This window comes from Diceros bicornis, chromosome X, assembly GCF_020826845.1.
Source record: "Diceros bicornis minor isolate mBicDic1 chromosome X, mDicBic1.mat.cur, whole genome shotgun sequence".
Classification (NCBI taxonomy): Eukaryota; Metazoa; Chordata; class Mammalia; order Perissodactyla; family Rhinocerotidae; genus Diceros; species Diceros bicornis.
In genome coordinates, this window is record NC_080781.1 from 125,073,861 (window position 1) to 125,218,039 (window position 144,179).

At 38.9% G+C, this 144,179-nt stretch overlaps 1 long non-coding RNA gene across 2 annotated transcripts; it reads left to right on the forward strand.

Annotated features, from left to right (window-relative positions):
• Window positions 1-20,004: 20,004 nt before the first annotated feature.
• On the forward strand, window positions 20,005-104,013 carry LOC131401486 (uncharacterized). 2 transcript variants are annotated; one of them, XR_009217692.1, is made up of 8 exons: window positions 20,005-20,123; window positions 24,027-24,160; window positions 33,085-33,149; window positions 76,569-76,702; window positions 87,923-88,043; window positions 89,677-89,791; window positions 100,347-100,433; window positions 103,521-104,013. It is a non-coding gene; the product is annotated as an uncharacterized LOC131401486 (long non-coding RNA). The 2 variants fall into 2 exon arrangements; XR_009217691.1 differs by lacking the exon at window positions 103,521-104,013 and having other exon boundaries at window positions 100,347-100,825.
• The last annotated feature ends 40,166 nt before the right edge of the window (window positions 104,014-144,179 follow it).

Genomic DNA, 144,179 nt, shown 5'->3' on the forward strand with positions numbered 1-144,179 from the left:
TGTATGTCCGCACGTGCCCGCGCGTGCATGCGTGTGTGTGCTTGCACATGTGTATTGCAGGATAGGGGAAGAACAGTGTTTGATAAATATCCCCATGCAAGAAACTTATTTTTTCCCTTTCTTGTTTCTCCTTCTCCTCCCTTGTCCTTACATCTGGTCTTTCCATTGCTCTTTTTTGTCCCTTCTCTTAAACAATGTTATTGGTAGGGTCACATGAAGAACCTAAACAAATGTCACTGATGCTGATACTGTTTTCTTTGTCCACGTGAATTCTGTCCTACTCACCTTGATGGTCAGTATTAGCTCCTCTTGCTGTAGTATACAATCCATGATTCTTTATTAGAGAGCATGGGCCAATAAAATATTTTAAAATAAGAATTTTGGTATTTTGCCACTAATACAAAGGGAATTCCATGTGAAACTACTCAACAAGCCAGAGAGATTAATTTGTTGTAGAGTGATTACTAAATTCAATAGAAATGCTACTTCATTCAAAGCCATTCCCTTTATTCTGCTGAAACGTATGGAATAGTTTGGATCGAGTTTATTCACATCTGAAAGAAGTTGATTTTAATATGTGGGAAGAAGCCCTATCTACTTCTAATCCATATAATACAGTAGTCCCTCAATAATATTTTTGTTATTCACGAATATGGTAGTAGAAAGAAGAACCTAACATTTATTGAGTACAACTATGTGCCATGCACTGGGCTCAGTGTTTTCATTTAATTCTCACAACAACTCTATGAAGTAAGTGTTTACTTTCTCATTTTAGAGGTGAATAAACTGAGTCTCGGAGATTAAGAGACTTGCCCAGGTAGTAATTGGTGGAAACATGATTTGAACCTGGGCAATCTGCCTCTGGAATCTTACTTCTTTATTACTACATTCTCCTTCCTCCTGTTTCTACTGTTCATTTCTTTTGAAGGCTCAAGCTATTCATTTATATTATTTCATTTATTTCCATCTTTTTCCATTGAGACATTTCTTCATTCTCATTTGATGCTTAGGGGAAGTTTGCCAAAAGTTTGTTAAATAAATGGCCTCCGTGGTTAATTGGTAACATGCCTGACACACCCTTCTGCTGCTGCCTTCTAAAAGCCCAATTTTGCATTCCCTTAAGAATTGACTAGATGGGTTATGACTGTAAAGTCTCAAGATGCATCTATACAGGTGGCTTAAGGGAGGTAGTCTTGTTACCTTCTAGTTACATCATATTTGTTGTCATTTTCCATATTGTACAGAGCACCACAATCTCTTACATGATGTTATTTTGTGAATGAAAGCATTCTTATCTACACATTGTTATTAGAAATCTTGTTTCTGTTTAGTGTCAGTTTCAGGAAAATATGTTATTCCCTAGTTGTCCTCGAAGAAAAATGTTTCATCACTTATTCTTTTGAGAATTCTCACAGCTGCATGTACATTTTCAATTACTTTTCTCTTTCTTATAGAATGGTCTTGTAGACTTCTGGAGGTGCCAGGCCTTTCTTTCCTTGGTAATTGATATTTTTCAGTAAAATTACTTCAGAGTATTATCTTCTTGTGCACCTGCCCTGCTGAAATTTCCTTAATCATTTTTCCTATCCATTCCCTTGCCCTGACAATGTGCAGAGGCATAACATAAATGTTTTATCTGAAATGTCTTTACTCAGTGTGTGTGTGTCTGCGTATTTTCTATCAATGAGCTATTCACTGATGATTAGTTAGTCAACCGGGATGTTGCTATCATGCTGCTGTTTTTTTACTCAACACAATAAGTGAGAAATGATCTCTCTTTTCAGACTACTTAAAGCCAGTTGGAAAAAGCCTTTATCCATTCAAAAATAGTTTTCTGAAGTATATGCTTTTCAATTACTATGTCTTTTTTTGGAAGAGGAAGGAAATAGGCTGATTGGACTTCAGATTGGCTCCCATCTACATTCTACAGTCTTGTATCTGCCCTGAATCTTGGTGTATTTTTCATGGATCAAAATGATGGCAAAATAGTATTACGTGTCATCAGGAGCATAATGTTCATGCTAGGATAGCATGAGAATTATGTTATTTGTTTTCCACAATTTGTTAATTTATTCACTCACTCATTTATTCATTCGTCAGATATTTATTCAGTGTTTATCCTGTGCAAGGTCCTGTGCAGGCCCCGAGGAAGATGCAAAAATACACAAGACAAAAAACAATTCACATTTTTTTAAAAATAGACTGGGAGGTACTGCAGCATATCAATAGAATCTATTATGAATCAATTTATATTCTTGCACTTATCAAATCATAATTGTCAAACTTTCAGCAGGAGTCTTTTCCTTATTCTATCTGTTGCTTATGTCTTCCACACCTGAGAAATAAAATAATTGTCCAGAACAAATAAGTTTCTGGCATAGGCGCTTTTTAATAGCACAGCACAATTAAACCATACAGGGCACATAACTGACTCTTTATATTTCCTATATTATAAATACCAATATGTGTTTATATATTCTATGTTGTCTACATATAGTGCTAGAAATTATACTGAATAGTATCTTTCTGATTATATTTGCTCATTTTCTCTCCATGCTTTAGATCCCAGAGTTTTATCCATTAGTCCTCTCACTGTTGACGTCTTCAACACCAACATCATATCATCATCATTAGCTGGTGCTCCTGCTGTAGGTATAGCCATTCCTGACAAGCGCAGCCCCTTTCTTCTTGTTGGTGAATCCCCTGTCTTGGTTTGGTGTGTTCTTTCCCATGTGGTCAGGGAAAGTGACCCTTTTCTCAGCTCCAAGGCGGTGACTCATGAGCAGTCCTAATCCATCATGCTCATTCCATCCTCCCCCCTACCCCACCTATCGATTGGTCTAGGTGTGCGCATGAGGCTGATACGTTATCACAAACATTGAGTGAATCTCATTTGAAAGGCACCATATTGTGAATCTTTGGACAAGAAACATCACTGCTCTCTCAAGAAGTTTATTACTTAATTGGTATATGAAACATGTATACATGAAAAAATAAGAAAATAGAAATCGGTAATAATGCTAAAATCCAAACAAGCTTTACGGACAATAAATTCCATAGAAATGCAAAGGAAGAAGAGACTGCTAATCTCTACCTCAGAGGCCCTCTGTGAAAATGTGTTGTTGATAATGGAAATGATTATTTTTATCTCTATTGATAGAATGAATTTATAGGTTCCAAATTGCTGTGAGGGAGGAATTATAGTTATAGAATAAATAAGCTCTGAATCTTTGAAGAGACTTGAAACCATAAATCATTACTACCTATCAACAAAGCCAAAGGGTGTCCATGGAGGCACTTGTAACAATTGTTTGTCAAAAAAGTAACCTGGCCATAAATAAATATATAGCTATTTTCTCTATGATGTAAAGAAACAATCTTTTTAGAATTGAACTTTTCATTTAAAGAAAATGTGTACTCATTAAAGAAAATTAGAAAAGGAAAGTTGAAAGAGAGAAAAAAATCATCTTTCATATTCCCAATCTTAACATTTTGATATCTATTCTAGTATATTGTGTGTGTGTTAATTTTTCTTCTGAAATGCTTTGTGTGATCAATGTATAGCTTCTTACACCACATTTTTTTTAGTAAGCTAACTGTCCAGTACTGTGTTGTGAGAAACAAATCTCATTACCTCATCCCTTGGATCTTCTCTGAGCATCTGGCCTTCTCCTAAATATCCTAAGAAGACAGTGCAGTAGAGATGAGAACAAGGCCACCTAATGAGATTTTAAAAGAATGGAATATGACATCTGGTTACCAGAGAGAGTTTTGGCATATGAAAATATCCTGAAGGAAATGAACATTTGAGTTAGGTCCTTTAAAATACGAAGTGATGAAAACACCAATAATAGTAATTCAGTATCTGACCAACCTAAACGGATTTCTTGTTGTGTACATTAGGTTGGTTGTCTATACCAAGGAAGTGGTTTTCCCTTGACTTAAGTACACACACAAACACACACACTCACAGAAATGTAGTCATCCCTCTCTCAAGGGGAGCTTGCTCTCTAAGCAGTATGATAGGTATGGGAAACATTTGTCAGGTAATTAAAGCTGCCTGTGGGAGGGACTTCACAGCTAACTGGCTTTTAAAATTTTCTTTTCAAATTGAAAAAACAAAGCACCTGTGAGGGCAAACGAAATAAAAATGGGTTCAAAACAGTGTTAAATGAGCATTCAAAACACTTAAAAGTCAGGAAGTTTCAAAACATAGTGTGAACTTGGCTGTTTTCTTATCTCAGAGTTTTAGCTGTTAAAGAAACAATTTGCAAACTGCCACTTAGACTGGGTAGGCCAAAGGGATTGTGTAGCTGAAAATTCAGTTGCTTTGAAATAGGCCTACATGCTGAACATAATTATGAAGCTGAAATGCTGTTCCTACAGATCCAAATGTGAAAAACCAGAGTATACATAACCACACACGATGCTTATGTTTTATTTCCAAGAAATTCATTCTGGATTTTTCATTCATTTTTTTCTTAGCATTTTATCTAGAGAAGAATAATTAATTCTGATCTGTCTTACATAAACATTTGTTTAGTAACTTTGGGTTTTGTATTCCAAAAGAAGAATATTAAGGCCAGCATGTGCTAGGCTTTGTGTTAGTAGGCTCTTGTGGTATGTCCTTCTGACACATTTCAAACAGGCATTTGTCAGATAAAATATATAATTTACTTTGGAAAGGTAGTCACTCCTTTAATTACAAAGTTTGAGAATTTGACTTGATTTTAAAATGCTAGGGATTTTAGTAATATCCTGAAATAAAATACCTTAAGATTCTAGGAATACACAGACGAGATAAAAATCCTTCACCATGGAAGGATTTTATGATTTAAGACTACAGGATAATTTAAAAAGTTAGCTGAGTCACGCTTCTGTGCACAAGTAAAGATTTCTTAGTACAGGAAAAAGGCAGTCATATTCTCTTTAATCTTTTAATCATCTGAGGAAAAAAAGGGAAACAATTTGAGATCGTGTTGTCTTTTTCATACCGTAATTTGTGTTTTTTATGCGGCCACTTTCTATAAAAATACGCATGCTTGGGACTTTGTGAGAATTCTGTCTTCTCCCCACTTATCTTTCTTACTTCTCTGCCTGAAGTGTGACACTAGGTATAACACTGAGTGCTATAAGGATGTCTTTAAATCAGTGTCCTGGCTTTTTCCTTTATAAACATGTCGTTAAATAACATTCAAATGCCTGACTGTGTCTGCAGTCTTGGAAGATTAAAGATCTTTTCTAAGACCCTGTGAAATGTAGGAAATCAATTTGAGGTGGAAAAACAAAATGGATGAAGTTAGGACAGTCAAACCCAAGAAAAATCTTTAAATAAGATGTCTTGAGCTAATTAAAAGTGCTTTGGCTATATCTTGAATCAAATACTGGTGTTCCAACTTTGTAGTGTAAACTTTTAATAATCTTAGGCCTATTTCGTCACTCAGTGGACCCTCCAAAAGCTCAATCACCTTAAAGTGGCAGCCCTTCAGCTTTTGAGCCACTAGAATTGGATTGGAATCCAGATTGTGCCATAAAGTGGCTGGATGATTTGGGACAAATCAATCTCTCTCAACCTTTCTTTCTTTATAAAACAAAGATAATCACATGTACCTCACAAAGTTGTTTTTTAAATTAAGTGTGATAACAGAGAGCTAGCACAATGCCTGACACATAGTAGGTATACTATAAGTGTCCCTTTTATATTAACTCTCTGGATTAGTGTAGTTTGTTTTAAAGTTCTCAATATAATGATCAGAATATTAATAAAAAATAGAAGAAAATACTGGTTTACCAGAAGTATAATAGGATAAAATGGTAAAAAGTTTCCAAATGTCACCTTTTTGATGGCTCAGTATACCATAAAGAGGAAAACTTAATTAATCTAGATTTGGAGATATATACACAAACATCATATTATAAAAGAAGCGCTACCTCTTTATAGCTCATTTGGAGATAACCTTGGGTCATTTTTACCTGGAACGTATAAGTGAAACTTTTAGTATTATAATATTTCCACTGGGACTTGAAAACATTTTTGGTGAAAAAATATTATTATAAAGATTATTATAATGAAATTTTGCTTCAGAGCCCCTTGTATTGGAATAGTTCCAATCTGTGGCTTGGTTTTATATAATGGTATTATGTGTGATTTTTTTATGACTATACTGAGAACTTATATATTAAGCCTAGATTAGCACAAGTGTAGGTATTTTTAGAGGGCAGGAGTAAAAAGTAAGCTTTTTTTAAAGGTCAGGTTTATTGAAGTATAATTTATGTACAGTAAAATTTACTCTTTTTAGAGTATAGTTCTGTGAGTTTTGAAAAATTCCTAATTACCATCCAAACCAAGATATAAAGCACTTCCATCACCTCCCAGAATTCTCCCATATTCATATTATTATTCTTATTATTATCCCAACCACTCCCTATCCACAAACCTCTGGCAACCACTGATCTGTTTTCTACCCTATAGTTTTACCTTTTCTAAAATGACATATAAATGTAATCTTAAAATATGTAGCCATTTGAGTCTAGCTTCTTTCACTTAGCATAATGCTTCAAGTGTGATTCATCTATATTGTTTTCCATTTTAGTGCAAGTAGTATTCTCTCTTATGGATATACCACAGTTTATTTATCCATTCATGAGTTGAAGGACCATCAGTGGGTTTTTAATTAAGTGGGTAACTTTGTGATGACTAAAGAGAAGGATTACGACATTTTATCTTTTCTCTAAGAGCAGGTATTGAGGAATTAAAGACTAATATTTGAAAGTTTTACAATGATTAACTTGATAGTCTCTCTTCCAAGGATTAAATTCAAGAGACTCTTGGTTTAAGGAAAATGAAAGTCTTGAAAAACATTTCAGAATGAAGTATGTATTTTCAATTAGGCTTTCGCTAGGTGTGTCTTGATATTTAAGAATCTATTTTTCCTTTAGTATATTTCTCAACAAGCATGTCACGTGATTTGGAACCTTCATAAAGTATAGACATTATTGCTTCAGTTAGTGTAAATGAAGAAGTATGAAGGCAGAGACAGAAGAGAAGCCTACCGGACATACAAAGCCATTCTGTTTCATTGACGGCTTCCAGGGTTCTATATCTGGCCACAATCTACTGAACTTCTGAAGCTAATGCCTAAATCTGAAACTACTTTGCCTCATTCCCTTTATTTCATTATCTGGAAACACATTTTGATGTAATCAATTCTTTGTATGAAGTCATTAAGAAGTTCTGCAAACAGAGTAGCTGCGGGTTGATTAGGAATTAGTTAAAAACTTTAGGGCCAGTCCCGTGGCTTAGCAGTTAGGTGCACGCGCTCCGCTGCTGGCGGCCCGGGTTCGGATCCCGGGTGTGCAGCGACGCACCACTTCTCCGGCCATGCTGAGGCCACGTCCCACATACAGCAACTAGAAGGATGTGCAGCTATGACATACAACTATCTGCTGGGGCTTTGGGGGAAAAAATAAATAAATAAAATTATAAAAAAAAACTTTATATTTTGATAACTTTTCATATATCTATATATTATATATTTCCAATCCAGAGTGTATTGAATTGCTAAAGTAGCTGCAGCCTTCTCTTTCAGGGGGTTTAGAGCAGTTCCTGAAGATGGATCAATTGCATTTTTTTTATGGATTTGGCCTGGAGCACAGAAAATCTATTCTTTCAAATAGGTCTTTCGACATGCTTATTGAAGTAGAGTCCAACGTTAGCTTAAAAGCCTCAAAAGTGGAAGCACAATTTTATTTTCTGTGGGGGGTACTGTTCTCCTTTCGCCATACACTCCTAAATAAGTAGCTAATTGTTAAAAGGAACAGACTAAAGTGGTTAAAAAAAAAAAAAAAAAGGTCTCAGTCTGCAAGACACTTCAAAACCAATTTTGAATTCCCTTCCTTCAAGGTGTGAAAAGTAGGTCTGACAGCAACAGAATGTAAACTTTGAAATTTTCCTTTAAAATGAACTGAGGAAAAGTGCAATGATTGGAAAACTGAATTATCATACAGGACATTCACTATTCAAGATGGTTGATCAGTCTGTTTGGAGAGAGATTATACTTTTGTGTTTCCATTTCTTTCTAGGAGAAGTATTTTTGGTCTTTTCCCAGTTTAATTACTCTCCAGGGCTCAACTTCTGGTTTGGCTTTTTCTGGGATTGGCCACCTTTCATTAGCCCGTGTACTTGCAGGCTGGCTTACCCAATTTAAGACTCTTGGTCCCAGAGCTCAGACAACAAATTATCAGATAGTTTATTTTCTTTTGTGTGTACCTTTCTGCATTCAAATTTAAAAAAGGAAAAGCAAACCAAATCCAAAGAATTTTTTATTTCTTTGTCTTTATTTTCTTCTTTCTGTAAAAGAATCCAGGCTCCAGCTGACTCCAGAAATGGAGTGAAATTTGTGTACGGGACCAGGGAACTGGGGAACAAGGGCTTCTCATTCTTTTAGAGGAAACCCAGTAACCAAGAGAATTAGAAACCACATGTTTACTGCACAATTTAAACAAGATGTGTCCAGACAGTCCCTCCCCCACGTTATTTAATTGGTTTTCATTTCGTCACTTTTTGCTGTAACTGAACCAAGTCCTTCAACTGCTGATTATAAAACATTGTGTTAAGACATAATTTTGCTCACATAAAGACATGCTGAAGCTATATTCTAGAATTCTTTTTCTAATATTTTCACAGTTTGCTGATAGTGTACTGTAATTACCAATGTTACTCTCCAAATATTTTAGAATTTTAAATCGCAGAGGCTACACACCAAAGTACTCCTTCTATTTTTCATGGTTTAATAATCACTCTGCATATTTGACAAATGGGGAAAATCACTTTATAACATGTAAACTACCTGTAAACATGAAAAGACTGCTGAGAATTTAGCTGCTTTCTAATAAGAAGTGTGACATTTAAGTAAGAAAGAGGGATATATTTGAGATCAATTTAATGCACCAAAACTTTCCTACTCCTATAAGGCAAGTTCTGATTTATCATCTAGAAAATGAGGATGACATTCACCTCATAGGAATGTGGTGAAGATGAATTACTGATGTCTGCCAAGTCCTTTTTCCATTTCGTGGATAAAATTGTCTGTTGATTTTTACTATTGTGAAGTGTACTTTTCTCACAGTTTGAAGGGTTATGGAAACTCAGTGCCATATATATGTGTAGACTGGAGTGGGGAGGAGAAAAAGGGGCTGAGGCCAGCCTTTCCTAGATCTTGGTTTGCTGTTCATGCACACCTGAGAGACTGGAGAAACCCAAGTGTGTCAGTATCCAGTCACAATAACAATGGCCACCATAACATACTGCATCTCAACCGAAATATAACACAACTCTGACACAGGAGTGTATATTTACTTCCTTTTGGGGTTTTATGGTTCCTACGCTTTTGAGGCCACTTTGGCACCAGGGTCTGATTTTCATCCTTGTGGGCACAGAAACACATTTTGTCTTTTTCACCAAGGGGTGTTGTGGTTCCAGTGAATAAACTCACTCTTAAAAGAAAAACTCACAAGAGACTAAATGTAAATCAGAACATTGGTTAATTAGTTTACAATAAGAGTGGCCCTCAGGCTGATAAATGGGACCAGTTGTCTGACAGGCACCCTACTTCGTAATGTAATGCACCTCTCAGAAGCTCCTTGAGCAGGGAATCACAGCAAAGGGAAAGAAAAATTGGGTTTCTAGGATGTTTTCATCAAGCTCTGGGGTCCTGAAGACTCCATGTTCTTCCCTCTTGATACGTTTCTGTCTAAACAACTAAAATTACTGCCAAGAACAGATCACTCTCTCCTGATTATGCTGTAGAAACACTGAAAAATTCTCTTTCTCTTATACTATAAATTTCTTTTTTCTAGATTACATGTTGATTCTACAACTTTTAATTTCCATGTTTCTAACTCTTTTGTGCCTTGAAAATATATAATTTTAAGAAATCATTTTATGTTGAGTGTATTTCCTCTCCTCATTGTCTTAGGAAAAGTTTCTTCTTTTTTTTTTTTTTTGTGAGGAAGATCAGCCCTGAGCTAACATCCATGCCAATCCTCTTTTTGCTGAGGAAGACTGGCCCTGAGCTAACATCTATTGCCAATCCTCCTCTTTTTTTTCCCTTTTTCTCCCCAAAGCCCCAGTAGAAAGTTGTATGTCACAGTTGCACATCCTTCTAGTTGCTGTATGTGGGACGCCGCCTCAGCATGGCCTGACAAGCAGTGCGTCGGTGCGCACCTGGGATCCGAACCCGGGCTGCCAGCAGCAGAGCGCATGCTCTTAACTGCTAAGCCACAGGGCCAGCCAGGAAAAAGCTTCTTTTAGTAACTAACTCTAGCCCTAGCCTTGAGACTCCAAATTAGACTTTTTCTGACCTACACTTACAGAGTATTGGAGTCAAACAAAATCTTAGAGATTATTTAATCCAACCTCTTCATTTTGTAAATGGGGAAACTATGGCCCAGAAAACAAGGACTTTTGCCTAAGGTCAAAAAGTGAATTTGTGGCAGAAATAGGACTGTAATTGACTCTTAGTTTAGTGCTTTAAACATAACATACCTTGTCTATTTTGTATGCCATGTTATTTCACCTTTTTCACAATTCCTGACGTTCAACCGCACATCCAACTTAGTTTTGCATTTACTGAAATATTTGTTTAATTTATGTATATTTTTAAAAGATTTTTTTCTCATCAGGAACTGTTACTTGATCCAGAATATTGCGTCTAACTGGAGAATGACTTATTCTTTCAAGTTGTGTACTGCCAATAGAAATGCTAGTTAGTAAAGTAACCATTAGAAAAGCTCCGTTTTACTTTTTCAAGGTTATATTTTGCCACCACATTGATCATGGGCATTACTGGCCACACAGTAGAACTTTCATCAATATTTCTTGATGAATTCACTGGTTAAACATTGGCTAAGAAAGGTGAGCTAAGCTAATTGGACTGAAATTAATCCTAGATGCTTTAGCACAGAGATGAGATTTGATAGCCTCTTAGTCTAAAAACATCTTTTAAGTGAAGGTGCTATTTTGAGTGTCCCGGGCTCCCTGTCTCCATGTCATGACCATTCAGCTAGCTACTAAAGCCCATACCCTGGAAGAAATGCCTCATACTTATTTTTCAAACTTTACTCCTTGCATCCTGTTCATCAATAAGTCCTGACATTTTTATCTCCAAAATGTAGTAAATCTGTCTACTTTTCACCACCTCTACCGCCACAACACTGTCTAAGCTACCACCATCTCTCACCTGGACACCTCAATAAGCTAACTAACCGGTCTTGTTTCCATTCTTATATCCCTCTTATCTGTACTCTAAACTACAGCAGGAATGATCTTTTGAGAAAGCAAATAAGATAATATTGCTCACCTCATTCCACTGCCATCTATAACTCCAGTGTAATTTTTTTCAATTGCTTTCTAATACTCCTAGAACAAAGAATGTCGCCATTGCTATGCGAGTCCCATTTGCTCCCACTCTCCACTTGCTCCCCATTTTCCAGCAATAGTGACCTCCTTTCAGTTCCTAGAATAAGCCAAACGCTTCCATCGTTGGGCATTTTGTCTGCTCTGTTCTTGCTTCGTGGACGGTCCTGTTGGGAGATTCGGGAAGGCTTCATAAAGTCAGCATTTGAGCTGAGATTTGACAGATGGGTAGGATTTCCACGGAGAAATAGGATTCATTTTAAGATTACTACATGTAAATAATTTCCTAATTAATTGGGGGTGTGTTCAAACTGTTAATTTGAGTCTGAAAGGAGTTCATATTGTTATCCACTCTGATTAATCACTTCAAGCTATCTCATCCTTTTAAAAAATGTTCTTTCTTGAACATTGAACCTCATCTGCTGCACCAATACTTTACTCTCACTGTTAAATTTGAACCATGTAGTCAGGCCCAAGTTATTAATATAAATCATTGAAATTGATACTTAACAATAATGACAAACATTTCTTTTCAACAGCTTCACAATAGCATCCAGCCGATTAAAAAATGGACCTAGTATAGTATAAAATATTCCCTACCTGTAGAAGTGCTTGCATGCTAATTGTTGTCAACCTGGAAAGTTATTCCTCTGAGTAAACTGGCATTCTCAGAAAAACACTTCTTCATTAAGGCTACCAGGGCTCTGTTTAGTCTACTGCAATAGTCATTTGTAGAGCAGTACCTTATTGGCTTCAGAAATTTAAAAGAACTCTCAAAGTGCCTGACACACTCATTTTGTTTTCATCACCTCATACGCAAGCAAAACAGTCCAGAGCCAAATGTTTGATTGGATTATACAAGTTTTGGGCAACAGGTTTGACGTCCAGTTATTTTTTCTTAGGTTAATGATAAAATTGATTTGTGTTACTTGAGGTCATACCAATTAAGAGAAAACAGATAAGATGTGTGTGTGTGTGTTGAGGTGGAGGTGGGTAGAAGGTTGGGGGAGCAGGCAGAAAGCCAGCTTAGAGTTTCAAACTTTCTGTGGATAATTCATTGTTTGAATAATCCACATTTAGAATTGACTACATTAAGTAGAATCTTAATTTAATACAACAGGTTAGGACTGAGGTTACCCATAAGAGAGAAATTTTCCATAAGAAGGGAAGGACCACTTTAATGTACATAAATATTGTAAGAGCTGGATAGAAACTTTAGCATGATTAAATTTTCATCAGGAGATCAATTGTGACCACTCAGAACTCCTCACTTCCATGTCACCCATCTACCACCATCACTACCACCACTATGACCATCACTTCCTGTTCTGATACAGAGTAGGGGAAGACAAGAGGATGAGAGAGAGACCAAGAAGGTGATGTAATTAGGTTTCAATCATCAAAGTAATGAGTAAATGAATGTGAGTCATTTGTAGAGCCAACACAAGTAGGGCAGGAAGACATATTGTCACCATCTTAATGGGGGCAAGAACACATTTCTTGTATTCTTCCAGCCACAGAGCACTGTAGCGTGTGTAATAGAATTGCAGTTGCTCAGTAAATAGAATAATAGCTTACGTACCCATAACCCCACTTGCTCACTGCTTGACAACCCCCCTCACCAAGATCATCACAGAGAACCAGGAATTTAACAAAAAGACTATGAGAAGCCCTGGAACAGTTTACGAACCCCTGCAAAGAACACTCAGCCACTTCTCTCATAGGCTTTGGATGGCTGAAATTTCATTCTACTTTTTGAATAAATGAATTCATTGACTAATTGATTGGTTCATTCACTCATTCTTTCATTCCACAAATACATATATTGAGCATCTGCCATGTTACAGGTAATCTGATGTCCTGGGGATACAGAGAGGAATAAGATGTGGTGTCTGTTCTTAAAAGGCTCCTAGTCCAGTGGGAAGCAGATAGGTACATAGATGATGACAATACAGGGGACAAAGGTGAACTCTGGTTCTCTGGTGGGAGCGGTGAGGGAGAGAACTTCTGTGAGAATGCCTATGAGGGAGCCATTAAGGTTTCTGAAGACATGGCTGATGAGAATGTGAACTCTTTGCCTCGCCTGAACACTATAGGGAAATTGAGGGAAAATGCTGATGGACAAGAACAGATGAGCTCAGATTAAGTGACAGGAAAAGTGAGGAATGGTGGCAGATTTTTGTATGATTTATTCATAGAGAAAAGTAGGAAAGAAACAGGAAATCTTAGGGGTTCTAGGAAACCTGTTGCTGACAGAAAAGGAAATTGAGGATCGGGAAGCCTGGGTTACAAATGACGATGGAACTTCTAAAAAGAGATGGAGGCCCGTTACCAGCATAAGTGATCATGCTGCCTGCCCAGCCTGCGGGAGTCGCTCCCGGGGTGTCAGCAGAGGGGCTGCTCTGGGACCTTTCTGAAATGTGTTTCTCTTTAGTCCCAAATTACTTGGAAGCTTTTTGGCTTGTTTGGACTCTTACAAAAAATAAAAAAAGTGATCTCCATGACAAAATGGTGCATGTGTTTTTGAAAACGCTGCAGCAAGCCGTCAAGATGATTTAGCAGATTCAGAAGAGCCTGATAAATTCCTCATAGCAAGTATCAAGGGAGAGGTACCTTTGAGTTTCCAGCCTTATGTTACAGATGCTCTGAATGGTGAGCTTCCAAAGAAACTTTTGGAGTATCTAATATTTCTGAGAAAAGCATTCTGGTTCCCATTTTACAGCAACACAGAGGCAGCCTTAGCAACTAATGGATTTTACATCTGGAAAGGGAGAAAAGAACAAAATATTTGGCCAATGACTAAAATATTTCCACATCATCTAGCCTTCGAAAGATCACCTATGAGATGCTTCAGTTTTAGAACCATAGAAGTTAAATAAAGTAATTAATTCAAATTCTAACTACTTTGGGAATACTTTTCAATATTCTGCCTCATATAGATTACACCGGGGGAAATGTGGAGTTTAATCAGGTGGCTCAGCCACATTGGCTTGCCACTGAATCTACTTTTGGAAAGAAAGGGAATTAATTTAATTTTAGGAAGGTGTCCCAGGGCTCCACAAGGAGTAGAGCAGCAGGGACCAGTGTTTTTGTTCTTTTCTGAAGGATTTTCATTTTTTTCCCCTCTTCTGAGCATCCAAAGGGGCTCTGGAATGCCTTCTGAAGCCCTTTTTCTAATTGCCCTTTTAATCTTACCTTTTGGTGCTTTCTTCTTCTGGGCATCCAGAGAATGAAGATGGCAACAAAATAAGCATGAAGCCCAGTGATTTATATTGATGACTCTGCATGATATGTATGGGTACGGGAGTCAAGGAAGAAAACTGTATTGAAACAATTTATATGCAATTTGCTAACCACTTGGATTTAGGTGCTCGACCAACCCTCAGTTAATGTGGAAGGTGGCTCAGCGAGACCGTCCTTTTTCAGGATACTATTCACCTGGCCCCTCAACAAGTTTTGGCTACCAAGTAGAAGGATCCCAAATGTATTACTATCGGGATACCAACCCAAACACCAGAAGGATGGTCAGTGAGGATATTTTTGATATTAACAATGCCCATTTGGGGGCTCTTAAGCTATGACTTGTGCCTCAAAGATATTCTCTCAACAAGCGACACCTTGTAGATGACTTTAAAACAGATTTACCAAGCAGTTAATGTCAATTTACAATTTGTTAGAACCACGTTGTACCTGAGCTAGTTTTGTGTGACTACTGTTTTATCCAGGCATTATCTAGCCACAGGTAGTTAGATCAGTGACTCAATCCTGTTGCATTTTGTCTTGTCCTTATCTTCAGTTTTCCTTTCCTTTGGCTTTTTTCCTTATTTTTGTGCTTGCTGCAGGAATCTTATGGCCCTTTAATAATAACTATGAATGTTTGTTATGTGCCAGGTTGCATTCTAAATGCTTTAGATGTACTATATGATTTAATCCTCTAAAAACCCAATGAACATAGTACTATTTTCCTTCGCATTTAGCAGATGAGGAAACTGAGGCTTGGTGAACTCAAGTACTTTACTATATTAGTCATCTTCTGCTGAGGTTACAAACAAATAACCCCAGTATCTTGGGGCTTAAACCAGAGTTTGGCAAATTTTTCTGTAAAGGGCCAGATAGCAAATATTTAAAGCTTTCTGGGCCATGTGGTCTCTGTCACAACTACTCAGCTCTGCCGTTGTAGCACAAAAGTAGCCATATATGCTGTGTAAACAGATAAACATGGCTGTGTTCCAATAAAACTACGTTGACAGACATAGAAATTGGAATTTCATATAACTTTCATGTTGTGAAATATTATTCTTTTGGTGTCTTTGTAACCATTTAAAAATGTAAAAAACATTCTTAGCTAATGGGCTATACAAAAACAGGTAGTGGGCCGTATTTGGCCCATGGGCTGTAGTTTGTGGACCTTTGATTTAAACACCTATTTATTTCTTGTTCATGTTATATGAAGGCTGCAAGTCAGCTGTAGCACTGCTGGGCTCTATCCAGCTTGGCTGTGCTTGGCTCCACAGTTCTTCTCATTCTGGAATCCCGGCTGAAAGAGTAACCATTATGTGGGACACGCAGGAGCAAGAGGGGCAGAGCCAGGTTACACAAGCCCATTTAATGCTTGCTTGTGCTCATATGTAGCATATGTCATGTCCACTTACATTTCATTTGCCAAAGCAGGTTACATGGCCGAGTCCAAAGTCAATGGCGCAGAGAAGTCCACTCTGCCTTTAGGGAAGCCATGTTCAGGGAGGGAATGAATCATTGTAAACTAGTAAACTAGTAAAACGATTTACCATTTTATCTAAGATAGTATGATGGGATTTGGGGTCCAGGGCGTCTTGCTCCAAAGCCTCTACTCTTAACCATTCTGCTCTGCTGCCTCCACCTCTGGAAGGACTTTGCTCCCCTCTCAATCTCTTGACAGTGCTCTTTATTACCTGCTCAGCTGCGGTCTGTTGCAGCTCTCTCATCCCAGTACTCCTTTTCTTCTGAGTTGCTTTTACCATGGTTTCAGTCTTCATCATGCTGTATAAATTTCCTTGTATTTTCTGTTCTCCTCCAGATCGCAACAGCAGGCCTTACTGCACCCCTCAGACCACTAAGGCACCCATCCAGGATGCCTGGCCAGACAGGTCACTGTGTCCCCTCTTACTCTGCGTGAACGACGGACAGGGCTGTGCATCTCCCTCAGGAAGCCTGCTTGTTTCATCGGGAAAGGACTGGCTTCCTGGCAAAGCACGCCAGGAATAAACCCCAATTGCTCCCCCGACCTCCTGCCATCACTCCACTTCCAGGAAACAATAGCTGACATTTGTATCAGGCTTTATAGTTTACAAAATCTCTTCCCTTTATCACTGCATTTGATCCTCCTAACCATACTGAGAGGCAGACTTGATTATTACCATTCCACAGATAAAGAAACTGAGTCTGAAAGAAAATTAAAAGTTTCCTTGAAGATCAAAGAATTATTTAATTAGTTAGTTAGTTGGTGAGTGGTGGAGGCCGGACTCAAACCCAGGGCTCTTTTCACTCACCCAGAAACACACCCTGTCTTTGAAGTTTCCTAGTTTCCTCCCTTTAAAGCATTCCTACTACCGCCATGAGGCAGGATTAGAGTTCTTCCTCCCCTGGGATTTCAAGAACCTTTAAAGGACTGGCAGAAGTGAGGTTTAACTCTTTACTGCTCACTGTGTGTGGATTTCATCAGTCTTTACTCAAAGGTCATAGACGGTTGAAGGTAGAAAATTGTGACCGCTAGTGTCCTTGAGTCCTAGACCACCTAATTCCTCGGTCCTTTCATCCTTCAGGACCTGGTTTAATGGCACTTCCTATGTGAAGCCCCTTCCCATCTTCCCCAGGCAGAGGAATGAGTCTCTCTTCTGTTGTCCCACAGTCTTTGACTTCCCTCCTCCCAGAGACTATCACTCTGTGTTGTAATTGGTTATTTGCTATTGTGTCTCTCCCACTAGGCCGTGAGCGTCCCTATGAACATAGACATTATTTGCTTCACTTTTGGACTCCCTACCACAGCAGTTATCCCTCTGCCTTGCACTTATCTGGTTGCTTGCCTATCCCATCTACTGAACTCCATGCGGACAGACACCCCACCTATCCTCTTTCCTGTTATACCTCCATGCTCATACTGAGCATGGTATCTGGCACATGGAAGATGCTTAATAAATATCCAGTGAATGTTAGAATTTGGTTGTTTTCCACTTAGATGTACCCCCCCTAAGATATGGGTCAATGAAAGTTGTCTTGTGTAGTTGTATTCAGACATAGTAAAAACCATCTCCTCCTATACCATTATTTTTAGAAAGTGAGCAACTCAACAAATTCAGCGTACATTGGGAAGGTGGCACCATCGTTACCTGGTTGGTCTCATCCTCAAGGATCTGGATAGAGATTGGAGTGGCAAAGGGTCTTGACTTCAGTTCTAGGTGTCCCAACTAAGTGTGTCTCTTCTCCCGCACTGTATAGTCCTTTGAGGCCAGCAAGAGAACCAGTTAGTAAAAGTTAAGAGGAGAATGGAGAGGAAGAAGAGAACCATTCCAATTCCTTTTGTTTTCTTACTCAAGTTCCAATCATCTGAGCAATACACTATTTAAAACCTCAAAAATCCAAAACATAGCATTGAAAAGGTAAAAGAGGAAAGCCCCTTTTATCAGCCTGTTTCTCCATGTTCTCACTCCACAGGCACTTGTGTTCTGAAGCAAAACTCAGCATGATATGAAAAAGTTCCAATCACTCTGATTTGTAACTTTCCTGGACAATGGAAAACCACTTGCTTGTCCATGAAAGTCCATTTTTTCCCATCTGTACATGAACTCCAGTTAAAATTATTAGGAACCTCTTTTAGCCTGCTGAGTGTAATCTATTCAAGCTCATGTTTGTCAGAAGTTACCAGAAGCTTTGTGTCTTCTTGTAGACCCTCAATGTAATTCAATATGTGACGAACAAAGTCATGTTGCTCAAGCATGGTTAAAATTAGGAGAGAACAGCTTTTCTCCAATATGGCCAGAAATGCATCTTACAGATGGAAGCTATGACGAAATGCCACTTTAAATAACCAGCCCCTATATTGTGCAAAAACACCCACATCCACTCCCTCAAACCTCAATGCACTCCACTCTCTCTGTATTTTGTCATCATGGGCAGACAGAGAAATTCTAGCCAAGATGCATGATTTAGCAGATGTTTTGCAAAAGGTTCCATTCTTCTAGCCATCAGCACATGTGGAGCTGTCAGGAGCCCTGTAAAGATTTTACAAGCCTTATAAGTCATAGTTTATTGAGCCTGGGATGGAATTTAATATACCATCATGGTTCTGGAAGTTCCCTCCTTTTTGTCTGATGTAGTCTATAGCTTTGTTTACCTTTAAGACCAAAATGTTGGATATAAGAATGTTCAGGCAAAACTCCCCATTGGTGCCTCTGTGTCATCGCCTTCTAGGCCTGACTCCTTGTTTATTTCATGAAGGCAACACTCTCACTTTCTTCTTTAGGACTGCTGCTACCAGCACACCGAATCAGCATTTTAGCCAGCTTTTAGTTCATTTTATTTTCCTTTGGAAGAAATGTTTCCCAAAGTTTCTTAATGATCCTAAAGTCTTATAAAATTATCTAGCAATTCCATTTTACCAAAACTGTCATAAGCTGTATGAAGTTCTGATCATGCCAAAAAGAGATGGGATGGCCCAGACCTTATAGCACTTATTGAAACTGTGGCTAGGGCCGGCCTCGTGGCTTGGTGGTTAAGTGTACGCGCTCAGCTGCTGGCGGCCGGGGTTCGGATCCCGGGAGTGCACCGATGCACTGCTTCTCTGGCCATGCTGAGGCCGCGTCCCACATACAGCAACTAGAAGGCTGTGCAGCTATGACATACAGCTATCTACTGGGGCTTTGGGGAAAAATAAATAAATAAATAAAATCTTTAAAAAAAAAAAAAAACGAAACTGTGGCTAAAAAGTCACACACAAAGCTTTATGCAAAATCTAGGATTGCAGGCAACTGGGATGCCTGGCCAGCTCAGTACACCTATATGTTGGGCTTGTTTTGCCAAATTTGAAGAGTATGTGGCAGATTAATTCACAACAATGGGAGGAAATTGCAGCTGCCATTTGTTGAGCACATGCCTCTGAACAGCTCTGTGAGATAGATATCTTTTTTTAAGTCTCCATTTTATAGGTGAGGAACCTGAAGCTTAGAGAAATGAAGTGCCAGGCCTAAGATGACGCAACGATTCTTTGGCTGACTTTGACTTGGATTTCTTGGCTTTTTACTACACCATAACTTTCCACTTACGCTATGGGAGGGACCATAATGTCGCTTATGGTCTGGTATAAGCTTGGAAAGTGTGAGGCGTTGAAGCCAGATAGATATGGGTCCAGACCTCCTTAGGCAAGAATGTGTTCCCATGTCATTTCTTCTTACCAATATCTATCTCTTCCTTAAAGCTTTTCCTTACTCTTCTTTTTCTCTCCTGCCCTCAACAAATGTGTTACTGTCCTTCTTTGAATCCCTAATATACTTTGTAATTTTTTGATCACAGATCACTGTACTTGAACTATATTAATTTGTTCATTCCTTGATTCTCTATACAGCTATTTTTGAGAGTATCTTATGTGCAAGGCCATGTGCTCAATATTCTGAGGACACAGAGACAAAATACATTTGGACAATGCCTGCAAGGAGCTCACCCTCTAGCACAGGAGGTAAGGCATGTTCATAAGAATAATAAGTGATGCTCTTTACTGAATACCTACCATGTGCCAGGTCCTGTGCTAGGCATTTTAACCATATCTTTTCAATTGACCCCTTCCAACAATTCTGTGAGATAGATATTTTCAAGGTGAGGAAACTGAGGTCAAAGGAGGTTAAATGACTTGTTCAAGGTGACTCAGCTGCTTAAATGGAGGAGCAGGGATTTAAGAAAGTCTGATTGTTACTACACTACACTGCCTCTCTACACAACACCATATAGAGAATAAGTGAAAGCACCGTAGGAGAGGCACAACACAAGTGCTAAGGGAGGTCAGAGGGGGGACAAGGTTTCTGTACTGGTCTTTTTTCACTGCTCCTCTTCCCTCCTTCTCCCCCTGCCCCGCCCCACCAAACACAGAGACTGGAGACTGGAGCATGGGAACTGTCATTTTTTCATCTCTGTATCTTCAGTGTTGGCCCAGTGTTGTGAGCACATGGCAGGTATTCAGAGGCCGCGGATGGAACTGAATAGAGAGACTGTTTATAAGAATGGGGCACGGTTGGGATTTGCTTCGCATCACGCAACACTCGCTCCCCAACTACAACCTTGCTGGACGGCTCTACTGGGCTGTCTCCCATTTGTGGCCCTGGGTGGGGATATGGTCACACAGGCAGAGAGGGGATTGAATACAACATTTCACTGTGGGCTGTGTTATTTTTTATTTACATTTCTATGGTTTGGGAGAGAGGTGTTGGTATTTAACTTCTTTGTTCATGGAAATTTTACTGTATCAACGAAGGGGTGCTTGGGTGGGATTTTCAGGAACTCATTTCCTTTCCTGTTCCTTATATAGGGTGAATATTAGATATCCTGTAATGATTTTGACTGTTGAATGCACTTATGAGGCAGTGCAGTGTAGAGGGGGTAGGAGAGCATTCTGGTTAAACACTTTGGCTTTGGAATTAGGCCTGTCTGAGTTTGAACTCCGACTTTGCCACCTAGCAACTATGGCCTTGGATAAGTCTCGTGACCTGCTCGGATCTCAGTTCCCTCATCTTTAAAATGGGAATAATGACAGTTCTTGTGAAGATTGAATGAAGTGAAGCATGTAAAGTGTCTGACACATATGACACTCTCAGTGAGTATCAGCGATTATAATGGTAACCAGACCATTTAATTGAGACAAAATTTGGACTTATTTTCACCATCTTCTAATAGTATTCAACCAATGCTTATTGCCCATACACTATGTATTAGACAGATGCATTCCTTCCCATATCCTCATTGTCAAATATGGTTTTCAAGGCATGTTAATGTAACATATGGAAAACACAGGTGATTCCCTTAATGAAAATGTCATACCAAAGGATACACTCATAATTTCTTCTTTTTCTTTTCTTTTTTCATTTTTCTTAATTTCCTGAGAGGGAGAGAAATGGCACTCTCAGTTCTGGGAAGGCACTACGTGTTGTAAGTGTAAAATACCCAGTCTCCTTAAAAATTACGATAATTTGCAAGTGTAAAAGTATTTATTAATAATTAGGCTTGGAGGGCCGGCCCCGTGGCTTAGCAGTTAAGTGCGCGCGCTCCACTGCTGGCGGCCCAGGTTCGGATCCCGGGCGCGCACCGACGCACCGCTTCTCCGGCCATGCTGAGGCCGCGTCCCACAAACAGCAACTAGAAGGATGTGCAGCTATGACATACAACTATCTACTGGGGCTTTGGGGAAAAAAAAAATGAAAAAAAAATAATTATGCTTGGAAAACAGAAGTAAATCAGAATCATCCCAGACAAACCTTAGACATATGGCACCCTACATAGAGGTTATGAGCATAAGCTTTGGAGTGAGAAAGACTTGAGTTAATTGAGAGTCTATTATGTTCTCCTTCTCTACTCCTTTTTTATCTCTTCCATGCTGCCTATTCTGTTATGTTGTTGGTATCATGTAGTGTTTCAGAACACAGGCTCTGGAGTCCGGATAGACATGGGGGTCCAATCTTGCTCCAGCACTTGCTGGCTATGTGACCTTGGACAAGTTATTTAACCTCTCTGAACCTCAGTTTCCTCATCAGTAAAATGGGTATAATGATTGTACCCATATCATAGTGTTTTAAAGATTGTGATAAGTAAGTATGGAAGACTTTCCAAGTGGGAATGTGTGAGAAAGTTCTGATTAGAGTGCAGAGTGTGTCCTGGGGGGTGAGTGAGCAAGAGGATTGGCCACGTTAGGTGGGTCCAGGTTGTGAAAGGCTTTGAAAGTCAGACAGAGTGTTTGACCTCAATGGATTAGTAACAGTAGTGCTAGCATCTTCTTTAGGTCTTTGCTCAAATTCCACCTTCTCGGTGAGGCCTCTCCTGACAATCCTAGTGGTGAACAAAGCAGACAAAAATCCCCGCCCTCGTGGAGCTTTTCGTCTGGAGTGAGGGGAGAAAGAAAATGAACAAAAAATAGATACATATAATATTGAAGATTGCAGTAAGTGGCCTCAAGGAAATGAACAGGATGCTAATGGGGGCTAATGGTCGTGGGGGGTGTGGGCTACTTTGTATAGAGTGATCAGGGAAGTCCTTTCTGAGGAGGTGAGATTTCAGCTGAGATCTGAAGGTTGAAAAAGAGACACATGAAAAGAAGGGGAGGAGCATTCCAGGGAAAGTAAATAGCATATGCAAAGACCCAGAGGCGGGAAGGAAAACTTGAGAAGAGGTCATTTTGGCTGGAGAGTAGTGAGCTATGAAGACAATAAAAGTGGGTGATGTGATGGAAAGTGACAGAGATGGGGGAAGGGGCAAGTCCTTTAAATAAGGGGTCAAGGAAGGCCTCTCTGAGCACTTGGATTAAGACCTGAGTGGAGACAAGGAATTAGCCATTCAAAGGTCAGGGGAAAGAAATTTCTAGACAGAAAGCACGGCCACTGCACGGGCTTCTAGGTACATCCCACCTGGCCTGTTGGAGAGAAAGCAAGGAGGCTATAGTGGCAGGAGTAGAGCCAGGGGACAGGGAGTAGGAGGAGATGAGGTTGAAGAGCTGAAAGGAGCCAGATCATAGAAAGCCATGCAAGCCATGATAAAGACATTGGATTTTACTCTAAGTGAGATGGGAAGTGTTGCAGTCTTTGAGCCAGGGAGTATTTCGATCTCTGTCTCTTCTGGAGCCCTGCAGACATCTCCTTCTGTACTCTTGATTGGTTTCAAGGGTACACTAAGTTACTCTGAGCTATTGTTTGCTGAGCATATCTCGTCTTGCAAACTGGACAGGAATCCCCTTGGTTCAGGGACCAGGGCTCAGGCATTCTGGTATGAAGTACTCAGCACAGTGACAGAACCTCAGTGTGTGTGTGTCTGTGTGTGTGTGTGTGCAGAAGGAGGGTGTGTCTTGATAATGTTGATGAAGTGATGAAACCCCACACTAGAAATGTAGATGGAGAAGATAAAATGTATTGATAGCATAATCCATATTTTGGACGTTTTACGGGTAATGCTAGGGCAAATTGGTGAGAGTCTTTATTAAGTTCTTGTGTGTTTGGGTTGCGATGGCTGGAGTGAATTGTACTGGGACGGAATCTTGGGAGCACTTCTATTAAAGGGGTTAAAAAAGCAGTGCCTTCTCCTTTGGGCTTTCTGGTCCTAACCTTAATTTTCAGGTAGAGCTACTTCTAGACTCTGACTGGGTAAGACTCTCCTGGTTTCCTACTGATAATGATGTCTCAGAAACTAGTCTCCCCTTTTGCTGAAGTAAGCTTTTAAGCAGTACATCGTCTTCTCCAGAAAGGCCTCAAGCGTTGATAATAATAATAATATTAATAGTTAATACTTTTAAGCACTAATTATTATGCTTTATCTGAATTACCTCATTTAAGCCTCACAACAATCTTGTGGAACAGCTAATCATATTATTAATATTACTATTTTACAGAATAAAAACAGGATCAGAGAGATTGAGCCATTTGCTTAAGGCTACACAGCTAGTAAGTGGTATAGCTGGGATTTGAACTCAGTTCTGCCTGATCCCAGAGCCCCACTTCTTAGTGCTGAATGTTGCCTCTAAAGGTAAGTTTCCTCATTGACAGTCCCAGCTTATACTGCAATATGATTGGATTCGTTAAGGCACGTCTGCCGCCTTTCCATGTTTCCCCTGATGTGGAGGATATTAGGGCTCAAACAGATGTCAGGTAATCGAGGCAAAAACAGTGCATTCTTGCTCAGGACAAAAGTCTGTTTGTCATATTTCTCGAAGGTAGAGATCATATCGTACATAGCTTTATACTCCCCTCAGTTTAAAGCATGGAATAGCTTTATAGAGTAGATGCTCAATAAATGCTGAAATGACTTGAACTCAATTTCTAAAGCCCAAGATATTATGTGATTACTCTCAGTCCAGCCAGACAAGGCTATTCCAAATTTCTACATAATTTTTTAGAGGACATAGATTGGTTCAGTGGGGCTTGTGTGTATGTTTACAGTGGGTGGAGGGGAACTGTCATAAGCTTTCTAAGTCTTATGAATGATGTAGGCAGGGAAATATGAGTTCTGTCCACCACCCGCCCCCTCTACTTCACTCAGTAATACATTTAGTTTGTGAAAATATGTAGTACATTCTTAAAAGCAAGGGAGGTAAGGGAGAGAGTGATAATTTATACTTTGCCCGTCTCATCAGTGCCTTAACATAGCTCCCTATTCAGGCAGTGAGGGAGAACTGTATATTCTCGCTGGGAATTGCGATGCATGCCAATGGTTGCAAAGAGCTCAGTGGCTTTGCCTGGATACTTGGGTGTGGACTGGCCAGTCTAGCATGTGAATCAGATCAGAGATGGGTAAATGTCATTTTGACACTGAATTGAAATGAGGGGAAAGAAGGTGCCTGTTTCATGAGATTAAAAGCATAAGAATGCATTGGAAAAGTTCGAGCTTGATGTACCATTAACAGAAGAATATGTGATCCATGCAGGCTGGGTTTAAAAACATGTAGGATTGTTTAAAACTAGGATGGTCTCAAACCATCCTAGAACTGAGATTGTCCCAAATCTGGCAATGGTTTAATTATGTAGTGATAGAAAGGGAGAGAAAATGTGCAGGAGCCTAATACTAAGAGCAGTTCAGTTTCACATATATATAGAGGTGTTTTACATGTAGGTACAATCCACACTGTAGAATAGATTTGTTTACCAAAAAGTCTATTTTTGTCTGCAATAATAATGCGGTTACCTATTACTGAGCCTGATTTATTTGCCAGACTTTGTGCTAAGCACTTTGCATGCATTGTCTCATTTAATTCTCACAACAACCCTATGAAGTAGGTGCTCTTATCTAGTTTTTACTGATGTGAAAACTGAGGCCCAGAGTGGTTAAGTAACTTACCCAAGGTCACACAGCTAGTAAGTGGCAGGGCCAGAATTCTGAAGTGAATCCCTGGCCTGAGGAGGGCTTTTAATAAGGCTAGAGCCACCAACTCTGAAGATGAAGACCTGAACAGTTTCTAAAATGAGATACTGTAGAGGAATACATCTCAAGGACTCTGTTGTATGTGTGTATGTATGTGCGTATATTTTAAATTCTTTAACAGAGAAAGTGGGTAATTTTCATTGTGCTTCTTAATTACCTAATTGCCTTTAACACTCACAGCCACTCAGTAGTTAAGTGATGTTTGTTAGAAAGTTCTCCTGGCAGTCGCTTTTTGAGAAAGATGATCAAAAGCACATCAAGAATGCCAGTTAATGCCATCATTATTTACTTAGTATAAATTTACAATAACAGGAAAATATGTTCATGGAAATAAAATATCATCTAAAGAATTTAAAGAATTGAAAATGATTCCCATCTTTGTTGTTTGGCCTTACCTTCCTTTAAAAAACAAACAAACCTGTTTATCACTTTGTCATAGGAAACAATGACTGTGTTGATAAAAAAAAAAAAAAAAGGTAAGCTTAGGTAGGAATAATAAATAACTATCATCTTGGATGAAAAGCCTTTGTAAAAAGTTTTTTTTTAATCATTGAAATATTCTTTTGAAGAAAGGCATGTGGCTTAAGGGTTAATTGATAAGTCAGACATCAAGGAACAGTACCTGTGTCTAACCTCTGCCAAAATAATGTCAAAATTGACAGTTAAGCTGCTCCAAAATTAGGTCAACTTAGTTGCTTTCACTTTCTCCTTTATGGACCCTTTGCACCCGCTAAATCAGTTGCTCCTCAGATATACCCTATTGCTTTCCTAACTTGCTGTCTTTGCTCATGCTGGTCCCTCTTGCTAGAATTCCTTCTGCCTCTATTGTCATATATCCAAATCTTCACCCATTCTTCCAGGTTAGCTCAAGTGTCACATCCTCTCTGAAGCTTTCTCTGATCTCCTCGCAGAAACCACATCTGTCTTCTGTTCCTCTATCCCCACCTCCATTACTTTAGCCATCCCATAGCATTTTGCTTTTATATTTCTTGAGGATCCTCTCACTTTCCACCTTGAAATTTAGTTTTTAATGTATTTGTCTTAAGTCTTTACTAATCTCTAGATATCTTGGAAGTGGAACATATTTTCACTCAGCTTTGGGTGGTCCTCAAATACCAAGCACAGTGCTTTGAATATAAAAGTCACTCAGAAACATTCAGATTTGAGTGTCTATCATGTTCCAGACACTATGTTTGCAGAGTGAGTGAAACAGTTTCTGCCTTCAAAGTATTCATGGGAGACAGATATGTTAACAAAGAGCTTCAGTAGGATCTGGCAAGTAATAAGGTAGAGTCACGAACAGGGAAGTGTGGAAGGGCAGAGTTGGAGCTTGACCAGGGAGAAGGCCTAGTCTAGAAGATGAGTGGTCTTGGTCAGAAAACGGGATATACAAATTTATGATTTCATGGTGAAGTCATTCTAGAAGATGGCAATATTCAGGATGTGACCATGAGAGCTGAGTAAGCCAATGAATGTGAGTCTAGGTTGTGGGATGGCTTTTCCAACTGGCCAGTGGTGTCAGAAATTGGGGTAGAGAGGATGCCAGTGAGCCAGATGCCAGAATCCTCAGTAAACGAGGGGGACTGTCCAGGAGGGGGATACATAGTCATACCAGGGAGGAGTAGAAGATGGTATCTCCAGATGATGTGAATATTATAGGCAGAGGGGCTTTTCATGATCTGGAGCAATGATCTGATAAGGCAACAGGGAGGCAGGAGGGTACTGGTTCTCTACTCTACTCTGTCCATTCCAGAATTTGGACGTTTAGAGATCAAGCAGCTTTAGTTGGTGAGAGTTACATAGTGAGGTGCATTGTCTTTGTAGAGAGCCAGGTCTTTGTTAGGGCAGGAAGTAGAAGGTGTTCTATGAAAACACTGGGGTTATAGAGGTGCTTATTTGTGAGTTGAATAAATATAGGTAAAGCTGATAAAATGAGAGCGCTGGAAGGGGCCTCAATGATAACCTAGTCCACCTTTATCATTTTACAGTTGAAGACTCTGAGAGCTGAAAAAAAGAAATAATTTTTCTCCTTGGGCTTCAATAACTAAATTTCTTTTGTTTTTCAAGAAGTTATTTTGATACATAGATTAATGTTTCTCAGAGTATTCTTGAAGCATATGAGTGGTCTATAAACGCCTCCCAAGGTAGTCTATGGGCTGTTTCATTGTACAGTGTTTCTAACCAATGAAAGCATACTAATATGATGCTTTGATACTAAGACCCTGCATATGAAATTCTACAATCATCTGTCAATAACTCATTGACATTTTCCACAATGACATGTTCTTCCTGGATGTTTATGGCTGATTCCTTCCCCCAGCCACCAGCCCTAACCCAATAGTGTGTCTTTTGACTCTATGATCCTTGAAGCTTACACCCACACCACTCTGCTAAAACAGCTCTCACTAAGGTCACCTATGACCATCAGGTCATTAAACCTAATAGATACTTTTCAGTCCTCATTGTATTCAACCTCTCAGCAACATTTGATACTGACAATCATTCCTTCCTTCTTGAAGTACGTTATATCATTGCCTTCTATAAAACTACAGTCTCCTGGTTTTATTTGGCCACTTTTTCTTTTGTCTCCTTTGCAGGTTTATCCTCCTCTGCTTGGCTATTCAGCATTGAAGTTCATCAGGGCACTGTTCTAGATACTCTTACAATCTCACACCATATTCTTTGATTTAATCTATTTCCATGACTTAAATTACCAGCTTTATGCTGCGGATTGCGAGATTTATATCCCAAACTCAGGTTTCTTCTCTGAGCTCTAGACCCCTATGTGCAACTCAACATCTCCACTTGGTTATCTCAAGAGCATCTCAAGTTCAGCTTGCCTGAGAGTGAACTCATGATTGCTCCACCCATACTTCTCCTCCTCCAGTGTTCGGTATCACAGTGAGTGCCAAAACCATCTAATCCACAGTGCTAGCAAAAGACCTGAGGCATCCTTAACATTTCCCTTTCTCTCAACCTCCACATCAAATCCATCAGTGTGTCCTGTTGATTTTATCTGTGAAATATCTCTCAAATTCATCCCCTTATCTCCATCACCATTAATACCACATTTAGTCAAGCTATTGCAGGAGACTTTTTTTGGTAACAGCTTCATTGAAATGTAATCCACGTACCATAAAATCTACCCATTTAAAGTACACAGTTTTTAGTATGTTTATAGAATTGTGCTATCCTCACCACTATCTAATTTTAGAACATTTTCATCAACTCCAAAAGAACCCCATAACCCTTAGCAATCACTCCTCCTTCCTCTCTACCCATCCCATGGCCAGCCCTAGACAACCATTAATCTACTTTCTATCTCTATAGATTTGCCTATTCTGGGCATTTCATTTAAATGGGTTCATACAATATGTAGTCTTTCTTGGCTGGCTTCTTTCACCTAGCATAATGTTTCAAGGTTCATTCATATTGTAGCATGTATCAGTACTTCATTCCTTCTATGGCTGAATAATATTCCATTGTATGGATAGACCATATTTTTTGTTTATCTGTTCATCAGTTGGTGGACATTTGGATTGTTTCCATTTTTCGGCTATTATGAATAATGCTGCTATGAACATTAGTGTACTAGTTTCTTGTGAGGGCATATGTTTTCATTTCTCTTGGGTATATACCTAGGAATAGGATTGCTGGGTCATATGGTGACTTTATGTTTAACTTTTTGAGGAACTGCCAGACTTTTCTAAACTGGCTGCATGATTTTATATTCCCACCAGTGGTGTATGGCTCCAATTTCTCCCCATCTTCACCAACAATTTTTGTTATCAGACTTTTTTGTTTGTTCGTTTGTTTCTTTATGAAGACTTTATTTTTTAGAGCAGTTTTAGATTCACAGCAAAATTGAGGAGAAGGTACACAGATTTCCCTCATATGCCCTGACCCACACACGCATAGCTTCCCTCGTTATCAACATCCTCCATAGAGTGGTACATTTGTTACAACCGATGAGCCTACTACTCTGTATGTTATCTGACTTTTTGATTCAAGCCATCCTGAAGGATGTGAAGTGATAGCTCCTTGGTTTTGATTTGCATTTCCTTAATGACTAATTTTGTTGAACATATATTCATGTGCTTATTGGTCATTTGTGCATATTTTTTGGAGAAATGTCTATTTAGTTCATTTTCCCATTTTAAAAATCAGGTTGTCTTTTTATTATTGAGTTGTAAGAGTTCTTTATATATTCTGGATGCAAGTCTCTTATCAGATGTATGATTTGCAAATATTTTTCTCCCACTCTGGAGCCATCTTTTTACTTTTTTAATAGTGTCTTTCAAAGCACAAATGCTTATAATTTTGATGATGTCCTATTTGTCTATTTTTTCTTTGGCTTTAGTAACTGCTGCTATTTATATATGCAAGAATAAAAATCATAGAGACCAGCCACATTTTGCCTAGTATGTGATACAGACGTATTTTCGCTGTTTAGGTTAAGAGATAATGTGTGGGAGGTTACCTTTGCTTTGTTTTCTTGGAACTTATTGGCTTTAATCAATACCCGGTTAGGTCTTCCAGCTATATTACCAGACACTGGACAGAGAACTAAAGGCGAACAGCCATCTTGAACACACAGAACACAAGAGGACAGATTTAACAGAATGGAGTTTGACTATAAAGTAAAATGTTTAAGAATCATAATACTTTGCCTCATAGTTTAAACTTTTTTTTACACATACAATTTCTAATGAAAAAGTATTGGAAAATATTCTGATGAGGAAAAAAATTTTGTATGATGATAATTTCTGAGCAGAAATCATGGATTTCAATGATACTCATTTTAATTTTACCATTTTAGACAGAACGAAGTAAAAAGAGTAGAAAAAATTCTCCTTGAATTCAGAATTAGTTGATCATGAAGCTGAATTGTGATACATTTGAAATAACTGAATATAAAACTTAATTTTTTTATTCCTAAATAATAAACAAACACACAATATCAAATATATTCAAATTTCAGGTTAGAGTGCATCTGGAAACTCAGCATCTAGGGCACAAATTCCCTGTTTTTTGTCCAGAAGTTATTTACCTTTTTTTTTTAAAGCTGGAGAAGTCCTTAGAGACCTTTTTATTAGCAGATCAGGAAATTTGGGTTTGGAGAGCCTAATAAACAAGTCAAAGGTCACAACGCTAGTTATTGGCAGACTCTGGATTTGAACTCATGTCTCTTCACTATCATTTTGGCCTCTTTCAGACAGCATTCTATAATATCAAAGAGTAATGTGTACACATAGATATATATTCTCCGAATATACATTCTCTAACTTTTGCTGATTATAAAAGTGATCATTGTAAAAATTTTCAAACAGCCAAATGTAGAAAGCAGAGTGAATTCTGACCTTCCATTGTGGTCAAAGGCTGGGTATTTCACATAAATCAAAAGGAAGACGAGTCACCTTAGTATAGCTTAGAGCTTAAAGCTGGGAAAAGTCTAATTTGTTGAACTTCTGCTTTTTCCCATAGCGTAGGAAAACATTCATTCAAAGTCTGTCATTACTGCAGACCCAAATTTAGAAAGTTATGACTGTGATATTGCTACTCTTGAAGGAAGACATCACACAGAGCAGTTTTGCAAAATGTTGTGAAATTGATTGCTGTGGAAACGGGACACCACCTGATTCCCCTTTGGAACACATGAGGTCATCGTTTGAATTATACCTTTGCAAAGGCATGTTAGAATGCATTTTTAGATCGCTGTTTGAAACAGTGATTAACATGACCCTTTTTGGGGAGGTTTCTTCTGCTTGCCAGCTGCCTGAAACACAACAGGCTCTAAAAGAAGGTTTATTATACAAGTAATACAACCCAAAAGGCAAGGTGCATGCAGAAAGAAGAAGAGAGATTTTGTTTTGTCCTGGCGTGTCTCAGATATTTATTAATCGAGATGGCATTTGCAGTGGCAAATCCCATTTCCCTTTTCACACACTCTCTGGCTGGCATATGATGATAGCATTAGAGCTGATGCCACTTGGCTGATCATGCATTGCTGATCACCATTCAAGGCAACAGAAGAGACAAAAGAGAAGCCCTAGCAGTCCCCAGAGTACTAATGTGAGTGCGATATTGCTCATTGGAAATATTTTAAAATTTCCTCCCATTTCTGAACAATAACCAAATGTCTTACTTTTCTTTTATTCTTATATGTTGCTGGATGGGATGCAGTCTATTATTTATGAACCAGTTGCAAAGCTGCTCCTCCCGTCTCTCCACCGCCCTCCCACCGCTATCTTTCAGTCCCCATCCTAAGTACTGCACCGCCTTTTTCAGTAATCTTCCCTTTATTCTATCCTATGCTTCTAGTTCAAATATGATGGGGGTATATGAGATTGGTCACATTACTAATATCAGGTGCCAGAAAAAAGAAAAAGAACTAAAACCCTTATTTATAAATAATATTTGCATTCTGTGGATGTCTCATGGTTTTACTAGACATTCTATTGCTTCATGTTTAGAATTCATTTGACTTCATTTAGAATTCATTGCTTGATATAATAAGGTGCTATATAAGACGATTAGACATTTTTTTCTAATTACTAGTTTCACTGTTTAAGGAGACAGATAAAATGTTTATAGAGAAAGGTGTGAGTTTATGGACAGTTAGCTTCTAGACCTACTTCCTCATTGATTGGAGTTTCTGTTAAAGGGTCATAAAAGTACTAAGTCTTAAGAAAGTTCCAAAAAAAATCTCCATAACTGCAAAGAGGAGTCAAGAAGTTCATGAGAAAATGAGAAAATCTCTAGTACATAGTGCCATCTTGGATACTTCACTAACTTTTATGCAAAAATTACATTATAGGGGCCGGCCCAGTGGCACAAGCGGTTAAATGTGTGCACTCCGCTGCGGCGGCCCGGGGTTCGCCGGTTCAGATCCCGGGCGCACACCGACACACTGCTTGTTGAGCCATGCTGTGGCGGCATCCCACATAAGGTAGAGGAAGATGGGCACAGATGTTAGTTCAGGGCCAGTCTTCTTCAGCAAAAAAAAAAAAAAAAAAGAGGAGGATTGGCGTCGGATGTTAGCTCAGGGCTGATCTTCCTCACAAAAAAAAAATTACATTATAGCCTCATTTTTAAAATTATTGAGTTAAGTCATGATAAGAAGAAGATACAAATATAAAAACTGAGACTCAGAAAATCCCACTTGCTCTTCTTTTCATAAAGTCCAGGCATTGTTCCAGGCAGTGCAGCAGTAAACAAAATGGACGAAAACTTGCTCTCATGGAGTGAAAAAATGCTAATTGGGTGGACTTGATAATATAAATGTATGTAGGTGACTGATATTATTACTCATTTAATGATGGGAAAACTGGAGGCTGCCTCCATGCTAGGAGTTTATGCACAATCCTCTAAGACACTTGATTCATCACTATCACATGGATTTGACAGCTAATATAAATGATTTGGGATAAGTTTCTTACAAGACCTGCACACCATGTTACATAATTCAGATGAGAGAGATGTGGGAGGGGTCATTTAGTTGCCTTGATACCAGTTTTATTTCCTTCTTATAGGTTTCGTCCAATGACTGACTGCTCGTGAACATATGAGATCTGGCTAAAGAATCGGGATTTTCTGGGTATGTTCAAGATCAAGTTACACATTTAAAAATTCTTTCTAAGTCTCTTCACTTATGTCATATACACTCCTGAAGAAAGAATGATGTCTTTTGCACTGAGAGATAATGCAATAGAAAGAAGACAGTCTTAACAATCAGGAGATGAACGTTCTAGTCCTGGTGCTTTTCACGAGCTAAGTAACCTTGCGCTATTTCTCCTTTCTGGGCCAAAATTTCCCCATCTGTAAAATGAGGAGTTTGGCAGATGATCCCTAATAGCCCTTCCAACTAATACATTCCACACTTATATGCCTTGAGAAGTTAGGATCATATAGAAGATCCTTCCCAGACTATAAATACAGAGTTTAATTTCTCACTTTAAATCATATTCTTTCTTGGAATCAATTTAAACACTTTCTTCAAAGCTAAAAAGACATATAAACAATCTAGAAGAGCTATTTTGATTCTCAGAGTTCCAAGTAAAATGATCTTTAAAAATAATAATTAAGGGTTTTATGTGTAAAGATGGAGTTCATTTTTGATCACTATTCCAATCCTATAAATGCTTGCAAACTTTAACATGGAAGACTTTCTTTTGAATTCAGTGAATGAGTCAATGATGCAGTGTGCCCACAATAGTTAGTCATTTGCTTCCATATCAAATAATTTTGTGAATATTAATAATGAATATTAATAATGAATAATAATCACATGTTCATGGCACTCTGATCATATTCATAACACCCATCACTTACTGAGTGACAGCAATATCTCTGGCATTGTGCTAAGCTCCTGAAGTCATATCTATATAGATGTACCCATATAGACATACCTCAAGTCTATATACCTCAAGTCACTATACCTCATGCCTCAAGTTGCTGTAACATTGAGATTTAGATATTATTGTGCCTATATTTGCAAATGAGTAAATTGAGATACAAATAAGTTAAGTAATTTGATAAAGGTCACATACCTAGTAATTGGCAGAGCCTGGATTCAAACCTAGGTCTCTCTGATTGCAAAAGTCTAATGCTTTTATGTACGTGCTATATTACCACATTTGATCTCCGTAACGACCATGTGAGATAGGTAAGGCATTATAAGTCTGATTTTACAGATGAGAAAACCAAATCTAAGAGTTTACCTGACTTGCCCCAAATCGCAAAGCTAGTAAGTAGTGGAGAAAGGACCAGAACCTGATGACAAGTGTCCAATCATGTGTAAGCTTCTATTTAGTTCTTTTATATTAAGCAAACATTTGTGAGAACAATTAAAATATTGTGCCTATTCATGATATCAACCACGAGAGTATTTTAGATTTTGGAGCAGTGGTTACAAACAGAGCGATTTAGGCCATAAACCTAATTTACAGAAGACAATGTGTGTTATAATCATTCTATCAACTAAGAAGTTTTGGGGGAACATTTACTTTATGCCCAGCATTTTTCTAGGATTTATGTGAGTATAGAAAAAGGTATAACATATTGTATCTATCTTCAAGGAGTTCATAATTTAGCTGGTGTCTTACTCTGCTCTGGCTGCTATAATAAAATGCCATTGACTGGGTGGCTTAAACAACATAAATTTATTTCTCACAGTTCTGGAGGCTGAGAAGTCCAAGATCACATGCTGGCAGACTCAGTGTCTGGTGAGGGCTCTCTTCCTGGTTTGCAGACAGCTGCCTTCTCACTGTGTGCTTTTATTTGGTGTGTGCTCCTGGAGAGCTCTCTCTCTCTCTCTCTCTCTCTCTCTCTCTCTCTCTCTCTCTCTCTCTCTCTCTCCGTCTTTTCTTATAAGGGCACTAATCCCATCATGAAGGTCCCACTTTCATGACCTAATCTAAATCTAATTACCTCTCAAAGGCCCCACCTCCAAATGCCATCACATTGGAGGGTTAGGGCTTCAGCATATGAATTTCATGGAGACACAAACATTTAGCCCCTAACATTCCACTCCTGGCCCCTGCAAATTTATTTCTTCTCACATGTAAAACACATTCATTCTATCCCAACAGTCCCCAAAATCTTAACTCATTCCAGCATCAACTTTAAAGTCTAAAGTCCAAATTCTCATCCAAATATCATCTAAATCAGATATGAAGGAGACTCAAGGTAAGATTCATCCTGAGACAAAATTCTTCTCCAGCTATGAACCTGTGAAACCAATAAGTTATGTGCTTCCAAAATACAGTGGCAGGACAGGCATGGGCTAGACATTTCCATTCCAAAAGGGAGAAATTGGAAGGAAGAAAGGGGTGACAGGTTCCAAGCAAGTCCAAAACCTCACAAGTCAAATTCTAGGAGATCTTAAGGCTCAAGAATTATCCTCTTTGGTCCAATGCTCTGCCCTCCAAGACCACTGGAGCAGCAACGTCACCCCCATGACTCAGAGGGGGACTGCCCACACTGAGGCTCTCTGCAAGGCGTTGCCCCTGAGGCACTGGGCAAGGTCATTCAGGCCTGCCAATCTGGAGAGGCAGCCCCACCCTTTAAAACCTAGGAGAAACTAGCCCTCTTCCCTGACCTGTGGTGAGAGTGGCAGCCCTGATGATCTCTGGATCACCTTTGAGGTCATTCTTCCCTTTTCTTAAAGGGAACGGGGGTCTAGGAGGAGCTGGGGGTCTCTTGAATTATATCCTTCTCATCCCCACAGCTATGACCTTAGTCCAGAACTGCATCACCTCTCTCCTGGACTCCCACAATGTGCTGCCAGTTAGTATGGCTTTTCCTCCAGGCCGTCCTCCAGGCCATAGCCAGACTATTCTCCCAAAACACCAATCTCAGATTCCTGCTCAAGGACCCCCAATGGCTGCCCAGGGTGACATACAAATACCTTAGCTTGAATTTCCAGACGAGCTCTGTCCAATAGGAATATAAGGCAAGCCACAAATGTAACTTTAAATATTCTAGCAGCCATATTTTCAACAGTAACAAGGAACAGGTGAAGTTAATGTTAATAATATACTTTACATTTTTTATGCTATATCTTCAAAATCCAGTGTGTATTTTGTACTTAGAGCATATCTCAATTTGCATTATGCACATTTCAAATGCTTAGTAGCCACATATGGCTAGTCGTGACTGTATTGCACAGTGCAGATATAGACATTGAAATTTTTTTAGTTGTCTCACCAATGTCCTTTTTCTGGTCCAGAATCCAATTTCAGAACCCACATTGCATTTGGTTGTTGAAGGAGATCAGGATACGCCACTCCATAATATGCTACTTTGGTATAAGGATTATTTTGAACTGAAGGCAACTGAGAATAAACAAATGCAGGAAGAGTTCTCTGCCCTCCCTTTATCTGCCTAAAAGCAGAGCATAAATTGCCCTTTGTGAAGGTGTCCCCCTCTCCTGCATCAGTAAGAGGAGAGTGACTCATCATCAGAGACGGAAAGTCGGCGCTGAGATGAGGCTGCATAAACAAACCTTACTAAAGTTACCCTTCTCTTCCATTAGTTCCTCTATATATTTCCTAGGCACTTCCCCACAATTTATTGTTCCTTGAAGCCCAAACCCCCTTTCTTTTGTTAAAATGGTGTATAATCTCTAGAGTCTAGCCGCTTCTTCGAGTTTCTCTTCTTTTTTGTGAACTCCTATGCATGTAAAATATTAACAAAAATTGTATGCTTTTTCTCTTGTTAATCTGTCTTTTGTTAGTTTAATTCATAGGCCTCCAAGGAGTCATCTTAAGAGGATATAGAAGAACTTTTCCTCCTTGACGTTTTCATGTCTCCTTAGTCTCTAATCTGGGACAGATAAATTAACTTCTGAATTAACTAAGGTAGCGCAACTTGGGGCTTAGATGTAGTTACAGATAAAACCCTGGAGTGCAGGTAAGAGGGAAGAATCCACATTAATAGCTTGTACAATTTGGTACAGTCTATGTGAGTAAAAATTAGTTAACTTTATTACTAACATCAACTTTTTGGATATCTGTAGTACATTTTAAAATGACATGTGTATATAGATTAGAGATTGAATTCAACACTAATAAAATCACATTTTTTTTTAACTTGAAATCATCTTTTGAAACAGTTGAGATAAGTTGCCAAATTTGTGGTTACAAATATCATGTTCTCCTTTTCTCTACCTCTTTTCCACTTTTGCCTTTCCTTCGTATCTCTTGTCTGCTGAATCCCCTCTCTTCCTTTCTTCATGTTGACCATTTGGCCATTTATTCCAATTTTATTGAGTACCTACTATTGAACACTTACTTTGTTCTTTAGAAATAATTATAACAGTGAGTGAAATATCTTAATTCTCTCATCATATTTTTAGGTAAATATTTACTAGAAAATTAAATCCCAGTATATGGGTATTTTGGCTTGTGCACACTCATGAAAGATGTTGCTCTCATTTGAATTATGTTTGCGTTACAAACATTTACAGAAAAAAGTGTTGAGATTCTTAAATACCCCTATCTATCTTCCTGAATTATATATATCTGTAGGTGTGTTAAAATACCTCAAACACTAGAATCAATTTAAATAGCAGGTCCTAATTGGCAGGAATGATTTAGTGCAATTTCTTTAAACTGCCTTTTTTTCAGGGGGAGAAGCTTGACTTTACTCTGAACTTTATCCTTGTCTCTGAAAAAAGTTTAGTGAGAAAGATTTAATGTCAGTTAAGAAAAAATGACTTAAGATTTGCATTCTTTTACCGAAGGAATAAATGAACAAAGTTTGCAATTGAAAAGGCAGTTTACACCTTTTGTTGTTTTGGCCCCTAGAAATCCTATTATGCTTCAAGCATAGCTCTAAGGAATGTGCAAACAAGTATTGATTAGATCAATGACACGTCTTTGTAGTTTCTTTTATCAGGATATTTAAAACTAAATATTCAAACTTTCACTTCTATTTCACACACCTGTCTCACCAGTGCATTTATACCCTGATATATTTAATTGCTAAAGGTTATTTTCCAGGTGAAGATCCTAAATGCTTTTAAACCTAAGCTAGACAGTCAGCAGTATCCTGCCAAGGTGTTTGCGATTTCAGCAGCCACTCGCTTTAAGCCCCTTAGTATTTGAAATTATTGTCTGTTATCTACCACAAATGATGACTGCATTCAAAGGAATTCATGGAAAGATATTCCACAAAAGCAGTTTATTTTAGTTAGAGGAGTGAAGATGCATGAAAGAGCTTCATAAAATGTGATCAGACTGTGTGAAAATAAAACAGTTGAGTTTCCACAAACATTCACATTCTAGAAGGGAGGCTTTTCTCAGGCCTCTGCAATGCAGTATATACCTACTTTCTGCCTAACTTCTCCTCTTTTAGTCCTTTTGACAGAGGAAATGTCCGGCATATGTATTGACAGTTCAGCCTTGATCATTTTAACCTGCATTTTCACAGGCAGATCCGAGACAATCAATCTGGTTAGAAGCTTGATCCCAAATTTGCACAGATAAGGCATTTTAGGGAAAACTACAGAATATTTTAGTAAGCACTATGTGACAAATCACACAGTTTAAGGAAATATATCTATATCTATATCGCTATATCTAATTTCTTTCCTACTTCATATGCCTCTTGTTTTGACAACAAATACAAGTTTTCTCTCTTTGAGTATAAAGCCACTTGCATTATGCATTAAATTAGACCAAATTGGGTAAATCTCATGTATTATCTATTAAATAGACCAAAGTTGGGTATTTCTTATGTTTTATTATATTTCTTTTGGATTTCAAATTAACGTTTTCCTCTCTGAAGTAGAAAGGAAACTTCTGAGAAGTTTTCTAATGATCATTTCTATTATTCTCAACTGTCAACATCCAGAGTTATAAACCCTGCTAGTAATTGTAGCATATTTTCTTGTGCAAAATGGAATGGAAAAATGTGATGTAAAAAAGTAAAGCAATAGAAAGCATAAGGCATCTTTAAAAGATTTTAAAGGTAGATTTCATTGGTTAATATCATGTGCTCGAAAGTCACATTGGAGAGCTTTCTCAGGAGTAAATACCAAAATAAAACATGGTGCTATTTGATGGATAAGCTGAGTTGAAAAAAGTTAAGATAAAGCATATAAGTATATAAGTTTAAGTATTGCCTATAGGGTTATTTTAGCTAGAATGAATATACACATTTGGTCTGAAATAATAAAATTACATTGCAACATAATTAAATTGAATCGTTTTGAGGTTTTTTACTCTGGGAAAGAAATTGCATTTGCAGCTGTTTCTCAACTCCTGTAATTTAAAGAAGTAAACCTTTTGTTCTTAAAACTTACTTAGTTCCTTCTAATTCTGTTGATGGACATCCATTTCTACTGCCTTATTTTATGTTAATATCTAACAAAGGAATGCTGTTAGCCTCCTGCCAGTAAAGGCCCCACCTCCTTTGTTGGGGGAGTGGAGAGGAGGGGGATTCTTTTTTAGCCTTTTACTTTACAGAACATTTTAAACTTCCTCTCTCCACATCTAGTCAAGAAGAGAATTTCTGCATGAGCTAAAAATTCCTAGGAAAAGGCTATAGCCCCCAAGTGTGGAAGGTGGTTCTTAGCTGTCAATTCCCTTTTGTTATTCGCTCAAATGGAATTATGAAATGTTCGTGGTTTTGTAGGGCAGAGAGCATTTCTACCGAGCAAATGCAAATGCATTAGGTGTGCCCAGGTAATTTGAAATGCTCATGCTGGCAGCTTTTCTGCATGAGTAAAGCTGTTTAATTAATGCATTTTTCCCTTCCTTCTGATTAGTTGATTCTGATTTTCTTTGAATAAATTAAACTCTCTGTAATATGCTTCCTATAGCTTCTTGGGCTACCCAAGGCCTGATACCTCCCACCAGGAGGGCAGATGCAAAGAAATGAAATGATTCCTCTGCATATTTCTCACAGAGATTTTTCTCCTATACAAAAGACTCTGATTTTCCTTATAATATGGCTTGGACAAGTGATGTGTTCAAAGAGGATCTTAAGGTTTCTGTTGATGTTGCTCATTGGTAATAGTCCTTCCAACTCGAATCCCGGAAACAGGTGGTGGTTCTCTTTAGTTTTGTTTTATTGAGATTTGGGGAGTAAACATTCAGTGAGGTAGGAAAGAACTGGCATAAACACTTTCCCTAATAACAGTGCTCATGTTAACTGTCACTGCTTAGTATATGTGCCAGCTTCTACACATGGTATGGGAAATTAAAATTTTTCTGTAGGTGCCATAGGTTTCTATAGGAAACCTTTGATTTGTGAAAGGAATTTATTTGCATCAGAAAGGTAGAGTGGTGTAATAGAAAGAAGGCTAGACTTGGATTCGGGAAGGATTGTGTTTGAAGCCTTAACTCTGCTGCTAACCAGTTTCTGTAGAATCAAGGTTTTGTAGCAGACATAATCTCTTAGGTGAGACCCTCTCAGCCCTTATATCCTCAATATCTTTACAAATCAGGCCTCTTACCAAGGGTTGATGTAAGGTCCCAAACTGCTCTCCCATCTTAGGTTCTTGCTTCCATAACCAAAAGAGAAATCCCTAAAGAGAATTTTCTTGTCCTCCTTGCCTCGTTTCACTTAGACACACTGCAGAGGTAGTGCAATCGTGTTCTTGAGAAAATTATTAATGAGCACAATGACAATAGTCACAAGATCACTAGTTGGTATTTTGTAGCCCTTTTCTCCTAGATACTTGAGACTTGTTGGCAGCCTTTTAGATCAATTTTTATATATTTATGTATTTAACAGACTCCTTGACTTCATTTTTAAGACTCTTGTCAATAAACATTGGAAGCGAATGCCAATGCTACTGTTACAATCACATTCTCTATTTTTTATTAATATCTTTAACCTGCCTCCATTATTCATGTAATAAACCCAGTACCTCTAGCTCAGGGCTAATTGACATGGCTGATTTTTAGAAATAGGTATAGCTCACTTTACACTCTAGAAGTGTTCTTGGAGAAGTTCTGTTATGATTAAGAATTGGTCAAGAGGGGAACAATATTTTTATACTGACCCTTATGATTATGTTAAGATCGTTTATGTTATGAATGGTTTTCCTTGAGGTCTCTCACCACTCCAAGTAGTTAATGAGCTAAGTCTAGTAGTGTCTAAAGCAGACTAGTTTGATTAAGTACACACCCACTCCTTAACGTAATATTTTAAATATGCATCCAGCTGTTTTCTTGTTAAATTTTATTTGAAAATAATTTCAAACTTACAGGAAAGTTGCAAGAATAGTACAAAAAGCTCTCATATATTTTTCACTCAGATTCCCAAATTATTCACATTTACTTTACCATTCTCTCTTTAAATAAATATCTATCTTATTTTTTCCTAACCAATGGAGAGTAAGTTACAAACATGATGCACAAAGATCCTAAATATTTCAGTGTGTATTTCCTAAAAGTCAAGGGTACTCTTCTGTATAATCACAGTGGTACCATCAAAATCAGGAAATTAACATTTATACGATACTATCATCTAATCAACAGACTCCATTTGAATTTCATCAACAGTCCAATAATGTCCTTTATAGCAATCAATTTGTCAATGAATAAAATATATTTTTTCTTCTGGTCCTGGATCCAATTCAGGATCACATGTTACAGTTAGCTATCACATCTCTTTAGTTTCCTTCAATCCAGAACAGTTTTTCAGTTTGTCCTTGTCTTTCATGACCTAGACATTTTTATGGTATAGTACAGTTGTTTTGTCCCTCAGTTTGGGTCTGTCTGATGCCTCGTTATGAGTAGATTCTGTTACGCATTTTTTGGCAAAAATACCACAGAAGTAATGTAGTGTTTTTGTCAGGGTATCATATTAAGGGACACATTGAATTTTCCGAATAGTAGTGACGTTAACTCTAAACACTGGTTAAGGTGGCATCTACCAGATTTCTACACTGAAAAGTTACTGTCTTCCCTTTGTTATAAATAAGTATTTTGTGGGGAGATACTTTGAGACTATGTCAATATCCTTTTCCAATGGTGATTTTCTAATTCTACTATTTTTTCTACATTTATGAGTTGGCATTCTACCGTAAGGAACAGCTTTCCTTTCTTCCTTATTTATTTATAAAAATATAGTCTCATGAATTTCTATTTTATAAAATGGGTTATAATATGTTACTGTCATTATTTATTTTGATGTTCAAATTATCTCAGATTTGGTCAATGGGAACCACTTCAAGTTAGCTTCTGTGTCCTTTTGACATGCCCCCATCATTTTTGGGACACTTTCTTACTTTCTGGCACAACAAGATGTTCCAGACTCATTTTGTGCTTTTCCCTTTTAGAGACGTACAATCAGTCATTTCTCTCCATTTATTGGAGAATGCTAGGAATCCCAGAATTCCCAAGATCTGGGAACTAAGTGTGCTCATTGCTGCTGGGATGTTAATCTTTCTAGTCCCTCTTGACAGAGATGGGAAATTTTATATATACAATAAGCAGTAGCAGATTTACCACAAAGCAAATTAGGAATAAGCTTCAGGGCCCATCATTTACATGGTCCCTCCCAAGGCAATGTGTTCATGTGGTTTTATGTTTTTGCAAAATTTTAAAATGGTTAATACCACTGTCTCTCTCCATTTTGACTTCCTCTTCATCACCCTTCTCTTCTTGTAGAGTGGCATCTGAGTGGCTGCAGGCATTTTTGGGATTGGGCTAAGGGGAAGTCGAAGTGGGGATACATTTTTTAAAATATTTTATTGAGGTGTGATTGACAAAAAAAAGCTGTACGTATTTAACGTGTACAACTTGAGTTTGGAGATAAGTATACACCTATGAAACCATTACCACAAGGTATGCCATAAACATACTCATCACCTCCAAAAACTTCCTCCCTCCCTCTTTATTATTATTATTATTTTTGTGTGTGTGCGATAAAAACACTTAACATAAGATCTACCTTAGCAAATTTTTCAGTATACAATACAGTATTGTTAACTATAGACACTATGCTATACAGTAGATCTCTAGGACTTATTCGTCTTGTATTACTGAAACTTCGTAGAAGTGGAGATGCATTTAGTTGAGGCCTAATGGAGTATATTTATGTTGTTTGCAATCACCTGGAGGTATGATTATGTTATCTCTACCTGTCAGGGGTAGGAATGGCTTACACTACCACTCACTGTGCCATCTCACCAGGCACCAGGACATATCCTGATATGAATGTGTCTCATGGTGTCCGTCTTTGAAAGTATGTGGTTGATGCAGGAGAAACAAAGTTGAAATCTACAGAACTAGAAGTTCTAGTCTATAGCAAATTCTTCCAAATCTTACAGGTCATATACGAGAGAAGCTCAAAAGAGTTTGCCCCCTATTTTCATTAAAAAACTATAAGTTTATGTGATATTAATTATATAAGGAATCATGGTGATGAAAGAAACTTTTCTAAACTATCAATAATAAAAACAAATTTTGATCAATCATGCTAGAGGAAATATTGAATTATCTTTCTTTTTCTCTATGAAAATTTATATTATGAAATCATTGTCATATAAAGAGATAATCAAAGAGTATGTAGCATAAAAAGTAGGAAAAATTTTGTAGATATATATCAAGCAGTTAATATAAATATTATGTTATTTTTACAGATTTTGTAATGTTTGTGCTATTTCAGCTTTTAAAATTTGTGATATGTTGTGATTTCTAAATTGTAAGGAAATGTTCATTTTATTACCTAATTTTATATTTACATATTTTTCGCATTCTTTTTCTTAAAGATAGCCCTACAAAATGTATAAACTTGAAGACCCAGAAAACCTAGATCTACATCTGGCAACGTGGCACGTGGTAGGCGCTCAGTAGATATTTGTTGAGTGAGTGAATGAGTGAAGAAAGCATCTTTTTACACAGTCTTTCTGGGCCCAGGGGGCACTGGGGGGAAATGCCAATCAGTTTGCAGCTGGGTCAGGGTGGAGGCAACTAGGGGAAAAGGGAGTTTTAGCTTGAGGTCTCTGGGGGCTAAAGTGGAAGTCATTGTCTCCTCCCACCTTGGCAAGAAGCTGAGGAGATACGGCCTGAGTTAGGTGAGAAGTCAGGAATGGTTTGCAGGGGCACCCAGGGAGGGAATCTATACTCTGAATTCATTGTCTCATCCTGGGTATTATCTCTACTATTGGTAATGAGGTTTCTGGCAGCAAAATGTGGGTCTGGCACATAGCTTCCTTGTTAATAGAGATATTACCATATGACTCTTTCCAAGTGGTGAATTACACTAAAAGGACATCCATTTCTAGTTATTTGCAGTCCCAGTAGAGAAAAATAAGGGCCAAAAAAATCGGACTATTCTAAGATCACAGAGACAGGAGAAAAGCTAGTGAGAATTTGGGAAATGGGACTCATGACTTCTTGTCTGTTTTCAGTTGCAATTAAACCACACATCTGATAATATTGAGAACAAATAATAATTTGGTTTGAGTTTTGATCTTTTCAAGGTCCGTCATATTTGCCTCTTTTTTTCAGGTGGATTGTTTAGAGTATTTCAAGTCCTCAAGGGGAAAACAGCAATAAAAAATTAGGCAAATCCTTGCATCTTCATTTTCAATTGCTTAATTTATTTTTCAAATATTCATAAAGGTGAAGTACTTGACAAACAATGAGCCCCTATCCAGATATACTGAAAATAAAAAAAATTCACCTTCCATAGAAAAGGAAATGGAAGGTTGCACAGGATAAGACATTATGTTTCACTAATTATGATTTCTGCATAAAATGAATCCATGAAATCATCACATATGTATTATTTAATTTAATACTGGGTTATCAAACACTGTGCATTTTTTTAAATTACAAAAATACTTCATTGAGATAATTGGAATAAATATACTAAACACAGTTATCGGGCCGGCCCCGTGGCTTAGTGGTTGGGTGTGCACGCTCTGCTGCTGGCGGCCCGGGGTTCGGATCCCGGGTGTGCACCAACGCGCCGCTTCTCCGGCCATGCTGGGGTCGTGTCCCACATGCAGTGGCCGGAAGGATGTGCAGCTGTGACAAGCAGCTATCTACTGGGGCTTTGGGGGAAAAAATAAAATTAAAAAAATAAATAAATAAAATAAACACAGTTATCTTTCTTTTACATTTGAAATACTTATAAAAGAAAAGATGATATAAAAAATATTTAGGACAATCTTGATAAAAGAAAAACCACCCATAGTTCCTGCAACCTATGGCTAATATTTTAATTTTTGCCTATTATCTTCAAAGACTTTTGATCCATATGCATAAGTTTCTACGTCGTTGCAACCATTAGGTGACTATTATTTTATATTCTGAATTTTTCACTTAGTATTTTGTGTTAAACATACATGTTTCCATGTTTCTGCAGCCTTCAAAAAGATCATATTAATGGCTACGTAACCTCCAGATGAGTAAATGTATCCTACTTTATTAAGTCATTCTCCTATTGTGGTGAGTGGTAGGTAATGTGCGCTCTCAGGATGGTGTGTCCCCTTCTTCTGGGGGATGGAGGAGAGGAGGGTGGGAAAAGAAAAACTGAACATAGTGAGAAAATTATTATATTACGTCTTTAATTGATTTCCCCTTTTATAAAAGTAATACATAGTAATTACGGAAAAACTAGGAAATTTCAGGGTATATTAATAGGGAAATTAAAAAAACCCTATAATGTGGCTACTTGGTGGTCATCCTAATTCAAACAGCAAGGATGGCCAAGTCTCGATTATTCAGGAGCTGATATATTTTGGACTATCATATAATATCACTTTTTCATCTTTTTCCACTTCTCAGCTTACAAGCCACAGGAGGGGGAAAAAAAACAGTCGTCAATTTTTAGATATATTTCACTTGGACCCCAAACAGTGTCATCCAGTCTTATCTCCTGGTGTTTGGAATGGGGCTTGAATATTTCCAAAAATTAAAACCACTCCCAAAATATGAATATTTGCTAACCATTGAGAGGAAAGAAAAAATAAAATAGAAAGTCATAAAAATTCTTGGGGGAGGGGGCATTAATTCCAAAAGAAACATTTTTTAAAAGGTTAAAACTACTGGATTTATGGTCGGAATAAGACTGCAACTTCCTGAAGGGACTCCGTTGAAGAGACAACTCTCTTTTGGATGGTTGAGTTGTGGTATATACCTTCTGAGCAAAACTTACCCTTCAGCCTTTCGATGTAAGTCTCCTCGTAAGGGTGGACAGATAATTTTTATGAACTGTTGGCATTTTGGGTGGAACAGTTCTTCATTGTGTGAGACTATCCTGCTCACTGCAGGGCATTTGGCGCTGGCCTCTGTCCACTAAAGCTACTAGTGTACCTAGTTTTGACAAACAAAACCCCTGTCTCCCCATTTGTACAAGCCCTCTGGTGATAGGTGGAATCAACTTCTTTGGGTGAGGACCACAGCTTTGGTTTCTAAAATTCTAGACAAGATACATCTACCTTAATGGGCACCTGTAAATTTAGCAACATCTTACCTTTCCAGCAAATAATCTTATCTACAATAAAGGGATTGTGGCAAACCACTATCTGATCATGAGCTAAAAATCTAGCATGGTTCAGAAAATGTGCAGAGCAAAATCAGACAAGTCCATCACTGTGTGAACAAGCAGTGGAGATCTGATGATTATTTTATTTAGCACTGGAAAGACCTTTACCTTAGAGTAATATCTTACTCTTGATAATGCTCTGTAGTTCAGAAAGCCCCTCCAATTCTGTTATCTGTTTTCATCTGGGCTGCATCCCTGAAAATTAAGGACATTTATTATCTGAATTTTACAGATGAGGAAACTGAGGCTTAGAAATCTTAAATAACTTGCCCAAGGTCATACAGGTAGGAAGAGACAAAGCTGGAACTAGAACCCAGGTCTTCAAATTCCTAGGCTGTGCCTGACTTATCACATACCTCCTCACCATTCTGCTTCTGGACTCAACATGGAAAATATGGAGAGAGGGCAGTGGATTAGGCACCAAGATGAAAATAAAGGCAACAAAATATAGGTAGGAGCATGACTATTAAGCCAAGAGAAGAAAAACATAGGGAGCAAATTCTTTAGGAGATTTAGCAATGAGAAGTGAATGTTAAGTGAGTCTTTTTTATTTTGAGTAATGATGAACTCAGAAGCAATGAAACGGAACTGAAAAACAAAACAAAAATAGAACATATAACCACATTTGATATTCATAAAGTAGTTGTGGACAAGGAAGAGCGTTCAACACTGGATAAGGTACCAAAAGGAATTGTGGCAACCTCTTTAAAGCCCAGCCGGATGTGTATAGCTCATGACCACGGGCATCCCGTAGGTGGGAGAGGCGCTTATTGCAGTTTTCAGCGTCTCTCAGAGAACCGCACCTCTGGGAGGTATGTCTCTGGCCCACTGGAATTTTACTTTTCTTTCCAACTCTGTGATTCTAGTAAAGAGGCTAAGAGTGGTGATGTGCTGCGGCAGCTCCCAGCTCAACAGTAGAGTCCAGGGTGAAAGGGGAACTGTGGGGCTGCCAAGACACCCTGGGTGAAGGTGAAGAAGGAGCTCCAGGCAGCCTCACAGTGTTTGGCCTGGGAAAGGGGAAAATTGACCCTCTCTCCTATATTCTCCCCTTACGCTTCACTAGAGGAGGAAATTGACTTGGAATTGCTGGAATCCCAGTTTTTTTGTTGTATACCTGCCAAGAGAGGAATCACCTCAAAGTGAAGGGAAGCAGCTCGTAGCCTATAAATTGCTGTGACCCTTGGAGCCAAGTGGAACATTCTTTCCTCTTGCCTCATTACGTAAATCTTAACCTGCAAAGTGGTGCATGCATTCTTCTTCTGTGAGACATCAGAAGCTTTGATCAGTTTCTCAAAGGGGTCTGAGACTTAAAAAACTGTATTTTCAAAAGCACTTAAAAGTTTGTATAGCTAATCACTAAAGAAAAGTAAATAAGGTGTGAGGAAAGTAGCAAACACAGGGAAACTGCAAAATGGCAGAGCTCTCTGGAAGTCTCCACACCTGCCCCTGCCTTTCTTTCAGGGTACCCAGAAGGCCTGATGCCCCTCTCAGTGCCCACCTCCCTTCCCTACCTCCCCACACTTCTCTACAAAGTTTAGCCTGTGACTTTTAAATTTCATATGTTCTTATTCCAGTTTTTGCTGGGTGGCTTCAATATTTTTACATGAACTCATTAGATTCTTAAAATGTTACTTGTAATGATGAAGCATTTCAAACATTCAAACTAAATATACCAGACACCTTTGCACTCCCCAGGATAAAACAGATGTTAACATTTTGCCGTATTCGCTTCTGATTCCTTTCTGTAAAGACACCGAGTGGCACAGATCTGTTTCCCTCTCCTTTCCCTCCGGAGATGGGTGTGCATCATTCCCATTTATGTTTCCTATATATGCACGTGTCTCCACGAAGCAGAAAAGGTCAGCCAACTCTTTCTGTAAAAGGCCAGACAGTAAATATCTCAGACTTTGTGAGTCTCTGTTGAATATTCTGCCTTCTTTTTTTAAACAACACTTCAAAACGGTAAAAACCATTCTTGGATCCTGGACATACAAAGACAGGCTGAGGGCCCAATGTGGCCTTTGGTGGGTAGTTTTCCCACCCCTGGATACTTTTCCACCCCTGTGTGTTTTAACAATTTGTATATAATAGAATCTTGCTGTTTGTATTATTTCACAACTTAGGTTTTTCATTTAGTATTATGTTTTTGAGATATATATAAGTTGATACAGGTTGCTCTATTATATTTTAATGGGCTATATTGTATATCGTGTGAATAAACCACAGTTTCTTTTTCCATTCCTCTGCCAAGGAACAATTAGATTGCTTCACACTTTTCCTCATTATAAACAGTGTTGTAATTTTATTTTATTGATATAAAGTCCTGCATAGTATCCTGTGGTTAGGAATTAAGGCTTTGGAGTCAGAGTGCTTGTGTTCAAATTCTGGTGTTATTCTCTAGCTATTATTAGCTAACACAAGTTACTTGACTTCTCTATGGCTCAGTTTCCCTTTCATAAAACAAAAATATCAATGGTACTTATCTCTCAGAGTCATTCAGGGCATTAAAGAATTAGAAAAATTCCTGGCACAAGGTGTTTAGATGTTTTTATTTAAGGTATTATTATTTTAAAAATCTCAATTGTCCCCATAGTTATAACTTCTTCATTATATTTTTTAAAAATGTGTGCCTTCTCACCATTTCTCTTAAACAATTTACCATGCTTAAACGACTATCTATGCCTTGTTTATTTCAATGACATCTGTTGTTTCTTTATTTTCGATGTCATTAATTTCTGCTCTTATTTTTGTGACTCCGGCCAATGCCCTCCACCGCCTGAAGAACCTAATTTCTAGTCTTTGCTTATGTTGCTCCTGTCTTGATCTGTTTGATGCAGGAGACTAGCAAGGAAGGAAACCAGAGGGCAGGTAAGACCAGTGCCAGTTATGATATGAGAAGCTCAGCCCATTAGTGAGTATCACGACAAGTCACAAGAGTTCAAAGGGAGACACCAAGAGCCTCTCAAGAAAGTTGTTGTGGGACAGCTAGATGAACTCTACAGAATGACTTTCCCTAAGCCTTTGACAGTTGCCTCAGCCCCCAAATTCCCTCTTCTCTGAATTCAGTTCAACCAACTAAATCCATTCCATTCCTCCTGGCCTAGTTCAAGTACCACATCCTCCTTGGAACCTTTCTGACTCCTCCAGATCGAATTTGTCTCTTCAGTCTGAATCTCTTAGCAGTTAGAATATGGATCACCCAGAGCTTTTGTATCAGTTAGAGGTCAGCAAAGGAGACCGAAACCACTGTAGATATGTTAAGCATAAGTGAATCTATACAGGGAATTAGGTGCTTGGTAAAACTTCAGAAGAGTTGGAGGCACATGTTCAAGTCTGGGCTTCTCAGAATGACTCCAAAAACAGTGTGGAATTGACCTACCTGGGGAGACACTACCTCTGCCATAGTCAAGAAGGTGGAAAGAAGGGAGGCTGCCACTGGAAGTATTGAGTTCATAAAGTCACTGCTCTAGTTGTGATATACAAAACAGAAAGTCTTGATCGTGAAGTTTTTACTACTGTTTCTGCTGTCTCTTAACACCCATGGAGTTGAGGACTGGGCAGGAGAATGCTGAATCTTGTCACTGCCACTCCAGCAGCTGCCTGTAGATACCAGTGATATTAGAGACTAGATACTGGAATGCAGTTTGCAGGAAAAACTCACATTTTCACAACAGTGCTTGCAATAACAGGAAGATGGTCTCCACATTTACTACTCTGCCTTCCAAATCTCATGTGAGTACATCAAATTGGCAGAACCTAATTTGTATACAGAATGCTAGTGATAAAGGAGTCTGAGAATAGGCATCTTTTAACTTTGTTAAGGTGTGTTTTATGGCCCAGAATGTGGTCTGTCTTGGTGAATGTTCCATGTGAGCATAAGAAGGATGTGTATTCTGCTATTGTAGGATGAAATAGTCTATAGACGTTCATTATATCCAGTTGATTGATGGTGTTGTTGAGATCAACTATGTTCTTACTGATTTTCTGCCTCCTGGATATGTCCATTTCTGATAGAGGGGTGTTGAAGTCTCCAACTATGATAGTGGATTCACTCATTTCTCCTTGCAGTTCTATTAGATTTTGCCTCCTATAGTTTGTCACTCTGTTTTTAAGTGCATACACATTAAGCATTGTTGTCTTCTTAGAGAATTAACCCTTTGTGTTTATATAATGGTCTTCTTTATCCTTGATAACTTTCCTTGCTTTGGAGTCTGCTCTGTCTGAAATTAATATAGTCACTTCTGCTTTCTTTTGATTAGTGTTAGCATGGTATATTTTTTATCCATCCATTTAGTTTTAATCTATATATGTCTATATATTTAAAGTGGGTTCCTTGTAGACAACTTATAGTTGGGTAGTGTTTTTTGACCCACTCTGACAATCTCTGTCTTTTAATTGATGCCTTTAGACCACTGATGTTCAAAGTGATTATTAATAAAGTCAGATTAATATCTACCGTATTTGTTGCTGTTTTCTATTTGATGACCTTGTTCTTTGTTCCTATTTTCATCTCCTACTCTTTTTCTGCCTTTTGTGGTTTTAACTGAGCATTTTATATGATTCTACTTTCTCTCCTTTCTTAGCATATCAGTTATACTTCTTTTTTTTTTTTAACTTTTTTTATTGGTTGCCCTAGAGGTTGCAATATACATTTACAACTAATCCAAGTCCACTTTCAAATAACACTATATCACTTCACAGATAGTGCAAGGACCTTATAATATCAAAATACTCCTAATTCCTTCATCCTTTATCTTGTAAACACATAAAATATATATATAAGCATATAATTGAATATATTATTGTTATTATTATTTTGAACAAACTATTACCTATTAGATCAATTGAGAATAAGAAAAATAAAACTTTTTATTATATCTTCACTTATTCCTTCTTCCATGCTCTTCTTTTCTTTATGTAGCTCTGAGTTTCTGACCTATATTATTTTCCTTATCACTAAAGAACTTCTTTTAACATTTCTTGCAAGGCAGGTCTACGGGCAACAAATTCCTTCAATTTTTGTTGTCTAAGAAAGTATTTCTTTTTCGTTTTTGAAGGATAATTTCACAGGGCACAGAATTCTAGGTTGGTGATATTTTTCTCTCAACATTTAAAATATTTCACTCTATTCTCTTCTTGCTTGCGTGGTTTCTGAAAAGATGGATGTAATTCTTATCTTTGTTCCTCTATAGGTGAGGTGTTTTTATCCTCTGGCTTCTTTCAGGAATTTTTCTTTATCTTTGATTTTCTGTCATTTGAAAATGATATGCTTAAGTGTAGTTTTTTGGCATTTATCCTGCTTGGTGTTCTCTGAGCTTCCCAGACTTGTAATTTTGTGTCTGACAGTAATTTGAGGAATTTCTCAGTCGTTATTGTTTCAAATATTTCTTATGTTCCTTTCTCTCTTTCTTCTCCTTCTGGTATTCCCATCACATGTATATTACATCTTTTGTAGTTGTCCCACAGTCCTTGGATATTCTGCTCTGGTTTTTTCGATCTTTGTTCTCTTTACTTTTCAGTTTTAGAGGTTTCTACTGAGATATCCTCATGTAGAGATTCTTTTCTCAGCTGTGTCCAGTCTACTAATAATCCTATCAAAAGCATTCTTCATTTCTGTAAGTGTTTTTGATCTCTTGAATTTTTTTGTTTTTTTCTTAGTATTTCCGTCTCTCTGCTTGCATTCTCTATCTGTTTTTGCATGCTGTCTCCTTTATCCATTAGAGCCCTTAGCATATTAATCATAGTTGTTTTAAATTCTTGGTCTGATAATTCCAACATCCCTGCCATGTCTGGTTCTTGTGCTTACTTTGTCTCTTCAAATTTCTGTCTTTTGTTATGCCTTGTAATTTTTTCTTGATAGCCAGACATGATGTACTGGCTAAAAGGAATTGCTGTAAATAGGTCTTGAGTAATGTGGTGGTAAAGTGTGGGGGGAGGAGAACCATTCTACTGTCCTATGATTAGGTCTCAGTCTTTTAGTGAGCCTATGCCTCTGGACTGTGAACTTCACAAGAAATTCTTAGTTTTTTCTCCCCTGTTAGGTGGAACAGAGTGGCTAGAGTGCTAGAGGTGGATATTTCCTTTCTCCCACCTGGAAGGCTAGAGCTGAGTGGAGTTCAATATTTCCCTTCCCCCAGGTCAGTTAGACTCTGATAATACCCCAGCAGATTAGGCTCTGGTTAACTAGTTTCTCTTGAGGACAGGCCTTGTTATGAACAGATTACTCTGGTAGTGTATTGCAGAATGGTTCCTCCCCCTCTCCTCTGCCCTGAAGAAAGCACAAGAGAATTTTTCTCTGATATTTACTCTGAGAACCTGGTCCAGCTTCTGGAGGTCAATCTCACAAAATTGTGGAGGCCCCCCATGACTGGATTTTTTAACTCAGAGTTTTCCACACTGAGCCTGCAGTAATCCATCAATTACATTTCAGCTTTCTCCTCTCCCAGCGCTGGTTCCTACAGTGGTTTCTGCTTGTGATTCTCTGCTCCAGTAAGCCGTGACTCCTTGTGTTCATCTGTTGGTCTCTCCAATATTGGCAGAAGCCGTGTGTCCTGTGTCCTCCTCTGTCTTATTGATCCTAGAAGCGTTGGTAAATTTTCAGTTTGTTCAGCTTTTTACTTGTTAAGATGGAGTGGCAACTTCCAAATGCCTTCCATGTGGAATCAGAAATCAAAAGTCTTTGAAAAATTTTTCATCACCATAAAACGAGCCCTATGTCTATTAAGCAGTCACTTCCCATTTACAATTCTACCTACCCTTGGTGGCCACAGTTAGTTTTCTGTCTCTCTGGATTTACCGAGTCTAGGTATTTGATGTAAATGGATCCACCCGAGGATCTTGTTAAAATTTAGATTCTGATGCAAGAGATCTGGGTTGGGACTTGAGATTCTGAGTTTCGGTCAAGCTTCCAGATGATGCCCATGATGCTCCTCCACAGAGCACACCTTGAGGTACCAAGGTCTAAGGTTATAGTCCTCTATGTTTATCTAAACCCAGGTGCCAGTTCATAGTAAAAATTAAGGGTGAACACCCACTAGGATTGTTATAAGCAAAAAACCATATATTAAGAAGTGTTGTCAAGGATGTGGAAAAATTGGAACTCTCATACTCAGCTGATGAGAAAGTAAAATGTTGCAGCCATTTGGAGAAGAGTTTATCAGTTTTTCAAAAACTTAACCATAGAGTAGCCATATGTCCAGCAATTCCACTCCTAGGTATATGTATACCCAAGAGAAATGAAAACACACATCCACACAAAAACTTTACATGAATGCTTATAGCAGCATTATTCATAACAGCCAACAAATGAAACAAACGTTCCTCAAATGATGAACTATAAACAAAATGCAGTATATCTATTCAGTGGAATATTAGTCAGTAATAAAAAGTTATGAAGCACTGATTCATACTCCAACATGGATGATCCTTGAAAACATTATGCTAAGTGACAGAATTCACTCATAAAGGGTCACATGTTGTATGATTACAATTATAAGAATTGTGCAGAATGGGCAAATCCGCAGAGACAGAAAGTAGATTGGTGGTGGCCTATTGCTGGGCAGCTTGGGGGAAATGGGGACTGCCTGCTCATTAGCACTGTGTTTCATTTTAGGGTGATGAGTATGTTCTAGCATTGATTGTGTTTGATTACACAACTTTGTGAACATATGAAAAAAACATTGGATTGTAAGCCTTAAATGTGTGAATTATATGGTATGTGAACTATATCTCAATAAAGCTGTTTCAAAAATGGAAAATATAAATTAAGGGTGACTTTCCGGGATTACCTTATGACCAGCATTTCAAGCTATGGTGAAACCAGACTGTTGGTGCAATTTAGCCAGTTGCATAGCCTCTAAATTAGTTTGGGCATATAAAAGAGTTGGAGAAATACTGAGTTTGGTGACCACTCCAGAATTTCTATGTAGAAGACGCTCTGGGAAGGGATCTTGTTGGAAGGTGCTAGGATACTAGTTTTGAGGCTGTTTACACAGCATGCAAATTTTTTGATAGATACTGTGTTTCCCTGTGGTGGCACTGAGGGGATGCTGGCTTTTAGAGATTATGGGAAGGAGATTAGGCCTCTCTTCACCCCAAGCTGCTATTTGGCTTCACCATCACCTGACTTTTAAACTGGGAGTTGGAATGTAACCTTTGTTATGGTAGAGACTGTCTTACTAATTCACCACCACATCTCTTGTACCTGCCACATAATATATTTGCAATAGATGCTTGTTGAATGAATAAATGATGCTATCCCTTCTTAGAAGCGATATGAAAAGGATGATGAAATTGTGGGGGCTCCCATAAATAGCTCATCCTATTTTTAAAAGAAAATTGAGCAGAAAGATGAAGAAGTGCCAGACAGAGACTATAATGTCACTTTTATTACCATTAACGGTTAAGTTAGAAATCATGACTTATATCTGAAGCATGTGGAACTGTGAATGCTTAACCTCAAAACTAGATATACTTACTGTGCTAGATTGTTAGAGTAATGGCACCAATTTGTTCCTACCTCCCTGGGTAGTCCCCCCCAACACACTTACTTTGGGATCAGCCATGCGATTTTCTTCAATCAATGGAACATTAGAAAATATGACACAAACAGATACTTGGAAAAATTCCTGCACATTGAAGCTTTCCCCCTCTTATTACTGAGAAACCTTCCATGAACGAGAGAAAAATCTCATGCTAGACTCATGAAGGATGAGAGATCATGTAGACAGAGGCCTCAGCTGTACCAGTCATCTCAGCTGTCCCAGACGAGGCCCCAGACGTGTGAGTAAGGCTATAGTAGACCATCTAGCCCCAACTGAGCCAACCTAGATCAGAAGATCCTGTCCGGCTAACCAATAGAATTGTGAGGAATAATGTTTACTGTTTTAAGCTTCTGTTGTGAGTTGAAATCGTGTCCCCTCAAAAGACATAATGAAGTCCTAACCCCTGGTACCTGTGAACGTGACCTTAGTTGGAAACAGGATTTTGCAAATATAATTAAGGTATAAGTTACAATGAGGTCATACTTAGTAGGGTGGGCCCTTAATGCAACATGACTGGTATCCTTATAAGAAGAGAAGAAGCAGAGACAGACACACAGGAAGAATGCCATGTGACTATGGAGGCAGAGATTGAACTGATGCTTCTACAAGCCAAGGAATGCCAAGGATCGCTGGTCATCACCAGAAGCTAAGAGAAAGGCATGCAACAGATTCTCCCTTAGAGCCTTCAGAGAGAATGTGGCCTTTCTGACACCTTGATTTCAGACTTCTAACCTCCAGAACTGTGAGAGAATAAATTTCTGTTTTAAGCTACTCAATTTGTGGTACTGTGTTACAGCAGCCCCAGGAAACTAATACAGCCACTAAATTTGAGATTGGTTTGTTACATGGTAAAAGCTAACTGACATACTTACCTGCTCATTCATGGCAGCAATGGACCAGGGCCAACATGTCTGCTCAGAGAAAATTTACAACATGAAAGAGCACTCTATTAGAAGGTTTGCTCTAAAAGGAGAAAGAAGAAGGCTCTGAGCCTAGCATACCTACTTTGTTCTCCCTAGATTCATTAAACATATAAGTCATTCCACCTATCCTGTAGTTTCATTTGTGAAGACGTGGCAAGAGTCTTGGAGTGTTACAATAAATGAACCCCCTCCTATGGAAGAAAACATCAGGAATTGGGAAGAAGCATCCGCCTTAACAGGCGTCATACACTGAACAGATGAAAAACCAGATTTATTATTACTAAGACTTACAAAGAAAAACTGGAGTTCATCTAGGAAAATTGGGTGAGCATCACACTTGCAGCTTAATGTGACCTTATTCTCTAAATGGCTGTAACATTTTGCTTTCCCATCAGCCAAGTATGGATATGCCAAATCCCAGATCATGAAGGTTTACCCCTATGTTTTCTTCTAAGAGTTTTATCTCTTACATTTAGGTTGTTGATCCATTTGAGTTAACTTTGGTATATAGTGTGAGGTAGGGGTCCAGCTTGATTCTTTTGTATTCGTCATCCAAAGGAAAAAACACATACAGTACATCACTTGGGATCTAATAGAACAGTGACACATATAAATTGGGTTACCATTTAGTATAATACCTGGATATGTTTTAAAATGCCTGAGGACACATCACATTATCTGCAGAACTCACCTGTTATCTCAAATCCCCAAATAAATTATCGCTATTGGAAGTGACTTGAGAGGGTGAGACTTAACCAGTCATTTATCCAGATTTTTAATGAAAAACAATATTATTCTGTAATCTTTGCATACATTGGAAATGACTTTGCCATCTTGATGGATCCCATTGTATGGTTGGCTGAGTTCTGTGGCTTGTTTGAAGATAATCTTTTAAACCCTATGATTAAGTGTTTTATTTACCTTAGGTCACAGGTCACATCTCCTTTATTTACTAGTAGCAGTTCTGTGTGAGGAGTTGCCAGTCAGAGGGACTCTGTGGGTAGAAGACCAAGGATTTCTGTGGAGACAAATAAGGGTCATCATTCATCCAACGGACCTTTCTTGGGTATTTACTACATTTAAGGCACTGTGCTAGACGCTGGGAGATACAAAGGCAGTGGGAAATTGTTTTTATCTTCAAGGAACTGGCAGACTGGTACAGGATATAAAACATGTTTACAAATTACTATAGCACTAAGGTAAAAGTAGTTAGATGCAGGAGAGTTATAAAAAATTGAAACCGTCTGCATATCCTTCAGTATTTTCCCCTGGAAAATTCAAATTAACACCTGTTTCCCCTGTGTGATAGTGCCCCCTTTCTCTCTAGAAAGTGTCATGGTTCATATAATAAAGTAGGTGGTCACTCATAAAAATGAGTGAACAGCCAGATGAATTAGAGTGCTGAACAACCATATTATGGTTTCCTGGTAAAAGAAATGTACTGATAAAATGCAATTGCACAAAAAATCTGTTGCATTTCTATACACTAACAATGAACAATCCAAAAAGAAAATTAAGAAAAGAAATCCATTTATAATAGTACCAAAAAGAATAAAATTCTGGGGCCGGCCCTGTGGCTTAGTGGCTAAGTGGGTGCGCTCCAATACTGGTGGCCCAGGTTCGGATCCTAGGCGCGTACCAGCGCACCGCTTGTCCGGCCATGCTGAGGCGGCATCCCACATACAGCAGCTAGAAAGATTTGCAACTATGACATACAACTATCTACTGGGGCTTTGGGGAGAAAAAGGGGAAAAAAAGGAGGATTGGCAATAGATGTTAGCTCAGGGCAGGTCTTCCTCAGCAGAAAAAGAGGAGGATTGGCATGGATGTTAGCTCAGGGCTGATCTTCTTCACAAAAAGAAAAAAAAAAAAGAAGAAAATTCTGAGAACTAAATTTAACAAAAGTCTTGTACACTTGGAACTACAAAACATTTCTGAAAATAACTAAAGAAGACCGTAATATTGTGATTTATAAGATATATATATATATATTTGATCATTCATATGAACAAAATATATTTCTCATATATATTTGGTCTTTGTCCACAGTTTCTGGCTTACAGCTCCCAAGACCCTTGGAATTTCCCAAGTGTTGAGAGTGATACAGGTGTCTTTTGTTATATTAATGAGGTGACTTATGGACTACACCCAAGGTTGCCAGAAGAACCAGTCATGTGATCAGAGGATTGGAATTTTCAGTCACACCCCCTGATTTCCGGGGTGGGGGTGGGGTGGGGGGTGGAGTTTGAGGTTGAATCAATTGCCAATGGCCAATGACTTAGTCAGTCATGACTACATAATAAAGCCTCCTTAAAAACCCAAAAGGACAGCTCATCAGCCCCTTTTCGGAGAGCTTCCACACTGGGGAATCAGAAGGCTTCCACATGTCATCGTGCTGGGCCCCAAGCTCCACGAGGACAGAAGCTCCTTTTTGTGGGACCCTGCTCTATGTATCTCTTCATCTGGGTGTTGATTCATAGCCTTTGTAATAAATCATTAATCTAGTAAGTAAAATTTTTCTTGAGTTCTATGAGTCATTCTAGCAAATTAATCAACCCTGAGGAGGGTGGTCTTCTAGACTGAGCCCTTTACCTGTGGAATCTGATTCTATCTCTGGGTAGATAGTGTCAGAATTGAGTTGAAGTCTCAGACTCTCTGCTGGCATCTGAGAACTGCTTGTTGGTGTGGAGAAGCCTTCACACACACACATTGGCAATGGGTCCAGGAACCCTTTGCAAAGACCTAAATAAATGGAAAGATATCCTGTGTTCATGGATTGGAAGGCTTATTATTAGGATGACAGCACTACCCAAAGTCATCTACAGATTGAACATAATCCCTATCAAAATTCCAACAGTTTTTTGCAGAAATAGAAAAACCCATCCTAAAATTCCTATGGAATTTCAGGGGACCCTGAATAGCCAAAACAATCTTGAAAAAGAAGAACAAAGTTGGAAGATTAACTCTTCCTGACTTCAAAGATTACTACAAAGCAATAGTAAATAAAACAGTGTGGAACTGGCATAAGGACAGATATATACACTAATGGAATAAAATAGAGAGCCCAGAAATAAGCCCTTACCTATATGGTCAATAGAATTTTGACAAGGGTGCCAAGGCCATTCAGTAGGGTAAGGATAGTCTTTTCAACAAATGGTGCTGGGGAAACTAGATATTTACATGCAAAAGAATGAAGTTGGACCCTTACCTGACACCATATACAAAAATCAACTCAAAATGAATCAAAGACCTAAATGTAAGAGGTAAAACTATAAAACACTTAGAAGAAAACATAGGGGTAATTCTTCTTGTACTTGGATTTGGCAATGGATTCTCAGATATGACACCAAAAAAAGCGAGCCACAGGACAAAAATTAGATAAATTGGACTTTATCAAAATTAAAAGCTTTTGTTCATCAAAGAACACTATCAACACAGTGAATAGACAACCCACAAAACAGGAGAAAACATTTGCAAATCATATATCTGATAAGGGATTAATATCCAGAATACATAAAGATCTCCTACAACTCAACAACAAAAAACTAAACAACCCAATTCAAAAATGGGCAAAGGACCTGAACAGACATTCCTCCAATGAAGATATCCACAAGGCCAATAAGCACATGAAAAGATGCTCACCATCATTAGTTCTTAAGGCAATGCAAATCAAACCCAAAATAACATACCACTTCACATCCATTAGGATGGTTACCACCAAAAAAATGGAAAGTAACAAGTATTGGGGAGGTTATGGAGAAATTAGAACCCTCATGCATTGCTGGCCGGAATGTAAAAGGTTGCAACTACTGTGGACGACAGTTTGGTAATTCCTTGAAAAGGTAAATGTAGAATTACCGTATAATCCAGTAATTCTACTCCTAGGTCTGTATACAAAAGAATTGAAAGCAGGGACTCAAACAGATACTTGTGCACCCATGTTCATAGCAGCGTTATTCAGAACAGCCAAAAGGTGGAAGCAACCTGTATCCACCAATAGATGAATGGATATAGTCTGGCTGAATATTTGTTGAATGTGGCAGGTTTGCTGCTAAATTTGCTCCTTGTTTGTTGTCTCTTAAAATAGATAGTGAAATCCTGGATGGACCTCACAGCAGAGGTTCAAGAAATATATATTGGTTGATTCCAAAATTAAACTAAAACAATTTGGGATGATCTATTGGTTTGTGTTTTCTTTTTCTCTTCTGTTTATAATCAGTATGTGGATAATTAAGAAATTACTGTGAAAGTTAAAATTTCTACCTGCTCTTCATTTAACGAGAAATATGTTTCCTAAACTTGGTCTCAATCATTTGTGTTATTTCTTTCTTTCTTTTTTTTGTTGTGAGGAAGATCAACTATGAGATAACATCCTCCTCTTTTTTTTTTTTTTTGCTGAGGAAGATTGGCCCCGAACTAACATCCGTGCCCATCTTCCTCTACTTTATATGGGACGCAGCCACAGCATGGCTTGACAAGCGGTGCGTCGGTGCACGCCTGGGGTCCCAGCCTGCACACCCCAGGCCGCCGCAGTGGAGTGTGCACACTTACCCGCTTACACCACCAGGCCGGCCCCTGAGTTTTTTCTTAAGGGCTCATTTCTGTTGAATCCTGGTCAGGTCCAGCTTGATGTATTTATAGCTTCAAATTGAGGAGTTATTTTATTTAAGATGTATACTTTCTGGAGGACCTGATGAAATTTACAGACTCATACATAAGGCAAAATAAGAGAATTAAGGTTTAAACAGAATAGATGTGTTTTACAGAAACTAGGCAGAGCAGATGCTGACAGGTAAGTGAATTGAGTTGTTTCCAAGCAGCAGAGACAAAAAGGGAAGAGATTGGGTTGTGTAGTTTTCCTTATCTGAGAAGAGCCATTTTACAAATTTATGGATACATACAGGTTTTTTCCCCTGAGAAACTGATATATATATATAAACGAGGAGGGTGGTAACAGGTTTGTTTTATTTTTTGTTAAGATTGGAGTGATATAAACATCTTTAATCCTTACAAGAAGGAGCAAATAAAGAGGAAGAGGTGAAGATACAACAGAGGAGAAAATGGGGTGTTTCTGAAGAGGTAGGGGTGGGTCCGCGGGGACTAACTCTGGATTTGCATAGCTCATTTCCCTGTCTCTGCTTGGATGTTGTAGAGACATCTCAAATTCAAATAATCCAAAACTTACTCCTCATCTTTCCCTTGAAATATGTTCTCTCTATTTCTATTAATGGTTCTACTGTCCCTTCAGATGCCAGTAAAGACCCCTTAGTTTTAGTCCTCACTTCTCTATTTGCTTTCTGGACAAATCACTTACCTCCTCCGGCCTCGTTTACCCTCTGTAGAGTCAGGGAGCAAGACTAAATGACATCAAATGTGTCCTCTAACTCTAAGATTCAGTCTAATCCTGAGCCATCTTTGATTTTTCTCTTTTCCTCATTTAACATATCCAATTCACTGGCAGATCTGTTCAAATTTTGTTTAAAACAAATATGTAATAGTGTAATGGACTCCTGTGCAAAGTACACACTGCTGCAACATCGATCATCCTAAACACAATTCTGATCCAACCCTTCAGTGTCTCCTCACTATTCATGCACTTTTTTTTTTTTTATAATTTTATATATTTATTTATTTTTTCCCCAAAGCCCCAGTAGATAGTTGTATGTCATAGTTGCACATCCTTCTAGTTGCTGTATGTGGGACGTGGCCTCAGCATGGCCGGAGAAGCGGTGCATCGGTGCGTGCCCGGGATGCGAACCCGGGCCGCCAGCACAGGAGCGCACGCACTTAACCGCTAAGCCATGGGGCTGGCCCTCTCCTCACTATTTACTCAATAAAGTCCAAACTGCTTAGGCTAGCATTTATGATGCTCTAAAATCTGACCCCAGCCAGCCTCTTCAGACTTCTTTTTTACTTCTCTACAGACCCGACAATCCAGCTGGACTGAATTGCTCTATTCTTCCTGTGAAAGGTGGATGTGTTTCCATCTCTCTGCCTCTGCTCATGCTAGCTCCTTCTCCTGAAACGAATTTTCTTCTATCACTCCATGTGTTAGGCCTATTCATTCTTTAAGAGCCAGCGGAAATGCCACTTCCTCCATGAAGGCTCCTTTGAGTCTTTCCAGCCAGAAGTCGTCTCCCTGTCATCTGAATATTTTGAATGTATTTTATGGTACATATATCTATATTATATTAAATGTACACAAATGTCTGACTAGACTGTAAGTTTCTTGAGGGACAGGGCCGATGTTTTGATCATCCTTATTTATCCCATAGTAATTTTCTCAGTGCCTAGCACATAGCAGACACAGGACAAATAATTTTAAGTGTATCAGTCTATTTCTAAAATATACAAATCTTCTGTAGTTCATAAATTTTTCAGGCACACCAAAACTGTGTTAGTCAGGGGCCTCCGGAGAAACAGAACCAATAGGATATGTGTGCGTTTGTGGGTATGTGTGTGTGTACAGAGATAGAGAGAGGGAGAGAGAGACAGAGACAGAGAGACAGAGACAGAGAGAGAGACAGAGAGATTTATTATAAGGAACTGTCTCACATGCTCATGGAGGCTCACAAGTCGCAAGTCTGCAGTCAGCAAGCTGGAGACCCAGGAGAGCCAGTGGCGTCGTTTCTGTCTGAAAACCAGCAGGCTCAAGACCCAGAAGAGCTGAGGTTTCAGTTCAAGTCTGAATGCAGGAAAAAAACAATGTCCTGGCTCAAAGGCAGTCAGGCAGAAGGAATTCTCTCCTACTCAGCTTTTTTGTTCCAATCAGGCCTTTAAGTGATTGGATAAGGGTCACCCACATTGGGGAGGGCAATCTGCTTTTCTCAGTCTACCAACTCAAATGTTAATCTCATCCAGAATAACGTTTGACCAAATATCTGGGCACCCTCTGGCCCAGTCAAGTTGACACATAAAATGAACCATCACAAAAACCCAACTTAATCAATTTTACCTCACTTCAGGCACTGAATAAAGTGGTAGAAAGTACCAAGAGCTAAATAAGTTGATAGATATAAGTCATCAAGGAAATGTTTGAGCATATCCATGCCAAAGCTCTTTGGCTCCACTTTACTTGATGCATGGACCTTCTCAGGTTCAGTGACAGCAACCAGGGTATTTCTCCAAACATCAAGGATAAAACCTAGGCTCTTATGCTCAACTTCCAAGAGAAAGAAGTGGTATTTGAATTACATACCTGTAGGTTCTGGTGATCCATAGAGGTACACCCTGAATGTGGCCATCTTAGAGCGTCATAGGTGCATCTTGACATTGACTCTCGAGGGCAATTATTTTTTGTTTATTGGTCCACAGTAAATTCACTATGTTATATGGCCCAAGGGTGTGAGAACTAAGAATGACTCCCTTGTTACCTAAGTTTTTGCTTTTGATCTGTTTAAAAGATCCAAACAAGATTATCCTTTTAATGTCAGCCTAACCCTACCAATCCTTTCACAGGCCTTTGTCATTATGTGATTCACTCCACTGGAACAAATACCATCCTGTAAAAAATCAAGGATCAGAGCCCTACCAGAGCTAGGGTGGCACAATAGTGTCAAACTTGTATAATTTTGTATGATCTGACAAGTTTTGACAAGTAAGTGCTGATCCCATCCCCGTTATGATCACTAGGCCTATGAAAGAAATGGGAAGGTAGCATGGATTGCGTTTGCCAGCCAAAGGAACCTGCTGACTTATGCAGGCACAGAGATAGCACAAGTTATGGCTTCTTCCCCAAATAGGAGAGCAATTTGTTATCATAAGTGCGTGATAGGCAGGCCTGCAAACACCCCCTTTCCCTCCTATATCCACTCCATGATGAGGTGCAGAGTGCATTGCCAAAGAGTCTTTGCTTCATTGGAAGTAAGATGGGGACAGGATGACCAGCACTGGGGAGAAGAACATTTGTATACTTATCAAGCTTGGTTATTTAGCTACGGGCAATTCTGAGTCTATAATGTTGTCTCCTTGCAATGGGGACTTACTAACCTGTTGATCTGGTGTTTGTTTTTGTTGGGTCCATTCCTAGCATATTGTTGAATGCTCAGGTATTACTGCCAGTCATATTTGTGGTAAATCATCCTCCTTATCAAAAAGTATTCTAATGACCAGGCAATGGCAAAGTCTACTTTCAAGAGCACAACTTACAGAGTTAATGAGGACAAATCGAGATTCCCTAAGTATCCAAACTGCTGCAGTCATTGTTGTCACCGCAGGGGCCAAGTCTATAATGTAGCACTTAGGATGTGCTCACAGCCTAAGGGTCTAAATTCATGTGATTTGGGGCTTGTTATTTGCTTATATGCTACAAAAAGAAGAAAATGAACGCAGATTGAGCAATATAGGCATCTCATATTTTTATCATGAAAGTTTCCAAAATCAAATTCTACACATTTGACAGGAAGCTTGGTTTTAAGCCAGAATCTCAAAGGCCTGTGGGGACTGAGGCCAGGGACATAAGTGAGAAAAGTGGGCTGAGGGAAGACTGGGGCAAAATGGAAATAATGTTTTCCATCTTCAGAGTTCAGAAATTCCTCAGCTTCAGCCAAATGGCTGCCCTGTGGGAATGTAGGTTCAGTGTGGCTAGTATCCTATCATTTTTCAGAAGGACCTGGAAATCCAGATATTTTTCTGAAAAACTTCCTGACTTTTAGATGTTGGCTACACATGTTCAGAGGCTGAGTTTGGCCTGCAGATTGCCAATCTCTGATTTAGTAGAAAGGGCAATAGACTAGAAATCAGAAGACCTGGGTTCAAACCTGATTATCCTCTATAGCTGGGAGATCTTTGACACATCGTTTAATCTCTGTGGGCTTCTGTTTCCCCATCTGTAAGATGGAGATAAGAATGCCTACCCTGATTGCGCCACAGAATTGTGTGGATAAAATGAACAGTGTATGTGAAACGGCTTTGACATAGGCCACTTAGACAATTGTCTAGGTTGGTGAATGTTGGTTTGATACACATCAGGGATAATGGTAAGGTGAACTGTTTCTCAACCAGCTTCATGTGCCTAAGGAAAAGACCTAAAAGAATTTTTAAAGCTAGAGGACTTTCATATTTGGGCTAAATGTTAGAGGTCATGAGCCAAGGCAACATCCCTAGACTGAAACCTGCTTATGCTTTGAAGAGAAGAGGCAGTCTTCTTAAAGTTAATAGCCATGGGCCAGAAATTAAGTCTTGAGCAGAGGTGGGAGTGTGTGGGGGGAGGGAGAGACTGGGCATCCATCCAGGCTGCTCCTCAGCTGGTAAGAGAGACAATGCAAGTTACACCGTGTAAGCTCTGGCCTAAATTTTAAAGCATGCGTGGTGCAGGGTCGGCCCGTGGCTTAGCAGTTAGGTGCACGCGTGCTCCGCTGCTGGCGGCCGGGGTTCGGATCCCAGGTGCGCACCGACGCACTGCTTGTCTGGCCATGCTGAGGCCGCGTCCCACATAGAGCAACCAGAAGGATGTGCAGCTATGACATACAGCTATCTACTGGGGCTTTGGGGAAAAAAAAAAGGAGGAGGATTGGCAATAGATGTTAGCTCAGAGCAGGTCTTCCTCAGCAAAAAGAGGAGGATTAGCACAGATGTTAGCTCAGAGTTGATCTTCCTCACACACAAAAATAATAATAATAATAATAGTAATAATAAAGCATGCTTGGTGCTGTATTCACCTGTCATGAGGAAGCTCAGGGAAGCCATAGGTTGCAGATTTCAGGTCACTGACTACATGAATAATTCATCAGTCATTTTGTCAGGTTGCAGCAACTATTTTTTCTCTCTCAAATGCTTAGATCTAGCTGTGAAGAATTAACTGGCAAGAAAGTATTTGCACGCTTTGCTTTAAGGCTCAGAAGTGGCGGAGAGATGTATCTTGAACTCATTTTTTTAACTTACCTGCTGTTCTTTGGTTCTGCCCTATTTGACTGCATTTTCTTAGTCATTGATTAAGTGGACTAGATTTGGATGATTTACTATATGTATAAGAAGGTTGTGTTGGCTCTCAGAAAATCACATTTCCATCCTTGTAAAACTTGCCGTCTCTTTCTTTTTGAAAACACATTTTTAGGAAGTCAATAGGATCCTGAAAAGTTGCTTGTACTGTTCTATAGTTTCAGCTAAAATATGTAAAGCATTTACAGATAAAATAATATAATGTTTGAGATTTGCTTTAACAAATTTGTCTGTGTGGGTGTTTAAGTGTGTGAGGGAGTATGAAGGAAACAAGATCAGCCAGGAATTGATAATTGTTGAAGCTAGGTGATGAGCCCACTGGGGTTCATGATACTATTCTCTCTAATACTTTATAAAACGAGAAAAAAGTAAATTATTTTGCATGGTGTTATAGGTGATGTTTTATTAGTCTTACTCCCTCCCACCCATAGAACTTCATTTGTCTTTGTTTTTTAATTATTAATTGTAAAAGTAATTATATACTCACTGTGAAAAAATTCAAAGAATGTAGAATATAGAAACAGTAGAGTTCCCCATTCATATTTCACTGTGACCTCTCTCCCATCCCACATGCTACCCTAGAAGTAACCAAAGTAAAAGTTGAGTGTATATTCTTTCAGAGCTATCTTTATGCACACACAGACATAAGTAGAAATGAGTGGTTTTTAAAGAAAGAATTGCGCATTATAAAGGGCAATCTGATTTTACAGAAGGATCAATTTCCCCCTAAATAAAACATGTCTCCAACCCTATAACGTGAGTGGGAAAATAGGGATCACTTGATAGAATTGAGTGTATTGGCTGATTTTGCTCTAGCTACAAAGAAGGTAATCCCTTTATTGGTAGATTAAGCTCTATTGCGATCAGATAATGAAATGAATGTGTCTGAAATGCTTCCAATGTATAGTGGCTGATTACTTTAAAGTATGGCCACCGAAAGCAACTTCCAACAACTTGTTTAAAAATTGATCAATGACATCCGTAAGTTGAATACATTTTCACATGCACACTCCAGAGGAAAAAACAAACCCATTTAAGGCAAAGAAATCAGCTTGTGATTTTGGCTAATTTTTAAGGAGTGAAGAGAAAAGAAATCATTTCGTAGTAATGTTTGGTATTGTTTATACTGGGGGCAATGTAGGAATTTAGATTCATTAACTCTTGCTGAATGATGAGTGGTAGAAGCACTCAATATATTTTGAAAGGATGCTCTGTCTCCTTTTCTATCCTTAACATCTCCAACCGCCCTCCCCATCTCCCTATCCAGTTCAGTTTTATGTAAACTTTTGTATATAGGCTCTGTTTCTCCCAGATGCCTCATATTTACTTCCAGCAAGGGCGACGACCACAGATCCCAAGAGCGACCTTTTTTTGTTTTCTTTCTGATTCCCTTTTAAGGCCCATGAAAGGCAGTAGGCTGCCAGCCCTGGAGGGTCCAGACCTATTTATCTGTGTGCCATGTGCAGCAGGGCACCTCTCTGTTGTATTAACAGCAGTCCTCCCTTTGCACCTGCAGGAACCAGCATGGGGCAGATGCCAAGCTGCTCCGTCCTTGGTGCTTCTCCTGAAAGGAAGCAATTAGCCAGGATTCAAGGGCAAGCCCTTTCTGTTTCTTATAACACTTCTCACCTACTGCCCCCCTTCCCCCAACACACACACACACACACACACACACACACAGACACACACAGACACACACACATATTTATTCACAAAGTCTCCAATTGGCTCGTATGAACTGGTGCTTGGATATTGTACTAAAGAGACCCACTTATTGAGGAAGCACTTAGTAAATATTTGCTATGCATACAGCCTTGTACCAAACTCCACCAGTGGCTAAGTCTATGTTCTCACACAAAGTGAATAATTGAGGCTGTTATCCAGATTTTTGAGGAGTAACTTGTGTATTCACTTGAATGATCTGTGATTCTCTATCAAGGTGGGTGGGTGGTGGAGATGGGAGGACTGGGACCCATGTAAGTGGTCTACAAATCCATATGCAGATCGAATAATCAATATATCTCATATTTGTATGCAAGTCATTAATGAATTCATAGTAGCTTCTTTCATTTGCTTTTTAAAATTGTGGCTATATATATATAAAAAACATAAAATTTGCTATTTTTACCTTTTTTAAGTGTACAATTCAGTGGCATTCATTACGTTCACAATGTTGTGCAGCCATTACCACTATCTATTTTCAAAACGTTTTCATCACCCCAAATGGAAACTCTGTACCCATTAAGCAATAGCTCACCACTCTCCTTTGCTCCAGCCCCTGGTAACCTCTAATCTACTTTGTCTTTATGTATTAGCCTATTCTAGATATTTCATATAAGTCAAATCATACAATATTTGCCCTTTTGTGGCTGGCTTCTTTCACTTAGCATAATGTTTTCAAGGTTCATCCACATTGTAGACCTTATCAGAACTTCATTCCTTTTTATGGCTGAATAATGTTCTACTCATCTGTTTATGGACATTTGGGTTGTTTCTACCTTTTAGCTATTGTGAATAATGCTGCTATGAACATCAGTATACAAGTGTCTGAGTCCCTGTTTTCATTTCTCTTGGGTATGTACCTTGGAGTGTAATTGCTAGGTCATATGGTAATTCCATGTTTAACTTTTTTAGGAACCACCAAGCTGTTTTCCACAGTGGCTGTACCTTCTTCCATTCCCACCAACAATGTATAATGCTTCCAGTTGCTCTACATCCTCACCATCACAAACGCTTATTTCCCTTTTTTTTTTTTTTTTTGTGGTAAGCCATCCTAGTAGGTGTGAAGTACATAGTAGCTTTTTGTCACATTTTCTCAATCATCACTGTTATCTTGTGTGTGTGTATGTGTGTGTTTGTGTATGTTGGGGGGTCTATGAAATATTTGACATACAAAAGGTATTCTCAAATTCAAAAAGTTTGAGAACCTCTAATTTATTTATTCATTTATTTATTTATTTTGTGAGGAGATCAGCCCTGTGCTAACATCTGCCAATCCTCCTCTTTTTTTGCTGAGGAAGACTGGCCCTGGGCTAACATCCGTGCCCATCTTCCTCCATTTTATATGGGACGGCGCCACAGCATGGCTTGCCAAGCAGTGCATCGGTGCGCGCCCAGGATCCGAACCGGCGAACCCCGGCCCGCTGCAGCGGAGCGCGCGCACTTAACCGCTTGCGCCACCAGGCCGGCACCGAGAACCTCTAATTTAGATAAAACATTTAAAAAAAATTCTCCACATTGCACGTTTTAGAAGCGTCTTATATAATCCTCCCAGTAATATTGTGAAGTAGGTATTATTATCCCCATATTGAGAAACTGAGCCTCTGGAAAGTTAAACAATTTGCAGAAACAGTTGTCAAACCCAGTTTGTCCAGTTCCCAATTCCTAGTGAGCTTTCCTCTATGTTACCCTAGTTACCTTTCTGGATAGGACTGCTAAAGCTTGGAGGGAAGCAGGACGCAGGCCTTTTTCTTTTTTAAATCTTCGTGTGTGTACTCTCCATGCCATGGCCTACCTGTCTACAGTGGTTTTTCTCCTTCACTGTATCTCTATACCAAATTCTCTTTTATTTTCATCGAGGCTGTCCTATGATGAAAATATTCAGAGATATAAAATATTAAAAAATAGAGACAAGAAAAAAATAATTCTGAATTCTTATACCATGATACAGTTGCATAACACACACAGGTATATATAGACATATATACATACATTTGTATGCATACATATAATAGTGTGTGTGAGGATGGGAGAGAGAGATGGAGAGAGAGAGAAGTGTGGAAGTCTTTCTCTTTTTATTTGGGACTCTCACTGGTGAGGATAGGCTTAAGTGGCAAATAATACAGATCATTTCCTTGGAAAACTTGCAGGGTTTGTTTCTTATCTCCTTGGTACTCCACAGCAAGCATAATAATGATGGTCTCATTGGGAGAAGGGCTCAGAAAGAGGCTGCTCATGCTAAGGTCCCAATCTCAGGGCTGCCCCATGTGGTGTGAGTAGCAGAGGGAATTTAGAATCTGGGCTCATAAGCACAAATTCCAAAAATATCCCTCTTTGTTTTTGTGAATTGCAAAATAAAATGCTATCTCCAGTAGGGAATGGCCCCCTCTGCAATGCTTGGATGGCATTTATATCCATTAACTGGGAGTTGAAAGTGTGGGGGCCACAGAGCCAGAAATATCAGTGCTGCTCAGACTGTGCTCAGATTCACTCAGCAGAATATGCAGTGACAGCGCCTGCTATTTATTTATTCCTTCATTTATTCTTTTGAAATTCATTTATTCATCCAATGAAACCTTTATTGATTCTGCTTTGGTGCGAGATTTTGAGTTAGGAGCTGAGAATACAGAGAGGAATCAGGACTATCACTGCCCCGGTGGAGCTTGCAATGGAGTGGTGTGGAGGAGAGGCTGGAAAACAGATAAGACAGAGGGGAGCCTAACTGCCTCAAGAGGCAACTGCTAGACACCTTGGGGCCACAGACAATCAATGGAGAGGGCGGGGTGGGTGGCTTGGTGAGAATTCCTCTTGGGTGATCAGGTCTGGAGCTCAGCACAAGGGTCTAAAGGGGAAGAAAGCAACCATAGTGGTAACTATTTACCAGTAACACTTACTGAACACCTACCAGGGCCCTGAGCACATTCTAACATAATAATGATGGTAATAATAACATCTATTGAATGCTTCCTACATGCCAGTCAGTGAGCATTTTTTAATAGACTTTATCTTCTAGACCAGTTTTAGGTTCACAGAAAAATTGAAGGGGAGGTACAGAGATTTCCCATCTACCCCCTGCCCCCACACAGGCACAACCTCCCCCATCATCAACATCCCCCACCAGAGTGGCCCATTTGTTAACAATCCATGAAACTACACTGACACATCATTATTATCCCAAGTCCACAAATAATATTAGGGTTCACTCTTGGAGTTGTAGATTCTATGGATTTTGACAAATGTATAATGTCATGTATCCATCATTATAGCATCAAACAGAATATTTTCACTGCCCTAAAAATCCTCTGTGCTCTGCCTAAGTATTTTACATATATTAACTCATTTAATTGCCACACTAACCATATGAGGTAGGGACAATTATTACTATTTTACCAATGAGACAACAGAGGTACAGAGATTTCAAGAAACTTGCCTGACCAAGTATTCTGACTCCAAAATTTATTCTACTCTTTTTTTTCCCCCAAAGCCCCAGTAGATAGGTGTACGTCATAGTTGGACATCCTTCTAGTTGCTGTATGTGGGACGCAGCCTCAGCATGGCTGGAGAAGTGGTACGGTGCGTTGGTGCGTGCCCGGGATCCGAACCCGGGCCGCCAGCAGCAGAGCGCTTGCACCCAACCGCTAAGCCACGGGGCCGGCCCTGACTGCAAAATGTAGCACAGCCAATTTCATTCCTGCCTATCACTCTACAAATCTTTGTCTACCTGCTTATAGTTTATGCTATTGCAATCGTGCTATACCTAGATTTATAACCTGTTCTTTTCACTTAAGGAAATATTAATAGGATTTTTTTTATCTTTCTACATGGTGTACTTAATCCATCTAACTGTTTCAACTTATTAAAGGAAAAGCTAAGTTAGAAAATATGTAAAACAGTAAATAAAATTTAAAATTTCCTATAATATTGGCTTCTAAACACAACTTCGAACAGTATTTTAGTTCATTTCCTTTTCGAGTTTTTTCCTTCACTCACTTTTGAAAAATTTTTGCTTGGTGGATATTATTATTGTTATTTAAATAAAATTCATTTAGGTCATGTCGTCCTGGAACCCCCGAACCAAACCTTATGCTTTGAAACGTTTTGAGATCATCCATCTACACTAACAGTCACAGAAAGCTTTTCAGGAGAGAGTGTGGAGTCTATGATTTGGTTCGCCTGCTTTGCTGGGTTCTAGGAACCTTTTTTTTTTTTTTTTTTTTGAGGAAGATCAGCCCTGAGCTAACATCCGTGCTAATTCTCCTCGTTTTTGCTGAGGAAGACCGGCTCTGAGCTAACATCTATTGCCAATCCTCCTCCTTTTTTTCCCCCAAAGCCCCAGTAGATAGTTGTATGTCATAGCTGCACATTCTTCTAGTTGCTGTATGTGGGATGCGGCCTCAGCATGGCCGGAGAAGTGGTGCGTCGGTGCGCGCCCGGATCCGAACCCTGGCGGCCAGTAGCAGAGTGCGCGGACTTAACCGCTAAGCCACGGGGCCGGCCCATGCTGGGTTCTAAGTAAGTTACGGAGCCTGGGTGAACCTTGAAAGCCCCATTCACTTCTCTATTTGACCGGAAGCTCCATGAGACAGTGGCCATGCTGGTTTTGCTCACCACTTTATCCCCAGCACCAAGCAGTGCCTGGTCTCCCAGCTTTCCCTCTTGTCCCTCCCCAAATACAGATTTATGCACAGCAACAAGCATGTTGTCTTTAAAATTTAAATCAGATTGTGTGTTTTCCTTGTAGGCCACAGCAGATTTTTGATTTTATTTTGACTGTAACAGACGACCTTGGGAAAGGCAGATGAGAAGAATCCAGAAGCACGAGTAGTGGGTTGGCCTTGGAGCAGGGAGGTGTTTCCTCAGTCGTAGTTAGAGGAAGAAATGTGGGCGAGTGTAGTTTGGTTTGTGCGTTGGTAACAAGAGGAGGGGTAGTGCTTTTTTGATGGCTTCTGCTTTCTCAATCAGCTAAGTGATGAGATCGCAGCTGAGGAGGGTAGGAGGTAGCAATAGGCGTGAAGTAGTTGTCTTAAAAAATAGGAGAGATTTTTGTAAGACGTATAGTAGGATTTCTGCGTAACATTTGAGAATTCATTAGAGGTCTGAAATCAGTAATTTAAAAGGAAACTAGTGTGCTCAGATATGAAATTCTCTGCCCTCAGCTCCATATAGTCGTTTTTCCCTCCATATCTCCCTCAAAAAATCTTCCCCTTTGTTTGAAGCGCAAGTCAAGGATTCGCCTGGTGTCCATGAATCCACTTCAGGGGGCCCAAGGATCCCCTGAACTTATATGCAAAATTTGTGCATATGTGCATTTTTTAGAGAATGGGTCCTTAGCTCTCATTAGATTTTCAAAGGAGTCTTTGAACCCCAAAAGATTAAGAACCACTGCTGAAATACCCTAATAGTACAGCCCTTCAGGACTGCCCCACAGGTACCCTCATTGTCTCACTAATTGCCTTATATGGAGGCCCATTAGGTAACTCAGCTAAACCTCTAGTATAGACTTCAACTCCTGTACCTTTCACCCGCAGCCACTCACCACAATGACTATAGATGGAGGGGACAGTGCTTTTGCTTAAAAATGCAACATACATCATCACCAGAAATATGGATATTCCTGCCTTTGTTTAACTAGTATCCTCCTATTCATAGACATTGGTGTTGTTTTTCAGCCTTGAATATGCTAGTTGAAAGAGCTAGTGCATGTAAAAAACTCCGAAGACTTGTCACCAATCTATACTCCCATCAGTGGTTACCAACTTGCTTGTTTAACCACCCTGGGAATTGTTGAGTCTTTTACTACTCATTGCCAATCTGATAGTTGAAAATGGTGCATTGGTATCTTAATTTGTTTTAAGCATGTCATCATAACCTGGGGTGCTTGGATGGGCAGCAAACTCCAAGAAATTTCATGCAAATAGTTTGTGCTTCTGTGCATTCTTCGGGGGCGTGGAGAGGGGTGGGAAGAGTTTTCATAACTTTCCTCAGATTCTCCAAGGGAGTCTAGGCCTCCAAAATGTTACAAAATAAAACTGGAAGGGTTTTATAGCAAATCACTAAAGAAAAGTAAACAAAACAAACAACAAAGTCAGAAATAACAAATGGGAAAGTTATAAAATTACAGCAACTGCACAAGATGCCCACAATCCCCGTCTATGGCTCTTGACACCCTTTCTTACCTGGCACCCCAAATTCAGAGCCTCTCCTAGTTTCCTTCCCCTGAGATGCTCCTGCTCTCTGGCACACAGAGACTATTTCTGTGTGTCTTAGAATTTAAAAACAATTCATTTCTCATCGAAATCTTGGTTTAAAATGGACATTCTGGGAAGTCACCCCATGTCTGTCAGTGGCTCCAAAGACTCCTAGGTTGGGTTCAAATCTGGCTGATTTTCTCCGTGTTCACTTTAAAACTGTTGAGTACATATGAAGTTAAAATAAAGCACGTTTGCAGGGTAGACTTTTTCTTTTCTTTCATTTTGTAGGGTTTTCTTTCTCCATAGATTCTATTTCAGTTCAAAAGCAGCTATTGAACTCTGTTTTCCAGAATTTTCCCACTTTGCAGAAAACTCTTTTAACCTTAAGAAATGTCATTAAAGAATGCTGCCATCGTTGAAGCTATTTTTCCAATATCCCAGTTCAACTACCAAATGCCATTCTGTGTTCAGAACGGGTGGTTCCATGCTCCTGCCATCTCCAAGGACAGTGTCTCTTCTGCCATCTTGGAGGAAGCACATGGTTTGCCTTTTGTTTCCTAGTACCCTTCTAATTTTGTCTCTATCCATAATGAGGTAGGTGATATGATCCTGGAGATACAATGCCTTTATGGGCTAAGGAAATTGAGGTAGAGGATTTGTCCCAGGAAATCAGTGATAAAGTGGGACTAGAAACTTAATCTTCTGATACTCATTATCTTTCTGTGAGGGAGTGTTTTGTAGTAACAAGAATTCCTGTCTGATGATAGGCCTTGGTTCTGCAACTTGCTAGCTGTGAGGCTTCTTGCAAGGTACGTTGCCTCTGTGGGCCTCAGTTTCCGCATCTACAAAACAGAGATAATAATGCTTACTTTGCAGGGTGGTTGTGAGGATTAAAGGAGATAATATCTGTAAAACGCCTGGCACATAGTAGGTAAAATATGAAGATTCATTCGCCTATGTCTTCACACTACAGGGCAAAGTTCATTAAGGAAAGAAGAAAGAGTTATTGAAGATTTGGTGGCAGATTTTGTTTTGGTAGGGAAATTATAGAATCTGAGATTCTTTGGAGCTGGAAGGGCCCTTAGAGATCTGTGTTACAGAGGAGGACTTCGGCCCAGAGAGGGCCCGGATGTGCCCAAGGTCTCAAGGTGACACACAAACCCCAGTAAAGACACTTGCATTTAAGAGAGGAATATGTCTTTTAAGTAACCATTGTTTCAAAGGTTGTATTAAAAATGAACTCTTTCAAAGTAAAAATGCATTGTGCCCTAAAATAAGAGTTCCCACACTTAAAACTCGTCTGATAATGGATATAAAGCAGTTATATTTAAGACGGTACCAAAGTAAAGTAAAACAAGGTGGGATATTTTAAAATTAAAGGGTAATATATATTTTAAAAAGACAATGACAAACAGATAATGAATAAATATGTTAGCCTATATAGCTATTAAAATGTATATCCCACAGCTAATCTCCCTCACAATTGAAGAAATAAATGGACTATCAAAATATTTTGAGGACTGTCAGATGAAATTTCACTTAAATTATTTCTTCTAGACTTTTTTTCCCCCACCCAAGATTACTTTGGTCTGTCTCATAGGAACAAAAATAAGCTTAATACATAGGTAAATGCTTGTCTTCCTAACACTACAAAAGAAACATTTGTTCCTCCAGATAACTCTTAAGTAAACTGCTGTCAAAACAATTAGTGTTATTTTTCTATTATCGTTCTATTTGAGAGTAAATAACCATTCATGAATATGTTAATTATCTGGTAGGTGGAGAAGATAAGGAGGGCCCTATATCTCCAGAAGCAACCGATAAATCATCAACTGCATACAAAAACACAAGAAAGGGTTCTAAGCTGGATAGTCGTATGTCCACATTTCACCTAGCCAGACTGAAATCAGTTCAACTTTGATAGTTTAGGGAAAACCAGAAAAGAAGTGACAATGTTTTGATAGAATGAGCCACGAATAAACTTTCGTTTGTGAATTGTGGCTACAATGAGACTGTCTTCTAGCTAACCACGTATCAGTTTTATTTTATTGCCAACAAAGCTCTTTTATTTTCACACATTTTAGAATATACATTTTAGAATTTTGCAATGGACGTTTTAAAGAGTTAAGAAAGTGAAGCTAAGCTATTCAATATACCCCTCTCATTTAAAAAATACCTCGTTTACGGTGTAAGTGCTGGACAGATATTTTCTCTATAAAACCGTGTTTTAAAAATAAATGATGGTGCTTACTTTAAGCTTAATTTACCTTTAGTAATCATACCCAACTTTGGGCCACTTTGAATGTGCCTTTGATATCTCTGGCACAGAATTCTTCCCTATCCACAGTGGTTAAATGTTCTACTGAAAGAGAACACATTTCGAGGGGGGAGCGGAGGTGGGGGTGGGGGTAAAACACAGAAAACTGCTTTCTCTTCCTATTTGAAGGGGCAAGATGTATTTTTCCATATTAAATATTTTGAGAAAGTTGAATGCAGCATTGTGCCAGATAATTAAAATGTAAATTTCAGTATCTATGCTTGCTTTGTGATTTTTTAAAATACATTTAAGTTAGTTGTCTTTTAAAACATGTGGTCAGCTGTTGTATTCACATATGGTCAAATGATCAAAGTCTGAACTCCTCTCTAATTGTCCCCCCGCTGCTCGTCTGCTCTGTCCGTGATCAAGGCCTCAGCAGGTGATGAGAAAGGCATGAGAACAGGCTGGAAGGAGAATGAGGCACCGAGAGGCCCAAGCTGAAAGAAATAAAGACTTCCAGTACATCACCCTGACAGTAAAGAGCGAAGGAAAAGTGACGTCTGGTTAGTAGTGCTTATATATTTTTTTGTTCGCCAATCTGCATACCTTTTTTCCCTAGCTAAATGCAAATGGAGCCTAGCCTGCTCCCAGAGATGGAGCCCCACACAGCAGCACCACCGCCGAAGAGTTGCATTTGTTTACTTGCCTCGGGAGGAAGCTGCTAAGTCCCACAGTTTATAGTATTTCACATGTTTGTGGAAATCATTGCAATTCTTTTCACTTCTGCTTGTCATTGTTTGCCTAGAGTTCACTTTGCCAGATGGCGCTTTATTGTCACTAGTGGTTACACCTCGCTATTGGATCAGTTCAAGACCAAATGGTGTGAAGAGCTTTCGTACTTAGAGGATTTAGTCAAACGTTCATTCTCTGCTATTCAGGCTGCTCGAGCACTAATTCATAAACGAGCCGGCTGACCTAGGAATGAAGGAAGGAGAAAAGGGCCCAGGTCTTTTTTCTCCTCTAAATTATTAATTTGCGTTCTATTTACAGTCCAAAGTGGGATGAATCATAATTAAGCAGGAATATCTTGCACAAACATAAATAAGATGCTAGAGAAGGGGTGGGGGGGGTGGAAACAAGATGCTGCATTATGTGAATTCTGCCAGAGTTTAAGGGGGTTTGCCACTCCACACGAAAACACAACCCATTATTTTCTCACAAGTCCTGATTCCTGATATTCTCTGGTCTCTTGTCAACGAACCAGTTCTATCAGCAAAAGCTGTGAATGATCTCATCAATATTTTTTTCTCAGGTATGTATTTTTCTGAAGGTTGCTGGATGTGAAATATTTTCAAATGTGAACACATTTTCAAAGATGGGAAGGGACCTTTAAAATCCAAGAGATTCCATTCATCTTACCTGCTTTATAACGGAGGTTTGGAGAGTCTGGACAAATTTTGGGTGGGTGCCTTTTCTGCTTTAGAAATTGGGTAATTTAGGGGCCTAAGATACACGGCATCATACTGTTTGTGTGTTTTAAAAAAAATTGATATGGTTGTTGCCTTTGTGAAGGCAAATCTTATTAATGAATCTCTTGGATGCTGCCCCAAGCTCTAGAACTTCTCTTCCTTTCTTCATCACATCTATTTAAATGGCTGAAAAGATGGTCCACTGAAACTAAGACGGGGGCAGCAGGGAAAGGGTTAAGCAAACAATAACTCAATTACTCCCCCTAATTTTGTTTCTTATGAAATATGAGGCCCTGTAGTTGTCGCCCTAGTTTTCTTTTTCCTTGGGATGGGAGTATAGCTTTACCTAACTATTCAAAGTGATGTTGAAAGGACAAAGAAAAGCACCGATGTGAAGGGGGAAGTTCTTTGGCAGAAGGCAGGTGCTGAGGGATTTGGAGGTTATTATAGAAAAAATCCTTGAAGCTCTTGGTGCAATGCCTTGGTGTAGTAAGAAAGGCAAACAGGATAATGGATTGTATCAACAGAGGGAGCGAACCCAAATCAAAAGACGTGATCTTGTTACTGTATGGCCCGATATTGTCCCTCTACAAAGGGCTGGTTGGCGCTAATCAAACACACTGCACTGTCGGCCTAATCACCTTGTCCTCAGAAGCCTATTGTTGTGCTGGGCAAGGCCCAGTTCACAGAACAGCCCGGATGATGATACCCGTTTTTCCAACGAAGGAAACAGAACGAGAGGTATAGGCTTTCTCCTTCATTACATTTTTTGCCCTGAGGTACAATGCAAAATTATGTAATAATAGTATCCCCGGGGCCTGATCCAAACCCAGGGGAAGCCACAGCAGTGGGGATTGCAGCTCTGCTTGGGAAGTAAGCACAGCTGGGAGGAACAAAGCATCGACTGGGGGCCCTCTGGTTTTTCCACACAACATTTCTGTACTGCGGCTCTTTGCTATGCTAAGTGGGCTACCAAGTAATTGGACCTACCCCCATGGCGGGGAGGAGACAGAGAAAGCTGGAAGGGCATAGTGAGAAAACAGGAACTGTTAAACTGGGGAGTCTGGTGGGGGTGGGGGTAGTGGGCGGAGGACTTTGAGCAGCTCCTCGAAACACAAGTATGAGGTAGGTAGAGAGAGTTAGTTTTAATATTAAACCATAAGTCTTGGCATTTTCCGTTTGGAAATGGGGTAAAAACTAGCTAAATATTAAATGTCTGGAGTTAAGAGGAAGCTTTTGTGCACTTTGGCAAGTCACCTTTTGGGGCCTCGGTTTCCTCATCTGAAAAATTTGAGAGAAGGGGTTCCACTTGAAATCTAAGTTCCCTTCTAGCTCTGGTATTCTGCAAGTCTGCATCGTCATGTTGTCTTGATTTTCATCTTTCTGTGAGAGTCAGTTGGGGGCAGCTAACTGATCCAGCTATATTGAGGCTCTGAATGATTTGAATCAGCTCAGGGACAGAATTAGATTAAAATGTTTGAATCTCTTATACTGTACACAGGAATCTTCTTTTGGCCAACAGATTTATGAAGAGTGGCTTGCTAAAAAGTACTTGCTCGTTTAGCCACCAGTTTTAAAAGGGTGGAATTGCTGGAAGTCTAGAGCTGCTACATTTTACAGCTGTTTTAGAGGCTGTCTCCCACTGTCCCTCTCTCCTTGCAAGGTTCAGAAATTCCTGGCTTTGGGTTCATATGGCTGAGGCCAATCAAATGCTTTCATCAGCTCGCCAATGGAGGTTGAGTGATATATTGCCACCAGTTAAAATTTGACCTACTCAATGACCCTCTTGCAAACATTAATTGTGCAGAACATCTTTCTCCTCCAACAAGAGTATCTTCTTGAAAAGGCCACTCATTTACTTAAGAGTTAGTCCAACTCATCCAACTTTGTTACAAAGCTTATCTTGTGCTACTTGGTGCAAGGATTACAGGGGAAAAGAATCATAGAGGTCTAAAATAAAGGTTAGGAAGAGACTATTTTCCTCAGAGACTTTGCAAACGATTACTAAAAAGGACCTTCTGAACTTCTATGAGATACTTATTTACCATAACAAAAACACAGCCCTAATCATCAGAGAATAGAAAGATGTATAACTAAGGCTTTACTTTAGCCGTGAAGGATTTTGTATAAAACCTTTGATTTGCCATGGGAAAGGAATGGCAAATTTTAAAGTGTAGAGAAATATCAAAACAGAATAAGCAATGATGGTCTGTCTTTCAAACCGGTTGATGGCTAAAGATAGGCTCTTTTTATTTAAGAAGAAAACAAACCACATTAAACAAACATTTCTTATCATGGAACCAATTGTATGCAATTTTATACAGATTTTCTAGTTGATCCTGTTGTGTGCCTTTGGAGGTATTAGGAGGGCATTGTTCTGAGATGTGCAAATATCTAAAAGGAGATTTTTTCTTTTTAATGAAAGTACAGAAGCTGCAGAACAGGAAAAAAACGGGAATCGTCTTGAAAATTACCTAAACAAATCCAGCTAACTACCGAGATATTCTTTCTACTTGATTTGATCCACTTCACCTATCATTTTAGAAATACTGTGCTTTTTAGGAAAACGATGTTAAACTGATCTGGAAACCTTGAGACTGTCTGCTGCATCCATGCTGTGTTTGCGTGCATATGCCAACGCAGCCAACACAGGCATGTTTTTTTAAATTAGCTTTTCCTTCCTGGAATTACAAGCTAGAGAAACTTCTTTTTCAGGCTCATTTCTTCATGCATCTGATTGGTGGAGAGGAAAGAGCAGTGAACGGGGAGTTGGATGGCTTTTAGCTTGAATCCCACCTCCACCAATTTGTAGCTGTGTGACCTTGGGCAAGTCACTTAACCTCGGAACTTCATCGATCAAATGAAGGAGTCAGAATTCCCTCCTGCTTTCAGCATCTGTGAAAGAAAATGTTGGTGAGCTTGTCTTGGTAATTATATCAACAATCCGATGCAAAATCCCCTGGAGTAGCTCTCTATCACTCCTGGGGGCAGGGCACTGTACTTCCGGCCCTGTGTCACCTTTGCTTTTCGAAGTTGGGAGAATGCCTGGAAACATCCCTGTAGGGGAGGTTTTATTGTCCTTGTTTTATGAGGAAACTGAGGCCCAGTGAAGTTGTGGTTTTCTCACTCTTTCACAGCTGACAAGTGACCAAGCAAAGGCTGAAACCCAAGCGTTCTAACTCCTCATCTAGCCTTTTCACCATGCTTCTAAACAAACTGGCCTTCCCACAGTTAGCTTTCAGTGAGAAATTAGCTTTGTTTTGAAATGCATCTGCTAAAGAGAATTCTTCAGATCCTATCCTAAAGAACATGTAGTGATTAATATAAAATCTCCAGCTAGGCAACTTTTACACATTCATCCAAGTCAGAGAGATACAGAACCAAGGTTCCCATGGCAACCTTTAGCCTTCCCCTTTGAGGAAGTGCATTACTGACACGGCCCTTCCTCAACCAATCCCTCAATACAGAAGCTTGAATATAAAGACCCTGGTAAGCTGGCCCTCTCCTGCTCTGAGAACAAGGCAAATACTTTTGTCCCTTCCTTTTTCTCCTTCCCCTTCTCCAAGTTTCCTTTACGGACCACTCTGTCCCCTGCCCCAGCCACAACCAGGCCGGAATTTTTGTGACAATTTTCTTTTTTTCCAGTGGGAATTATTTGTAAGGTTTTTTTTTTTTTTTTCAACTTGGGAAAATAAACTAGGACTAAAAGGAGAGTTTCAGTTCCTTCCTTCTTATTTGGGTGATGGTGGACAAGGTAACCCTGTAGCTAGGTTTATCATTCTGGGTACTGGGTTCATCTCCCCTTCTGTAGGGAGGCTTACCTTTAGGCTGACAGTATGGACTGAAATCATGGGCAAAGGACCTCAATTCCTTCACTCAGAGGTGGGTTTGGGTCTTCTCTGGCCTCAGACATGGGTGGAAGGACTGGGAGGGGTATGCTGCAACTCTAGCAAGACTCAAACTGTCTCCTAGCTAAAGTGTCCCAAAAAGGCAAACTTACTTCATGATAACTATAAGGCACTTTAGCCCTCAAGTATTTTAAGTGTGAATCTCAGTTTCACCTGCCCTTGTCTCCTCGTCTTCTAATCTAATAACCTTTGGAAAAAATAGTAACTCACATTAGCTTCTTCCAACTTGGTATACTGGTGCCTTGGATGTGAAATAAATCACTGAGCTCACTACCCCTCTGCAAGGAAGTCAGCAGTGACCAAGGGCCCTTTCTGCAAAACTTTGGGGAGCAGTTTTCTGTTGGCACTAACCTACTTTCATAATATAGAGAAATGGGATTTTTCTTTGCCATCCACATCCATTGACTCAATTTTTCAACAGTAATGAAGTGAAATTTAAGGAATCACTTTTTTTGTTTAAATATTTTTTTTTCAGATTTACCTAGATATATTTCAGATCTGGAAGGGATTTTACTAGCCTTGCTATCTTCGAACTGGTCTTTAATAGTGGGACTTTTAATTTTTTTTTTTTTTTTTTTTTTTTTTTTGTGAGGGAGATCAGCCCTGAGCTAACATCCGATGCTGATCCTCCTCTTTTTAGCCAAGGAAGATTGGCCCTGAGCTAACTTCTGTGCCCATCTTCCTCTACTTTATATGGGAGGCCGCCACAGCACAGATTGACAAGCGGTGCATCCGTGCATGCCTGGGATCCAAACCCATGAACCCCGCGCCGCCGAAGCAGAGTGCATGCACTTAACCACTTGCGCTGCTGGGCCGGCCCCTAATTTTTTTTTTAATTGTGGTAAAATACACATAAAATAAAATTTACCATCTTAACGATTTTTAAGTGGCATAAAGCACAGTAACATTGTTGTTCAACCATCACCACCATTCATCTCCAGAACTCTTTTTATCTTGCAAAACTGAAACTTGGTCTCCATTACACAATAACTCCCATTCCTTCAGGCCCTGATAACGACTATTCGACTTTTTGTCTGTATGCACTTTTCTATTTTAGATATTTCATATAAGTGGAGTCATAAAATGTTTGCCCTTTTGTGACCGGCTTATTTCACTTACCATAATGTTGTCAAGGTTAATCCATGTTGTAGCATGTGTCAGAATTCCTTTCCTTTTGAAGGCTGAATAATATTCCATTGTATGGATATACCACATTGTGTTTGTCCACTCATCTGTCAATGGACACTTGAGTTGCTTCCACTTATTGTCTATCATGAATGATGGTGCTATGAACATGGGAATAGGGACTTTTAATTTTTTTTCTATGAAATCTTGTAGATACCTACATAGAAGACTGATAAAAAATGATAACAAGATTCTCATTGTTTGGTGAAAGCGTTTCATTGTCAGGACAAATATAAAAGGGACTGGTGCATTCAACCTTCTTTTTTTCCAGGCAAGGAAAAGTCAGTCCAGAGAGGGAAAGAACACGTAGTAGGACACCCAGTAAGTTAAAGGCAGAGCATCTATAAGAACCAGGGCTCCTGACCTTGCTCTTTGCTATTTCCACTCTACTTGGCATCACTGGTTCGGGAAATGATAGCATTCTTTCCTAATATCTGCGTTGAGAACAGAGAAAACATTAGTATAATCCTGGGACAGTACTTTGATAGAGAACATGGTTTATATTAGGACTTGCATATTGAGATAGTTGTGAGTTTTTTTCCTGTGTCATTTCATTTTGCTCCAATAATCCTCTAGTAACAGTATGTGGTTTCCAGAGTGGAACTGCTGACATCGCTAACCAGGCACATCATGATACTCTAGCTTAGGAATGCGCTATTTGATTAATGAGATAATGGTTTCAGAGCCCTTTGAGCTGCTCAGAACAAAGACACTGGATAAATTCAAAGTGTTATTATTATGGCATTATCTCAGGACAGATATTTTGCTAAATATTTTCATTTCAGTATTAATCTTCAGATGTCTGCAAACATTCAGCTGCATTTACAGAATGATGCTTTTAAACAAGCCTGGGAAAACAATTGGATATCATAGAATATACTTGACCCTACTGAGTATTTCAAGATAACTGAAAATAGTTAGAAATGATGGTACCATAGCAACAAAATGAAACTTTAAAAATTTTGAAACCTATCTTTCCTAGAAAAGATTCTGTATTAGGTTTAATCTTTTTTTCATCTTTAATTGACATGAGTTGCTTTTCATGATGTTAATTTTTATTAGCTAATCTCATCCAGGATCAGCACAATTAAGATCTGAATGGTCATTTGTCATTTATCAAAAAAATATTGGGAAATGCTAAGCGTTCTTCATTATAGCATAATGGATTTCCGGATCTTCCTCGTTTTTAAGACGAGTCTGATTTTTTTTTAGGTCATCTCCACTTCTTGAAATTCCATACCTCTCATATAAGGGCCATCAAAGTGACAGGGCGAGCAAATGAAAAAAAGGGAAAAGCAGGTCTTCCCTAGAGGTGGAGAAGTTCTCTTTCCGCTGCGGCTCACACAGCAGTGTCCTGGAGGCTGGAAGTAACTACAAAGGAGAGGATGCTCATATCTGAGGCTTAAAAGGCAGGAAAGAAATCAGCATTTACTTAGCTGCTGTTAGGTGCCAGGCACTGGGCTTGGCCCAGTCCTAAATATTATCTCCTTTTATACTCATGCCAGTGCTGTATTCCTCTTTTTTATACTTGAAGAAACCGGGGCCCAGATTACGTAATTTGCTCCAGTAAACTGACTGAGTCTGAATTTGAACATAGGTTTTTTTCTGTCTGATTTTTCTTCCCTTGCACCAGCCTTATTAATTCTGCATATGGAGAGAAATAGACTGTTTGCAGTTGTCAAATATACATATCGTTGTGGTCACATCTATATATTTTAATCCACAAACACAAATGTCCAGGCTTCAGGGTGTGGGGTGGGGAAGAGAACTTGAAACAGCAGGAAGGAGACAGACAATGGGAGATAAGAGAGAAGGAGGCTAGAGCTTAGCGTTTAAGACCTGGATTTAAAGCCTCCCTTGACCACTTCTAGCTGTGTGTACTTGGGCAAGAAACAACCTCGCTGAGGCTCAGTTTCCTCACTTGAAAAACAGGGATAAACAGTACTCATCTCATAAGGTGATAGTGCCAGAAATGTGTTCAAGCCCGGAGCCTGGTGCTCAGGAAACGTTCTCTGTGGTTACTTTTATCTCCAAAAGACTCTGTGTTCTGACATATCACTGGATGTTTCCAGACAGAAGTGTAGATTAGTGATTGGGAAGGCAGCTGACAGGATTGGCCAATCCAAGTCAGAACACACAATATGGAGAAAGAGGATTTACACCCAGGGCTCCAGACTCCCCTCCTGAAGATCACGGGAGTTCCCAGAGCTGGACTGAAGCGTCAGTTGCACAGGGACAATAATGGGAGCTTTTCGCAGTTTGCAGATTGTTGATATATTTTTTCAATTATACATTTTTTTCTCCCGTAAATATTTATTAAACATTTAGTGCCTGCTACTATTCGTTCCTTCATCCAAAACACAGTTTCTGAGTGCCTTCTCTGTTCCAGACAATATTCTTGGCACTGGGGAAACAACAGTGAAAAAAAAATGAGGACAAAAATCCCTACCCTCATGGAGCTTACGTTCTAGTGGGGGAGGGAGATTATAAATAAGATAAATAGTTAAAATAGATAGTATGTCAGTGATAAGGGCTAAGGAGAAAAAAAGTGGGCAAAGGGCATAGGAAGTGTGGACAGGGTTTGAAATATTTGATGGGAAAGCCCTTCTGAGAAGGTGATATTTGACCTGAAGGAAGTGAAAGGGAGGATAATTCCAGGCAGAGAAAACAGCAAGTGCAAAGCCCCTGAGGAGGGAGCATGTTAGGAATGTTCTAGGAACTCAACGAAGGTCAGAGTAGTTGGCAGAATGAGTGGGAGACTGGTGGTGGGGCAGGAGAGGGGCAGGAACAGGGAAACAATCAGTTAAGGCCTTGTACAGATGATTTTTTGTAGATGAAAAAATGAGCAAGGAACTAGCAAATGAATAGAATAGAAACTTAGAAATAAATAATTTCTTAAAAATGTTTCAGATACTGATATTATTGTTGTTATTATTATTTTGATACAAAGACATGTACACATATAATAAAGCCAAATATTTTTGCAGGCAAAATGGTTGTCACTATTTTATGATGTGCCACAAAGGTCCCCACGACTTCCAAGTCCTTTGCCATCCGAACAAGTTGGCCAACCACAGCTAGTAAGCGGCAAAGGTAGAACTAGAACCTGGGCCTCCTGACTTCTCGGCGGGGTCCGCATGCCCCTCCTTCGTGCCTGAGGCATATCCTGCAACACAGACTCACTCAATACCACAAATGGAAGTGGCCTTGGAGGCCATCTAATCCAACTTCCTCATCATAGAGATGGGGAAGCTGAGTCACAGAGAGTAAAAATGACCTGCCAAATGGTAGCCAGTGTGTCAGCGACATAGCTAGAACCAGACTTCAGATCTTTGCTTCTTGTAGGCAGACTCTACACCCAGCTGTTGTTTTAGAAGCAGCTGTGGCTAGGAGAGAATTCATACCGTGGCCTGGGACCAAGATCTAGGACCTAAGGGGTAGAGCTAAGTTGATTTTAGGGGACGAGGTGACTAAAGACTCTGGGCTGATGCATTGTTGCAACCAAGGCAGGGCCTGGTGTTAAAGGGATCCTGTGCCTTCCAGGGGCTGGGAGTGGGGATAGACCTGGTAAATTTGTATCCTAGAACATTTTTGAACATCTTCAGAAGGCCACCCATGAAGTTCATATGTTTCCTTCTGATTTGTGTCTTAGGTGCTGTGCAGATGTGTCTGGAATCTGTTTAGCTGAGAAAATACCATGCAGTGGCAAATGTTCTTGCTGTGTGGGCTGAGCTGGTTGCTTCTTGCTGCCACCAGCCTATGTTGAGTCTTTTCTTATATTATAGCAAGTTGGTCTGAGGTGGGCACGTGGCAGAAAGAAAGAGAACCTTCTAATAACCATCTGGGGCAGCCTAGCTGTAAAGCCAGTGTGTGCAACACAGACTCACTCAATATCAGAGCTGGAAGTGGCCTTGGAGGTCATCTAATCCAACTTCCCTCTTATGCAGATGAGAAAACTGAGTCACAGAGAGCAAAAGTGACCTGCAAAAGTTAGCTAGCATGTCAGTGACATGCTAGAACTAGACCTCAGATCTCCTTTGCCATATGTACTGGAATGTGTGCTGACCCTCCAGCTTGCAGATGATACCATGACATCTCAGATAAGGGGCAAGGCCCATTCATGATTATAATGTGCTTATTATTAGAAATTTCCAGTTGACTGACTTAATCTCTTGAAAAAGATGTAGCTTAGGAACTTTTCCAAGCTTTGCTTGGGGTGGGCATTGATTAGTTCCAGGGTCAAGTTCCTTTGCCCATGGCTTGGGTTTGGAGAGGTGGAATTGGGACCAACAGGAGTCAGTCAGAGGCTGCTCCCCTGGAAAACCTGCCTAATGCCTAGCAGTGTAGAGTTTAGCCTGGTCTGCTTCCAGTCCTCTACCTGTGTGTAGGCACTTGTTGGAGTTCACATCCATCCAGTCCTTTCTGTGTCTAGCCCTCTCTTCCACGGAAGCTTGAGAAGCAGACATCGCACAGCCTGAAGAGCCCACATCTGCAGTGGAGGTGCTGGGAGCCCACTAGTGAGGCAGCTGTGAGTCCTTAGACATGTGTTAGTGCTGATGGCTCAAGGCCAAGTGAAATCTCAGGCTCCAATCATGTGGCTACCCTCTGTAAAAGTTGGCTGTCTGAAAGAATGCAAAAGGAAAATCAGAACCGCCTGTACACTTCTCCCTGTCGTAGTTGGTATTGAGCTGAAGTTCAATCCCACTCAAGTCCCACTGATGTTAGGGAGATCCTTTAGTATCATTTGGAAACCCAGACACCTGGTTTTGCCATTTGTACACTCTCATGACTCATCGCCATACTCCACTCACCTCTGAGATGAGAGTGGCTTTCCCAGCTGGAGGTTGCCTTTGTGTGGATTGTTGGTTGGCTACATTTCCAGAAGGGAGTAAAATGTTCATGGCTTAGGTGTTATCTTGGAGATCAGGACAAAAAAGTACAGAATAACACGATGTTGCTCTGTGAAAACTGGAATGTAGTTATCTTGCTTCTGGGAAAATGTCATATCCTGGTCAATGACTGAGATAAAGGAAGGAGCCAGGGGTCTATGAAATATGCTTGAGGCACTCTTTAAACCCCTTTTGCATAGGCTGCAAACTAGCTACAAGTAGATATGCATTGTGTTCAACCGCAACTTTTTAATGAAAAATAATAGCACCAAAAGAGGGTGGGGGTAGAAGTGGGGAGGTGCTTGGAACTGACAATATTGCATTATTTTCAGAGAACTACAATGTGTTCTGCTTGAACAAAAGGAAGTTGGGCTGTGATAATATAATTCTGGATTCCATGGAATGTTGTGGCTCAGAGAGGCAAGAGATAAAAGACAGAGAAACAATATAGTGGTAAGTTTCGGGGGTTTTATTTTATATTAAAACATCATTTATCACAAATATGGACTGAATGTGCGTAGAAGAAGATTATTATATTTCTGTACCTCAAAATGACAACATGCTCACTAGGCAGTGCTTTGTATTATCTGAAAAATACCAAGGGCTCCTCATCTTAGCCTTTGTCCTAAAATGCTTGCAAAATAATTCCCAAAAAGGTGTGCTGGCAATCGATGGCCGCTTAGCCAGAGGGAAATAAATAGCCCACTTGAAACTACCTGAGAAACCTCTTTACTGTCAGAACATATGTCCATGCCCCATTGCCCTGTGTTCGAGCATGTTTCTTCCATTACAGATCAGGGTGTGTGAGTTAGAGAGCCACGGAACCATAGGCCAGACATAATTTATGCAGATTTGCCCAAGTTTATATAGTAGTTTGTTATTCAACACAAAAGCAGCCACCATAGCAACCTCAGGATCACAAAATGCTTATGGTACCTCTGAGAAACAGATCATCGTCTTGCAAAGATGTTGAAGCTTACGAATGTTCCACAGCCACATAGTTCATCTTTGCCCTGTGTGAACCGGAGAGCCGCATGGCTAAATGCTTCTTTCTTCTTGGTGTGATCTTAAAGTCCCATTAATACGCTGTGTGCGTTAGGTAAGCTGGCTAGCAAGCAGATTTGTTCCTCTCTCACAGTTTGTTTTTCATTTTCATTTCCTTAATGATTTGAAAACTTATTTTCAAAGGTTCCTCGGACAGGGCCCAGTGGCGCTGTGCTGGCCCTGGCTTCCTTTGCTGCCAAAGTGCAGACCCTCTGCAGTTGAACAGAACAAGGCCTTTGAGTTGCTAACTGGTGAGGGATACAGTAATGAGCTCCAGCTGTGAAGTGCAGGCTCCAAGGAACTGGAGGGGAGCCCAAATGGAGAGACTCTGGTCGATTCTGGGAAGCCTGGCTTTCGGTGCCCTTAGCTCCCCTGTTTTGGTATCCAGGACCTAGGGCCAAACTCAAGCTGGTGGCCCTGCTTCTGAAAACCCATAGGGAACTGCAAGTGTCCTTCACGTGCTGGATGCGGCAGACTCCCAGCCCATGGGTCTTGGCTTTCACCTGTTTTAGGCCCCTATAGTGGAGTGCAGATAAACTGGGTCTCTAAAAAATAAATGCAATCTCTCATTTGTAGGGTCTGCAGATTTGTAGGGTCTGCAAATTCTCCTACCATAGCCCGATTTCAAACTACCAACAGCTTAACAACTGGCCCGCAAAATTCCTGGAAATTTAACCAATGGCTCCAGCACGCTGTTGCCCCAGGTTATCTCATTTGTTATCCACAGCCGGTCTCACAGATAGGTTGGTGTCCTCAAGCCCATTTAACAGAAGAGGAAACAGGCTCAGAGGACTTCATGCAGGGATTCTCAAACTTTATTGTGCATATGAATCACCTGGGGATCTTGTTAAAGGGGGAACCTGTGATTCTGCATTTTTAACAAGTTCCCATGTGACAAGTTTCCACAGTTAATTAAAGGTGCAGTCAACCTCTGGAAAAGAAGAGGAGGAGGCTAAAAGATGGCTTCTCACAACTGACAAATCACACTCTGACCCCCTCCTCCAAGCCACACCCTTTGATTCCTCAATCAATTCCACTACAGGAATGTTCAGGGACCCTACTTGGCCCTCCCAGCAGCCACTGGCAAGGACCATAGGACACAACAGAGACCGCCCTTTAGGGCAGAAGGGGAGCTGGTTTTCTCTCCAGGCTCACAGGTTAGTAACATGCACAAGGCAGAGCTTTGATTCAGGGCTGCAGGAAGGCCTTTGGCATGACCCAATCCTGGTCATATAAAGCAACCCCCTTCTGTTCTTGAGTTTGGTCACATTATGTGACTTTGGGGGTATTCCACCCCTAGGGATTTGCTCAAATGCTGTATTTTCACTCCTCTCTGGGTCTTAGAGGAAAATCTGTTGCTGCATATTGTAGAGGAGCCAAAAATTGATGCCATTTTCTGTTCAATTAACAATTATAAACTCAGGGGCTGAAATCAGCATCCCAGAAAACAATTACAAATGAGCTAATACGGGTCCTGTTTTCACTCAAATTTATCACCTAAAAATGAAGACTTGGAAGGACTGGAGAGATGATTGAGTGGAGAAACCCAAGGTAAGGAGACTTTGTGCCTAGGATGGTGCTGAATTCTGAGAAGGACACACAACAGTATTCCTCACATCAGAGAGCCTGAAATCCAATCGGGCAATGTACACCCATGAGACAGTTCAGGTATGGGCCATCATATAGTACAAAGTGCAATTGTGCAATAAGATTTAGCTTATGTTTATTGTACAAATTGCTGAAATGTGTATGGGCAGGGCTACTGTCTAGACTGCCAGAGCACAATTGTCAGGGGAACGTTCTCCATTCCTGTTTTAAGACTTTTCATTCAATGGGGCAATCAAAAGATTCAGATGTATCCAAGATATTTTCTAGTTAATGGAATGCACGAGCAAAGGATTCTTTTCCTTTGGAGATTGTCTCACAATCAAAACCATCTTTCTAGTAAGATGATTTTATCCCGATACTCAGCTCCAATTCTTTTTTTATTTTCTTCGCCTGAGTCTGGACAAAGCAAGTGATTCATGATGATCCATTTATTCGCTGCCAAAATGTATGTTTGCTGTTATAGAGACATAAGCTTAACTGTGTCTCTCTCCTTGGCTTTATCCTCCTAACCAATCCCATTCTGTGTCAAGTACAGGAATAGCTTTGTGTTTATAGGGCAAGGGTGTGCATGGGCACATATCTTCCACCTTCCAACCTGTGGAAATCCCCCTCATCCTCTCAGGCCCAATTTGAAATGCCATATTCTCTGGGAAGCCTTCCCCAATCCCCATAGTTAGTTAGAAACTATTATATTTTCCTCTAGTCTGCAATTTTGAGTCCTGCTTCTCAATGGTAGCTTATATTTCACTCTGCCTTGCCTTAGAGGTAATCATCTCAGTGTCTTTTCCCTTTTCCTACCTCCACCCTGGCTAGGATGTAAGGTTTTAAGGCCGTTAGGTCAATAATAATTATAATTATCAATTACTTAACACCTGCTAAGTACCGGTCATTTTGTAAGAGAGTATTTTAAAACTGCAAAATAACTCTCTGTCAGAGGCCTCGTCATCCCATTTCGCTGAGGCTCAGAGAGGTCAGGCAACTGGCTTGGGATCTCCCAACTCACAATACTATTAACCTGACTCAAAGCCCACATTCCATCCATTCCACTCCCCAGCCATATGCTCTCCTTGAGGGCAGGGACTAAGTGTTCAGTAAGTTGTCGAATGAATATGTGCATGAAGGACTATGTGTTACTCTGCTCGTGGTATCAATAATGAGGTGCTAAAAAAAGGGCTTGCCTCCAGGCTAGTGCCTCTCCTCTTGTGGCCTCCCAGAGTGGGTCACTCAGGTCTCCTTTCCCTCAGTCTTTGTGTACTGTGCTATGGCCCTAGTTGTCTGTTCCTTTCCTGTCAGTCAGCTAGCTAAGCTTATAAATGAACACACTTAGATGCTATTGTGTTAATGGATGCTGATAAGATTTTTTTCATTTATTCATTCATCATTTGCATATAAAATATTTAACGTACAGTGCCAGGCACGTAGGAAGGACCTTATAAATATCTGTTGAATAAATGTGCTAAACCTAGAACAAAATTGTTTGTGGCAATAAATGAAAGGGACACAGATACTGTTAGGTTAGAGCTATTTTTTAGCAAACACATCCAGGTACCAAGGAATGTGCTAAATCAGGGACACCAAGGTGACTAAGACAGACGTGGTCTCTGCCCCCATGGAGCTTACTCTCTAGTAGGTGACACATTTGTATTTTATACTAGGGTCTACTTGAATCAATGTCCTAATCTAAAGGAGTAGGCTAAAGAAGATATTCTAGGGCAGGGGTAGGGAGAGATTGAAATTACCATGCAGGGCTTCTTGCCATTGTGCTTCATTATGAAGCATGGATTCTAGGCTTCAAGTATCCCTAGAGGCTTTCGCTTCCTTCCCCTTTTAGTTCAGTTATTCTCAACTGGGGAAGGAAGTGGGCAGACCTCCTTAGGACGTTGTAGCATCATTTGCAGTGAGTGCTCTCACCACTTAAAAAATTATAGAACCACCAAATGAAAACATTCTCATCATAAAAAGCTTCTAATAATACCAATGTCACCTTCCGACTTTGCCTCAACCCCATTCTCCAGAAGTAATCACAATTACAGTTTCTTGCATCTCCTTTCAGACATTTTTCTCTGCATTTACAAAATCATATGTACATATACACATATATAATGATTTTTTAAATATAAAAGCAACTGTTTTCTGTATGTTCTTCATTAAATAGCTTTTTAGTCTAACAATATATCTTGGATATCCTTCATTATTGCCACATATAGATCTACATTCTTCTTCTCTTGTTCTTGTTGAGGAAGATTCACCCTGAGCTAACATCCATTGCCAAACTTCCTCTTTTTGCTTGAGGAAGATACACCCTGAGCTAACATCTGTGCCAATCTTCCTCCATTTTGTATGTGGGTTGCCACCACAGCATGGCTGCTGATGAGTGGTGTAGGTCCATGCCTGGGATCCGAATCCATGAACCTGGGCCACTGAAGCGGAGCACACCAAACCCAGCCACTACGCCACGGGGCCAGCCCCTCTTCTTCTTTTTATTAAAAAAACTTACCTGTTCCGTTTAAACTGCTGTATAGTATTCCATTGTACGGATGTGCCACAGTTTATTTAACCATTTATATACTAATGGATATATAGGTTGTTTCCAGTGTTTCCTCTTGTTAACAATGTCTCAGTGAACATCCTGGGCCATCCTCCTTGGCACATACGTATCAATATTTCCCTAGCGTAACTATGTGGAAGTGGAATTGTTGGGTCATGGGGTATGCATGTCTAAAATATTGCCAGATTTCCCTCCAAAGTGGCTGAATCAATTTACATTACAACCAATAGCGTATAGATGCCCTTTCCCTACAACTTTGTCCAAAATGGATATTATAAATTTTTAATTGCTCCCAATTTGATAAATATAAAAGTTAGTCTCTCATTATTTTATTTTAAAATGTTCTGATTATTCGTGAATTTTGACAACTTTTCATATGTTTATTGGCCATTTGGGTTTCCCTTTCTGTGAATTCCTTGTTCATATCACTTATTTATTTTTTTGTTCCTTATTGATTCATTGGAACTCTTTATATACTCCAGATATCAATTATTTGTTACATATGTTGCAAATGTTTTTGATGATCTGTCACTTGCCTTTTAACTTTACTTATTGTGTCTTTTTATGTACGAAACTTTTAAAGTTTTATGTAATCAGCTTTGCTTATTTTGTATTTTATGACTTAGGAATTTTGGTTTTGCTTTAGAAGGTCTTTCCCACCTTAAGAATATGAAAATATCATCCTATATCTTCATACAATATTAAATATTTTTACATTTATATTGAGTTCTTTAAGCCATCTGAAATTTACTTTTGCATATGGTATGAGATAGGGATCTAACTATTTTATTTTCTCAAATGAATATCCAACTGTCCTTACACAATTTCCTGAAAAGCCCATTTTCCCCCACTGATTTTAAGTACTACCTTCACCATGTACCAAAATTTTCATGCATATACAGGTCCATTTTTTTACTCTATTCTGTTCCATGGAGAGGACTTTATCAAAGTACCCATTGCCACAGCCATTGAATGGAATATTTGCACAAATACTGTTGATCCTTTAATACTTATTCCATTCTTTCAAAGAAAACTCAATGCTATTCACAATTTTTTTTAACTAGGTAGAATATTAGTAAAAATATTTTGTTTGAGAATATTATAGCCACTTTCAATGACCTCAAAGTTACTTTATTCCAATAAGAGATTAATCATTATAATAAAATAAAATAAAATCAGAAAAGATTAAATATTGGTTCATGTAGCCACATTCTTATTTTTCCCATTAATATGAAAGGATATGCTGAGCAAATTTTTATGTCAGAAGATATTGGACTTTATACTTGATCAACTGACCTAAAGGACCTAAGACTGTCCTACTTTATTCACATCTTGAAAGCAAATCTTACTCCAGACATTAACTTCTGAAAGGTCCTTTTAGAAACAGGGTTAAAGAAAAATATCTGCAGAATGCAACATGGTACAAAGGGAGAAAAAAGATTATTCAGAGCACCATTTTTTGTAAGCACAGAAAAAATTTTAGAAACATTTATAATGATGCTGGAAATAGCTTTCTCCAAAATGATTATCCGTCTATTGAGTAGAATAGTTGCATTTTGCATCTCAAATGTTTGTGGCTTTCCTATAGGAATGTGTTAGTTTTGCTTTTGTGTAGGACACCAGTACATTGTGTAGATTTTCCTCATGGAAAGTGATGAACATTATCTAGGAAAAAAATGATTGTGTGTTGTAGCTTTCAGTGGTGCCCTTTTGGCTTTTGATGCGTGGCTTTTGATGCACAGTTGATGACTTGGCGTCATATTTCCAGTACAGGAAGATATAGAGTCAGACAACCTTGGTTCTTGTTTCAGTTCTACCACTTACTTGCTATGTGACTTTGGGTAAGTCGTGTACCTCTTTGAGCCTCAGTTTCCTTATCTGTTCAACAGTGGATCAGACCACTGGTCTGCCTATTTCACCTCAGTGAATCAAATTATTATGAGAATCAACTGAGGAAATGAACAGAAAAAAAAGCTTTAATCACTGTAAACATGAAATAAAAAGAGATCAAGGGCTGGCCTGGTGGCATAGTGGTTGATTGTGCACTCCACTTAGGCAGCCCAGGGTCCACAGGTTTGGATCCCAGGCATGGACCAATGCACCGCTTATCAAGCCATGCTGTGGCAGGCGTCCCACATGTAAAGTAGAGGAAGAGGGGCACGGATTTTAGCCCAGGGCCAATCTTTCTCAGCAAAAAGAGGAGGATTGGCAACAGATGTTAGCTCAGGGCTAATCTTCCTCACCAAAAAAAAAAAAGAGAGAGAGAGATCAATATTAAAGGACACTTGAAGAATATGCTCTGATGGTCTTCAAACACTACAAACCAGCAGGAAAGGGGCTAAATGGAGACAAGGGAAAAATAGCCATGAGAGAAAAATGGGGAGAAACATAAGAGGAAGAAGGTTTGTGGTAGAAAGCACAAGGTCCAAGGATTATTTTACCCCCTCCCCTGCTTGTTACAAACCTAACAATAGGGAACCTCTAAGTGGAGGATTTTAATATTATAGTGTAGTAGTTAAGAGGTTTAGAAAAAGGAAGTCTGATTCTGGTGCACTAGAAGTGTCAAGGTATTGGGGGATGCGGAGAGGGAAGTAACACTTACTGAGTGCCTACCACAGGCCTAGCACTGATGCGACATGGTTTACATACATGATCTCATCTAGTCCCATCAAGAAACTTGCAAGTTTGGATCTTAACCCCATTTTACAGATGAGGAAATAGATTTGTGAATGTTCTGTGCCCCCTGCTGGCTAGCACAGAGAACTGATCTAGCTCTTACCCACCAGCTCCTTTCTTCCAGCTGAAGAGTCTGAATCTCTACATCTGTCTATCTTCTCATCTTTAATTGCTTAACTACACCTCAGGTAATCTCTCTTTCATACATATAGACACCTCTATGCTTTTTAATTGTTTTTTTTTTCTGTTTTTACATTTTTTACTTATTTATTTATTTATTTATTTCCCCCAAAGCCCCAGTAGATAGTTGTATGTCATAGTTGCACATCCTTCTAGTTGCTGTACGTGTGACGCGGCCTCAGCATGGCCGGAGAAGCGGTGCGTCGGTGCGCGCCGGCGATCTGAACCCTGGCCGCCAGCATCGGAGCGCGCCCACTCAACCGCTAAGCCACGGGGCCCGCCCCTCTATGCTTTTTACACATCTTTTTTGTTAACTTCTATATGTTGTCCAATCACATTAAGAAATGTTGTTCGTCCTTAATTTCTTTGAGCCTTGGTTCATTCATCTATAAAAATGGAACAACTCAAAGGCTAGATGTGAGGTTTACATTTGATTATGTATGTGAAAGCATGTTGTAATCTATAAATCTATAACCTCTAAATTTAAATGTAAGATATTGTTACTTTTCTCTAGAGAATGGTCATTATTGGAGAAAGATATTTTAGGGCGTTGTCTTTGACCATATTCTATTCAAATATGTATCAATAATTGGCAAAATGTAATAAAAACTATGCCTAGCAAATTTATATATGCAATAAATCTAAAAAGCATTATAGAAATTTTGACAGGTTGAAACAATTGGATGAAATTATATTTAAACAAAATAAATGTAAAGTTTTCCTTTAAGTTCAGAAGATTGCAAAAGTACAGATTTGGGGAAGACTGAACCTATTGGTATTAACGGGAAAACACTGTTTTGGTTGTGTTAGTACTGTAAGGCAGCTGTCAAAAACCTAAGAAGCATGTAGGACATGTTAATAGAGATGCAATGTCCAGGTCAGGGGTGGTGATGGCCCCACTAACTCTTCAGAGACAAGCTGAACTCATGTGTCATGCTTAGTTATGGGTATTACATTTTAAAGAACACTCATATTATGAAAACTTTCAAACATACACAAAAGTGGAGAGAATAATATCATGAACAGCCACAATACTCCTCTCTCGAATTCAACCATTGTTAACTTTTTGCTACTTGCTTCAGCTAGCCTCCTTTAGCTGTCTTGCTGGGGTATTTTAAGGCAAATTCCAAACCTCCTGTCATTTCACCCCTAAATACTTCAGTATGCATCTCTAAAAAACATGGGCATTTTCTTATATAACCACAATGGCATTATCACACCTACCAGATAAACAATGATTTCTTATTATCATTTCATGTGCAGTCCTTATGCAAATTTCCCATGTTGCCTTAAAGACAATTGGTTTGTTAGAAGTGGCATGTAACCAAGGTCCCCTACATTTGTTTGTAATGTCTCTCAAATGTCTTTTAAACTCGAGGAGTTTCCCCTCAATTACTCCCATTGTCTTCTTAAAAAAAGTCAGTTGTCCTTTCTTATATTCTGGATTTTCTGGTTGCTTTCTTGTGGTGCCATTTGCTTGTTCCTCTATCCCCCAGATTTCCTATTCACTTGGAACTAGCTCTAAAGGTTTGATCAGATGCAGTTTATAGACATTTCTGGCAAGACTATTTCATGGGTCCTGTAGTGTACTTCCCATTGCATCTCGTCAGTAGGTGCGCAATGTCTGCTTTATCCTACTCTTAAGTGATACTAAAATTACTCAGTGGGCTCAGGTGGTGACAATAGGCATTGTATTTTCCAAAGAGTCATAGAAAAATTGGAGTATGATCCAATGAGGTAGACTGATGGTGAGAGGATGGAAACTCTGGTGTCAGGAATATGTGAAGAAATTGGGAAGAGGAGACTGTATTAGTTTTCTATTGCTGCCATGATAAATTACCATAAATATTGCAGCTTAAAACAACACCTATTTATTATCTCACAGTTCTGTAGGTCAGAAGTCTGGGTACGCTTGACTGGGTTCTCAGATCGGGGTCTTTGAAGGCCAAAAATCAAGATGCTAGCAAGGCTGTGCTCCTTACTGGAGATTCTCGGGAAGAATCTGCTTCCATGTTCACTAAAGTGTTGGCTGAATTCAGTTCCTTGTGGTTGTAGGGCTGAGGACTCAGTTTGTTTGCTGGCTGTCAACTGGGGCCAGTCTTTGGTCCTAAATGTTGCCTTCATTCTTTCTCATGCTTTCCTCGTGGCCTCCCTTCAGTAACAGCTGGTTGAGTTCCTCTCAAGCTTTGAGTCTTTCCAACTTCTGCTGCTGCATCTCTCTTGCCTCCAGTTGGAGAAAGTTCTCTGCTTTTTAAACCTCATGTGATTAGATTGACCTGGCCTGGTTAATCCAGGCTAATCTCCCTAATTTTAAGGTCTTTAACCTTACTTTCATCTGCAAAGTCCCTTTTGCCTTTTGCCATGTAACGTAACATATTCACATGTTCCAGGATTTAGAGCATCGACATCTTTGGTGGACCATTCTGGCTACCACAGTGGGGTTAGGGGTGATGGAATGTGCTGGTTCAAAGTTATAGGGAGGCTGGCTCGGGTGCAATATATCTCAAGACTCTGTGAAGACCTCCACTCTGCTATAACAGAATGGCCTGACCAGTGGCAGCATGTAAGCAGAGATTGGCTGACCCATATGTCAGCCATGTGGGAGGCACCTCCCTGCAATGGTTCATAAGTAGACAGTATAAAACAGTGGTTAAGAGCAGACTCTGGTTAACAGTGGCTAAGAGCCAGACTACCTAATGTCGAAACCTGAGTTTGACTTTGGCAAATTATTTAAACTCTCCACGCCTCAGTTTTCTGATCTGTAAAGTGGAGATAATAGTCCTGCTTTCAAGGGTTGTTTTGAGATTGGAATGAATTAATACTGAATTGAATGAGTTAATAAAATGTGCAAAATGTTTAAAACAATCCCTAGCATAGAATGAGTACTTTATGTATTAGCCATTATTTTCTGAAAGGGACGAAAATTTGTGAAAGTCACTTGGAAGTTCAAATTCCTGTAGACATGGAGGGTGGTGTTTCTCCATAGTTGTTTCTATCATTTGTGTAAAGGCAGTTTATATATTTGCAAACTATTTTCTTAACACACAGGTTAATAGACTCTTGATTACCAAAAAAATCATTATATGTCATTACAAATTAAAAATTAGATGAGTTTATTTCATATTTCCTAAGAAACAAACAAAAAAAAAATTCAAAGTTCTTTACATTGTATCCAAGATCCAGCTTACCAGCCCAAGCTCACCTTACAGTGCAGCCTTTGGTCTGGTTACGTATCACCTCTGAGCCTTTGCTCCTGCTGTATTCTTTTTGCCTAAAATGTCTTTTTCTTCTATCCTCTGCTGGTTTTCTCTCTACACGTTCTCCAATACTTAGTTTCAATGATTTCTTTTCCGTGAAGCTTTTTCTCAATCCCCAAAGTCAAAATCCATTTTTCTTCTACTGTTCTGCTTGTGTTTATAATTTTTTGTTTACATGTATGTTTTTCCTATTAGACTATAAGCTTATGAAGGACAGGGACTTGTTTGATTTATTTCTGTATCTCTGTGCAGTGCAGCTTTTTTAACGCAATAGACTCAAATATTTGTTGACCATGGTCTGCTTGAAAGACCACTAGACCTGGAGTCAGAAAAACTCCTTTGTTTTTTGTCTAAAAAACTTTGTGTCCCAGCTCTGCTACTTAGTAGCTGTGTAACCTTAGGCAAATATTTAACTTCTCTGTGCCTCAATATCTCCATCTTAAAAATGATCGTAATTGTACCTCTCTCACAGGACATTAGTTTATAACATATATAGAAGTGCTTAATATTGTCCATCGTGCCTAGATATATGGCATAAGAGACATTTAGTTTCTCTCTTCTAAAGTATACACCACTAAATACTGGACTGTAATTTAATGATGTTCAAATACAAAGAGTTACAGCACTAAAGTCAGGATCATTTTCCTGATTGTAAGATCTCTTGTGAGTTTTTCATGTTTTTCCCCACAAAGAAACCCCTCACTTTCAAAATAAAGATTCCATTCAGGGCCAGCCCAGTGGCATAGTGTTTAAGTTTGTGTGCTCCGCTTTGGTGGCCTGGGGTTCACAGGTTCGGATCCCGGGCGTGGACTTAGGCACTGCTTATCAAGCCATGCCATGGCAGGTGTCCCACATGTAAAGTGGAGGAAGATGGGCACGGATGTTAGCCCAGAGTCAATCTTCCTCAGCAAAAAGAGGAGGATTGGCAACAGATGTTAGCTCAGGGCTAATCTTCCTCACACAGACAAAAAATAAATAAATAAAAATTAAAAAAAAAGATCCCATTCAGTATCTTTAGAAGCCAATTTATTCCATATTCTCTAAAGGCTAACTTGATGGGTAAATTTAGATAGCTAGATAGGTAGATATATAGAAATATAGATACATCTCCAGAAATTGTAGATTTAATAACTTTGACTATATAAAAATATGAAATTTCTGCATGAAAAAAAAATACCGTGAACAATGTTTTTAAAAATTCAATAAGTGGGAAAAATATCTTCAATGCATACAATAGAGGGTTAACTTTGTAAATATATAAAGAGTTCTTAAAAATTGATGTGAAAAAGTGAAATAACAATAGAAAACACTAGGTAAAGCATGTGAACAGTCATAGAAAAAATATGAATTGATAATAAAGATAGAAAATATGCTCAATCTCATTTATAATTAAGGACATTCAAATTAAAACAATACTGAGATGCTATTTATTTTCCTCATCAGATTGTCAAATATTAAGAAGTTGGATGAAGAGCCAGTACTAATCGTGGTGTAGGAAAATGGACACGCTCACACACTGTTGCTAAGAAGGTAAGCTGGGCAGTCTCTTTACAGGATAATCTAGCAGGATCAGTGAAAATTAAAATGATGGGCACTCTTTGACTCAAAAAATCCACTTCTAGTAATTTTCCTTAAAGATAATTGCATGTTTGAGATATACATACACATGCACATATACATATTCATTACATCATTTATAATAGCAAAAAACTAACAAACTGGAAATAGCCTAAATGCGCATCAAAAAGGGGCTGTTGAAATAAATTATGGTGCATCCATGTAATGGAATACTTAGCCATTAAAATGAATAATCTATTTGTTGTTATGAAGAAATGTCTAATAAATATTAAGTACAAAGTCTTAGGAGTAGGGTGTAATTTATTTGTATAAAAGAACATACATGTATCTATATACCTGTATATATCGAGTTTCTTTCTTGAAGGATACATGAGAAACTCTTAAAAGTGATTATCTCTAAGGAGTGGGACAATTGTTGAGAAGAGGTGGAGAGAGGAGGGGGGAAAACTGTCGTATTTTAATCTTGCTCTTTCTTCCCCCTCTCTCCTTTTCTCAAGGGCATGCAGTACTGCTATAACAACAACTAGTCTTAAAATATTATGTCAAGGTCTCATTGGACAACTAGATAGTTTGGAAATATTGTACTCTTTCTCAACCTTGAAGTTAAAAACATCACAACTTCCATACTTCGAAAATAGTAACTTATGTTGATTTTTGGTATACATAAACCAACTTACTGTTTGATATACTTTTAAGAAGAAACCATCAGAAAGTAGATGACAAGCTCCCAAGGCAGTACTTAAGTCATAGTAAATGCTCAATAAATGTTAGCTATTGTTGTTGTTATTAATCCTTGATGGTTATCACTCTTCCATTAACTTGCTGCATGACCTTAACCATGTCACTTCTCTTCTCTGGGCCTCATTTTGTCCAATTGCACAGTAAGTAGAATCGGACTAAATAATATGATGTTCTTGACTCTTTTGGACAGAGTTTCCTCATCCTCCGCTCTGCTTCCCCTCTCTTGGCTAGAAAAGTGGAGGGTATGCTATAGATTACCTAGATTTCTGACTGCTCCTCAAGGAGCCCACACTGATTTTCAAGAGGCTTAAACATAGTGCTGTGTGATAAAAGGCCCACTCTGGCTGGGTGTTATATTGTGGTCTCTCCTTGAAGTTAAAAATAAAGATACTTTTTCACTTGAAGTGATGAGGAAAGACTTGTAATGTCATCTAGTCAAGAAGCGGCTTGGCTTTGGGGACAACGGTGAACTTATTTTAATCTAGCGTGAGGGGAAGTGAAGTCATGAAATTTCAAGTTATAAGGTACCTGAGAGGCCACAAGGAACAGTGGTTTTTGTGATGAAATCCTACATCACAGAGGTATTCATAGGAGAAGATAGGATGAATATTACCCACTTATTAAATTAAGCAAAGGAATTCTGTCACTTACTGGGGAGCTAGAGTTCATTTTATTCCTTAGGGAAAATATTCCTTTTGATTCTATAGAAAGGGAGGGTCTATCTCTTCCCAGTCCTTCTTGCCCCTTCCCTTATACAAAGGACAGTGGTACAAGAATATTCCTTGATGTTCTTTAAAATTATTTTGTCTACTACAGTGATCTCAGAGAGTTGTTTTGGGATCAGTGTACATGAAGGAATCAAGGTGGCCATGAGAACAGGCAAAAGCAAATGCAGGTTTCATTTCTTCCTCCAGTTCCATAGTCATCTGACTATGACTGTTAATTGATGTCTCTATCAAATTTTAGAAGTCTCTGCAATATCTGCCATGTAAGTTAGACAAAAACACCCATGACCTCAAGTGAGCTATCAGCTCCCTGGCCACAGAGCTCACCATGAAGACTTGGAGCATTTCATTATGTATTTCAGTGGGGGAAATAAATTAAAGAGACCAAACAAAACTGCAACTACAGCAAAGAAAATTATTAGGATTAGAAATGACTGAAGAAAAAAATCCAAAGTATTTCTGCTCTTTTCTTTTCATTCTGTTTTCTAGTCCCACTTGCCAAAAGGCAGGTAAAAGATGTTTGTGGAGTTAAAAAATATCACCAGGATCTTGACATTTATGATGATAAGAACAAACCCTTCAATCAGTGATACTAACACCCTAAGTACCCAGGCACTCTGTCATTCAACAGAGACGATTTTCTGCTACAGGGAGTCGGGATGCTGGCCATACACTATTTAAGCACTAAAGAAGACAAAGGGTCCTCATTTTATGTCAACCGGTCTTTTCTATCATCTGCCCTCTGCCCCAGGTTATTCCAAACACGGGTAATTGCTCTTCTCAAGTTCTGAGCTCTCTCCGAGCTTTACCTAAAAGGTATTTTCATATAATAACAAGAACGAAAAGAGTAATACTACTTATAAATAGGAACAGCTTCCATGTGATATGTGACAAGTGGCATAATAGAAGCTTTCTATGGTATCTCATTTACGCCTCCTATCAACCCTGGAAGATTAGCTTATTTATTTCTGTTTTATAGTTAGAGAAACTGAGATACAGAGAGGTAAAATATCTTAACTGAGATCACTCGGCTAGTAAGCTGGAATCTACATTCAGATCTACTTTGAATCTAGACGTGCTCTGCTTAACCACTATACAGGCTGCTGCTCCACGATCTCCACTGTTTACATGTATGTGTGAGTGTGTCAGGAGGATGGGAAGGAAATAGCTTTATTGGGCTTAATACCAACATCCAATGAGACAGAAAGTAAAGGGGCATCAGTATATAACACGCAAAATGAATATCGGATGATTTAAATCTCCCTGGAAGAGATGAGAGCTGGCTGTCTTGCCTGCTGCCCACCTGTTGAAAACAGCCCCTTGAGATGGACTTTTTCGTTGAGATTCTTGAGCCCTAGATAGTGAACCCTTGAACCTCCTTGCCTACCATGTTTCTACTTGTGCCATCTTTGGCCTCACTAGCCACTTACACTGGCCATTCCCCAGTTAGGTCCGCTACTCCTTACCGTGTGAGTATCACTACTCTCCTCCATTTTCTCAAATCTCCACCCTCCACCGTTTCTCCCTAGGTTGTGGTTTCCATGACTGCCCTCTTTTATATTTTTCTATGTAGAAAAAAACTCTGAGGTGTGAAAGCAAGTTCTTCTGGAGAATTCCACCTGGCCAAATGCAATCTGCTTCTCAAAGGAAGCCTATAGAAGTCAACTCCGGGTGCGTTTGCAAAATTGCCCTTTACTAATTTGGAGACGTAAGGTCTGAGAGCTTGAGTTTCTACAGAGAGAGTTGTGTGGGACCAAAACAGTCCTGGGAATGGTTTTAAAGCTTCATTAAGATAAAACTCACAGAGAAATGTTAGAAAGATCTCAGTTCTCATTATACACTTTGTAAAAAAATGTCTTTATGGATCATTCAGTGTGGGCAAAGAAAATGTAGGCGGAAAGGAAATTTCCCATTTAATTAGCTGTGGTAGGCAGAATTCTAAGACAGCCCCCAAGATTCCTGTCCCCTGGTATACATGCCCTGTGTAATCTCCTCCTCTTGAGTGTGGGCGGGGCTTGTGAATATGATGTGTTTTCACTCCTGTGATCACGTTATGTTCTATGGCAAAGGTGAAAGAATTTTTCATATGTAATTAAGTTCTAAAATCATTTTACTTTGAATTAATCAAAAGGGAGAATATCCTGGGTGGGCCTGACCTAATCAGACAAGCCCTTTAAAGAATGTCCAGGCATTCCTTGGAGGGAGAAGTTTGAAGCAAGAGAATTGCTTTCCTGCTGGCTTTGAGGAAGCAAACTGTCATGTCGTGAAGAAGGTCACATGGCAGGGAATAGCAGGCAGCCTCTAGGAGCAGAAGGCTTCAGTTCTACAACCACAAGGAACTGAATTATTCAATAACCAGTGAGCTTGGAAGAGGACCTCAAGCCTGAAATGAGATCACAGCCTCAGCCGACACCTTGATGTTACCCTGGTGAGACCCTGAATAAACAACCCAGCTAAACCATGCCCAGACCCCTGACCTATGAAAACTGTGAGATAATACACGGGTGCTGTTTTCAGCCACTAAGTCTGCAACAATAGAAAAGTAACAGTCATTCTGCATTTTCTCTCATTCTTTTCAGGATTATGTGCACGCTGTGATACAGGAACATTCTGTATATGCAAGTGAACAGAGCGATACAGTCCACAGCATTATTTAGACATGTACCCGGGCAATGGTATGCACTTCAAAGAGTACTTGGTGGATATAGAGTAAAATCAATGAAATGTTAAAGATTAACGACCTTGCTGAAGTGATATCTGGGGGAAATTAGTAACACCTGGCCTACAACTTCTTTGCTTTAAATCAGGGACTTATAATGTTTCACAATTATACTACTCCTGTGTTCCATCTTATTCACCAGCTCCCTATCCATTTTATAAACCAATTTACAAACACGGTTCCAACTTTCAAGTATTCATTCCTGTTTGACTTTATGGCTGTCCCCTCACATGGTCACCATTCTTTTTTCCTTAATCTTGGCCTCATCGCTACCTCTTCTCTAGCTTTCCCCAGAATAAACATTTTCCTTTTAGGCATGTACCTGTTCTTTCAAATTCAATCTCATGCCTGTGGTGTTTTGTCATGTCCTCTTCTGGAGTTGTAAAACTTATCAAGGGAATTGTGGGGAAGATATTTGTATGTGCTGTACTCCACTAAAATGTTTTAGACAATCAGGCATGGTTTTGGAGTTATTGACTCTGAAGAAAATTAGGGAACTTTCATTTTCTCAAATCTCCATCCTCTTCAGTTTTTCCCTGGATTGTGGTCTTTGTGACTGCCATCTCATATATTTTTCTAAGTAGAAAAGAACTCTGTGAGGTGTGTAAACAGGTCCTTCTGGAGGAGTCCATCTGGCAATGCAGTCTCCTTGCCAAAGAAAGCCTGTAGAAGTCAACTCTGGGTGTGTTTGCACGATTGTTCTTTGATTTGTGCTCCAAAGACAAATGACAATCCTATTCTGATGTGATCAGGCTTTAAAAAGTTAGCTGCCATGGAAAAGGTATGTTGTTTCTCTATGTTTCTGGTTAATGTAATTCTTTTTTAAACTTTTTTATGTTAAAACTTAAGGGGAAAAAACTCAAGTGTAGCAAGATCCATGATTGTTCAAGACTAGTTAGGAAGTGTAAGTGTCAGAACACAGTCACTGGGTTGCTAAGGAGTGCAGAACAAAATAAGACATCTATGCATTGAAAGGGAGATTGTCATCCAGAAAGACAATGGGATTCATCCCCTTAATGGAAATATGTAATTAACAAGCTGCTGGATGTCAGTCTGTAGTGAGAACCATGCTTGGGCTCTTGCCTCCTATAGAGTGGCAGTCTTGTCACTGTCTTCTGGCCCCCAGTGGGGGTGGTACAGATACAAGTACAAAAAGGAGATTAGCTTCCCCACCCTCAAGGAATCTTTGATGCTTGAGACTACAGTCCAAGCTATATGAATAAGTAGACAAGAATGACATTTTCCTCCTCGACTGTTCCTTTTCGATTTTGATAAATGTTTTTGCTGGGTCTATTCATTAAAACAATAATCACAAATTAGGGGAAAATGGTCTGCCAGTATACTTTGTTGCTGTTAATTCTGCTACTGCCTAGTATGTATGCATGATGAATGCTTCCTCTAGCACTTGTATAGCTTTTTACAGTTTTATATTGCTTTACATACGTTATCTAATTTTGATTTTCATTCTCAAAACAACACTGGAAAGCCAATATAATATGTAGGACAGGTATTATAATCTTATGTTTACCAATGAGGAAACTGAGGCTCAGAGAAAGTTAGGCAGCTTGTATAAGGTCACATGGCTACCAAAACGGAGGAAAGATAGACTTTAAATGGTCTTAATGAAGAATCCTAGTAAAACATGTATACATAGACACTCTCACATACTTGTGCTCATATGCACACACAAACACACACACACACCCCTGCCCTTCTTGCCTCTTGTTTTGGCAATCTAAGCATATTTCCTGTGGGGTTGGACAAATCCTGCTGATGCCCAGGCTAGCTGAACTCCTGGGAAAGCATTGCCTATGATCCAGGGAGAGACAGTGCTCTCCTTTCTCTGCCATGTGGTGGCTCTAACATTAGGAAGAGTCTAGTGGCCTGACATCTTAAGAACTTGCCTTTTCTGCTTTGGAGAGCACACTGTAGGGATGGGAGAGGGTGGGATTTGGGCATGGATACTCATCCTTTTTTTCTCTAGCCCCCAATGCCCAGGTTGACTATGGCCTCAGGTCCAGACTAGAGCTTCCCTATTTAGTTGACTGTTAATGTGAATCAATTTAGCACGGTTACGGAGACTCTAGATACAAGCAAGTAATAACAAAATGCATCACTCCATTCTTTCATCCTTCTCAACCGTACAGCCATCCATTATTCAGCCATTCCACTGTGTTCCAGACACTGAACTAAGAACTGAGAATAAAACTTGAGATAAGAAATATTCATGCTACAGGGAGCTTACAGTTGAGGGGCTTCCTCTGAATGAGCCTACAAAAACTAGTGTGACAAATAATGGGTTTATGAATGGTATTCAGTGCATTTCCTGTTTTCCAACGAAGTATCCCTCCAACTCAACCCCCAGAGGAAGGGATGAGACATTTCTTTGAAAGCTCATACTTTACACTAAAGATTCATATAAAAATCTATATTTTACTTTATAACATATGTGTTTATTTTGGTAACCACTCCTCTCTCTCAATATCTAATAAAATTGCTGGTCCAGAAGGTGCTCCATGTTTATGCTATGGTTTCAAGTCATTCCCAGTGCATTGCTAGGGGTATATGTGCCCAAGTTTAAGTAGCTTGATAACTGAAGTCCAAGGTCACTTCTCGCTGAAACCTTGTATGGGTCTTGTATGAGTAAGGTCCCAGATCCTGGATCCATCACTATCTTCTCTTGCCAGTATCTTTAATCAATCTCCATGTCCCACCTCCATCCTGCTTATTATTCACAAGTGACAAACACAATTAGTTTTTTCTTTAGTATAAATAAAAATATTGACTCAATTGAGCACTTACTCTGTGGCAGGTACTATGCTCAGTGTTTTCATACATGTCTCAATTTAGTCTTAAAATCCAGCTCACGGGGTAAAAACAATTATAATCACCATTTTCCAGATAAGGAAATTGAGAATCAGAAGTAAAGCAAATTTTAGGATAAAACAGGGCATTTCACAAAATGTTTCAAAATGCTACTGGCCTCTGAGGACTATACTCCCAGGCTGCTGGGGGCTATATAATACCTTTTCTTTGCCATGGGAGCATTTGGGTAAAATATTTGCAGAAACAATAGACTAGCTGATATTTAAGGTTCTCTTCAGCTCTGACATTCTAGAATTTCATTGACCCTCTTTGCATTTAATTATGTTGATTTTTTCTTTCTATTCTTTGCTCAGCTCAAAAATATACGCCTCCTTTGTCCATTCATAGGAGATGGACTATTGAATACAGAGCACCATAACAAATTCTTGCGATTATTCAGATGTCACGCTAAAATATTTATCATCTTGTTAAATCTCAAGCTATCACAACAGCTTATAGTGCGACAATGAATATTATACTAACACCACTAAAATAGATATACCCAAGAATAATGCTTGTTAAGCTCATAATGATTCTGTTCTCAAAGGACTTGCAATTCCTCTCCTTTATGCTCTTGGATTGCCTACCATATCCTGCAGGTTTGGGTAGACTCCTCTTTGGTCTCATGTAATAGACGATATTCACAAACTGCGATGCAGCCCTCATCATGCCAATCAAGAATGCAAATAGAGAGCTAGCTGACTGTGTGATCTGAATTTTCTGCTTGTTTAGAAGGATATAAACATGGAGGAGAATATGGATCTGCTGTGTAATGGCTGAAAAGTAATCAGACTTTTCATTCAAATTAAGTCAGAAAAGGTTATTTCAATATTTCACTATACCTTTCATTTAACACATTTTTTCTTAAATTACTAAGCTACTCACTGAAGAATTCCTATAATTTTTTTTAAATGGAAAAAAATCAGTAGTTAGAATCATTTCATTTGAAAAACCTTCTAAACATAAGGTTATCATAGACAGTATTCTGACCTTCAGTAATACGTGCTATACATTCTGCAGAATGGTCCTGGGCACTTGTTCTCTTGTTAATGCTGAGTTGGCATATATTTCACTCCTGGATTATCAACTGTCATGGACTTGAGAGACAATGGGAATAAGAAAATCTAAACCAGGCCTAAAATAAAAGTGATTTCTCTTTGGTGATTTAGAAGACATATCCTTTTCTTACGCTCATTGTTGTAAATCTGAATTCTCTTTGTGTAGCAGATGTGAGAAGTTAGCTTGAGAATATACTGACCTGATGACAAGCCCAAAAGTGGCCTTTTAGAACAAGCCCGGAGGATCGGTTTGTTTATGTATCATTCCTCTCTCCCCAAAACAGAATGTATGATATCCAAATTGATAACCTCCTGGGCCACACAATGTGGGCGCCTTTCTGTAAACATAATTATTACCTCAAGGGCTGAAGCAGGACTTTGCCAAGTTATTTGCTTCCTTTTCTCGAAATCTTCCTCTAGATATCCTTAGCTTGTCGTTTGACTTTCTCGTATTCAGAAACAATTTTTTGTTATTATTTTTGCACCAAGAGAGCTTTCAGGTTAAGCCTACTCTACTATCTGCTTCTTTTACCTACATCAAGTTTGTTGATTGGGCAATTTCACAAATTTACACTATTGTGGTTTAGAATAAGACTACCACACTACATTACAATCAGTTTTTGCTGAAGGGATCTCTATCACTCATGGCCTATGGTGCCTTTGTTTGAATTGGAAAAGGGCCCCTCCTCACAGACACAGGTGCATGGCTTGGTGAATGGAGGAAGGACTACGGATTTCAGCCTCCACTTTCTCTCTCTGCTAACTGCCCTTGTGCACTGAACCACCTGTACAGCCATATGCAGCGACTTGCTTCTGTACACCTAATACCAGTCCCAAGTTTTCCCTAAGCCCTTATTAAATGTTTGAGTTTGAATAGAATTTTAGGCGCAAGTGACAAAAGACACATGGTCTCCTCTCTGCTCTCCTAGGATTGAGTACTGAACACTTCAACTTTCTCATAGGATCTTTCTGCTAAATATTTCACATTCTATATAAAGCCCTGGTCCAAAGATTGAAACCATGGCTAACCCTAGTACTGGAAGAGCTCTCTTCTTATAAGCCTTTCCTTTTTTTATAGTCCTTTCTCTAAACATATTAAACATGGTTAAACAATTTGGGAAAAAACCCTCTTGATCTATTAATTGAATTATATTTTTCATTGTAAACAATGGATAAATGTGTGACACCTCAAAAAGTTCTGAAATTACTATATATTACAATCACCAAAGGCTTCGTCCTATGTGAGTCTGTTGCAGGAAGAAAAACTAACCCAACTTGTTTTTTTTTCCCATATAAAATTCTCAGCGGTGGAATCCCCTGTATCTGCTGGGGTTAAGCAAGGGTAGTGTATTTTCATCAACCTTGTAGGATAATTATTTTCAAGACTGATCCTGTTCAGGTATTACATGTCCAAATAAATCACCAAAAAAATGTTCCTAGGATTTATTCTGTTCTACTCCCAGTTAACGAAATCACAGACTCATAACTGTTAGAGCTGGATAGAGCCTTAGAAATGATGCAACCAAGTTTCCTCAGTTTACAAAGGAGGCAACTGAAACCTAATGAGGGAAAGTGACTTGCCCAAAGTCATACAAAGGAAGGAGCGTGAGACGAGAACTCAAGTCTTCATAATTCCTGTCTGGGGCTTGCTTGCTCTCCTCCTCCCTTTCCCCAATAATCCCCTAGGAATTAAAAATCCAAGTTGATGTCTATTTGAACTTCGTGGTTCAGGAGTGTTAGGAAAGGGTGGGATTTGGTGGAGCTTTTAGGGTTCTGTCTCACTCTTTGGTATGCACAATTAATCTTAATCAGTCTAACAAAAGCATTAAGCAAACTGAGCTCTAAATTTTCACTTCCAATCAGAATGCCACTTCTAAGCTCGTCCTTTATAATAATCCTAGACCTATCACCATCCTAGCTTCGCAGTCCCTGGACCATTTCATCCTAAATTCCTCCTTATCGACTCTAGCTCAATCACTAATCAGTGTGGCTATATCCAGAGTTTCCCAATCATGGCAATATTGACATTTGGGGCTGGATAATTCTGTGTGGTGGGGGCTGTCTTGTGCATTTTGTGGTGTCTAGCAGCATCCCTGGCTTCTACCCAATAGGTACTAGTAGCATCCCCTCATCCTCACACATTGCAAAACGTCTGGGACCAAGTTGCCCGTGGTTGAAAACTACTGGACTATATCTTATACTTCACCATCAGAGGCCCATCTGAAATGAAGCTAACATGCTTTGTATATCCCAGTTAGAAGTGTAGATGTGTGTGCAGGCTCACGTGATTGTGTGCGTGTGTATATGGCATGACTTATGGTTGTTTGGATTTCTGCTACTTTTTTTTTTGTTTTTTTGTGAGGAGATCAGCCCTGTGCTAACGTCTGCCAATCTTCCTCTTTTTTTTTTTTTTTTTTGCTGAGGAAGACTGGCCCTGGGCTAACATCCGTGCCATCTTCCTCCACTTTATATGGGATGCCACCACAGCATGTCTTGCCAAGCAGTGCATCGGTGCGCGCCCGGGATCTGAACTGGTGAACCCCGGGCCACCGCAGCAGAGCGCGCGCACTTAACCACTTGCGCCACTGGGCCGGCCCCCTCTGCTACTTTTTTTATGAGCGTGCCCAGGGTCACCATAGTGACCAAAAGACAGGAACCATTTGTAGATGCCAGTACCTGTAGATCTCAGGTAAGGGCTGGAGCTATGTTTATTGACAACAAACTATGTACCAGGTTGCTTAGCACACATTATCTATTTTTTCCAGCTTTATTCGGATATAATTGACATATAACCTTGTGTAAATTTAAGGTGTACAACCTGTTGATTTGATACACTTATATACTGCAAAATGATTACCACCATAGTCAGCTGACATCTTCGTCACATCACATAATTACCATTTCCCTTTTGTGGTGAGAAGGGTTTCTGCTACTTTTAATCAAAGGAGTCTTAACTAACACACTGCAAAGGGATAAAAATAAATATTGAAGATTGCTATAGACTGAATGTGCCCCCCCTCCTCAAATTCATATTTTTAAACTTAAACGCCAATGTGATGTTATTAGGAGGTGGGGCCTTTGGGAGGTGATTAGGTCTTGAGGGTGGAGCCCTCATGATGGGATTAGTGCCCTTATGAAACAGACCCCAGAGAGCTCCCTCACCCCTTTCACCATGTGCGGACACAGGGAACAGATGACTGTTAATCAACCAGAAAGTGGACCCTCACCAGACACTGAATCTGGTGGTGACTTGATCTTAGACTTCCAGCTTCCAGAACTGTGAGAAATAAATGTTCGCTATTTAAGCCACCTACTATGTGGTATTTTTGTTACAGCAGCCTGAATAGAGTAAGACAAAGATGTTCAGTGAATAGAAAATAATATGACCAGGCATAAGATCATCACATGGGAATGTCCTAAGGAATTGCTAGAGGTGAGATGGTGGTTTGATGCTCAACTTCCCAGAGGGCAAAGGAAAGGAGGAAAACCTAATCAAACAAATTAATCAAATTATCTCATATGATGCAAGCAAATTCCTTTCTCCAAAGAGAAGGCCAGCTTTTTAGATACGGGGATCTCTGAGAATTATTCTTTGGATACTTGTAAAGAGAATACTTTCTTGGTACTAATGAAATGCAAATTTTCTCTTTTTAATTCTTCAATACAGGCTGATGTCTTAACGCAAGCAAACATTCCAGTAAAAGCAATGCCAAATATTGACATCCAAAGATAAATTTCAGATTATGGTTCCCAAACACCTGTCTGCAACAGCTTCAACAGAATTTCCTCGGCCTTTAATTGGGGGCGTGTGTGAAGGCATTGAATATTAATTTCTTGTCATTTCTCTTGCTTATAAGTGATGGCAGTGATGTAACGGGTACCATGAAGGCTCATAGTACACATATTTCACCATAGATTGCCATCTGGATTCTCTGGTATCTGAGTCTAAATTAGGATAAAACTGTGGTTGTGAGGTTAGGCTCTAGGATCAAATCCTGGCTCTACTTCTTAGATGCGTGATTTTGGGTGGATCTTTTAACCTTTTGAGCCTCAGCTTTGTCTTATATAAAATGGGGATTCTAGTAGTACCTACTTCAGAGGGTTGTTGTAAGAGTCAATGAGAAAATCCACTTAAAAGAAATTGGCACATCATGTATGCACACTAAATGTTAGACATTGTTTTTGTTTTAAGCTCAAAATTCTTGGGGCTGGCCCAGTGGCTCAAGCAGTTAAGTGTGCATGCTCCGCTTCGGTGGCCCGGGGTTCGCGGGTTCTGATCCCGGGCACGCACTGATGCCCCACTTGTCATGCCATGCTGTGGCGGCCTTCCATATAAAGTAGAGGAAGATGGGCACAGATGTTAGCTCAGGGCCAATCTTCCTCATTAAAAAAAAAAAGCTCTAAATTCTTAGACAGTCAGCTCCAGTGACTATCACGCTGTAGTTTCCTGGCTGACGAGTGCACAATTTTCTTAACATTAAGTTCTAACTTCCTTTGCATTGTGTGCTCTAGTGTAAGGGCTTTAAAATGATAACAGGGGCTGGCCCGGTGGCGCAAGCAGTTAAGTGCACACGCCCTGCTGCGGCGGCCCCGGGTTCGCAGGTTCGGATCCCAGGTGCACACCAACGCACCACTTGGTAAGCCACGCTGTGGCGGCGTCCCATATAAAGTAGAGGAAGATGGGCACAGATGTTAGCTCAGGGCCATTCTTCCTCAGGAAAAAGAAGGGGAGGATTGGCATCAGATGTTAGCTCAGGGCTAGTCTTCCTCACAAAAATATAAATAAATAAAATGATAACAAAGATACTATCTTTTAAAGTAAGATTTATCAAGTTCTTTCTTCTTGTTATATTTTAATTTCTTAAATTTTAGGAATAAACTTGCTTCATGCATTATAAAAACAAAGATGGTAATTTGTCAGTAACTATTTGTCCACAGTACAGAAACTAAAAAACAAAAAAATCCATATTTTGATAAAAACAGAAAATCAAAACCATGTGGTCTCATATTCAGAGACTTCCAAGAACACATGCTGATCTGTAAATAAAGATATGTAGAAACAAGAATGTCCTCACACATAAAAAAATACACAAACTCAAAACCAAAACAGATAGCTATCCTCTTTCTGATCTAAATCTGATGGACTCAAAGTGAGATATAAATTAGCAGACAGTATGTTTAAAGTAGACAGCTGCTAACAAATCATGCAAAAGAATCATTCTTGAAAATTAACCAAGGCAAGAAGACACCAAGCTAACCCTAACTGCGCCATTTTTAGGGCCAAATTTAGAGGATTAAGGAAGAAAACATTTGAAATGTTTATGTAGATAAAAGCTTTATTTAAAACTTTTAAAATAGATTACTACTTATATACTATTATATAAATTATTATGGAACCATAATCATCTTTCTCTTAATATAGGTAAAAGCTAAAGTAGTACTTAATCATAATGCATTACTAAATTAAACCTTTTTCTTTTTTCTTTCTTTCTCTAGAAGCTATTAACAAACCTTGGTTTGAAGGCCAACTCTGCCACTTATTGCTATGAGGCCTTGAATAAAAGTATATTTTAAATGCATTTTTTAAACTTTTACATTTACTTTTTTTTCATCAAATTAAAACATGCATAGTTTTAAAAATCAAATATTGGGCTGGCTCCGTGGCTTAGCAGTTAAGTGCACGTGCTCTGCTCGTGGCGGCCTGGGCTCAGATCCTGGGCGCGCACCGACGCACAGCTTGTCCGGCCATGTTGTGGTGGCATCCCACATACAGCAACTAGAAGGATGTGCAACTATAACATACAACTATCTACTGGGGCTTTGCGGGAAAAAAAAAAAGGAGCAGGATTGGCAATAGATGTTAGCTCTGGGCCAGTCTTCCTCAGCAAAAAGAGGAAGATTGGCATGGATGTTAGCTCAGGGCTGATCTTCCTCACACACACACACAAAAAAAAAATATTATTCAAAAGCTTATAATCAGAAAGAGCAGTCCCCTGCCCTTTGCCTTCTCATTACCTAGTTTTATTTAATATTTGAAAATTTATTATGTTTAAAAAATTACACAAGTAATATATGAATACATTCCCATTGGGAATGATTCAAGTCATTCACAAGTACAGAAAGCGAACATTCAAGGACTCCTTTCACATTCTACCACCTTATTCCACCCTCCTTCCTGAAGTAGACATTGTCATCAGTTTGATGTGAATCTTTACAATCCATTCCCTGTGGATTTGCATATAAATGCACTTCCAAATTTGTTTGTTTCCGTTATTGAGATCATACCATAAAAATTGTTTAGCAACTTTTTTTCTCTCACTGAACAATATGCCTTGGAGACTTTTCCATAGTAGTGCATACAGACCTACTTCAATTCTTTTAACCACTGCATGATACAGATGTATGGTTATTTAAGAACTGATGAACGTTTAGACTTTTTGCAACTAAAACTAAAGCAGCAGAAAACATCTTTGTCCTTGTTTTTTGTTTTTTTGTGAGGAAGATCAGCCCCGAGCTAATATCCATGGCAATCCTCCTATTTTTGCTGAGGAATATGGGCCCTGAGCCAACATTCATTGCCAGTCCTCCTCCTTTTTCTCCCCAAAGCCCCAGTAGATAGTTGTATGTCATAGTTGCACATCCTTCTAGTTGCTGTATGTGGGACACGGCCTCAGCGTGGCCGGAGAAGCCGCGCGTCGGTGCGCGCCTGGGATCCCAACCCTGGGCCGCCAGTAGCAGAGCGCGCGCACTTAACCGCTAAGCCACAGGGCCGGCCCCCTGTCCTTGTTTCTTTGTATGCACACCTATGCTGGGTCCAAAAGTGTGCATACAGTGTTCCCCCCTTATTTGTGGTTTCAGTTACTCATGGTCAATCACGGTCCAAAAATATTAAATGGAAAATTCCAGAAATAAACAATTTATAAATTTTAAATTGTGTGCCTTTATGCGTAGCATGATGAAATCTCTAGCCATCACACTCCATCTCGCCCAGGATGTGAATCATCCCTTTGTCCAGAGGATCCACACTGTGTATGCTACCTGTCCAGTAGTCAGTAGCCGCCTCAGTTATCAGGTCGACTGTCGCGGTATCGCAGTGCTATGTTCAAGTCACCCTTATTTTACCTAATAATTGTCCCAAAGCTCAAGAGGAGCGATGCTGGCAATTCGGACATGCCAAAGAGACGGCGTAAAGTGCTTCCTTTAGGTGAAAAGGTGAAAATTCTCAACTTAAGGAAAGAAAAAAATCGTAGGCTGAGGTTGCTAAGATCTACAGTAACTTTCATTGCCTTATATTGTTATAATTGTTCTATTTTATTATTAGTTATTGTTGTTAATCTCTTACTGTGCCTAATTTATAAATTAAACTTTATCGTAGGTATGTATGCAAAGGAAAAATCATAGTCTATATAGGGTTTGGTACTATCCACAGTTTCAGGCACCCACTGGGTGAGTTGGAATGTAAGTATCCCCTGTGGATAAGGGAAAACTACTATATTTTATATTTTGATAGCAACCGAGAAATTTCTTTCCAAAGGGGTCATATTATTCTATAGGCTTCCTGCAAAAGTGGAAAGTTTTACCAATCCAATGGACAAAAAAAATATTGTTGTTTTAATATTGCTTTCCCTGATAACTAGTGAGATTATATATGGTGTCATTTAAATTTCTTCTTCTCTGAATGGTATAATCGCATCATTTCCAACCCCTTCTTCATAATAGATTCTTTGTCTTTTCCTTGAGAGATTTTTTTTCCCGTATATCCTGGATATGAGTCCTTTGTCATATATATTGCAAATATTTCTCCCAATCTGTCACTTCCCTTCCTAACTTAGTTCACAGCATTTACTAATTAATAATATAATTAAATCATATAGTTTATTATAAAATTTATTGATTGCATAATTAAAATCTTCATTCATTTTCTTTATGGATACTTCATTTGAATCTTGCTAAAAGATTTTCCTCACCCTATGATAAAAATATCCTCCTACATTTTCTTCTTAAAACTTAATATAGTATTCAATTACATCACTGACATTTAGTTCTTTAATCTACCTAGAATTAATTTTTTTGTATGGTATCAATTAGAACACGAACTTTATTTTTCATATTGTACGGTAAATTATATCAATATCATTTAATACATAGTCCATTTTTTCTTTTATAATTTGAAATGCTACTTTTTCATCTATTAAGTGGTCTGGCTCTATAGTCTATCTCGTTGATCTATTTGTCCATTTTAATTACTATACCTTATTTTAACTTTATAGCATATTTTAATATCTGATAGAGCAACCTTTCGTTGTTCTTTTTCGTCCATCTTTTAAAAATAATTCTTGTGTATTTCTTTTCCCCCAAAGCCCCAGTAGATAGTTGTATGTCATAGCTGCACATCCTTCTAGTTGCTGTATGTGGGACGCAGCCTCAGCATGGCCGGAGAAGCGGTGCGTCGGTGCGCGCCTGGGATCCGAACCCGGCCGCCAGCAGTGGAGCGCACGCACTTAACCGCTAAGCCACGGGGCCGGCCCAATTCTTGTGTATTTTTGTTTTCCAAGATGAATCAATATAAAATCAGTTTGCCAAGTTTCATAAAATATCCATTGGAACGATGTTTGTGATTGCACTGAATTTACAGGTTAATTTAGGGAGAAATGGCATCTTTAAAATATCAAGTTTTTCCAGCTGGGATCATGGTACATCTCTCCTCTGAGATCTTTCTTTGTTTATGATCTTTATTTAAATGTTATAGTTTTCTTCATATAGATCTTGCACATTTCTCAGAACTTCTCTCATACCTGGGGTAAAGGTGGTCTGCTTTGGGCCCTGCTTTAGAGAGCTCTGCTCTGGCTCGCCTTTAGCTGCTCCCTTTCCTACAGGGTGAGAAGTTCACTGTACCGTGGGGACGTGCCCATCTGGAGCCCCACTTCAGCCTCTTTTCTAGATCATGGCCCAGGTATTAAGATTCTGGAATTCCCTGCTCCAAACAGCCTCAAGCCCTTTCTCCACGCGCTTCTTCCCCAGGTCTTTCCTGCTGAGGGCTGATCACATTGCTGTTGCACAGCCTTAGCCCTGAGGTATGACCACGGCTGGCTGTTTGAGTAGGGTGTAGACAGTGCTTGGACATGCAGACTGAGGTGCATGAATGTACACGAGGTCCTTGCTGTATAGATAGGGAGAGGGAGTGGGAGAGGAAGGAGACAGCCTGGGAGCTAGCTCTATGAAGCTACTTTTCAGCACAGAACTCTGAGGAGTCAAATAATTCAAATGACCTCTCAGGGTCATTATGAATGTATATTGATCAATGTATAGTTTCCTTTTTTTGTAATTTCTCTGTCAGGTTTTGGTTTCAGGATTATGCTAGCATCATAAAACAAATTAAGTGTTCCCTCTTCTTCTACTTTCTGAATAGTTGTGTAAATTTGATATGATTTCATTCGTTTAATCCCTGATAGGATTCACCACTGAAAACAATTGGGCCTAAGGTTTTATTTGTGGAAAGATTTTTGATATTAAAGCCAATTTCTTTAAAAATGTAGGGATATTCATATTGTTTCTTCTCATGTTAGTTTTGATAAGTTGAATTTTTCAAAGATTTTGTCCATTTTGTTCACGTTTTTAATCTTATTTTTCTCTAATCTTCATGTTGGATAATTTCTATTGATCTATTTTAGATTTCACTGACTATTTCCACTGTCATTTACAATTTACTGTTAAACCCATCAAATGATTTTTAAAATTTGAGACACCGTATTTCTCATTTATAAAATTTACATTTGCTTCTCTTTTAGAGTTTACATTACTTTTCTGAGCTTTCGTATCTTCTCATTCATTGAAAATATATTTCCATTGGTTCCTTGAGCATAGTTATAATAATAGCTTTAAAATCCTCTTTTGGGGCTGGCCTGGTGGCGCAGCAGTTAAGGGTGCGCTCTCCGCTTCGGTGGCCCGGGGTTCACAGGTTCAGATCCTGGGTGCGCACCAACACACCACTTGTCAAGCCATGCTGTGGCGACGTCCCATATAAAGTGGAGGAAGATGGGCATGGATGTTAGCCCAGGGCCAATCTTCCTCAGCAAATAAGAGCGGGATTGGCATGGAATGTTAGCTCAGGGCTGATCTTCCTCACCAAAAAAAAAAAATCCTCTTTTTTGTGTGGCTAATTCCAACAACTGAGTCATCTTGGGGTTGGTTTCCATTGATTGTCTCTTTTTCCAAGCATCGGTAATGTTTTTATATTTCTTTATATGGAGAATAATTTTCTTTTATATCCTAGACATTTTGAATGCTCTATTGTTAGAAACTCTGGGTTCTGTTTTGTTTCTCTGAAGAATGTTCATTTTTTGTATGTTTTATCAGTTAGTTAACTTGGCTGAACTCAAACTACAAATTCAGTCTCCCCAGTGGTAGTAAACAACTGAAATTTCAGTTCAGTTCTCTTATCCTTGTCTGGGCTGCTTGGAGTATACCCTGTTGTATTAATTTCCTGAGGCTATTATAACAAATTACCACATACTTTGTGACTTGAAACAACAGAAGTTTATTCTTTTACAATTCTGGAGGCCAGAAGTCCAAAATCCATCATGGCTATGCTTCGTCTGTGGCCTGAAGGGGAGAACCCATTCTTTGCCTCATCCAGCTTCTGGTGCCTGCCAACATTCTTTGACTTGTGGTCACATCACTGTAATCTCTACCACCACGGTTACATTACCTCCCCCTCATCTGTCTGTCAAGTCTCCCTCTGCCTTACTCTTAGAACGACACATGTCATTGCATTTAGGGCCTACTGATAATCCAGGATTATTTCCTCATCTCAAGATCCTTAACTTACATCTGCAATGACCATTTTTCCAAATTTGTTAACATTCACAGATTCCAGGGATTTGACATGCATATTTTTGGGGAACCATTTTTTCAGCCTGCCAAAACTGTGTATGTGTGGTTCAGGACACATGCAAAGATTTGGGCAGAATTTCTAGACAGAATTTGGTGTTCCCCATTCTGCATCTTTCCTCCTAAATATCCAGATGCTGTGGTCGCCCCACTGTCTGTCCTCAGGTTCCTCAGGTTGCCTGAAAGCCTGTTGGTTTCTTTCTGAGTTTTAGCCACCCTGCAGGGTGCAGGCTGACACCTTCCCTCAGGCTAAAAGCCATACAACAGGAAATTCATCCAATGCTCTTCCCTGTTTCCAAGTATGGACTTCTCCACAATTGCGCTTCTTTTGTTTGCTCCTCAGTGACTTCAGGTATTTTATTTTTAAAAATATTTTGTCTAGATTTTATGGTTCTTATTTATGAGATGGTTGGTCTGATAAGAGCTAATAAGCCATGACTGGTATTAGAACTTGGCATATTTATCAAAGTAGGAGGATCAATCATATTTTATTTAACAGTTTTTATATGTCTTTATGACTTTTTAATATTTAGACATTTATTGAATATTTTTGCATTTATGCTCATCTATGAGGTTGTCTAATATTTTCTGTTTTTGTATTATCCTTAATTGTCCTTGGCATTAGATTATGTTAGCCTAGTTGACTGATTTGGGTAGCAGGTCATCTTTTTCAATGTTATGGAGTAATTTACTATATTTAATTGAATATAATATATAGCATTATGTCATTAAGAAAAAGAATGATGCCAACTAAATTATGACATAAAGCTTTCTTATCACTTAAATGTTTAATTTCATTCTTTTTTGTTTGTTTGTTTATTGTGGTAACATTGGTTTATAACATTGTATAAATTTCAGGTGTACATCATTATACTTCTATTTCTGCATAGATTACATCATGCTCCCATGTTCACCACCCAAATACTAATTACAATCCCTCACCACATATTCTTAATGAGAGTGTTCTTTTAGACTTTTTTAGGCATAGACTTTAAAAATCATATTTCACTATTGTTTATACATAAAATGAAAAATTTAAGTGAAATAACTTGGTTAAGGTATTATTGAATTTCTTCATTTTCAGAGTCTACTCTTTATTTTTCCCCCAGCGTCGTTAATGTTTGTGTTTTTCTACACAATATTTTCTTTTGTGCCATCAAGAACTTTGGTGACACAGCAGTGCTTAAGAGTGGGGCACTATTGTTTTTGGGTTTTTTCTTCTAGGCAACAGACAAACATTCTGAAAATCTTGCTTTTTAAATTTTTCCAGGTGGTGTCAATGGATGGTTTTCAGACAATAATAAGTATTCATATTTATTCTTCAAATGTGTCAGTAACTAAAATATTTAGTGGGTTTTTAGGGTTCTTGGGTAGCAATTCCAGACAACTGCTAGCCAATTCTGTTTCTCTCCCTTTTCCCTCCTGAACTTTGGGGGAAATCTCTCTCCTGACTGAGGATTATCCTTTTCCCTTCATGTTACTTTATGATCTCTTCAGTGCCAGTGGATTCCCTTCTCCTAAGGGCTGAGGCTTTTGTCAAATAGTATACATAAATGACATGACAACGACATAAGCAACTATGGCATGTACAGACAATGACAGTTATATCATGACTGCTGCCTATCCAACAGTGACTATGAGATGCCATTGATTGTAAAGTTTTTCCTGATTGCAGAAATGTTAGAATGTGAATGAATGAAATATAACAATCAACAAAGGAGTTATCTATTTTTTGCAAGTTTGGTTGACATCATCCGTAAAGCTATAGGGGTCATGAGGCCTTTTAAAGGAAAATCTTCAACTAAGTTTTCAGCATCTTCTATGATTCAGGGGCTATTCAGGTTTTCTTTCTCAACTTGACTCAATTTTGATAACTGATATGTTTCCTAGAAAATTATCTATTTCATTTACTTTCTCAAATCTATTTGAATAAAGTCGTATACAATATGCTCTTAATATGTTTGAATATTTCCCTTGTGTTGTTAGTTATGCCTTTTTCATATTCTGATTTTTTTTCTGGATGTGGGATTATTTAATTATACTGGTTATAAACGAAAGCAAGAATGAAATGCCACTCTTCTTGATGTTTCCTGATGTCATTCAGCAATTAGTTCTTCTTAGTCAACTCCCCAGAGTTGTTTTTTAAATCAAAATTGTATTTTTACCAAGTAATACATCTACTATGTGGTTTAAAAATTAAAATAGTGGTATAAGGCTTATAATTAAAAAACAGAAACAATGTCTTTTCCAATCCCTTCCCATCAATCTCTACCCTTCTACACACCCAAGTCCTGCTTACCATTGGCAACCACTTTAAACTGTTTTAACTGTTTCTTCCAAAATTTACCTCCCTATTGCTCAATGCTATGCTTATATTGTTATTTCTTTTTTAACTTTTAGGCATAATCTATTAACTTCTTAATATGGATTAAGATGATTTTGCTTTCTTATACCACTCTCCTGGCATACATTTTCTTACGTTTAGACTTGTAATTTCACAGTTTTTGGTTAAATCAGTATTGAACATTTACATTCTTATGATTCTATTAATACTGTTCATAGCTGAGCCATGACATATGTTATGGGCACATTTCATTTTTTACTGAACTTTTTATTTTTCCTGGAGTTAATAACTACCTTTTCTGTTGTTTGTTCTATTTTGTTTAATTATCTGTGTGTATGTATCTCTAATTCTTCTCTCAAATTCTGACAGAACTGTAAAACTTCTCTCAATACGGTTAAACATCTCAGATAATCTGTAGGTTCTATTTTTTATCTTGAAGCAATTGCTTTCTGGAGCCTTCCTCATGTTCTGAAATGAACTGGTTTTGTTCTTAGCTTGTGGGTCAGTGGTACAATGTTGATCATTTATGTATCTAACAACATAGTTTTGATACAAATAAAGTGAGAGATAGTGGAAGAGAGGTGAGGGAAAGAAGAAGAAAGAGAGAGAGAGAAGGAAAAATTGATAAATCAACAAACACAATGGGATTCTAACATTGTTACAGACTGAATGTTTGTATCTCTCCAAAATTCATACATTGAATTCCTAACCCCCCACGTGATGGTATTAGGAGGTGGGGTTTTGGGAAGTGATTAGGTCATAAGGGTGGAGCCCTCATGAATGGGAATAGCACCCTTATAAAAGAGACTCCAGAGAGCTCCCTCATCCTTTCTGCCATGTGAAGACACAGTGAGAAGATAGCAATCTAAGAACTAGGAATCATGTCTCACTAGACACCGAATCTGCTGGTGCCTTGATCTTGGACTTCCCAGCTTCCAGAACTGTGAAAATTAAATGTTTGTTGTTGAAGCCACCCAGTCTATGATATTTTTTGTTATAGCAGCCTGAACTGACTAAGAGATTGGTACTGAGAAATGAGGATGCCACTGTAACAAACACCTAAAAATGTGGAAGTGGCTTTGGAGTTGGGTAATGAGTAGAGAGAGTTTGGAGATGAATGCTAGGAACGCCTACATTGCTGTGAATGGACTATTAAGAGCAATTATGGTGAGAGCTCAGAAAGAAAAGAGATCTGTAGAGAAAGTGTCAATCTTCCTAGAGAATACCTCACTAATACTGAACAGAATGTTGCTAGAAATATAGGTGGTAAAGGCCATTCTGATGAGGTGTCAGATGGAAATTAGAAGAACATGTTATTGGACAACGGAGAAAAGGTGAACCTTGTTATAAAGTGGCAAATAAACTGGCTGAATTGATTCAGTGTTGTAGTGATTTGTGGGAAGTAGAACTTTTGAGCAATCATATTAGATATTTAGCTGAGGAACTTTCCTGAGCAAAGTGTTGAAGGAGCGGCTTGGCTTCTCCTGACTGCTTATAGTAAAATGTGAGAAGAGAGAAATGACTTAAAGATGAAATTGTTAAGCAAAAAGGAAGCAAAACTTAAACATTTGGAAAATTCTCAGCCTATTATATTGCACAAAATGAGAACACTAAAGGTGTGGCCAAGTGACAGTTTGATAAGCAGATTAGTATGGAATAGCCATCTCAACAAAAGCCCAGTGCTATTCTTCAAGACGATGGAAGGAGACCCTGAAGGCTATTCAGAGATCATCAGGGCAGCTCCTTACACCACAGGCCCAGTGCAAGGGCCCAGGGAGCAGAGCAATTTCAAAGGGCGGGGTTGCCTCTCCAGTTCAGGAGGGCCAGGATGCCCCTGCCCAGTGCCTCAGGGATGGGCTGCAGAGAGCCATGGAGGTGGGGCTGCTGGAGCTGCAACTGTGCAACCCAGTCTGCGAGAGCTGCAGTTGTTGAGACCTCAACGGAGAAAGACACTGGGCCGCAGTAGGGATCCTATGTGGGGCTGTCCTTCCAAGCTATGGGGGTGATGTTGCCACCCCATTGGGCCTGGAAGGCAGAGTATTGAGCCAAAGAGGATTAGTCTCAAGCCTTAAGGTCTAATCAAATTTGCCCCTTAGGTTTTGGATTTATTTGAGACCTGTGACTCCTTTCTTTTGGCCTATTTCTCCTTTTGGAATGGGAATATCTGCCCTATGCCTGTGTCATCGTTGTATTTTGGATGCACATAACTTGTTTGGTTTCATAGGTTTACAGTTGGAGCGGCATTTGCCCCAGGACGAATCATACCTTGAGTCTCACCCATATCTGATTCAGATGAGATTTAGGTGAGGTTTTGAACTTAGACTTTAAAGTTGATGCTGGAGTGAGTTAAGACTTTTGGGGCTATTGGGATGGAATGAATGTATTTTGTATGCAAGAAGGACATGAATTTTTGGGGGCCAGGAGTGCAAGGCTATAGACAGAATGTTTGTATTCCCCCAAAATTCATATGTTGAAATCCTAACCCACAGTGTGATGGTATTTGGAGGTGGATCTTTGTGAGGTGATTAGGTCATGAGGGAGGAGCCCTCATGAATGGGATTAGTGCCCTTACAAAAGGGACCCTAGAGAGTTCCTTTATCCCTTCTCCCATGCGAGGACACAGAGAAAGCGTGGCTGAATGGAAAAACTCTATTCCTTTACTCTCTACTACTATCATACTCACACTTCTGGCCAACAAATACATGGATTTTTTCCTACACCAAGCAATTCTCCAATTCTCTGCAGACACCAACTGCAGAGATTCAATTCTGACACTATCTACCTGGAGTTAGTGTCAGATCCCACAGGTTAAGGGATCAGTCCCATAAAACTACCCCCCACTTCAGATGCCAATCACAAGTCTGGGTCTCTGGTGCTTCTGACCATCCAGCTATAAATTGAGGGTTTTCATGACCCCCTCCTTGAGTTTGATAATTTGTTGGAATAGCTCACAGGACTCTGGAAAACGTTTTACTTACTAGATTACCAGTTTATTATAAAAGGACACAACTCAGAAACAGCCAGTTGGAAAAGATGCATAGGAGGAAGTATGAGGGGGAGGTGCATGGAGTTTCCACGCCCTCTCCGGGTGCACCACCCTCCCGACACCTTGATGTGTTCACTAACTCGGGAGCTCTCTGAACCCGGTACTTTTGGGATTTGTATGCAGGCTTCATCTGGAAGGCATGATTGATTATTAACTAAACTACTAGCCCAGTCTGTCCCTGGAGGATGAGTATTGAAACCGAAAGTTCCAAGCTTCTATTCATGGCTTGGTCTTTCTGGTGATCCACTCCCAGATCCACTAATGAGGCCCACCAAGAGTCACCTCATTAGAAAAAAAAGATGCTCTTATCACCCAGGAAACTCCAAGAGATTTAGGATCTCTGTGTCAGGAACTGAGGTCAAAGATGAAATATTATAACAAAAGATTCTCCTACCACCGTTATTCATCGGGAAATTACAAAAGTTTTAGGAGCTCTAGTCAAGAGCTGGGGATGATGACCAAAATATATATTTCTTATTATATCACAATATCACAACAACCATCTATAAACCAGGTAGTGGGCCCTTACCAAACCCTGAATCTGCCAGTGCCTTGATCTTGAACTTCCCAACTTCCAGAACTGTGAAAAATATGTGTTTGTTGTTTAAATCATTCAGTCTGTGGTATGTTTTTTTTATAGCAGCTCAAACGGTCTAAGACAAATATATTTCTCATAAAACGACAATTCTAATAGACAAAATATGTAAGGCTATAAAGGATTTGAATAACATAATTAACAAATTTGATCCAATGGATGTATGTATATATAAACAACCTTGTACTTAAAAAACAGCATACAAATTATTTTCAAATTCACATGGAAAATTCTCAAATATTGACCACATGTTAAGCTACAAAGAATCTACAAACCTCCAAAAGCAAAAATCATACGGGCCAAATTCTCTGTCTCAAATGTAATGGAATAACAAATCAGTAATGAAAGGATAGCAAAAAGTAATTCTGTGTTCTCAGAATCTTCAAAACACCTTTTAAAATAAATCTTAGGCTAAAAAGGAAATCAAGATGAATTTACAAACTATTTAGAAATGAACAAAAACGAGAAGAGTATACATTCAAAGATATAGAACATAACTGAAGTGGTAAGCAGAGGAAAATTTAAGCCTTAAATGTGGTTATTCAAAAATGAGAAAATCTTAGAATAAATGGACAAAGCATTAAAAAATAAAGAAAAAATTTTCAGGAAAAAGAATCTAAAATGGAGGAGTTAACAAATATAAAAGCAGAAATTAACGGTGTTTCTTATGTGGTCAAGTGTGACAATTACTGATTTAGAAGTAACACTGTTCTAGTGCATGGGCTGGCAAATTTCTGTGAAGGGTCAGACAGAAAATATTTTTGGCTTTGCAGGCCATATGGTCTTTGTCTCTGTCTTAGCTACTCAAATCTGTCATCATAACACAAAAGCAGCCATAGACAATACATAAATGAATGTGTGTCGCCATGTTCCAATAAAAGTTTATATTTACAAAACATGCAGCCGTGATTAAGAGTAATCAATGTCCTTTGGGCAGTCCTGCTTCAATGTTATTGCTTGTAGACATGCTGTTCATAAGGATAGCGTGCAGAGTTTAATATTGTAATCATTCACAAGCATCTAAAATCACAATATTAATTATTCCCTTTAAACTGCCTGTGGTAGCTGCCTTTGTGAGCTGGAGCCAGAAGAAAAGCTTTCACTAGAGAATTCAGGGAAACTGAATGGAAAGCTTAGATCTAGGAACTTGTTTGATGTAAGAAACTTACCTATTTTAAACTACCTGAGATGTAGCAGCAAAGAAGGAACATGAGGTCTTTTTCTGGACAAAGTGGAATGCTGCTATGAACTGATTTAAGCTTCTCTGGCTATCCACAATATCATTGGCTTCTGACAATTGGAGATGGTGGGGGGAATATGCCTCTCTCCAACAACTTCACTACTGGGTGGTATATCACAAGGAAAGCAAGTCTCAGCCTGAATTCTGCAACAAGTAAAGATCTTCTCTAGGAATCAGGCAGAAAAACCAACCAGTACCCCATTCTCTATCCTTTAGATGTTCCAACAAGCACTTTGCATGAAAGGTTCACTCTGGGGAGGATGCAACGAATATTATAGTGGCATGATTTGTAGCTGGAACAAATTTTTAGCCAGTTTTGTAGCTGGAACAGTGACAGAGTTCTCTCTCAAGTGGAAAACAAATGTATTCAGGGTGCTCTTTATAGGTATTAGACTGACAGATTTGCCAGATTCTTATGCCTTGTTCATGTCAGAACAGAGGTACTTGTTTAATCTTTCTTGAACGTGATTAATTTCTCTATAAAATTGTTTATTTCTAAACAGCCCTTATGCTAAATAATGAACACTTGGGTGCATATTTGGATAAGATTTTAAAAGCTCTTGCCCTAGTCATGTAAGGGGTGTGGATTCCTAATTAGAGTTCTTCAAACACTAGCTAATCTCCCCCGGAGTGTGGATTTCTGATTAGGATACTCCAAATGAAAACTAACTGCCCCTAGTGTATACATTCAAGGCTAACTTACATACTCGTATATATCATTATGTTTATACTGAATTTTTTTTGTGCTTTTAATTTCATTATTTTTCATTAAAGTGTAAATGCTAACATTTAGCAATTTTAAGTGAACAATTTGATAAGTTTTGACAAATGTGTATGGTTGTGAAACCACTACCACAACCATAATATGGAACATATCTTTCATCTCAAAATATTCCCTCATGCCACTGGTTTTAAGCTCATATCTATTTATAATTTTTATATATTTCTAATGTAACTCTTTTTAAAAAATATTTTTATTTGAGAAATAATTGACATATAATATTGTATGAGTTTACAGTGTACAACATAATGATTTGATATATGTATTGCAAAATGATCACTGCGATAAGTTTAGCTAACATCTGTCACCACATATAGTTACAAATGGTTTTTTCTTGGAATGAGAGCTTTTAAGATCTACTCTCTTAGCAACTTTTAAATATACAATATAGTAGTGTTAACTATAGTCACCATGCTGTACACTACATCCCCAGGACCTGCTCCTCTTATAACTGGAAGGTTGTACCTTTTCACCACCTTCACCCATTTTACCTATCTTCCACCCCCCTCGTATTAACTCTTTTGTCATTAGAATTAATATTCTTTGTCTTGAAGTTTATTTTGTCTGATATTAAGGTATCCACTCCAGCTTTCTTATGCTTAATATTTTCATGGTATATTTTTCCAGCCTTTTACTTTTAGTCTACTTGTGTTGGAGCATATGTGTTTTTCTTTAATTTAATCAGACAATCTCTGTCATTCAACTGGAGAGTTTAGCCTATCCATTTACATTTAATGTAATTATTGATACGGTTATATTTAGGCTTGCAATTTATTATATGTTGTTTACTTGTTTCATCTCTTTTTGTTCCTTTATTCTTCCTTTCATGATAATTAAATATATATTTTTATTTTATTTTAATTCTTGTATTGACATTTTAGCTATATCTCTGCAATTTTTTTAAAATTGTTGCTCTAGGGTTTACAGTATGCATCTTAAACTTAATACAGTCTACTTCAATTTAATATTGAATTACTTCAGGTAAAATATAAGAACATTACAATAGTATATTTCCATTCCTCCCTTTCTTATAGTTATTATTGGTACAAATACACACATACATATTACATGTACATACATTATAAACCCATCAATACAGTATTATAATTTTTGCTTTAAACAATTATATGTCTGCTAAAGAAATTAAAAGGAGAAAAATAGTCTTTTCTATTTACCCACATAGGTACCATTTCTGGGAGTTGGCATCTACTATCATTTCTTTTCAGATAGAAAAAATTTCTTTAGGAATTCATGTAGTGTAGATCTACTGGTAATGAACTCACTTATTTTTTGTTTATCTGAAAATGTCTTAATTTTCCCTTCTTTTTTGGAAGGATAGCTCTCTTGGATATAGAATTCTTGGTTGGCAGTTTTTATTTTTCCCTTCAACACTTTGAATATGTTTCTCCAATGGCTTCTGTAATTTGTCATGAGAAATAAGCTATTAATCTTATATCTGTACTCCTGTCTGAAATATGTCTGCTATGGACTGAATGTTTGTGTCCCCCTCAAATTCATATGTTAAAGTTTTAATGTCCAAAGTGATAGTATTAGGAAGTGGGGATTTTAGTATGTTATTAGCATTAGATGAGGTCATAAGAGTGAGGTCCCCACAATGGGATTAGTGCTGTTATAAGAAAAAGAAGATTCCAGGGCCCTTTCTCTCTCAGCCATGTGAGGATACAGCAAGAAGGCAGCTGTCTGCAAACCAGGAAAAAGGCTCCTATCATAAATGAATTAGCTGGCACCTTAATCTTGAACTTCTCAGACTCCAGAACTGTGAGAAATAAATGTCTGTTGTTTAAGCCACCCAGTCTATGGTATTTTGTTATGGCAAACAGAGCTAAATCAGTAATGGCTGTTTTTTTTCTTACTGCTTTGAAGATTTTCTTTCATTCTTAGGCTTTCGGCTGATTGACCATGATGTGACTAGGAATGGTTTTCTTTCTGTTCTTTCTGCTTGGAGTTTGTTGAATTTCTTGGTTCTATGAATTATGTTTTGCTCCAAATGTGGGAAGTTTCTGGCCATTGTTTCTTTAATTTTTTTATTCTCCTTTTTCTATCTCTTTTTTTCTGGGATTATAATTATACTTTTGTTGAACTGCTTCATATTGCCCACAGGTCTCTGAGGTTCTATTTATTATTATTCAATCTTTTTTCTCCCTATCCTTGGATTGAGTGATTTATTTTCAAGTTCTTGAATTCTTTCTTCTGACATCTCCGATCTGATACTGAGTTCATCTAATAAGTTTTTATTTGAGCTTTAGAGTTTCCTAAGATCAGAATATGGACCCCAAAGCCCATCAGCCTTCGGCTTTATGCTGCTCAAGAATGCACTTAGTTATGAAAAATATCAAGCTCCCAGATTTTACTTTGCATGTATCTATATTTCAAGCATACATGCCTCTGTGTTTTCTTCACGTTTTTCACTAGACACCCTGAGGTCTTCCTTAAGTGTGTATAATTTAGCTCTTAGCCAGGACTTTGAGCAATCTGTGTTTTGAATTTGTGTCTCACTCCTTTTTCTGTTCTTACACTGCCATGTTTTGTTTTCTCCTTTTAATTTCTAGGTGCTTTCTGCACTCTGGTCTCTGACATCTTTAGCCACTAAGGATGTAGTTTTCCTCACTGCTATTTTCCATGGCAATAGCTGTAGGGGTTGAGCTGCATCCTTGGGCCAGTGTATTAGTTGTCCATTGCTGGATAAAAATTACCCCTAAAATAAGGAGCTTAAAACAATAACCATTTATTATCTCACACAGTTTTTGTGGTCTAGTAATTCAGAAGTGGCTTAGCTGGGTACCTCTGGCTCAAGGTTGCCTACAGGGTTGGTCAAGCTGTAAGCTGGTGCTATAGTCATCTGAAGGCTTGACTGGGGCTGGAGGATTCACTTACAAGATGGCTCATTCACATGGCTGTTGGCAGGAAGCCTTGGTTCTCTGCTGCTTGTTGGCAAAAGTCTTCAGTTCCTCACCATGTGAGTCTCTTAATAGGTCTGCTGACTTCCCCTAGAGCGAGTGATTCAATAAAGAGTGTAAGAAGGAAGCTGCAATGTTTTTTTGTCCTAGCTTTCTAAGCACCAAACCTTTACTTCTGCTTTATTCTTTTCTTTAGAAGTGAGTCACTAAGTCCAGCCCACACTCAAGGGGAAAGTATTTAAGCTCTACCTCTTGAGGAGAAGAATATCAAATAATTTGTGGACATATTTTAAAACCACTATAGGCCAGTAAGCCCCAAACCTCCGACTCTTACTATTTCCAGATGAATTTTTTTCAGATTTAACTCTCCTCTGGATTCTCTCTGCTTTTGGATACTTTACTGTGTCTTTAAATAGTTGTTTAAAAAATTTTTATCCAGCTTTTATAATTATTATCTTTGGGGAATTTCTGTGGCCCCTTTATTCCTCTGCCATACTTCAGTATAGGAAATTCTCCTATACTGAATTATTTTAATGTAAGATGGAGGCAATATAAGGTGTGGACTGAAATTTGCCACAACAAGAGGAAGCAATCCAGATCCTTCCTGTTGATCTGTGGTGCCAAAGTTAATCAGAGTCAGGGTACAGCTCAGGGTGCAGAAAAGGGCAGAATACACCCCAAATCTGTAAACAACAATAGCATTAGGGAATCAAATTAAACTACAAACATGCAATTAAATTCCAAGAGCTTAAGGAACCAGGTCAGGAATGTGGTATGGTAGAGTAAATTCACCAAAACAAAGAGGCCAAAAACACATGGTAAGAGCCAGTCTGGGAAGAGAGTGCTCCTTAAGGGTTCTGATTCCCAGACGGGAGTCATTGAGTTGTAGAGGCAGACACCTGGGAGGCAGCAAGGAGAGGTGGGCCTTCAGTACCAGGCCTAACCTGGTGGCATCTCCTTATCTTCCTGGCCCTATGCTGCAAGTTACCCTTTGTGGCTGCTTCCTTTAAGGTTCTTGGCACCAGCATTTTGAATCTCAATACAGATTGGTCATTTGCATCTACTTCAGTAAGCACTGGGCCAGAGACAGGCTCTTTTAGAAATTGCATTGATAGTCATATGAAACATTGCTAAGCCACCTAATATTTTCATGTTTAGAATATAGCCAAGTTCCATAGCTTTAACAGAGTAATAATAGCTACTATGAAGTGTTGGGTATTGTTTGAGGCACTCTCTTGTGTCCGTCAAGCTACTGAAAACTGCACACATTTAACTTCTACTAAAAAGATAACTGAATGCCATAAATCCTGAAGCATGGACTCAGATACACAGCAGAAACAGCTGTATACACAATACAGAGACACAGCAGGGATCCCAATGTATATACGATTGTGATATTGTGATTTATAATAAGAAATATGTATTTGTTCTTTGACACATTCCTGGCACAGAACTCCTAAAACCCTTGGAATTTCTTGTAATCAGAGTGATAAAGGTGTCTTTTGTTATGTTAATGAGGTGGCTTTTGGAAAGCCCTTAGGTAACCTAAGGATAGGGGCTAATTATCAGGGGAAGGGATCATGAAATTAGAGGTTGGAACTTTCAGTATCCCCTCACCTCTGGGGAGGGGAGAGGGGATGGACGCTGAATCAATCACCAATGGCCAATGATTACAAGCATGCCTATACAACGAAGCCTTCATAAAAACCCAAAGGATGGGGTTCAGAGAGCTTCTGGGTTGGTGAACACATGGAGATTTGTAGTGTGGTGTCCCTGGAGAGGGCATGGACTCTCCACACCCCTCCCCCAAACCTTGCCCTATGCATCTCTTCCATCTGGCTCTTCCTGTGCTATAATAAACCGGTGATCTAGTGAGTAAAATGTTTCTTTGAGTTCTGTGAGCCATTCTAGCAAATTAATCAAACCCAAGGAAGGAGCCATAGGAACCTCTGATTTATAGCCCCTTGGTCAGAAATATAGGTAACAACCTGGACTTGTCGCTCACGTCTGAAACCTGAGGTGGAGGTTTTGAACCTCCAATCTGTAGTCAGAAGCAGCGCAGGTGATAACATGGGCTTGCTACTGGCATCTGAAATTGGTGCAAGGCCGTCCTGAGTGACTGAGCCCTTTACCTGTGGAATCTGATGCTGTCTCCGGGTAGCGTCAGAATTGAGCTGAATTGTAGGACACCAAGCTGCTGTAAGAGAATTGCTTGTTGGTGTTGGGGACCCCCACCCACACACACACACTGGAATTGTTTCCAGAACACTAAATAACAACACCAACCAATTTGCTCAGATACCTACAATCAATCAGCAGTAGACTTTGTTTTCCTAATATGTGATTGAGACAATGTATAGTTTTGGTGTTAAAAACCCTATCTTATTTCCATCCTTCTATTCTAAATCCACAGAGCATGACCTTTGTGCGAGATTGAGTTCTTTGTTTAATGGTAAGAACTTTCACTCTGCACTCAGTCCTTGGCCTTTGAGTTTTTCTTTCTCTTTAACATATTCTAAGCTCTTTCCAAATCATCTCATTTAATCTTCACAACAGTCCTGTGAGATAGGTACAGTGTAACATAATTATCCCAGAGGAAGAAATCAAGACATAGAGAATTTAAATTACTTACCTAAGTGACAGATCTGGGATTTCAAATCCAGGTACACTGGCTCCAGAACCTGTGTTTAACCACAACGCCATACTCTCATAACTACTGAGGAATTTGAGCAAATCCATTTCAGAACCCCGAGGACGTTACATCGACAAGGTAAAATTGCACTATTGTATCAATATTTTCAAACTCCTATGAAGCTATAAGCATTAAATGAAATATTCTTTATGATTGGAAGAACACTGTGTATTGCTCTCTTTTGCTTTTCATTCTAGGTATTTTGGAAGCAATAGAGTAAGATGGCTTTTACATTAGTTTATAGGAAAAGCCATCTAGCTTTCTTTGTGCCATGTGACTTACACTACAAAGACCTGATTTTTCTCCATTCTCTCTGGCAGAGTCCCTCTCTCTCAAATTCATATGTAGATGTGGGAGTAGCTGCTGTCTGTCTGGGGCCAGAGGAATTGACTTATAATTGAGTTGTGGATTGTTATTGTTGTATGTTCATATTATTTGAGGAGAGGCAATGGTACTAGAGAGGTTTGAGAGCTTGTGAGTCTCAGGTGGTACAAAAGGGCTGGGGGGAGGGCCAGAGTTGTCAAAGGGATGGGGGCCTGGAGAAAATAATTAAGTTGGGTCTTGAAGCTGCTCAGGGGTTGATTGGATTGTGGGACTGAAGCAGCTGCTAGAGTTGAGAGGAGAAAGAAATTGGCTTCTGCTTACTGGACAGAGCAGGGTCTAGTTCAGAGAATTTCTGCAGGCATAATCCAGGGAACACTGCTGACTTGGGATTCACAAAGCTTCAAGGAGAGCAGTGTCAGCTTGAAAGTGAGGGTGGGTCTGGGCCCAGAATAGACAAAGCCTCTGCTTTTTCAAGCATTTATGTATCAGAGGAAACTAGCTCAACCCTCTGAAGGTGGAATAGTATGAATGAACAACAAAGGCAAGAAATCTAAAGGGTCAGACGATGGGCTATAGAGTATAGGATGGTGAAACAGAAATGATCTGGAAGAGACTAAGGAGGAGTTTTACCCCAAGATTGCACTGAAGGGGAAGAAAAGTAGTGAATGCCCTTAAACTGACAATGGATATGCTCTATTGCAGTAGACAGTGTAGGGTAGGGAAACTACTGGAGAAATAAAAGCCAAGGGCTGGGCTCTAGAGGCAAAATGGTGCTCTGCCCTCTCAATGGTGGCAGTACAATGTTACCCAGAGACTGGGGGCAAAGGTAGGGGGCTGTGTTTTGAGGCTGTCCTTGGATTACGTCCTATCACAGCTCTCCTCTATCTCATTTGAGAATTTTCCCTGCTTCATGTCTTATTTGAAAGGCTACCTCATGGGTGTTTGTCCTCTGCTTGCTCCCTATCAGCCTTTTCAGTGCTGGGGATTTACCTTTTGGTGAACCAACTAGTTACAGTCTGGGTAAATTTTGCTTTAACCTCATGCTTTAGATCTACCTGCATCTTCTTCATTGGTCACTTCTATTATTCAGCATTTGATTTCTGATAAAAAATAAGACATAATATTTGTGTGTGCTTTATATTTTTCACTATGACCTTTTATTTAGTCCCGTAGACAACCTGTGGCCTAGGATATCAGTCACGGTGCCAGCAGAAATAGATAGCATGTTCAATTGGAGTAACTGAGGAGAGTTTAATAATGGGACTATTTACACAGGTGTGGCCACAAGGTTAAAGGGAAACCAACAAGTGATGTTGAAGCACTCTTAGGTGCTAGCCATTATCACTCCTAAGCTTCTAGGTCCCTAGGCCTAAAGGAGCAAGAGAAGAGAGTAGAGAGTGGAGAGTGTAACTATTTGGGGACGGCCATTGGAGAAGGTAAAGGCACCCTTGTTCTAGGCAAAAGGATGCAGCCAACTCAGGATAAACTAGCAGGGAAGGAGCTAGGAGGAATAAAAACTCTGACCTCCTTCTCTTGATGACCTCTGACTTTCTTCCAGGGCCTCCCATAGAATGAACCCAACTTGAAGCCAGACATAAAGGAAGCCCTCATGTAGCCCATACAAGTTAGCTTTCTGGGCACAAAGCAGAGTAGAGAAGCAGGAAGAAAGTATCTGGAGGGGTACATGAAAACTTATTTAGCACACCTAGGTCAACCCTATATTATTAGCTCTATGTTACCATTTCAGATGAGTAAATGCAGACTCAGTGAGATTAAGTGACTTGTCAAAAGGCTCTATATTAAATGCAAAGACCTGGCTCCTCTTATGAAAGTATTTCCCATAATCTTCAAAAAAATCTATTATCTCTTTAGCCAATGGAGACCCTTAAGCTCTCTAAGGTCAACAATGACAGATAAATTTTATAGATTGACTGAATAGATTGAGACCCTAAATATAGAAAATTATTAATTTGTACTAACCTTTCATCAAAGAACTAGATGAAATATTAATTTTTATTTTTTAAAAAATACCTGCTTTACAATATACATTATTGGCCATTATACTAGCAGTGATACTTTTGTTCACAATGCCAGCATGGAATTACAAAGAAAGATTTTATTTGTGACTTAACTGGTAACTGGACAATTAGAATGCATAGTACACTGGCAAATACTTTCCTAATGTTTATGTTTATCATCAGTCAGTATTGTCCCTTCCTTCAGGGCTCACTTAATGATGTTTGGAAAAAAACAACAACAGAGATTCTGTTTTCTGAATTAATAAGTATTACATTCTAAGCCAGAACATATACCATCCTATTGTTGTAAAGTCATTTGCTTTCCTGTTCCAGAAATATCATTAAAGGCAACATTGGTCTTCTTCCAGCTAATTAGAAAATGTGGGGAATTTGAGTACTCATTTCATTGATGAGATCTAGAAAGAGTTTAGAAGATTCAAGAAGTCCTTTGGTACCGTTCCTTGGAGGGATGGTGTAATAGAAATAATCATTCATAATGAAAATAATCATGATCAAAGTAAGGCTTCTTTAATATTGAAAAGACAGCATGTTCCAATACTTTGAACAATCTGGTTTAGGAAATTCAAGTCTCTTTCTCAGATCCCAGAGGCATTTTCCCTGAACAGGAATTCCTCACACACAAACTGTTTATGTTGGGATTTAAAGGGTGGCTTCAGCATACGCATCCTCCGGACAGGAGTCAAACTCATTTGCATGTGTTATGTATGTAAATAATTATCATAGTGTCCTTCCTACACAGGGATGATACTGCTGACTCAAAGACACTCAGGCATGTTCTTAGAGATGTGCTCTCCATAGCAGGGTAGGTTTCTACTATTTAACCCACATACCCTCCCTTTGTTCTCCCTGTGATCAATGGGCACAGGGCCAGGTGGCTCAAAAGAAGATTAAATATCTGACCTTGGCTTTAGTAATATGATGCTCTAACTGAGCTAACTGCTTGCTCCAGTATAATCCAACTAGAATTTCCAACAACTTTTGGAATACAAGGAAGAAGAAGATACAGGGAAGGTTTAATGTCTCATTTGAAAGGTGAAGCTCTGAGATGTGGGTTTGTATTTAGGGAAGAAGGCCTCTTAGAACTCTAAACCAGGAAAAAGGAAATAAATACCCAATATGCTCCAGCCGTGCTCACTTGACTTTTTCACTGGGATTTAGAGCTCAAATCCTAGGTAATAATAAATCGTTACTTTGTTTTCCTTGCTTTGGCTAGCAACTAGATATGTCTCAGGGACCTTCTGGATAGAAAGGGTGGTTAGGCCAGGGTTTGTGTAGTTCGCTGGGTCCTCTAACTGTGTACCTTCTTAGTAGTATCTCAGTGTTAACACAACACTCTCCAATAGGAGCCCATGTCAAAGTTGTGGACTGGAGACAGCAAAACTGACTTAGCTTGAGGTCCTTCCTTGTTACTAGTATTTTATCTCTGTCTCTTACTAATTTTCTCCTTCAGTTCCTGAGGATCTTCTAATTCCAGACTCCCTGGATTTCAGACTTACAATCTTCTTCCAGCTTTGGGTGTCTTCATCCTGCTGGTTCTTGTCAATATACCTGGATTCTGCCCCTTACTTGGTCCTGACCTTTATTCTTTGCACACCCTGACTCTGGCTTTTCTACTCACATGTGATCTACAGCCTTATTCTTGCTTTCAGTATCTGAATTTACACTACTCTGAATTGACTAGCAGCTTCCAGACCTGTGACTTTGCTTAGCCAGTGACCTTGTGGCCAAGTTCAGTGATCAGTCCATTTCTGCATATTCTTCTACCCCGTATTTTCAGTCTGATTCCATCTCTTCTGGTCCTTTCTCCTCACCGTGATGTCCAAAACTTGTAACATTTTCAGAGATAGATTATACTGGATCAAGCAGTTAGTAGTGTCTCAGTTGGGTTTATGCTTATTCATCTTCCTAAGACTCTATACCCTAGAAAACCAGATCCAACCAGTGCCCAGGAATCTGATCAATCATATAACCATTGCTCCTCTTTTGAGAGGAGTGGGATAATGATGGGTGAAAGGAAAGATGTTGGATTTGAACTCATTTCCTTAGAGCTTGCAAGTTCACATGGTATAATGATGGAAAGAATGGGATCTGGTCGTAGAAGATTCAAGCACTCCCCCACATAGTGGCTATGTGACTTAGGAAAAGTCACTTAAACGAACTCTCAAAGCTTCAATTTACTTTTCTATAACATAGGGGATGTATCATCTCTGCCGTCTATTTCAGAAGAATGCTGTGAATACCAAATAAGATTATACATTTTCATACATGTACATATAATACACACACAGAGACATACAGGTGTGTGTTTGTAAACACTATAGTGACACAACAACAAGCTTATTCAGAGAAATTTCTCTTTGCCCAGCCAAAGAAGAAATATGTTTGTGAAAAGAGTCATTTCACTTCATAAAACTCAAACTTTGGGGTAAAACATGGTACTGAGGGAACTCTTCAGCCTCTGATCAAGATGGCGTAAAAGGGACTGGATTTACCCTCTGGTCTGAAACAACTTTAAAACCATACAAAATATATGAAACAAACAATGGTTTTCAAGACAATGAAGGACACTGATCCCTGTGTCATAGGAAACAAATTAGGTGAGCCCGACAATTGCCCCAACTTACTGCCCGAAGAGAATTTCCAGACTATGACATAGGAAGTGTGTGGGGAGAAATGTTTAGTTTCACACAGGACTTGATTAGTTACTGTTTCCACTAGCCAGAATAAAAAAAACCCCATAATTCATAAAGCATTTGGTAGAGTACTCAGAAGCATTTTACCTCAGTAGTTGGGCAAAATTAGCCTTAGATTAAACACTGCTCTGGTGCTGCCTAGCAAGTATTAAAAGCAAGATCTGAAAGGATAAACTCTTTCCAACCAACTTAACTGCATCCCAGAAAAAAGCTCAAGAATATTTATAAGAAAACAAAAACATCTAGCATTCCAAAGTTAAAATTCACAATGTTTGGCATCCAAACAAAATTAACAGGCAACTGATGAATGGATAAATAAAATGTGGTATATCCATACAATGAAATATTATTTGGCAATAAAAAGAAATGAAATACCGATACATGCTAGAACATGGATGAATCTTGAAAACATTTTGCTAAGTGAAAGAAGCCAGTCACAAAGGACCACATATTGTATGATTCCATTTGTATGAACGATCTAGAATAGGCAAATATATAAAGACATAAAGTAGACTAATTGTTGCCTTAGTAAGGTGGGATCTGGAGGGGGTGATGGCTAAGGAGTGCAGGGTTTCTTATGGGGTGAGGAAAATGTTCTAAAATTGATTGTGGTGGTGCATAACTTTACACATATACTTAAAAACATTGAATTTTATATTTTAAATGGGTGAATTTTATGGTATGTGAATGATGTCTTAATGAAGCTGTTAAAAATTAATAAGTATGCCAAGAAGCAGCAAAATATGACATATAGTGAGGAGTTAAAAAAATTAATCAAGGGGCCGGCCCGGTGGCGCAAGCGGTTAGGTGCTCGTGCTCCGCTGCGGCGGCCCGGGGTTCGCTGGTTCGGATCCCGGGCGCGCACCGACGCACTGCTTGGTAAGCCATGCTGTGGCGGCGTCCCATATAAAGTGGAGGAAGATAGGCACCGATGTTAGCCCAGGGCCGTCTTCCTCAGCAAAAAAGGAGGAGGATTGGCAGATGTTAGCTCAGGGCTGATCTCCTCACAAAAAAATTAATCAATTGAAATTTAACCAGGAGTGACACAGATTATAAAATTAGTAGACAAGGACATTAAAATAGTTATTGTAACCATATCCCATATGTTTAAGAACCTTGAGCATGTTAAGTGGAGACATGAAAGCCATAGAAAAGGCCAAAATCAAACTTCTAGAGATGAAAACTACAATGTCTGAGACGAAACATTCACTAGATGGGATTAAGAGCAGATTAGAAACTGCAGAAAAAAAGATTCATGAACTTGAAAACAAAGCAATACAAACTCTTCAAAATGAAACATAGAATAAAAGGCAGAAAACAATATTGAACAGAGCATCAGTGAGATGATAGACAACTTCAAGCAATCTAAAATATGTGAAACTGAGGTCTTAGAAAAGGGTAGGTAAAAAAGAAAATTGAAAAATAATGGCTAAAAATTTTCCAAATTGGATAAAAACTAAAAACCCACAGGTACAAGGAGCTCAGCAAATCCCAAACTCAAGCTCAAAAACCTGAAGAGAACTACCCTGAGGCGCATCATAATCAAATTGCTCGAAGCCAGTGATTAAGAGAAAATCTAAAATTAGCCAGAAGAAAAAAGATACCTTCCGTACATAGGAAGAAAGATATGGATGTCAGCAAATTAATAGTTGGAAACAATGCAAGCAAGAAGACATTTGAGCAACATATTTCAGGTACTACAAGAAAACAAACAAAACCTACCAATCTAGAATACTATTCCCAACAAAAATATATTTCAAAAATGAGGGCAATTTATCAAAACATCAGGTTGTACAGCTTAAATATATATATAATTTTTATTTGTCAATTATACCTCAATAAAGCTGGAAAAAAATATCCACCAGCCAAAAAAAAAAAAAAGGTGAAATAAAGACTGTATCAGATACATAAAAGCTGAAACAAAAATTTATCATCAGCACACCTGCACTACAAGAAATGTTAAAAAAGTTTTTCTGGCCAGAAGCAAATGATACCAGTTAGAAATCTAGATCTACAGAAAGGAATGAAGAGTACTGCAAATTATAACTATGTGAGTAAATATAAACAAATTTTTCTTACCACTTAAATATTTTTAAAAGATAATGGATTGTTCAAAGCAAAAATAATAGCAATGTACTATGTGGTTTATAACACACGTAGAATTAAAATGTATGACAAGAATAGCACAAAGGCTGGATTGGAAGAAGCACAAATATAATGCTTTAAAGTTCTTGTAGGGGTATAATATCATCTGAAGGTAGAATGTGATAAATTAAATATGTATATGATAATTCCTAAAGCAACCATTAAAATAAAACAACAAAGTTATAGCTAATAAGCCATAAAAGGAGATAAATGGAATAACTAAAAATACTCAATCCAAAAGAAGGCAGCAAAAGGAAAATAGGAACAAAGAACAGAAGAGAAAAAGAAAACAAGTAGCAAGATGGTGGATTTAAACCCAATCATATTAATAATTGCATGAGATGTAAATGGTCAAAAAGTACCAATTAAAAAGCATATATTGTTGGAGTAGATAGAAAACAACATTTTGCTGCCTGCAAGAATCCCAATTTAAGTATAAAGACACAAATAGGTTAAAAATAAAAGTGAAAATGTATAAAAGATATATGTGAAATAATAGAAAATATATATATTAGTCTCTGCCCCTGGTTCCTGGCACAGGGATCCTAAAACCCTTGTAATTTCCGAAGTGATAAGAGCACAAGGAACATCTTTTGTTCTAATATTTGGTCTTTGACCCCAGTTCCTGACACATGGCTCCTAAATCCCTTGGAATTTGCTGGGTGATTGGAGTGTCTTTTGTTCTAATGAGGTGACTCTTGGTGGGCTCCTGGATAGCAGAATGCGGGTGTGGAGAGAGGTGGAGATTGATGGGAAGGGATTGGAAAAGAAGCTCTTTCTATTTTTCAATTATAAGCATTGTGCCAGTATTTGAATTTTTAAACATGGATGTTTACTTGGTAAAAATACAATTTCAATCTAAAAAATAACTCTGGAGAGTTGAGTAAGAACTAACTGCTGAATGATGTCAGGAAATACCAAGAAGAGTGGCAGTTGGTTGTTGCATTGGTTTATAACCAGTGTAATAAATGGAGACATATACCATGTTTAGGGGTCACAAAGCTTAATAGTGTTAAGATGTCAATTTTCTCCAAAGTTATCTAAAAATTTCACACAATACTAACAAAAATCTCATCAGGCTGGTTTTTTTTTTTTGTAGAAATTCATAAGCCAAGTATAAAATTCATATGGAAATACAAAAGACCTACAATAGCCAGAGCAATTTTGAAGGATAACAAATTTGGAGGCCTTACAATACGTGATTTTAAGACTTATTATAAAGCCACAGTAATCAAGACAGTGTGATACTGGCATAAATGTGAACATATAGATCAATGGTACAGAATAGAGAGTCTAGGAGTAGACCCAGACATATATGTTCACTTGACTTTTGACAAAGGTGCAAAAGGATTTTAGTGGTGAAAGGATAGTCTTTTCAATAAGTGGTACTGGAACAAGTAGATAGCAGTGTGCAAAAAAAAAAAAAAAATCCGTACCTCAGCCCATGTATAGCAATTAAGTTAAAATGGATTATAGGTCCACATGTAATAATTAATGATAAATATTTGTGTCTTTTTAACCTGAGTTTAGGCCAAGATTTCTTCGATATGACACCAAAAGCATGAGCAAAGAAATAATTAATAAATTGTACTTCATCAAAATTAAGAATCTCTGCTCTTTGAAAGACACTGTTAAGAGAATAAGATAGGCCACAGATTAGGAGAAAATATTTACAAATCACATATCTGCTAAAAGACTTGTATCTAGATTACATGAATAATTCTCAAATCTCAAAAATAAGAATACAAAAAAACACAATTTTAATAAATAAACAAAAGATTTAAAAAGTAGTTTCACCAAAGAAGATATATGGATGTCAAGTAAGCATATGAAAAATGCTCAATATCATAGTCATTAGGCAAATGCAAGTCAAAACCACAATGAGATACCACTATATCTGTTAGAATGTCTAAAATTAAAAGGACTGTGTATTGGCAAGAATGTAGAGTACCTGGAACCCTCAGATATTGCTGATGGGAATGTAAAATGATATAACTACACTGGAAACAATTTAGCAATTTCTTAATTTTATTTATTTATTTTCCCCCAAAGCCCCAGTAGGTAGTTGTATGTCATAGCTGCACATCCTTCTAGTTGGTGTATGTGGGACGCGGCCTCAGCGTGGCCAGGGAAGCGGTGCGTCGGTGCGCACCCGGGATCTGAACCCGGGACACCAGCAGCACAGCGCGTGCGCCTAACCGCTAAGCCACGGGGCCAGCCCAGCAGTTTCTTAAAAAGTTAAACATACACATACTCTACCATCCACTCATTTCACTTCTAGGTATTAAACTAGGAGAAATGAAAGCATATGTTTGAAGAAAAAGACTTCTATATGAATATTCATAGCAGTTTTATTCATAAGAGGAAAAAAGTGAGTAATGACCCAAATGTCCATCAAAAGGTGAGAGAACAAAAAATTGTGTTATGTCCATACAATGGAATTCTTCTCAGCAAGAAAAAGGAATGAGCTATTGATTAACACAACAACCTGGATGAATCTCAAAATAATGATGCTGAGTGAAAGATGCCAGAGGAAAAAAAATATACTGTATGATTCTATTTATATAAAATTCTAGAAAATGAAATTAATCTATAGTGTCAGAAAGCAGATCAGTTATTTTCTGGGGATGGGCAGTGGAGTGGGAAGGAGTGACAGGGAGAGATTATTGTAAAGAAACACCAGCAAACTTTTGGGAGTGATGGGTATGTTTGTTACCTTTATGGTGGTAATGCTTTCTCTGGTGTATTCATATACCAGAACATACAAAATCTTATCTTTTGGGGTGGTTCTGTCACTCACCTCTTAAATTTAGTTTCTTTCTAAGTACTCAGGTGAAATTTAAGGGACGTTCCTTACAGATATTGGAGCTCTCTTTCAGTGCAGCTCTCTCATCTCTGGGGTTCTGCCCTGTGAACCTTAGCCACCCTGGCCTCTCTGGACTCCCACTTTTATCTTCTCGACTCAGGGCAACCACCAGACTCCACTTAGGTTCCCCTTCCTTGCTCCCGGGACTGTGACTTTATCCAGGTAGTAAGATATGACAGTTATAGGGCTCACCTGGTTTATTTATTGTTTCTCAGGAATTGCTGTTCTCTGTTGCTTAATGTTCAGTGTCTTGAAAACCATTGTTTCATACATATTTTTTCTTCTTTAAAATCTTTAATTGTGGTAAAATACACATAACATAAAAATTGCCATCTTAACCACTTAACCACAGTTCAGTAAAGTTAAGTATGTTCACAGTGTTGTGGAATCAATCTCCAGAAATCTTTTCATCTTGCAAAACTGAAACTCGATGCCCATTCAACAATTCCCCATTTCCTCCTCTCCTCTTTCTGTCTCTATGAATTTTACTATTCTAGGTACCTCATCTAAGTGGAATCATACAGAATTTGTCCTTCTGTGACTGGCTTATTTCACTTGGCATAATGTCCTCAAAGTTCATCCATGTTGTAGCATGTGTCAGAATTTCCTTCTTTTTTAAAGCTTAATAATATTCCGTTGTGTGTATATACCACACTTTGCTTATCCATTCACATTATCCAAGTGTCAATGGACACTTGAGTTTCTCCACTTTTTGACTACTGTGAATAACACTGCTATGAATGTGGGTGTACAAATATCACCTAGAGACCCTGCTTTCAACTCTTTTGGATATATACCCAGAAGTGGAATTTCTAGATCATAAGGTAATTCTATGTTTCATTTTTTGAGGAACCACTATACTGTTTTCTACAGTGGCTGCACCGTTTTTTATCCCCACTCACAGTGCACAAGCGTTCTAATTTCTCCACATCCTCTTCAACAGTTGTCATTTCTGCTTTTTGATAGTAGCCATTGTTGGAGAAGAAGGGGGAATCCCCCTCCGCCCTTTCCCTTAAG